Source organism: Spinacia oleracea, chromosome 4 (assembly GCF_020520425.1).
Source record: "Spinacia oleracea cultivar Varoflay chromosome 4, BTI_SOV_V1, whole genome shotgun sequence".
NCBI lineage: Eukaryota > Viridiplantae > Streptophyta > Magnoliopsida > Caryophyllales > Amaranthaceae > Spinacia > Spinacia oleracea.
The window spans coordinates 188,757,360-188,901,538 of record NC_079490.1 but is presented as its reverse complement, the minus strand read 5'-3'; the positions used below and the strand labels follow the sequence as shown (position 1 = coordinate 188,901,538).

Here is a 144,179-nt window from a genome sequence, read left to right as displayed (position 1 = left end):
ACAATTAAACAACTAAACAAGTCAACAATGACATTTCATTATTTTACTTCTTTAGGACTTGTGATCAAACATAGACTCAAGTGAATTACTCCCATTGTTCCTTCTGAAAAACACTGTTTGAGATAACCCGACATTGCCTATTAACAAGCGGGGTGTGCCCTTAGCACGAATTGTCCTTAATTCAATTCACATAGACTCTCTACCATATTCTACCCCTTGGTAGAATACATATTTAAATTAATTATTAAAAAAAAAGCATTTAATTCTCATTAAATGAATTAATTTATAAAAATACTTTATAAATACGAAGAAATGCTTTATAAATATAATAAAATATATTTATAATTATAGAAAAATACGAGGTCTTACAAAACTAGATTACGGAATGGGTCAAACAACAACAAATCAAGGAATGGACATAAAAGAGCTAAAAACGAGGAAAATTCACAAGAACTACATGAATAGGCGTTGAATTCACAAATAGCTCCAACTATCTCCCGACGTGCGACAAAAATTTCTCTAAGCATCAAGGATGAACTCCCGTTCTTAACTATCGTACCCGAGGTAAATCAAAATCTCAATTCAACCACATAATCAAGTTCAAGTCGTTAATTCCTTTCCAACTCAACTAGACTACTCCAAGCAATCATGGAACACTTAATTGATCTAGTTACCCATGCCTAAACATGCAAAAATTTAATCATGCAATAATTTAATCATGAAAATCCCTAAAATCCAATCACAAATTGCCAAACCAATCAATGTTGGGTTTTCACCCAAACCCTGACCAATAAACTACTCCATAATCATAAAAATATGAAATTCACTACTACAAATCCCGCCTTTTATCGACGCTTTCTAGACCATTTTGTGATGCAAAAAAGCTTCGAGAAAGTAACCCATAGAAAGCGTCGAGAAAATTAGAGTCGAGAAAATTCTCGACGCTTTTAGGCGTCGCGAAACAAGATGCTTTTTGGCGACCACTTTCTTTGTTCAGCGTCGACAGGCTCGACGCTTCTAAGCGTCCAGAGTTTTGATATGTTGTGTCGACCAAATTTGTTCCCGCATTTCCCAACATTACCTATTTAAAGTCCGCGACGCCTACACGCGTCCAGAAATTTATGTTCGCGACACCTAAATGCGTCCCGAAAATTGTGTTGGTGAGAATTTTAACTCTAAATGAGCACGATAACAGGACTCCAAAAAACGTCCAGATTTATTTGTATAAGCCAAAATTTATGTTTGTTATATACATATGTATCGCATATAATATACATAATAAAACATTATTCACCACAATTATAAATTTAAAATTAAAGTGCAACATAAGATCGATCAATGAAACCTGAATTGTGAATAATTGATCTTCAATTAACAATAATGTTAACTTACAAAAACATAAGTATAAAATTAAGTAATACAAAAACCTATTAGTCTAAAATTTCATCTTGAAAACAAAGGCCAATCGAAGCCTATAAGTTCAAGAGTATGAGCTTCATAGTAGAAGGAGCTACGCATCATCCCTTGATTCCTTTCTTCCACCACCACAATCTTCAAATGCATCACGGACCTCAAAAACAATCAAAGAATAGTAAGAATTCGAATCACATCACGGCCAAAACATCCAACAATTTCTTCTCAAGCAGTAAGATATCCTCATTCCATAGTGGGTCAACAACAGAACATCAAAGAAAACCACCCAAAATATTCACATCTTACAAAGTAATGGTACAATTATGAAAACCTTAATACTTTTACAACAAAATTTGAATAAAAATCAATCGACATTGATAATACAAATACGACAATCCATATTCAACCCTAACCACGTAGGTCAACTGTAGACCCGCGTTGGTCTACAGGTATGTAGAACAACGTTGGTCTACATGTGTGTAGAACCACGTTGGTCTACCGTAGACCAGCATTGGTCTATAGGTTTGTAGAACAACGTTGTTCTACATGTTACTAGAACCATGTTGGTCTACAGTAGACCCGCATTGGTCTACAGAAGACTACCTTTTCTTACACCTTCGGGAAGCTAAGATGGAAATTTGAAAGTTATGCACCGTACTGTAGGCCGGATTGATATTATTCTCTTCTTCCTTGCCTATTCTATTTCCATTCCGTATTTAAATTTATTTTATTATTATTATTGATTTTGATTATTTAAACTGTGGGAACGGTTATGAACACTGTATTGTGATGTTTTACGTGTTTGAATTCATGAGAATGATTTTAATTAAAAGAGTTATTATTTTCATATTTGATTATTTATTAAAGCTTGGATTTTTAATGTCTAACCGTAATTTTTATTGTTAATTAAGATTAGGAATTTGTTTAAGCTTATTTATGTTGGGGGATTGAATTTTGTTGGAACAGCGTTAGTAAGACTTTTTAGTTTGTCTACTTTCAGGAATGGAAATTTTTCCATCAAAGTTCTCTAATCTAGGACACCTAGAGAAATTGGAGTGTGAGCCTCCGCATCTATATGTCAAGAAGATTGAGTTTGCATGTACGGAGTAACTATTTTGCTACGGTCAAAGATTTGCCTCACTTAAGGAATAAGGATGTGATGTCAGAAATGGTGATTCATTGCTTGACTTATAAGACTCGACTCTCTATATTGCCCTTAAAAATCAATTTAGAGATATGCATTATGAGGATGGTACCCCTAATATGTATAACTATGGTACTCGTGATGGTAGATGGAGGTATGAAATGAAAGTCATGACCACGATTTTAGATCTTGCAGAAAAGAGCGGTGAGGATGGTAGGTTTGTGGAAAGTCTAGGTCTAGATCATTCGGATGGGGATGATAACATAGATGTTGCTATGAATTAGGTTGTGGACGAGGATAGTGATGATGATGTGGTTGAAATTGAGAATCCTAATCCTATTATTCCTGAACCCCCTATTGAGATCTCTAGTGATACTAAGGATGAACGTGAATATATTGGGGAAGTAAATAGCATTCCACAACAAAATGATGATGAGTGGATGGTGAAAAGATGAAGTTGAGATTACACATGAAGCTTTGAGGATTATACCAAAATAAGTTATCAAGAATTAATCTGTCAATAAGGTTGATGATATCAATGAATGTTAGAAATTCGAAAAGAATTATGAATGATTGAGGAATGCAATGGAATTAAGAATACAAATCAACAAATGAACTAAGTTGGAACTAAGTTTTCTGGGAGCTAGATTGTTTCTGATAAAGGCACGCTTGATGGCTTAGCATTATCCGCAAAATTCGAGGTTTGTCGACTTAAAATATAAGGGATAAGTAACAAAGTCATATGTCTAACGATGTATTTCTAGTCACGTGATTAGACTCGAACCCATGCAACGACCGTGGTCAACGAAGTTATTTGACGTAAAAGGAAAGATTGAAGATCGAAATCAAAACGAATCGAGTAATGAAAGTCAACGACAAGATTCCTGAAGCAAAGAAGCCCAATACCAAATGAAAGCGTAATATCTTCATATAGTCGCCTAAGAACGATATGATGTACGAATCACTATGATTTATGTGAATGTGTAATGTATCAACCATGCGTTTGATCAATTGGTTAGCGTTTGATGAATTGGTCTGTAAATGTGTAATGTATCAATTGGGTGGCGTTTGATCCCCATTTCCTAACTTGTTTATCTTTGGTAGTTAGTTTAGTTAAATTAGTTTTAGTCGATAAGTGATTTTTCTAAAACCACGTTCCGACCTAGTTCATCGATTGATTAGCATAAATTAGCGCACTTTAGTCCTTGTGGATTTCGACCTATACTTATCGCTTTACTTGTGGTTAGTGATTAGTTTAGGTAATTTGTTTGATTCTTTTAATTTTTGAAAATTTTTCAAAAATATGTCAACTATTTGTATCCGTCAAAATGATAAATCGTGTACACTAGATGATTTCACGTCTCTCCACCATGAACTTCTTCATAATGAGTTCATTAATGCTTTGCAATCCGAGTCGGTCATTTCGTTGTCCAAGTTTCGTATTTTTATAGCTCACTTAGATTTCCTAGAAGAACTTAAAATTAATTCTTCTAGTATATAAGGACTTTGAGGTTGCATCTCAAGATTTTGTAAAAGAAATGAGTGAAGTCTCTAGCCTTCTAAATGAATCCATTTGGAATGCTTCATGTAGAAGAGATGAATTTGAGGCTAACTTGCTACCTATGATGCATGACATTGAGCAATTCAGTATTGAGGATTATATATTCCTACTAATTTCTCCTTAAATGAGTGCATCGATGATGGTGATTAAGAGCTTTTTGCTCCATTTTTTTTTCAAGTGCTCAAATCGATTCTAATTGAGGGCGAGAGTAAATTTTCCAACCAAAAATATTTTCTTGACGGAAAACTAGGTCGTTACTAGTCTTTCCTAACAAACAGTTTACCTAAACTAATCACTAAACACAAGTAAAGTGACAAGTAAGGTCGAATCCACAAGGACTAAGGTGCGCTAGATTATGATCATCGAACAATAAGCTAGGTCGGAGACGAGTTGGAAAGTCAACTAACCAACTAAAACTAATTAAACTAAACTAAGAAATCAAAGCTAAACTTGAAACACCCTAATAATTCCTTGCTTTTTTATAAAACATTTTTCAACTTAAAACAAAGGAATTACCAAGATATTACCGCCACCGTGATAACGGTTAAGGCTATTTACCAGAATTACGCAGCGGAATTAACTAACTTTCAAAACACATTAAATAAATAGTTAATGGTTATTAAAACAAGTTGGAACCGTTTAGGCCCAAATCCAAAGTATTAAACCATTTGAAAATCCATTAACTATAAATAGTATCAGTCATGACTGTAATTAAAATAGAGTTTATAAAATACGGAAGAATAAAACTCTCAACTCGAATCCCATGATAACTTCTCCCGCAAGTTATCTCTACAAACCTGCTTTGTTAAAAATCTACTCCCCAACAACGCAATTGCAATTGATGGATCATCATAGGGTCATTAAGGCAAAGGCCATGACCAGAAGACATGAAGCACGAGGTCAGCAAAAGCTGAGTATGAACAAGCTAGAATAACATTCTATCCTAACATGCTTCACTCGACAAATTAAATAGTCCACATGCAAAAGCCATATAATAAACAAACAATCATGGAGGCAAGACTCGATACTTGACATGACTCTTGACTCACATATTAATAAAAAGTAGCGTCGGGGGTAAAGTAAAGTATCCTCAAAAGGAAAGAAGGGGTGATGGGAGCCAACCATACACCAAAATAAGTCGGGCTACTACCGACAGTCGGGCCATACCGACAGGAATTCCAATGCACAACGGCATAAAAGAGAAGGAAACAACGTCTTGTATTATTCTAGGAGTACAAGTTTTCCGGCAAGACTCCCCCCATTGTTCATACTCAAGGTATATAAGTTCCTAGAGTTTTGAAGCTCTTTGGGTTACACTTTACATTAATTAGTATATTGGGTTCAAGGCGACTCAAGATTCTACTCAAGACACAACATACAAACAATTAAACAACTAAACAACTCAACAATGACACTTCATTATTTTACTTATTTAGGACTTGTGATCAAACATAGACTCAAGTGAATTACTCCCATTGTTCCTTCTCAAAAACACTGTTTGAGATAACCCGACATTTCCTATTAACAAGCGGGGTGTGCCCTTAGCACGAATTGTCCTTAATTCAATTCACATAGACTCTCTACCATATTCTACCCCTTGGTAGAATACATATTCTACCCATTGGTAGAATATATATTGCTCACTGGAAATATTCGACTGGCTCAATAATTATGCTAGACATCCTGTACTATAGCATAATAAATAATAATAACAACTTGCATGCGCAACACTCATACATGCAAACCAACTTGAACAACATGCTTGACATAATTCAACGATTATAAAAGTCCATATCATGATAGTTCAACAGAATCTATAAAGCATAATTCAATTCATAACATGCTAGCTCACATAAATTCGATAATAATAATAACATGCTCGTTCTCAAAATCAAACATGAATTCACAACAACATATAAGTTCACATGATTCGCAATCAATACACTTCACAAAGTCCTCAAGGGATGAGTGGTCACTCTAGTCTAGTACGTACCTGGAATATCTAAGTACGGGGGCTATTGTTCGAATCACGACTCACTAGAAATCAACAACTATAAACAGAAAAGGAGAAACTAAATTATTATCCATGTTCACTAAATTTCCAGCAACTATTTAAGATTCTAAAACTCCTAGTTTAATTAGAAATCATTCATTAATCATTAATTTAATAGTCTCAAATAGTAAACTGAAGCCCTAACATAAAAAACAATGACTTTTTAGCTTTAAAACCATTACAAACCAACTTTTTAAAGCTTATAAAAAATCTGAAAATTTAAGCTGATTCCCATAATTTAAATTGTCATTAAATTATGTGAATCAATCGCTTAATTAATTGAAATCAAAACCCTAATAATAGTTTATCATAAAAACATGTTTTGACTTCAAAAATCAACACTTTATGAACTTATTAAATCTGAAAATAATAATTTCAATCATCAAAACCAATCTCTTTAATTAAAATACAACACTAACCCAATATGTGTTCATAACCGTTCTAATCAATTTAAATAATCCAAATATTTAAAATAATCACAACAATTAAAACAATTTAAAAACTGAAAATTAATGTTTTTGAAAATATAATTTGATTATCCCAATTCAACAACAACACACACAACAATTAATTGTGTTGTGTGTGTGCGTCGAACAAACAACGCAACAACAACGACAACACACGCACGCACCGCAGCAGGCAGCGCGCACGAGCACGCAACAAAAGGGCGAGAGGCGAGGGCGCTGCGCGCGCAATAATTCCTTGTTTTTTATAAAACATTTTCCAACTTAAAACACAGGAATTACCAAGATATTACCGCCACCGTGATAACGGCTAAGGCTATTTACCAGAATTACGCAGCGGAAATAACTAACTTTCAAAACACATTAAATAAATAGTTAATGGTCATTAAAAAAAGTTGGAACCGTTGAGGCCCAAACTAAAACAAACCGTTTGAAATCCATTAACTAAAACAGTAGTATTAGTCATGACTATAAATAAAGTAAATAGAGTTTATAAATTACGGAAGATTAACTCTCAACACGAATCCCATGATAACTTCTCCCGCAAGTTATCTCTACAAACCTGCTTTATTGAAAATCTACTCCCCAACAACGCAAATGCAATTGATGGATCATCATAGGGTCATTCAGGCGAAGGCCATGACCAGAAGACATGAAGCACGAAGTCAGCAAAAGCTGAGTACGGACAAGCTAGAATAACATTCTATCCTAACATGCTTCATTCAACAATTAAATAATCCACATGCAAAAGCCATAAAATAAACGAGTAAACATGGAGACAAGACTCGACACGAGACACGACTCTTGACTCACAGATTAATAAAAAGTAGCTTCGAACGGGTAAAGTAAAGTATCCTCAAAAGGAAAGAAAGGGTGATGGGAGCCAACCATACACCAAAATAAGTCGGGCTACTACCGACAGTCGGGCCATACCGACAGGAATTCCAATGCACAACGGCATAAAAGAGAATGAAACAACGTCTTGTATCATTCTAGGAGTACAAGTTTTCCGGCAAGACTCCCCCCATTGTTCATACTCAAGGTATATACGTTCCAAGAGTTTTGAAGCTCTTTGGGTTACACTTTACGTTAATTAGTATATTATGTTCAAGGCGACTCAAGACACAACATACAAACAATTCAACAATTAAACAATTCAACAATGACACTTCATTATTTTACTTCTTTAAGACTTGTGATCAAACATAGACTCAAGTGAAATTACTCCCATTGTTCCTTCTCAAAAACACTGTTTGAGATAACCCGACATTGCCTATTAACAAGCGGGGTGTGCCCTTAGCACGAATTGTCCTTAATTCAATTCACATAGACTCTCTAACATATTCTACCCCTTGGTAGAATATATATTGCTCACTGGCAATATTCGACTGGCTCAATAATTATGCTAGACATCCTGTACTATAGCATAACAATAATAACAACTTGCATGTGCAATACTCATACATGCAAACCAACTTGAACAACATGCTTGACATAATTCAATGATTATAAAAGTCCATAACATGATAGTTCAATAGAATCTATAAAGCATAATTCAATTCATAACATGCTCGTTCACATAGATTCAACAATAATAATAACATGCTCGTTCTCAACATTAAACATGAATTCATAACAACATAATCATTCCCAATCATCAAACATGAATTCATAGCATATAAGTTCACATGATTCGCATTCAATACACTTCACAAAGTCCTCAAGGGATGGGTGGTCACCCTAGTCTTGTACGTACCTGGAATACCTAAGCAGGGGGCCACTGTGCGAATCACGACTCACTAGAAATCAACTCCTATAAAACAAAATAAGAGAACTAAATTATTATCCATGTTTACTAAATTTCCAGCAACTATTTAAGAAACTAAAACCCTTAGTTTAATTAAAATTCATTCATTAATTGGTAATTTAATAGTCTCAAATAGTCAACTCAAGTCCTAGTATAAAAACATTGACTTTTTCGCTTTAAAACCCTTAAAAACCAACTTTTTAAAGCTCATAAACATTCTGAAAATTTTGATTGATTCCCATAATTTAAATTGACATTAAATTATGTTAATCAATTGCTTAATCAATTTGAAACCAAAACCCTAGCAATAGTTTAATCCGAAAACATGTTTTGACTTCAAAAATCCACACTTTATAACATATAAAATCTGAAAATCATAATTTAAATCATCAAAACCAATGTCTTTAATTAAAACAAAATACTAACCCAATACGGTGTTCATAACCGTTTTAATTAATCTAAACAATCCAATAATTAAACTCAATCACAATAAATAAATCAATTTAAAACTGAAAATTAATATTTTTGAAAACATAATTTGATTGTCCCAATTCAACAACACACACGCACACAACAATTAATTGTGTTGTGTGCGTGTGCGTCGAACAATCAACGCAACAACACAACACACGCACGCACCGCAGCAGCAGTGCGCACGAGCACGCGACGAGGGCGAGAGGGGCAGGCAGGCGCTGGGCGCGCAACACAGTGACGAGCGGGCACGAGCTCGCGTGGCTGCTGGGAGGGACGACGCGCACGCAACACACAGCAGCAGCGAGGGCGCTGCGATGCGGGGCGAGGCGACGAGAGAGAGGGGCAGGCAGACGCTGGGCGAGGGACAAGGCTGCAGCAACACGGGGATGCGGGCTTCGGGATGAGGCACGACGCGTGAGGCTGGGCGAGCACACACGACACGACAGCGTGCCTTGCGCGGCAAGCAAAGGGGTCGGACGAGAGGAGAGGGAAGGGTGCCGCAAGGAGAGAGAAAGTGAGGAGAGAGGGAGTGCTGAAAATTTTGTGAGGGTTTAATGAGAGGGTCTATTTATAGGTTTTCTCTCCCTTGTGGGCTAGGTTAGGGTAATTTTGAGTTGGGCTTGCTTTCGGGCTTAGTTCATTAATTTCCTTGCAAGCTTTGTTGGGTTTAATTAAAACAAAACGACCGGGCTTTGAGTTTATTAAATTCGTTTTTGAAATACGACCCAACAATTTCCGACCAAATAATAAAAATACGGTTTTCGAAATAATTAATATTTAAATTAATTAAAAATAAAAGTGCATTTAATTCTCATTAAATGAAATTAATTTTTAAAAATACAACGAAATGCTTTATAAATATAATAAAATATATTTATAATAATAGAAAAATACGAGGTATTACATTAATACTCAGAGATCATGAGAAGTCAGAGATTAATTATTTATCCCACTTACGCAATTTATGGACGTAATTGATGGTGTACTTCATTATTAACGAACTTGAATTTTCACAAATTAACGAGATCGGAAGTGTTCAGTATAAAAGGAAGATGATTTTACGAGTTTTTGTACGAAGTAACATCTGAAACCTAGATCTAGGGGGGAAATTGGGGAAGAAGGTGAACAATGTTCATGGATTTTTCTGGGAAAGTTGAAGAGAGTTCTAGAGAGTTGGAGACTTAAAGAGAGTGACTGGTCTGTTGGTGATGTAGACTGCAACAATAACACAGTCTCCCAAAAAATGGAGAGGGTAATCCACCTTAAAATCTCAGTGCTCTAGTCATTTCAAGTAGGTTTTTGTGCTTCCTTTCATCTCGACCATTTTTTTGAGTTCTATTGACACATGATGTTTGATCCTTAACTTATCAAAGAAGGGTTTGCATTTCTGGTTGTCATTAAATTCCAGAGCATTGTTAGATTTGATGATCTTCACTTTTCTGTTGAATTGGGTTTTACACATGTTCACAAAGGTTTGAATTGATTCATATGCATTAGTTTTCTGCTAGAGTAAGTGCACCAATGTCACCCTTGAGTGATCATCAACCACAGTGAGGAAGAACTTGTGAGTTACTCTAGTTTTCACCTTGTATGCACCCCAAATGCCTATATGAACAAGTTCAAATAGATCTTTGCTCTTGATTTTTTCAAGTTGTGGGGAAGTTTAGTGAATTTGGGAATGGGAGTGAGACAAACATCATTTCACTTGTCCTTGAAACCTTTCAGACCAGCTATCTTGCCTATCTTTTTCAAGGAGCATGCCCTAGTCAATGATGCCAAATAGTTGTCTCACTTAGGGGTGCAACATTGGATACAACGGTTGGCAATTAAAATGGTGTAGGGATTGTTTCGAAACATATTGTCTTACCATGTTGAGTTCGAGTATACTGCCGAGACATTGTCTTTTTCAGATCAATCAATATCTGTTGAAGAGGTTTGTTGACTATATAGATAACCCATTCTCTGATTTACCTATTCCTCTAATCACCTCTGTGTTAATGTCTTGAATAACACATAAATTAGAGTAGAAGTAGACTTTTCACTGAGTATTTGTGGCCGACTTCTGTACATACAGGAGATTATGCTTGAATTCGGGTACATAGAGTACATTGGTGAGATTCGGGACATTTTCCAGATTCACCTTTCCACAGTGTGAGATAACTGGTGTATGACCAGTTGGTAGGTTGATTTTGGGCTCATTTTTGGTCTTCTCAAGATGTTAAAGCATTTCAAAGCTTCCAGACATGTGATTTGAAGCCCCTGAATCAATTATCCACTACGTTCTTACAAAATCAACATGATGATAGCTTACCATGCCAGCATAGCTGATAGGCTAAGTCCACTAACAAGATAGTAAGAGAAGTAGAGATCGTATCCACAGGGAAACATGCGTTCTTTCTATTACTAAACTAAGGTCTAGACTATTGGAAACAAGAAAGTTGGTTGATTTGTAAATTAAAACTACGACAATAATTAAACAAAACGGAATTCAAATATTAAAAGGTCTAAGGCTTATGTTCACCAATGAACAACAATCCAGGATGATAAACAATCAATAATAATCAATAAAACAATTAATTAGAACAACGTGCTCTCTCGAATCGATACTAATCATAGACTTAGAATTAACTCGCTACGTATTAATCCCAATTCTACCTATTGAAACAAGCATAAACATCAAATTGCATCTCTCGAATCTTAATTTGATATTGCTAGACTAATACAATTAAACCTGCGCAAACCTAATCGCATAGTAAATGAAACCAATCAATAGGAATTAACCACAATACCAACAATCAACAACATTCAATCATCCCTTCATATTAATTCATGGATTCCCAAAACCCTAGAATATAAACTACTCACACATATTTGATTTTAATTTAAACAAAGCAAACACGATTAATGAAAACATAATTAAAATTGAATAACGAAGGAAAGAAATAAGAAATACCAAATTGAAGAACAAATGATGAAATTTAAAGCTTGAAACTTGAATTGAATAACAAAAGTAATTAACAAAAGTTTAGAGGGAGAATAAAAACTAAGCAATAAACTAAGGTACTAGAAAATAAGATGCTTACAATAACTTAGGGCTTGGTATTTATAGTCTTTCCCAAAGAAAAAATTAAAAAACGGAAATTAAAGTTAAAAAGTGCCCCAGAGGTTGTTGTCGCCCGATCGGGCGATCGGCTCGTCAAACTGCACGATCTCCTATCTTCAAAACGTCATATCTCCTTTGTTATAAGTCGAAATCAGGCGAGTGACCACTCGTTGGAAATATCTTGAAGTCTAGAATCCAACCCAATTCAAATCACTGCATTTGAAATTGTAGAACTTGAGTTATGATTAAAATGGTGGACTGCAGTCATTTTTCTACTTCTTTTGTTATTCGCTTTGCTTCAAAACTCTTCCAACTCAATGTCCATGCTCTCAAATGTACACCACCTCTTGTAGTGGTTCAAACGAGTAGGAAATGCATTCAAATATGTCAATTCTTACAATGATAAACCTGAAACTACAAACCACTAAAAGGAGCACATTAATACTAAAAATGGCTCTGAATAGCACAATTAAGATCAATAATCAACGAGTGATGGGGGTAAAAACACTATATAATATGAACATATCAATAGCTCATGTCAAAATCATCCTCTCCATATATGACTGACTTGCCTTTGATGGAGTTGGAAAACTTGAGCAAATGACTGACTTGCCTTTGATGGAGTTGGAAAAACCTTCATGAGTTGCTCAAGTTTTCCAGCTGTGAACATAGCATGCTGAGCACCAGAGCTTGAACTACTAGTGGTACCTTGTACATATGCAACTGTTCTACCACCTCCTCTTCCATTTATGTCTCTTGACTATCTTCCACCTTTAGCATTGTTTCCATAATCTCTACCGTTTCAATTTCCTCTTTTATCTTTGTCTTTCTGACCACCCAGATGCCATCTAGGGAACCTTACAACAGTCCAACACTTGTCCTTAGAGTGCCCAGTTCTGCCACAAGCTGAACAATTTTCATCAGTACCCCTGTTGTACATGGCTAGAGGTATGATTCCTCTTTGACATGTTTAATGATATCTCTTTGAGATTCTTCTTGTTGAAGTGCACTACAGGGAGAGTCAACAGAGAGTAATGGTTGGGCTCATCATCGAAAGATTGCTTCTCAATCCTCTATATGCATCATCTACACCATTTAAAACTGAAATAACTTATGTTCTTCGTGTTTTTGATGTAGTGCATTTATGAATGCATTAACTTTAGTGGTCATGAAAGTTATTGGTGGATATGTGTGAAGAGACTCAAGTTCCTCCTACAGGCGTCTTGGATCTGTGTAATAGTATGTGATTGGTTTTCCCTACTGTTTCATCTCATAAATCTGCTTGTTTAGTTTGTACTTCCTTGACCCATTTGTGACATAATACCTTTGATCAAGTTGGCTCATATTTGAGCAGTGTTTGTGCCAAATATGACAGACTTCTTTATGGATTCATTTACATTGCAATGATCCATGAGATCACCATGCCATTGCAAGTGTCCCACCGTTCTTGTTTTATAGCATCGGTGGGGTCTCTATTGACTAAACCAGTCAAAAAACCTAGCTTTCTCTGATTTCAAAATACCTCTTCCATGATCTGTAGTTAGAGGCCCCCTTAAGTTTTTCTACTACTATTGAACTACTCCCATCAGAAAAATGTAGATATAAGGGGCTAGTAATTTCTATGGTAGACGTGTTTTTGTTTTTGAATTTAGACTTGGGCATAAACACGTTTCAGACAGCGAGAAAAATAATAAAATTTGAAGCTTTAACAATCAAACTATTTTGATCATGCATTTAGATTATTACTAGTTGAAGCACACAGTATACAAAGTAAATGTGAGATAAGACCAACCTAAACCTGGTTGCTCTGATACCATGATAAAAATGCAATTTGAGCTTAAAGCAGTAAGGAAATAAGCTCAACCCATATTTTCTTTCATTGCGGCTTTCCTCAAAGTGAGGGAATACAAGGCTTTATATACAGCTCTAAAGTTGCTACAACCAATGAGAAAGAGGACAGCTAGCAATACTAGAGAATCAACCTAGAAGACTATAAAATGACAGGTAGGACAAATCACATGATACCATAATATTGCTGACAAAACAGCTAGCATAGTAGATGATCACATGCACTCAATTTCCTACAATTCTAAGACCGAGTTTGGCTTCATTTCCTTGGCTCATAGGCCTGTGCTCATTACTATTCATACTTTCTTCTTTGTCTCTTAACACTCACTCCACAATTCTTGTTTCTACACTTCGCTTTAGGATCACTTTTTTTTACTAAGTGAAAATTTCATATGGATAATATTTTCTAGACTCATATTACTGGTCAGCAAATGAAAAGTGATGGCGAAATCAAAGAAAGAATTTCCAGGTCTAATATTGGTTTTTGAAAGGATTTGTATGGAATGAAAATTGTGTTGCCAAGGAAAATGATTTCTCAAATATTTGACATGGAAAATTTAATAAGTCACTATAATCCTGCAGGCCTGTTTAAAAAGATGATGGTTAGGAATGTTCATCACTTTTATCTCACCGAGCAGCGAATTGGCTCACGAGTCACGAACTATGGTATCTCCAATACAAGTATGTCAACTACTACATAGTTGAGAATTTACCCAATACAAACAGAGTTCCCTAATTTAGCTTTTTCTAATAGCAACCGTAAAAAAAAAAAGAGCTTTACATGAATATACAGTTTACATTCAGTTGCTGGTGCAGCCAAATAAAAGTATGATTAAGTCAAAGTCAAATCATCTGACCAGCACAAGTACTGTATCACGAACAACAGAGAGAGACCGCGAGCAAAATAGCAATCTATCTCCGATTTCCAACTTAATTAGATAATTTGTTCTGCTGAACAAACCAAGAGGAGCACATGATACCACAGAAACTGGAATGGAGTGAGATCTGCTTCGACATACCAGAACAATCCCACCAATTTCAGTACCACCAAAATTTGCTACAAGGAGCAAAAGTGAGGAATACTCTATTCAGTCTCCAAATGGTATAAATAATGAAATAAAGTGAATATCAGGAGATTCAAAAAAACTGGCACTCACCAGCGGCCTAGAACATCAGCTGCAAAATCACGGCAGACCAGATGGAAATATTTTTCCGTGAGAAGTGACAAATTATGGCCAAACCATACTGTCATTTTAAATTTCCTGCGAATCTTAGACATGGTAATCAGTCAAATTTTGGCCTACAATCATCAAAAGCATAAAAAAATTGATATGTCTAAATCTCTAATGTTCCAAAATTTTCAGTTAGACAATCACCCTAGCATTACACTAGAAACATAGAGGTGGCCACAGCCCAGGCCTGACACTAGGCTGGTCATTGTCCCCTGTAGACACTTAGGACTGGTTTCAGCCTTGCAGGTCCAGCCAATATCAGAACTGTATAGAAACTGAGCTCATACCAGGCGTGAGAAAGCAGCCCATGAGAAAAAAATTCAAAGTTCTTTAGATACGGATTAAAAAAAGATTTTTTGTCAAAAAGGACCTTTTAAAGTCAAAAAATTGTGACAAAAGACCTTATAAAAAAATTGTTGTGAGATAGGACCTAAAATTAAAAAAAAATTGTGAATTGGGACCTGCACCCATTTTCCGGTGGTTGACTTAATCGCGTTGACCCGCGCGTGCGTGTCACATGCCTAATAAAAAAATGAATTTTTTTCTTTTTTCAGATTTCCCTCCAATTTCACCCTTAAAAAATTCCTAAAAAAAAAAACTTGTTCACTGTCTCTCCTCGATGCTCTGTTGTGTCTACACTTCATCTTCTTCGCAAGCTTCATCAACTCAGGCACGATTACTTAAAAAAAATCGATGCTTCCCCCTAACAATTTGTTGCTATTCGAACATGGTAAGAGCAAAAGCCCCGGGTTTTTTTTTGCTTAATTTCGTCCAATTTGATTATTGGTGGAAGTTAGGGTTCATCTCAAAAAAAAAATGTGCCATGGGATTGGAATTATAGACCCAGATTTCTGATTCAATATTCTCTATTTAAATTTATTCAGATTTTTTTTTTCGTTATTTTGGAGTATTTTTCATCTGGGTGTTGATAAGTTGATTAGATTTTCGAGGGTTTATGCTAAAATTAGTTGCTTTTTGAAGAATTTGGTGCCTTTTTCTTCTTCTGGGATTTCCGTTATTGTCAGTGGGTGCTTTAGATGAGAGTCATTATGATGTGGAGCTTGAAAGTTCATTGAAATTGGAGAGAGTGAACAGGTTAGTTTTTTAAGGGTGAAATTGGAGGGAAATCTGAAAGAAGATTTTTTTTTTTTTATTAGGCATGTGACCTGCACGCGCGGGTCAACGTCGGAAAATTTGAGTCAACCACCGGAAAATGGGTGCAGGTCCCAATTCACAACAAAAAATCGATTTTAGGTCCTATCTCACAACATTTTTTTTACAAGGTCCTTTGTCACAATTTTTGACTTTAAAAGGTCCCTTAAAAAAGTATATTTAGTTCTAGAATTTGTGTCAGGCCTGTGCTAGTTTCTGAAAGGATCAATTCCTCCCTAAAAATTTGATATCTAACCCTGAACCACCGATTTTGGCCCCAGCTAGGCTGGTTGTGCACCGGGCAAGGAACCAACCTTGCCGCGCCCCTCCCAGGCACCTTACATGATGGTTCAAGGTAGATTGACCCTGAACCCAGTCCAGGAGCCACCTCTACGCAGTTAACAACATTACTAGTCTTTCAAGGTGTAACTGAATCAAGCGAGAACAGGGATCTTCTATCTTCATTCTAATACATCTAATACTACACGTTAGTCAGGCTTAAAGCGGGCTACTAAGTTAGCTTCTTCAAGATGTTCAATGAATCTAAGCCAAAAAGTTACCAAAGGCAACACATATTTTAAAGGATATGGATACAACTTGAAGCATATCGTACCATTTTTAAACACATACCAAGTCATAGGGAAGAAAAACTTATAAAACTTATAAAAACTTGTAAGACGGAAGGACATACAAATTTCATTGAAGAGAAAATGACTTTTGAAAGTCGAATCCCACCGCTAAATCTCCAAATATAGAGCTTTAACGGTGGAAATTGACAGCCAAAAAGTGTTTCATCTATGGTGGCAACTTACGCACAAACATTAATCGAAGTCGACAGCAGTAATGTGGGATGACGTAGGGACAGAGGCAGCACTGCGTAACGAGGGGAAGGCAGCTGAATTTGACGGTGGGTAAGGAAGAGGGAGAGAGCTATGGTGGAAGTGGTTGTAACGAGAGAGAGAGAGAGAGAGAGAGAGGGGGGGGGGGGGGGTTGTGGTGGTTCTAAGGAAGAGAGAGAAAAGCAATGTTGGAGCATGTGAATTTCAAGGAGGTTTTCTTTGCTTTCTCCCTTTATCTTATCCGTTTCTTGATTCTTTTCGGTTTCCTTTTCCTTTCCAGACCAAATGCCCCTTTGATGCATATGTTGATTCTCTTTGATCTTAAAAATTGTAAACATGACCAGTCTAGAATTTATCCAAAAACTACTCATGTGATCTAGGAAATAACTCAAACTGTAAAAAAAACTCGAACCTCATAAAAAAAAAAAGTAAACCTTATTCTAAATTAGAGATAAATCTCACTGAGACCTCAGACTCTAGAGGATCCTAAAATTCTTACAGATATTGTACCAAAAACAAAATCTCAAAGATATTAAGAGAATAAAAAAGGAATGTTTGGCTTCACATCTAAAGATTACTTGCCTACGAGTAATTACAGCAGAATCAACACTGTAGGCATTCCATTTCAATAAAGATTCCGCAAGTTTCCAAAAGAAGCATTAGTTCCACATGATGATTGGACAACTGAATTATCAAATGCAGAAGCTTTTTTCCTCCCAGAAGGAGCTTTTGAACATAGTCCAGCTATGGTGAGATTCTTTCAAAATCAAGTCCAGGGAAGGAAGCCGTTTAGGTACTTCAAAATGTGGGAGTCCTCTCCGCCTTTTCTCGGTACTGTCAGGGGTGTTTGGAAGAAGAAATTGCAAGGCTATAAAATGTTCTAGGTCACACAGATAATGAAAAGCTTAAAGCAAGAATCAAAGAAATTGAATCTTGATAGACTCAACGATATTCAGGCAGAACACACTAGAGCTTTCCAGACTCTCCTTTGGCTCAGACTCAATTGCACAATAACCCAGGAAATACCGAGTTTGCTGGGAAGGAACATGAAGCTCATGAGGCGTACAAACAGGTCCATAACAACTACATCTCCTTCCTTAAGCAGAAAGCTAAAGTTAGTTGGCTACTTAATGGAGACGAGAACACACATGTATTCCATCAGATCTTGAAAGCAAGAAGGATTCATAATAGAATCAATGCAATACAGAATGAGCACAGGGAGTGGATCTCAGGGACTCAAGAAGTGCAAAATGCTTTTGTGCAATATTTTTCAGATATCATGGGACAGACAGCCCCTAGCAGGTGTAGTGTGAAGCAAGAAAACGTAGATTTGGGTGCTAAAGTAACAGAAAAACCATCACGGGCTTCTGAAGTTGTATTTACTGAGGAGGAAGTTAAAAATGCAGTTTTCTCTATACCCGGAGATAAAGCTCCTAGCATAGATGGATTTAGAAGTAGCTTTTATAAGACTACTTAGGATATCACAAGAAGAAAGGTCCCAGAGGCTATTTCAGATGTTTTCCCCCAGAATAGGAAGCTCTTGAATGCCATTAATACCACCTCTTTAACAATGGTTCCCAAAGTAAAATGCCCTAATGGAATAGGGGACTATACGCCTATTGCCTGCTGCACAGTCCTTTATAAGAGCATCACAAAGCTAATTTGTTCACAGTTGAAGAAAGTATTACCTAATATCTTTCCCAGAGTCAGGGAGCTTTTGTTTCTGGTAGAAATATAATCAATATGTGACAGTGTGCCAAGACATAGTGAAACATCACAGAAGGAAGCAAGTTCCAAAAGGGTGCCTAACCAAATCGACTTGAGGAAGGCATATGACACAGTGGAGTGGAATTTCTAAGAGGAAATGCTGAAAGCATTATGTTTTCCTGAAAAATTCATCAGAATAGTTATGATTTATGTGACTTATCCAATGTATACTCTAATGGTAAATGGGGAGAATCATGGTTATTTTCCAGCAAAGAGAGGACTCAGACAGGGGATCCACTCTCACCTCTACTCCTTGTAATTTGCATGGAATACCTAACGAGGACTCTAGATTTTGTTGGCAACCAGGAAAGTTTTAAGTTCCACCTAAGGAGCAAGTAACTGAAGCTCAACAACTTGTGTTATGCCGATGACTTATTAGGTTTTTAGCAAAAGGTGAATCAGGTTCTGTTAAGATGTTGCCAAAAGGAATTGATCATTTCTCGAAATATTCTGGTTTGCAAGCTAATAAAAGTATATCTGAGATCTACAGTGCAGGAATGGGATAGAATGATTGCTAGAATTAAGACCTAGAGCGCTAGAAACATATCGTTCAATGGAAGATTACAACTGGTTAATTCTATTTTGAAGAATGTCTGCACTTATTGGGCCCAAATCTTTTTGCTACCAAGAACAATTTTGCAGAAAATCAACAAAATATGCAGAAGTTACCTCTGGCATAGCACGGGAGATTGCAATAGACCCGGGCCACCCGGCTATGTTCATTGGGACAAGGTATGTACTTCCAAGAACAGTGGTAGACTAGGGGTTAGAAACATGTTGGCTTGGAAGTTGGAACAAATCAGCGGTGGGGAGATATATGGGGCAGATTGTAGAGAAGAAACATACCTATGGGTAAAGTGGGTCCATACTATTTATATCAAACAAGCTTCATGGTGGGCGTACGACTCACCATCCTCGGCAAGCTGCATTGTGCAGAATCAAGGATCAAGAACGAATTGAAGCAACACATGACTCGCCTACAAAGAATGAGAAACAAGTATTGCATTCAAAAGGTCTTCGAAGTATTGGTGGGACCAGAACAGAACGTTCACTGGGCAGCAATTCAGTCCCTAAACATAGGTTCATTGAATGGTTGGCGCATGCAGGCAGGCTACAAACCAAGGATAGACTATAGAAGATTAATGTGTGCTATGATAATTAGTCTCATATGTGGGAGTGAAGAAGAACCTCATGATCAACTATTTTTTCATTGTTATTACAGCAAAATATGCATTCAGGAAGCCCTCAGCTGGCTGGGAGTTACAAGAATAGCAAGGAGTTTGCAAAAATTTCTCAACTGGGCTAGAAGGTGCTACAAAGGAACTAAAACTCTAAGAGCCATTGTATATGCAGTAGTAGCGAAATAAAGCATTATGGAAGCAAAAGGTTCCAAGAATTACTAACACAGTCCAGAATGTAAAGAATATAATCAGATTTAGAGTTGCTTATTTAGTTAGCAGGAAATCAAGTCAGGTAGATAGGGAATGGATATCTAGTTTGTAATTGTTTGTATAGCGGATTTTTTTTGGCTAGTTGTACTAGTGGGAGTGCTGGTTTTAGCGAAGTTTGTCTTTCTCTTAACAGCATGATAGTGTGTATATTCCTTTTGAGCAATACACATTCTTTACTTATCCAAACAAAAAAAAGTTCCTCGTAATCATCCCAGTTCCCACAATCCCCACCAGAAGTGCCCTATAGGTCTATTAATTGATTATTTGTATAGTATGTAGAATACTTTATGATAGTAGTGCTACAGCCCATGGTCACAACTCACAAGCGAATCATACTGCATACTGTCAGAATTCGTGATTTAGAGGAGAAGAAAGAAAGAAGAGGAAGGTTGATGGAAGCCATTGATGATGGCAGAAGCTCAAAGAGCTTTGAGAGATAAAATAAAAGACTACGTTTTTATTATTTGTTGTTGTTATAACGGATGCAAAGAAAGATTAAATAACGTAATAAAAAACGCAGAGATTTAACGCGGTTCACTAACAACGTGTTAGCTACATCCACAGGCAGAGGGGAGGAAAGTTTTATTGATCTTGAGGAGTACAGATTATAGAATACAGCTAGGTTATGACCTAGAGAGTTTATATAGTACTCTCTAGAAAGATGCGGAAAAGCCCGGAAAATTGGCCCCAAAACAGATAACCCTAGTCCAGAATAACAGATACGTAGGCCCAAAACAGATAACCGGTCAGCGAGATCCCCGTACTGGGGCGTTGCAGTAAAGGGCTTGACCGATTCGAGGCATTATTCTAACAGTTGTGGTAAATAAAGAATTACAAAATACAACCTATTTATACTACTTCAAGTAATTACAACGATTAACTAACTAAGCTTGAATTAAGGAAACAACTAACAAACTAAGTCGAACGTAGTTTGACTAATGTCTAAACTCCAACACATACAGTTATTCGGAGAAAATTCAAGGATATTCTTCCATTGGAGAGAGAATAATTATATAACTATACTCTGATATTCTCCTAGTGAACATGTAGGAGATGATGGATTAACAATAGCAGTTGAAGGGATTGATTTTAATCATCCACTAAAGAAAAGAGGTTGTAAATCAGCAATAACATGCAACTTGTTTGCTTTTCTTTCTAACAAACAAGTTTCACTTTCAGCATAAAAACCGTTCACATGCCATGACATTCTATACGTTCTATACGGTGACATTGTCGTTTGCAAAATTTATGGGTTCGGCATTTTTTGGGTTGTGTTTGATGTTCTTGAAGTAATCAGTTGCCCTTAATTCAATGATCTCAAAAGAATTGCGTATTTACCTGCTAATCTTGGAGAAGGAGAAGGGTTGGTATTCGAAGCGGTGATCGTTGGGACTTTGTTTTATTGAGTCTGGAATCTTGGAGAACATTCAGTGAATGTAACAGGTGGATGATGATTTGATAGTGCTCACAAATTTAGGAGAGAAAAACCAAAGATGGTAAATGCAAATACTCTATATGTGCATTGAGAAGAATAAATGCATGACTTGGTCAACATCTTTTTTTTATTGTAACATCAGATTTAATGGAAAATGCTCATTAATGTCATGTTTGGGTGTTGTACAATAACACAGTGTCACTTTGGATAATCAAACTTTTCTTCACCATATAGAATTTTGCAAAACAAGGCTACCATGTCAAGTTTCCCTTTTTTCTCACATGAATTAGATTTCATACTTCAGAAAGAATGTTCACAGGCAATGAACTCATTAAAGCGAGATAGTTGATACACTTACAATGGCCAGAATGTTCAGTCGACTGCCCGGGATCGATGAGACTCAACTCCATGTCATGCGTTATTGTCCAACCAGGTTCATATGCCTCAAGAAAACCAATCTTTGCTTTGTTAGGCAGATCATGAGGATGAACAAATGGGACCCCTGGCGGCCACCCAATCTCCATTCTTATATTAGCACAAGGACTATCGAGTGAATGAATGTGAGCTTCACACTCCTTTAGGCTGCAGAATCTCAGCTTGATGCCCTTCTTATCTGCAATGTCCTGAACTCTTTCTTTGAGAACTCTTTGTGCCTCAAGCCTTAACCTCTTAGACGGTGGCAGGGGTTTGCACTTTGAGTTGTTCTTCCTTCTCTTAATTAAAGGTTTCATTGGTCCTGTACCAGCATGTCATCGATCCAAGAACCTGTTATAACTGCTAACTAAGAGGTAAAGATTGGAGGGGGGGATTTACATGAAACAAAAAGCAAGCACATCCACACATTAAAGAAACAACAGAAGATAGAAAAGAATGCTGATATAACAACACGATATTGTATCCCACACTTTTATATTACCTTAGCCCGACATTAAAGTCATGCAAACCCATCCTCGTGGTCTAAGATAAATAAGACTCTTAAAGATTCATAAATTCTAACTACAAGCATAATGGTGGCTCTAAATACAAATATAAATCCTATCTCTCAACCTTTTTCCCAGGGTTTGAGAGAGGTGTAATGCTTACTGAAACTCAGCCCTTGATTCCATGTGCAAGATGTTAACTGTTACGTGTGGTTTTAATTGTCGTGAATGGGTAAGTGGAAGATGACCGAGGTTGCTTCCTTTTACGAGGGTATTGTCCAATGTCAACCCAAATGTTTGACGCTTAACCTTAGTTTAAAAACGCGCGCCTTGCTCAGCCTTCGGCGCCTTCAGCTCTCTAGGCTCACTAATGTCAACCAGACGTGCACCTTCATGCGTCTTTGTGCGCCTTAAGTAAGGCGCAGCACCTTGTGCGCCTTCAGTCTTCAAGCGTAGCAGGCTGACGTGGATCTTTTATTCACTTTTTTTCTTTTCTTTTTTAATGATATAAACACACCCCATGTGACCTATCAACGGTCATATCTCTACAACCTAAGCTTTTTAGGTAGTGGGCAGTAGCATAATATGAGCTAATTTTCATATTTCCAACTTGTAATTACCATGGAAGGTTCTAATTCAGGCACTCCATCGACGGGATCACGCGATGCTTATGAACCGGCAAGAAAATATGACACTCCAATAGTATTATGTTGTTTTTGAGAATAAATTGTGTTAATTTTGTTCTATACCAAATTTTAAGGTTTACAAGGAAATTATGTGCGATTCGTATCCAAAAGGCGCGCGCCTGAGCCTTGCGCCTAGGCTCCATGACTCTTGTGCGCCTTGCGCCTTTTTAAACTAAGCGCTTAACTAGTTATGACTCCTTGGTGTAATACCCCAATATTTTATGATTTCGTAAAATATATTTTATAGAGAAAATGAAATTATAATTATTATAAAATGATTTTCCCTTTCTAATTAGTCCCTGTTAATATTTTCAGAAAGTTTAAATCCCTGTTTTAATTGTTTTGGGACTCTTTTATATTAGTGCCTATATATAGCCTAAACCCTAACTATTTCATATGTTTACTCCGTCTCTCCTCTACGGTCAGCATGGTTTCCAAGCCAAACAAAAAGTATTTTCATCTCATCACACATGACTTACCATTCATGTTTCGAAACAGAGTTGTAGAGTCAACTCCCACAATTGCTATTGCTATTGTTTCTCGCAACACCATGTTTTACTCGCTTGAAGTCTAATAAATTATATTATCTGGGAAGGTAATCACGCGCACCCGTTATGTTGGAGTTGTATGAAAAATATGCATCGTGTATTGTATTAGTTATAATTAATCATGTGTTTGATGTTACATGACATATATGTTGATGATATATATGTTATTTTATAATTTTAGATATGTGTACGAATTATATTGATGTGAGCAGTTGTAATAGTTATTGTCATTACTATATATTCATTAGTGGTTTAGCTTGATTACATCCAAATCATCGAATAAGAAGTTAGTGTATATGCGCGTAGATTTTGGCTGATGCCAGGCAAAGAGTTGCGGTTTATTTATTTTGGGATTAAGATTTCAATCTGGTAATTCATCTTAATTGGAACAAATGATTCAGTTATTTTTAGAACGAGCTATAGTGTATGCATATTATTTGGGATCTTGTGCCGTTATTGAGAAGTTTATTATGAAACTCATTTTGGTTATATTTAGCAGATTATGAGAAGGTTGAGGAATTATTATATTTTTGGTTTGAGGCTCAACGTTATAGACCTTAGTCCTTGGCATGTTGGTAATGAGATGATAACCATTAGTAGAGGAGCAAGATACAATCTTTATTATTTTCTTAATATCCTCAAAGTGGGATTTTGTCCAAAAGTGGCATTGACTCAAAGAGTCTTTCTAGTAGTTATTCAGAGTTTCAAGTTTTTATACTTGTTGGTTTATTTATTCGAATTACCCATGTCCAAGGCTAGGTAAAGAACAACGAGAAGACACCTATACATTGGTTTAAGCAAAGTTACTAGAGGAAGGATCATATTATTACATTTGAGGAATAAATTGAGGTTATATTTGAGAAGATCTATACTTTAGAGTATGGGGTTAGTCATACTTTTGGGATTATACGTGTAGCGTAGTTTCATACTACGTTGTTTAAATGAACAAGTATTATTCTATATTGATATGTTTTAATTACAGGTGATTACTCGGCTTTTGGCTTACGTGTGTGTTTATATGTTATGCGTGTTTGCGGCCATGTCTTTTCTTATGGTGGCCCTGCGACGATCCTTTTGGAATTTGTCCTCTATGGTGAGGAGTCAAGATTGACTGGAGCAGATTGATCGTGAATGATCGTAGTTACAAGTTGAAGGAGCTCAAGTGTTATCGTTTAGTCTTTTATGGCAGTTTAATATTTTCCAGTTGTACAGTTGTAAATAGATCACCTAGTAATCGAGTTGTAATAGTTTGAGTTTTATAAGCCTTAGCACTTGACAATGTGGTCAAGTGTGGCGGTGATGCCTCCGATTTAGGTGTAAGCTTCCATAATTTATTATAAAGTGTTTTATATTTCTATTTATTTCTAGTAGGAAATCGGGGGTGTTATACTTGGTCTCCACACTCACAAATATTTTCAATTTGGATTCAACGACTGAAGTTAGATCTAAAATACTGAAACCAAAAACTTTGTCTAAATTCTTTTATCCAATTAAGGTTGGTCCAAGGTTGATTGAGACAAAGCTTAAAAAGATTCACAGAACTGACATAAGTGTCTCTGCAACAAAAAATCACTCACCTTCACATTTGGTTTCAACTCCCAAAGTTGGAACTAAAATATTAAGGGCAAAGAGTTGTTGGCACATTTAGGAAGTTTCTCATCTCATAAAAGAGGTAGGGCCCATGCTACGGTAACAGTTAAAGTATATGTTCTTCATTCTCTGACTCGTAAGCTCTGAAAATGAACATTATGAGAAGATACTGAAGGGAAACTAGATTTGTGGCCTTGTGGGTCAGCATGAAAGAGAAACGGTAACAAAACTGAAATTTCAATGGCTATCGAAAACACTGATGGCCATCACTGAAAGTGTCCAAAAGTTCCCAGGCTATGGAATCAATGAAATAGACCATTAACTCTCACTATTAATATGCATCTAAAGTTCTAAACCTTAAGTATTCTTCAGCATATCATATACAAAAGCATTAAGCACTGGACTTCTAAAATTTTTAGGCCATATTTCTGTGAACCAAAAGACTTCTATATAAAGAAAGTGTGCTTTGTATGGGGAATTGGGGATACTACTTGTTATGTGGGAAAGTTGGTAGTGTTGAGATAATTTTGGCACAGCTATGGGTACTTTGTCAATGAATAAGAGTATTAATTTCATGCAAGGATGGCATATTTTACATGGAAACAAAGCAGCAAGAGAGCTTATATGTGTGGTTACAACTTACAAGTGCAGCATTGGCATGAAATCAAGTCACTCTGAAACGAGCTTATCTCTCCCCCTGTTATTGTCCAAAATAAAAAAGGTGGCAGCCAACTGAAACGAGCCACTTCAAGCTCAACAATTCAACATAGATGCAGCATTGCAGCTGTATCAAAGGAGGGTAAGTTGGTCTTGTATGATAATTTGTGATGGGGTTGGAGATGTTCTAATGTCTGCAGGTCTGCCGTATGAATTGTGATTCAAGGCACCCTAGCCGAGGCAGAAGCTGTTCATTTGGGACTCATGTATAGTATTGATCCACCTAGGTTGAAACAGACTTCCTCCCACTCGCTGAGCTCCTCCAGTTAAAGGGAAAATGTCCAAATTGTTGTTCATGGCATTCATGTGCTAGCAAGCTCCTTTAATAATTGTATTTTTTATCATGTTAGTAGAGTTTGCAACAAGGTGGTGGACTCCATTGCTAAAGCCTCTCTTGCTTTTGAATAGATGATCATAGATGGAGGAATGTCCTTTTGATGTTCTTCCTGTTGTCCTTACAGACAAGAGTTATCTTTAATGAAATCTAATAATATGATCTTCCCATCAAATAATTGATTTTTACTCAACTCTAGGAAAGAATGAAACTGGCGAACTTCAAATCAAAACCTCTCCCTTCCAATTATGTTTGCTTGGAGAAGGAGAAGGACTGGAGTATACTTTTGGGGGTTTGGTACAATAGAGTAGTAAAATCCCTTCTCCCCCGCCCTCCTCCCCCAATTGTATGAAAATCCGCGGCTTTGGCGATGAGGAGCTAGGGGTAAACCAGCAAAGCACCTTTTTTGTTCTAGGCGAGGCACATTCATTGAGGCACATCTGAGGTGCACATCAATCATTTAAAAAATTCCTTACAGTACCATTTTTCTCATCCTAATAAATTGTTCTTGTATGAAATACTAACCTCGAGGTATACAAAAAAAGAAAAAGAAAAAAACCCAAATAATAAAAGCACTCCAAAACTCACACACACACACACCAAAAAAAGTGTTCTTCCTATCCATGCCATCAGCATCACTTTGTGTAAAATCAAAACAAGATATAAAAGATAGCCTGACTTTACTAAGGACCTTAAAGAAAAAATGGAGAGGTATAGACTTACAAAACAAAGACAAAAGCATAAATGGAGACTAAGATTAACTAAACAAAAAGTCAAGTCACCTTTTGTAGCTTTTGAGATTCTATAATTGCGGGATATAAGACAAATAAATACATGTAAGCAGAAAGTTTATGATAATAGAAATCATGCGAACCATATAATGAAGATTAAATCAAAGAGTTTACCATCATGTGAATTCGGGAAATTAAAGCTTGGAACACTCTGGCGGTTCATAGGATTATCAGTAGAATGTGGTCTTTGCATAAAGTCATCTACTGGCACTGGAAGCTGGAACTGTGCTTCAACTCCATGACCAGCAGCTCTCATCTCCGAACAACTTAGATGGGTCATTGATTTGGGCATCAGTTTAAATGTTACAGAACATCGGCCATGAATGTTACTCTGGGGATTGGTGATCTCAATCCTATGAAGTGCAGGGTTAATGTAACCAGCAGTTGCCTGATACAATGCTAGTCCAGGATAAATCACTGCTTCTTGTGGACCAAGATCTCCATCCACAAGAACCCAGTGACCCTGGAAATCTCTTATATGCAAACCTGATTTATCCGACTTCACAATAGATATTAAACTCTTGTCTGCAGGATGTTCATGCTCAGAAAACATGATCAAACTACCATCTTCTTGGCTTGTCAAGTTATGATGTTGTGCTCCGTGGAATGTAGGCCTAGCTTGACAGCAGACGGACAGCACAGACGAGGATATTTCTCTGCCTCTCAAAGGCACATTATCGAGAATCTCAGTAAAAGGTGAGCTGCGCAGGCTCAAATTAAAGCTTATGGCATCTAATATTTCCCTAGCCGCTTTTCCTAGCAGCGCATAAATATCAACCAAACCAGCTGGAGAAAAGTGAATTTCGTTCTCTAATTCTGCAGGTGTCAACCCAGGTCGAAAATCATAACTTTCCTGCCAAAGCTGAGGATCTGCATAGTATCCAGATGTTTTGCACCAGTCTCGCGACTCGTTGGTATGAATCATATCTTCAGAGGGATATGATGGTCTATGGTGAAAGTAGAGACGTGCAGAATCCAGACAAGATCGCAAGAGAGCTCCATCCCCAGAAGGAAGTTGAACAATGGCAGCAGAGTACTGGGCTAGGGACTGACATAAAGTCGATACAGATACTTTATAGGATTCAGAAGGAAGCCCTTCTTTGGCTACAAGATCAGTAAGCTTTACCCTACCCAACGTTGGCAGGCCATTGCCTGCCATGTTCTAGATGCCAGATACTAACTACAGGAACTTTTATGGGAGCAGGCACTGCAAAAATGATAATTCATTAGATGTTCCACAGATTCCACTCATCAACAAACATAACTAGCACAGCTAAATACATTTTCAACTCATACATCTTAAGCCTCAAAGTTGTGCAAACCATGGCTATGCATGAACACATTCCCACTATAGATTTGATCATACTGAACCTCCCTAAACCAGTTGTATGTTCATATTCAATGGTAGCATTCAACCTCTTTTCAGCTAGTTTTTCCCCAAATTTGTTACGCATCTCTGCGGGAAGGATTAATTTCATAATTTCAGTCGTTGTTTTATTAATTTATGTGAATTGTTTAGGGTTTATTAGGGGAATGAATTCACAATTCAAGGTTAAGTTTTAGGGGTTTTCATTAAATTGAAGAATTAACTATAAATAAGGACCAAACAAATTCAAATTACCTTGTGTTTGTGGGAAATGGAGTCTGCAAATTGCTAGAGTTGGTCCAAATGTGGACTGACAACTTCAATCACTACAAAGTTTGGACGAAATGTTTGATTTTAAATTCGTTGCGGAAGAATTCAATGAAGAAGCCAATAGAGAAAGGAGGAGATTTCAGATCGTTGAAAAAGAACCAAGAGAGGAAAGAAAAAGTAAATTAGTTGTAAAGAATTTTTTTAGGAAAAGTGTCCCCGTTTTCTCTCTCTAGTTTTCTCTCTCTGCCTTCTCTCTCGATCTAAGTTCGATTACTGGGGATCATCCTTCTCGCCTCTGGCGAGGAGGCCTCTAGGGGTCTTCTTGGTATCAAAGAGTGGCCTTTCTTTCTCAAATTTTTTCTTTTTGTTTTGCCTTCTTGTTTTGCAGGTGCTCTTCCGTTGTGTTCACATCTCAAGCTTCAAATGGATCACGATCAAATTGTTTTGGAAAATACCACATCAGCTAACAATGGTCAGCAGACAAATGATGTTACCATGGTTGATATGGTTGTTCAGCAACAGACAATACCTACCACCAACTTAACAGTTTCATTTAAAGAAGCTGTTGCAGGAAATTCTCAGTGGTTTGATGAAGCCAAAAAAATACAAATCACTTCTCTTGAATGGGAAGATCAAGATGTTGATCCTCCAGATATCACTAAAGCTGTTCAATTCCCTAAGGACACCTTGAACAAACTCAGACAACCATGGAAACTTACTCTTATGGGGAAGTGTCTTGGTATCTCAGTTCGTCCTTCTTTTATTACTCAACGAGTTAGAATTATGTGGAAACCAAAAGGAAACTTGGAAGTCATTGATCTTGGCCATAGTGTTTATCTTTTTCGTTTCTCCCTCCAAGATGATTATGATAAAGCTCTTTTGGGAGGACCATGGTTTGTGTTGGATCATTATCTTATGATAACCAAATGGAAACCCAATTTTAGGCCATCCATGAATCCATTCGACACCATGACAGTCTGGATTCGCTTTCCTGAACTCCCTGTTGAATACTATGACAAACAAGCTCTATTCGAAATTGGGAAGCTTGCTGGTCAGCCAATTCGGGTTGATTATGCCACAGATCATCTGACTCGTGCAAGGTATGCTAGGGTTTGTTTGGTTATTAATCTTAATGTACCACTAGTTTCAAAGGTTTGGGTGGGAAATCAATGGCAAAAAATCGAATACGAAAACATTCATTCGCTTTGTTTTTCCTGTGGGAAGATTGGTCACTTGAAGGATAAGTGCTTAAGCTACCCAATTAACCCTAAACCTACTTCATCTAATGCTCTTAACCATGTTTTAGGCTCCACTACTGAAAATATCTCAACCGAAAAATCCACTACCAATATTGGCCCACCATCCACTACCCAACCAATGTGCCTAAGTCAACCCAATCCCACTGATTCAGAAATAATGGAGTTAGATGATCAAAACAAAAACAATTATGGGCCATGGACCACTGTCATTAACAAACGAAACCCAAAGCCCAATAAAATGACCCAACAAAAAAATCACTTGACTCAAACCAAACCCAGCTCAGCAACACCACAATACAACAAAAATAAAGAAAAAAATAAATCGAAAGTTCCATGGAAAGGAAATCATTGGCAGATTCTGGAAAAAGAAAATTTGGAAAGAGAAAATATAGAAAAGGAAGTTGCCTTTGCTGCTATTGGGAAAAGGTCTCTTGGGAATGAAGGAAATCCTTCATTAAATCTCAACTCTGAGCATGAGAAGGAAAACCCTTCATCTCCTCCTTCTGCTTTCCATTCCCCAATTTCGATTAGCCACGTTGCACCTCCTTCAATGGCTAATTTAGCCGGTGACCTTCAATCTTCCACTCCAACCATGCCTTCAAATAACCTAGAAAAAACCACTATCAATGTCTTCTCCACTCCACTGTCTTCACCACAATCCACTGAAATATCCAACCATGGAAAGAAAACCCCAATTTCCTCGCCTTCGAAAACAAAGAGCCTCAAGGAGAGTGAGATCACGCCAATCAACACCATCATCGTCCCCACCTCAATCGTCTCCTTCTCCCATCAATGCAGCAACTCCACCCAACCAATCACCACCACCTGCTCCGACCACCAACAGAAGCTTGCAAGAACAAGTAGCGGGAAGCTCCAGAACTTCTCTGATGTTCCGACTACCATTCTCTCCATACACCCTTCAGAAACCAGCAAGTCGGAAGACCAAACCTCTGGACCCAACAGCAAACCCATTCATTCCTCCTAGAAGCAATGTTGCTCCGATGCTCCGTCTCCCATGGGCATCGATAGAGTCATCACCCACTCCACAGAAGATAGCTTTGATGCACAATTCACTACTCCAACTCCAAGCTTTTCAATCACAGTCTTTGAACCAATGCAACCCACCAACCAATCTCTCTCTTCAACAACCACCACATCCTACTCCAATTGTTCTTCCTCCTCAACCACTACTACCCCCTCCAAGAAACCCAGCAGAATATGCGTTGCTATCAAGCCCAGTAGAACTAGATTTAGAACGGCTGGCAAACCATACGACAACCTACTCGGTCCAAAAAGGGGTAGTGGGGCTCAAATTGGAATTCCACTACTGGGGAATGATCAATGGAGGGGAGAAGGAGATTCAGGCAATGGTGTCACCCCTCAAGATGAAGGACATAGTGCTGATGGAGATGCTTCCAAAGTGGAAGGACTGGGAGGGCTTCTTTCCATGGATTCCAGTCAATGATCTCAAAGTTTCAGGTTTTACCCCTTCTTCCTTTCCTGATCTTAGTATGAAGCTAGTAATCTGGAATGTTAGAGGTGCAAGCAAGAATGATTTTATTCCATTTGCATGGGATATCATTAACAATCACAAACCTTCTATTTTCATTCTGTTGGAAACAAAAAATAACGAAGATAGAGCAAATTGTGTGGCCAAACATTTAGGTTTTGATAAGGTCTTAGTTGTTCCTGTTGAAGGGAGAAGGGGGGGGGTTATGGATGTTCTATAACCCTAATGTGGTTTCTCTTATCATGCATACTGAGAAAACCCCATCCTATTTCCATGCCCTGTTTAAACTCAATCCAACTCAACCTGAAGTTCTTATAACCGGGATTTATGCCCCAAGTACTAGCACAAAGAGACACGAATTGTGGGCTGATCTTAAATCCTCTCTTCCTCCTCCTACTACCCCATGGTTAGTTTTAGGAGATCTTAATGAGGTAACAAGTCAAAATGAGAAAACTGGGGGAAGGCGCTTTGTGGGAAGTCAATGTGCTGACCTTAATGTTCTTGCTGATGCTGCTTCTCTGGTTGATCTGGGCTTCCATGGTAATCCTTTTACCTGGACAAATGCGCGTGAAGGCATGGACTTGATTTGTGAACGCTTGGACAGGGCACTAGCAAATCCAAGTTGGCTCAACACTTATCCTCACACTCAGGTATTACATTTACCTAAAATTTATTCTGATCATTGTCCTCTATTAGTTAACATTTTTCCTGATAAACTTCCTGGACCTTTTCCCTTTCGTTGCAAAGAACTTTGGTTATCCCATGAAGCTTTTAATGATTATTTTGTTAGTAACTGGATTGATGCTGATATGAATTTTATTGCTGGCCGCAATAATTTCCTTAATTCAATCCAAAGTTGGAATAAAAATATTTTTGGAAACCTGAGAAAACAAAAGTTGCAGCTTTTAAAAAGAATTGATGGTTGTCAAATGAGTCTGGCAAAACACTATTCTCAATTTATTTTTGATCTGGAAAAGAAGCTTTTGGTAGAGCTAAAAGAAATATACCAGAAATAAAGGGTGATTTGGGTGATTTGGGCTCAAAAGGCTGGGTTGGATTGGAGGAAGTATGCTGATTGGAATACCAAATACTTTCATACCATTGCTAAAGTTAAAAAGTCTAGAAGTAAGATTCTTTGTTTAAAAAATGATTCTGATTCCTGGATTCATGATCAGAATCTTTTGAAATCTATGGCTAGGGATTATTTTATAAATGTCTTCACCACTACCCATCTCAGTAGCCCTAGAATTATGCATGCTTCTCAATCTTTTTTTAATCTTTCCACTGCTGATGTGAATTTTTTAAATAGTTGTCCTTCAGCTGAGGAAATTAAAGAAGTTTTATTCCAAATGAACCCTATTAAAAGCCCAGGGCCCGATGGTTTACAACCTCTTTTTTTGCAAAAGTTTTGGAAGGATATAAATTCCTCTATCTCAACCTTTGTGCAAAATTGTTTTCAAACCAGCTCTATACCCCAAAACATTAATAATTCTTTTCTGTGTTTAATTCCTAAAACTACTATTCCTTCCTGTATGAAAGAGTTTAGACCAATTAGTCTTTGTAACTCTATTTATAAATTAATAACAAAGATTATTTCACACAGACTGAAACCCTTGCTTCCTAATCTTATAAGTCCTTTACATTCTAGCTTTGTCATGGGCAGAACCATTGATGAAAATGTTATCATCATCAAAGAAATTGCTCATATTTTTAATAAAGCTAGCTTTAAATCAAAATGTATGGCCCTTAAGATTGATTTAAGCAAAGCTTTTGATAGCATAGAATGGAGTTTCATTTATGACACTCTTCATTGGTTTAATCTGCCTTCTTCTATCATTAACTTAATTATGAGTTGCATCACTACTGCTTCCATCTTTGTGCTTTGGAATGGTCAAATTACTGAGAGTTTTCTTCCTACTAGAGGAATTAGGCAAGGAGACCCTCTTTCCCCTTATATCTTTGTCCTGTGTCTTGAAAGACTTTCTCAAATGATAGAGAATAATGTGCATAGCAAACTGTGGAAACCTCTAAAACTTTCTAAAGAAGTGTCCATTTCTCACTTATTTTATGTTGATGATGTTTTCCTTTTTGGTACCGCTACTACGGAGAACATGAAAATCATGCTTGACACTCTTCATGCCTTTGGTCAAACTTCAGGATTACAAGTTAACTTTTCAAAATCCTCTCTCATTTTTCCTAGAAAGATGAACTATAACATCCGTTGTTCTATTAAAAATGTATGTACTTTCAAGGACACCACTACTAGCTTTTGGCAAATACCTAGGATGCATTATTTCCCCTACTAGACTTAAGAAAGCTGATTTCTTCAATCTCCTAGACAAGACTACTAGTAAAATTAGAGGTTGGCAGGCAAAGCTTTTGAACATGGCTGGCAGATGCACTCTCATTAAGTCTGTTTTGAATGCTTATCCCTTATATGCTATGCAAACTTCTGTTCTTCCAGTCACTGTGATACAGGAGTTAGAATCTAAATGTAAGAAATTTCTTTGGAACAGAGTTGATAGATCCAGATATGTGCCTAGAACAAACTGGAATAGGGTTTGTGATCCCATAAACAAAGGAGGGTTGGGTGTTAGAGACTTGAAAAAATGGAACCTTTCCTTCATGGCTAAACTTGGATGGAAGATTTTAACTCAACCTGATAAACTTTGGGTTAAAATTCTTTCTTCAAGATACCTCAAATCAACCAATTTCTTAGATAGTATCCCTAGCCCTAATGCTTCTACTATCTGGAAAGATATTCTCAAAGGAAGAGATATCCTTAAAAAAGGTATTATTATAAGGATTGGGAATGGAAATGACACCTCTTTTTGGTACCACCATTGGGTGGGTGAGTCTCCTCTGTACCTTCTTCCTGATCTATGTATCCCTGATTCCCTGGCTCACTTAAGAGTTTCTCACATCATTTCTAATAAGCAGTGGAATTTGTCTAGAATTGAACACTTGTTGCCCTCTTTTATTTGTAATCTTATTAAGGCTACCCCCCTTCCTACTCTTACTGATTGTGATGACTCCATCAGTTGGAAGCTTGATAATAAAGGTTCCTTCACCATCAAATCAGCTTACCATTCTATCACCTCCTTTTCCTTGAATCAATGTTCAGTTAATGTTAACTGGAAAAAGATGTGGAAAATTGGGGTTCCTTATAAGTATAAGATGCTGTTGTGGAATGTCAGTCATTCAATCCTTCCTGTTGCCCTAACTCTTTCCCACAAAATTCCAAAATTTAACCCAATTTGTATTCGATGCTCTAATGAAATAGAAGATAATATTCACCTGTTCATGAATTGTCATAGTTCTTCTATGTTCTGGTCTATGATTTTTCAATATCATTCTCCTTCTTTTGACCTAAATTTACATACTTTTTATTCTTTGAACTGGCATGAATGGATTTCCTATAATCTCAGTGGAAAAATTGACTGGCAAATTGTCTTTACAATTGCTATATGGCACATATGGTCTTACAGAAATAATGCTGTTTTTAAACAAACGATGGAAAACTGTGCTTCTTTTTACAATAAATTCTGGGCAGATCTCAATTTCACTAACAATATTATACAGTCTAAAGATCCAGCTATCAGGAATGGCTCTAATGCTATCAGAATTTGGGCTCCTCCTCAGAACATGTTTTTTAAGCTAAACACTGATGGTTCTTGGTTTGACATCAACAATGCTGGTGGAGGAGGTGTTATTAGATGCAGTAAAGGTATCTGGCAGATAGGGTTCTCTTCTCATTTTAGCACCATAGGTGCTGCTTCTACTGAGCTCACTGCGATGAAGGAAGGACTCCTAATTGCCTGGGAAAGAAAGATCACACACCTGGAGCTTGAGACTGATGCTGAAGCTCTGAAATTCATGCTGGAGCACCCTCAAAGCTACAAAGATCATCATCTTTCTTCTCTCATTACTGATATTACCTCTCTGCTACAGAGAAACTGGGTGGTTTCTATCTTCCATGTTAAGAGAGATGCGAATAAGATTGCTCATGGCCTTGCTGAGATTGGAAGGAAGATGAAATCTCTGAAGGTGTATCACTTCCAACCTCCCAGAAATTTGGGGCATGACTATGAGATGGAGATGGTTCTTGAAGATGAAGCGACTACTTAGCTTCTTGGTTTGGTCCAGTTTGCAGTGTATAAAGAACAATCCAGGGTTTCTAATCTTCTTTTTTCTGCTTGTCTATATTTTAACTTTTGCAAGCCTAGTCTTAATGATTTTCACTGGTTGTGCCAATATTGGTTTTTGGGATGGCACTCCTACTAACTGTAGGCTCTTTTGTATGCTCCAAAACTATAGAGGTTTAATCCTCTCTTGGTAATATATTCCCTATTTCTGCATTAAAAAAAAAAGTAAATTAGTTGTGTTTTTCTTTTAAGGTAATAAGAGCATCTCCAATGGTTGTAGCTAGGGACTAGCTTGAGCTTGGCCAAGCAAATTAGCTTAAACAAGCTAATTTGCTTGACAACTAGCTACCAAATGTTGCCAATTAATTAATTGACAAGTGGGCCAAATGGGACCAATTTAAATAACAAGCTAGTTGCTAGTCATTGGAGTAAAAATTAGCTAGACAATGAAATAGCTTGAAATCTTATGTGGCATAACAAGCTAATTATCAAATTAGCTTACCATTAAAGATGCTCTAAGATGGTATATTTTCTTCATTGTAAGTTCAAGGTTTGGATTTATCGTAAGTTCAGCGGTTTGAATTGACAAATTCTTATTAACGAGGGGTGTGTACAATAAATATTGTACATCATATTAAAAGCAAATTTAAAATATATAAAATTTATCCTTATAATAGGTAAAAGTTATCTATTTTAGTGATAAAAAAATTTATTTTAATAAAATCATTGTGTGAATATAATGATACGGCTTACCCTAATACGGGTGTCCGGAACTCATATATAATAATATTATATAATAGTACAATTACGAGTATACCCTTAGTATCCTCTATTAGTCTATTACACCCCCCTCAATCTGTGCAGGGGGAACCATGTGCAGATTGGAACCTTAAAAACTCAAAACGCTACCTGACAAACCTTTCGTAAAAATGTCAGCAATTTGTAACTCAGTAGGGACATAACGTACAACTAAATCACCATGAGCAACACGCTCCCGAACGAAATGATAATCTATTTTGATATGTTAGCTACGATCATGTTGAACCGGATTCACCGCAAGATAGGACGCAGAAACATTATCACAAAAGAGCTTCACGGGTGCGAGGATGACGATTCACAACTCAGCTAACAAGGAACGTATCTAGAGAGTATCATGCACCGTGTATGCAACAACGCGTTACTCTACTTCTGTGGAAGACTTGGAGACAGTGGGTTGCTTCTTTGAGCGCTAGGAAATGAGGTTGCCACCAAGAAAAATTGCATAACTAGTGGTGGAACGACAACTATCAGGACAACCTGCCCAATCCGCATCTGAGTAGACATGATTGACATGTCTGGGGCGGGGCGAAGCCAAAGACCGTAGTCCGCAGTACCCTGCAAGTACTTGTATATATGCTTAACAACCAACAAGTGAGATGTGCAAGGTGCATGCATAAATTGGGAAACTAAATGCACAACGTGTGTAATATCAAGTCTTGTCATAGTCAAGTACTGTGAAGCCCCAACCATACTGCGGTACTCAGTAGGATCTGATAATAAATCACCATTTGTAATAGAAAGTGTGGTACGACTAGGAAGAGGGGTACGCACAGGTTTAGCAGTGTGTAGATGGAATTTCAGAAGTAAATCATTAAAATATATTTTTTCTGACACAAAAATAAACCTTTAGAAGTACGTATCGCCTGCACTCCTAGGAAGTAGTGCAGATCACCTAAATCATTCATAGCAAACTCGGCAAACAAAAGGGATATGAATTTGGTGATCAAAGGAGTCGAGTTGCATGTGACAATGATATCATCGACATAAAGAAGCAGATAAACAATGAATTTGTCACGACGAAAAATGAACATAGAATTATCTGATTGACAACAAAAGAAGCCCTATTGTAACAAAAAATTGCTGAAGCGAAGATACCAAGCTCTAGGGGCCTGTTTCAAACCATAGATTGTTTTCCTAAGACGACAAATATGGTTAGGAAAATCAGGATAAATGAAACCTACATGTTGTTTCATATATACCTCTTCAATTAAATCACCATGTAAGAATGCATTTTTAACATCTAATTGACGAATGACCCAATTTGAGGAAAGAGATAAAGACAAACCAACCTAATAGTAGTTGATTTAACCACAGGGCTAAAGTCTCAGAATAATCTATACTTTTTTGTTGTCCGAACCCACGATCAACCAGACGAGCCTTAGGCCTAATCACATGACCATCTTTGTCGTTTTTTATCATATAAATCCATTTTGTATCAACCAAGTTCTTTGACGCATTAAATGGTACTAAATCCCAAGTTTTGTTGACAATCATTGCATTAATCTCTTCCGCCATGGCTTCACGCCATTTCGGCATTTTATTAGCTTTAGAAAAAACAAGTCGGTGCCTTTTGTTTTTCAACTGTACTGAGATTTAATATTGACTTTGGTTTGTAAATTCCGTCTTTAGCACATGTTCTCATTTCGTGAACATTGCTCGTAGACAGAACCGCAAAAATACCACTCGAAGAAGGTGCATTAGCGGGTGAGGCATGGACCAGAGACAAAGATGATAATGAATTAGTATATGTGTTGGGCTTATGTAATGGCTGGGTGCTAAAATCTAAGGATGGGTGGGTTATGCTAGAAATGTGAAAAACATCAGACATTGGAAGTTGGGCCATGCGTAATTGATGGTCTACTTGGTCTTGTTGGGCCACGTGCAATGGAGAGGGAGAAGGGGAGTGTTGAGGTGAGTTATCCAAAGTTAGGGGCCCATGTGAAAAAGGAGCAACAACAAATTGGTGACTGAATTTCCTTACGGTGCAGTGTGCTTCGCGGTGCTCTTTGTGGCAGAGTGATATGAGCCACAGGCAGGCCGCGGGCCCTGCTGACTCATTTCAGCAATTTCATCAACCTATGTATTTTTCTGTGCTATGGGCAAGGCGCTAGACATAAGGACAATGCTAGTCGACTCATGACTCGAAGATAGGTTTGACGGAAGAGTAATTCTAGACGGTATAGGAGTGGTACTATGAGGTATAGTAAAAGAAGGAAAGACGGGTCCGTATCACTAGAAGGTATCGACGACGAAGGACGAGACGAAACTAAAGATCTATACGGAAATACCGACTCATGGAATTTTACATTCGGACTCACATAAACACGACCCGACTTTGGTTCATAACAATGATAACCCTTATAACCTAAAGATACCCAATAAAAACACATTGAACTTGTAACGCCCCGACCTCTAATTCAAGTATTAATGCATACTTAGCAGTGGAAACATCCTAATTCGGTCGGGACATTACTGTCGTAACTCCCTCTTGGGAATTACAAGGCAACTATCATATTAATTACCATTAAATCTCCAAATAATATAATAATCTTATTAATTCCTTAATCCGAGTACATAGCTTAATCAAGAGTCATACTTAAACTTGTTACAACTTAACATTAACTGAGGTGAACATTTCTATAGTGAAATCCTTGTCACTACTCGTTTTCGTGTTCCCCAGTAGTACCTAAAACAGAAAACAAAGCGGTGAGCCGAAGACTCAGTAACGAGTTACCCTAGCATCGTAACATCATTTCAATTCATTTTATTTAATAAACAAGGAGAATAGAATATAGTAAAACATTTAATAAAACATCATTTAAGAAGCATCATTTCAGAAACGTCATTTCAGAAACATCATTTCAGGAACATCATTTCAGGATTATTATTTCAGGAACATCATTTCTTTAACCTTTTTCCTTTTAACAGTATATTCTGGTCGTCAGGACTTTACAGGAAAACATGGTATGACGTCTCCTACGAACAGGGGAAGCCAGTGCTTCATAACAGGGGGAGCCAGTGCTCCATAACAGGGGAAGCCAGTGCTTCTTATCAGGGGGAACCTTGGTTCCATATCAGGGGAAGCCAATGCTTCTTATTAGGGGGAACTTTGGTTCCATATCAGGGGAAGCCAGTACTTCTTATCAGGGGGAGCCTGGGCTCCATAACAGGGGAACTTGACCAGTTCTTACACTTTCATTTATCATGTTTACATTTCTTTTAGTTGAACATTAATCAGGAAAATCTCATTCATTCAGGGTGGTTCAATAAAACCATTAAATCTCGTTATTTCATAAAATCATTATTTCAGGAATAATAACTCATTAAAACAATACTTTGCATAGAGTTGCATTATCGTAAAACAATTCAATCAAATCATACTTGTAATCCCGCAAATCATAAAACATCATTATAAAACATCAATCATTCATAACATCATTCATAAATACATTTCGAAGGGATTGCGGGTACTAGCAATAACCGTTACCTCAATTCCGCGATTTGCTAAGCCTTTTCGTTGGTTCGTTCTTCCTGAACTCCGAGTCCGATTTCTTTCAAAAGATTAAATTGTTGAATTAAAATTAAAATGATAAATACTTTAAAAATCAATATTTTCTAAATAATCTTTTATTCTCAAATCGATTTGCTTGAAATATTATTAAATTCTATTTTAAATCAAGCTAGTAACTTATTTAAAAACAAACTCAATAATACATTTTTTTCCAAAATTGATAAATAGTTTTTAATATTCGTAATATGATAGGAGCAAATATTAATATACTTAAAAATTATTTATTTATTTACTTTTATAAAACACGATTATTATCATAAAATAACAATTGCAAAAATCTGAATTTGAATGAAAGGTGCAACTCACAAATAGAATTGGGCTTACTTACAAATAGAATTGGGCTTGCTTTTAGTGGGCTAAGGAATTAAAAGAAGCAAAGTAACAAGTGGGGATTTTGTTCCTGGGAATTATGAACGAGAAACAGAGAAAAGGAGAGCATGGTACGGAGGAGGAGATAGGAAGAAGGAAAGCAAGCGGCAGCTGGGCGGTGGTTCGCCACCGGAGGATGGAGTGCGGCCAAGCGGTGCGGCAGAGGCAGCGCACCAACCCCGGCGGTGCTGGTGGTTGGGCGCGGTGGAGAGCGACGACAGGGAGGGAGAAAGCCGAGGAGAAGGGGGAAGAATGCAGGGGTGTTGGGCGGCGTTCATGGCGGTCGTCAAAGAGGTAGAAGGAGCGTGGGATGGGTGGAACGCTACGGCTACATGGTGGTGCTGATGGCTGGGCGCGGAGGTGAGTAAAGGCAGGGGAGGGGATGAGTGTGCGAACAAAAAGAGAAAAGAGGGGAGTTTGAGAGTGGTGCCGAGTGGTGTTGGGATGGTTGAGGTGGCGGCAGTGGTGGTGATAATGGTGGTGGCAGACGGTGGTTTGCAGGCGGCATTATGCCGGAAAAGAGACGAAGAGATTGGTTCAAATGGCTGCGATTTGTGGGTTATTTAAAGAGAATTGAAATGGTAAGAAACTCTACATGTTTAATCTGGAAATTCAATGGTAAATAAGAAGTCGATAGCTGTTAAATTCTAAAATTCAATGATAATATTCAACATCTATTTCTAGAGGTGAATGGTGGAAATTGACGTGAAGAAAGTGCTAAGTTGCAAGGATACAAATGACAGATGTAAGGGAGTAGGAAAAGTAGGCAATGACTATTGTAATATACTGGTTTCTAGGGGGTGATTCAGCAAAGCTAAGATCCATAGATGCAATATATGGCAAAAACCAACGATGTCAGGTGCTCAAGTTTGCACGGCAGAGAAGAAGAGAAGAAAAGAAGGGTTGACTTGCTTTCAATGGGTCAAAAGGGCATTTTTGTAATTCCACAATATTAGGCCAAAATTCAGAAAATTGATTTCTTTTTTTAGGAAATTAATTGGAATAGAAATGTTTAATTAAAATTAAGTTTCGAAATAATCTTTTATAAAAATATCATTAACGAAAAATAAATTTAGTTTTTCGAATAAAATAAGAACATTTCGTATTTATCAAAAATCCAAAAATAATTAAGATTTTAAAAAAACGGTGGTTAAGCTCGTAAATATAAAATTAAATTATAAAATCCGAAAAGTAAATCGTGTAACAATCTTAAAATTTCAAGAGAAATAAAGATTCGTTAACTAAAATAAAGTTCGAAATTAGGATTTAAAACGATTTTAAGCTAAATAAAAATAATTAAGCATAATTAATCGAGTTTTAAAAATTCGGGGTATTACATAACTGACATAGGAGTTAACTAATTTGACTGTTTCGCAATAAAATTTGGAAAACACTCACAACCAAACACACGTAAAAACAAATAATCCGGTTGTTTTGAAAATAATTTTTGAAAAGGAGACGCACCTTGCAAAACTGGGGTAGGCAATCAATTAATTATATATGTTGTCGTATACGTAGCATGGACCCATGATTGACCAGGAAGCAATGACTCAATGAGCATCGTTCGAGCTAGTTTAATTACATGTCGATGCTTTCTCTCAGCAACACCATTTTGTTGTTGAGTGTCTGGGCAAGATTTTCTAAACGATATTCCACATTTTCGAAAATGATCAAGCAAAGGAGCATTATCAAATTCCCGACCCCCATCACTTTGGTAATATTTTATTTTGCAATCAAATAAATCCTCAACTAATTTCTGAAAATCCATAAAGCGATCATGCACATCCGATTTTTGTTTTAAAGGATAAACCCAAGTATAGCGAGAAAAATCATCCACGAAGCAAACATAATATTTAAAACCAAGATTTGACAAAATATTCGACTGCCATAAATCAGAATGAACTAATTGCAAAGGCTTATCAAAAGAGTGTATTACATCCTGGAAAGGTAGTCTATGAGACTTTCCTAAGCAACACGAAACACAATCAAAATGTCCACTGGCGCAAACAATGGCCTTATTTTTCTTAAGAAAACCTAATACTCTATCACCACAATGACCAAGACGACGATGTCATGTAGGAATGGGAGCTGTGATTGACAAAAGTGCAATTGGCCTCCTAAGTGTGTTGGTGAGGGTGATGGGATAGACACTGCCTTGACTAGAAGCTTTGAGAAGCACCTCCCCCGTGTCGTTGTCCTTTACAAAAACATGAGAACCATTAAAACTCACAGCACAACTGTTATCCTTAGCTAATTTTTGCACCTACATTAGATTGAATTTAATAGTGGGACAATGATAAACGTTGTTTAAAACCAAAGGACGACTGTGTGAGTTTAATGTGACCTTGCCAACATGTTTAATCGGGATTTTAGTACTATTCGCTACTTCAACATGAACAAGGACAAAATATATATATAGATTTTTCAGATAACATACCTTGGTCGTTAGTCATGTGAGAAGATGCTCCTGAATCAGGAAACCAAATTGTTTCTGTAACGCCCCGACTTTTCAGTACCTTAATTATCGGTAATAAACCGCACTTAGCTCATCATTAGCAGCGGAATTGGGCATAAATAATCCTGGGACCTGTGGGTATGGGCCCACAAAAAAGTAATCCTTTAATAATACAATTAGATTCCCAAAATAAATCTAATTGATATTCTGATAAAAACCTCAATAAGAGAATTTCCACAATAATCAATAAAATAACTCAATATCAAAATTTTCATAATAAAATAATCCATCTCATCTAGATATCTCAATAATAAAATAACAACTCTAGTAATAACTTTCCTCTTGAGCAACTCTAGCTCCTTAATCGAACCTGTACATCATCATAAAAATAGAAAACAGGAAAAACACAGAAAAATTCCAAAAATGAGTGGAAAACTCAGTAATACTCCACCCCGTCAAAACGGTTTTATTTTCTAAAATCATTTGCCACATATCAATCATTAGCATTTATTGTTCGGAAATAACTAATTTAATCTCGTTATCTTGAAAACTATGTCGGCAAGGAATCATTTCCTTTACAGCTCATTGGCAAGTACAGGCTTTGGCGGGACTTTTCTTACATCATTCAGGGGGAATTGGTTCCCATTTAACTTTAACATGGCCTCCACCAGTAACTTGCCCATTTACTAGTTCAGTTCACTTTTCCATGCCGACAAAAGCAACATCGTCTTTCTTTAAAATAACTTTATAAATATATCATTATTCCCGAACAACGTCTTTAACATCATAAAATAATAACATATTATCACAATCGTACTCATAAACTTTAAATCATACATCATGCGTTAGCAAATAAATCATATCATAATCATTTAATCACACATAACACACATACGGGCATATAAAGCTTAAATGCTGGACATAATAGTTACCTCGATATCCATCTTTTCGGCTTAATCCTTTGATACCCTCGCGAGATAGGTCCAAAATGCATCATACTTTAGCTCGATTAATTTCTCCATAATTAACCATAACAACTCAAATTAGTCATATAGTAATCATCAAAAAGATACTTAAACTTATATCAAATTATGAGAAACTTACGTAGCTTCCTAAGACCCACAATTGTTTTGCTCTTTAATTACAAACTCACTGTCCACTATTGCTTCTAGTGGACTTAATAAGATTCAACAAGGCCCACTCATATTTAACATCTCCTTTTTAACTTTTGGTCCTCCTTTTACATTGGAATAAAAATGAAGCTGTTAGCAACAAAAATGGCGCAGCAGCTCACGCAACAACACGCCAACATAGCAACAACCAACAGGGCCACGGTAGAATCCGGCGACAAAGAGAAGGTGACATCGGGTCAGAGTTGTGAAAAGGGATGGCTGGCTGGACTTTCTGGCAGAAAGTGGTGGCAACAGTGGCGGCGCTGCGGTGGCCGAAATAGAAAAAAATAATGGAGGATGTGGCTTTAAGATTTATACATGGAGTTTGAGCTTGGTTTTGGTGTTGCAAACAACTAAACAGAAGAAGCCATTTATAGGGATTTGTTGACATGGTGAGTCATGAATTTAAGAAAAGTTTTAGATATTTGGCTAAAGAAATAGCTGCCACACAAGGAAGAAGTGGGAGATACATTACTTTAAAGTTGACAGAAAATTGTGAGAACAATCTTGTTGTCCAACTCCCTCATTTACGCGTACAAAGGAAGAAAGAAAGAAAAGTGTATTTTTCTTTGTACTTGAAAAATAAGTCGAAAGGGTGGTTGGCTCCATTTACACGTGAGGAAGAACAAGGGATATGGGATTTTGCTTGTTTTTGGAGCATTGAGGGTAGAAATGAAATTTCCATACGTTAAATGATAATAATAGAACTGGTCTTTGAAATATGGGCTAAACTCATGTGTAAGAATAAAATTTGGCTTAAGTAATTCGTATTATGTCACAGTAAAAGGTAGACATAATAAGATAATTAAAATAGGTTGGAAAAATTAAGGACGTAATTACGTTAAAAATCATAATTACAGAATAATAAAGCATGCTTAAAAGTACGGGGTGTTACAGTTTCATTATGCTCTCCTGTGGGAAGACTAACAAGAGTGGCATTCAAAGTCTGAGAATAACGAGAAGGGCAAGAAATTGCGGAATGACCTGGATGAAAACAAATTTGAAAGACTATATTTGTGGGACTAGCACCAAACACCCCATCAACATTAGAATCCCCTGCAAACGAATTGTTAGTATCGCAGGAAGCAAGAGAAACAACAACACTATTGGATGACAAAACAGAATTACATAAAGTTGTACCTCCTGAATTTTGTGTTTGGGCTTGTGCTTGGTTTTGGTTTGCACCCTCACCATGTCCTTTTCCACGACCACCACGGCCTTTTCCACGGCCTTTACCACCTCCATGATCCCCATTATTGTTTCGGGATCCCTCGGAATGTTTCCCTGCAGTAGAGTTTGAAGAGTGAGTCGCGGCCTTGTTCGAACTAGAATGAGTACTTGCCATGAACGCCTGATGCGCTGCAAACCCCTGTGCCCTAGCCTGACATCCTTTAACAATATGTTCTTGAGTTGTTAATGCCCGATTGACCTCCTCAAAAGTTCAAGCGACCAGTAAAATGGATAAATTGTGTGGATAATGCATCATAGTCACGATCAAGAACCATCACAGTGTGTAGAATTAAATCATGGGTAGAAACAGGAGCATTTATTGCAGCAAGGAAATCAGGAAGAATTCTTATGTCACGTAGATAAGATTCCATTGAATTGACTGTAATTCTTGCTTAGCAATATTCCGCAACATACTTTTCAGCTCCATAGAACGAGCCATACTAGCATTCATAAACCGAGATTGTAATCTCTCCCACACCAATGCAGAAAACTTAACCTCATGTGTGTCGACAAGTATATCTCTAGACACCGTAGCAAATAACCAAGACCTAACAGTTTGATAAATTCTCAACCAATGATAATAATCTGGATTCACAGTTTCTCTATTTAAATTATCAATTATACAAACATTGGGCATAGAAATTGAACCATCAAGCATGCCTAATAATCCATGAGAAATTAGAAAAGATTCAAATTGAGTACGCCATGGTAAATAATCCTCCACCGTCCTAAGAACAGTTGTAACAATACTTTTAATATTAGAGGTCAAAATTACCATATTGGAAGACAATTCAGCAAGATTTTGTGTGAACGGAGGAAAACCGGGTGGTCCACCATACCCACTTGGTGTTAATGATTGTGGAAGAAGACCATATCCTCCCGTAAAAGTAGGCCCTCCATAGTTGGTCTATGACGTTGCGCCTGCAAGTCCCCCATCAAAGTGCGAATGTGGTCTACCAGAATTGGCGCCACGAGGTCCAGCAAAATTGGTAAAAGAATTATTGGTTCTTTGACCAACATAATTAAAGCCACAAGCTCCAACAGTAGGGGACAAATCATTAAATCCACCAATACTTCCAACATTATTGGAACATTAAAATTGTTGGGCAATATTCGACGTACCAATATGAGTTGAGGGCGCATCAAAGAGACGGCGTGGAGTCGGATGCATAGGTTGCCACGAAAAAGTTGGGGTATATGTCGGAGCACCAATAGAGGAGACACCGAACTGAGGGGCGTCGACTGTGTGTTGCGGCTGCGAACCCAATGGATTTGATGGCGTATGCCCCATGGGACCAAGCGGTTGCGGCAAAGAGGTTCTTGTCGGCGCTGGGGTGGAGGGCGTATCTTGTGAAACCAGCGATGGAGAAGAAGATTCCATATATGTGATATGAAGAAGGAACAAATTATTTCCCGTAAGGATTAGGTTTTTTTATCTAAAGAAAATCTAGGGCTCTCGATACCATGTGAATATAATGATACGACTTACCCTAATATAGGTGTCTGGGACTCATATATATAATAATATCGTACAACAGTACAATTACGAGTATACCCTTAGTATCCTCTATTACATTTCTTCAAAATAATTAATTATTTAACCCTTTAAAATGTTTATCTATCAATTTTTTTGTTATAATATAAAATTAAGTTAATCGAAACATATTAAAACTTACAAAAAATTAGGTAAACATTGCAAAATTTGGGTAAAAGTTTTTCTAGTGTACAATAAATTTATTACCTTGTGCATGCAAGATCTTTTGTATAAAATTTTATCACTTTAATTTTCACCATATTTCGTTAGGTTTTTAATTTAAGAAATTAGTTAAGTAGGGTCCATATGAGCGGAAAGTTGGATGAAATTCGTTAAGAAATGGTGATCGAATATACAAAGTTTCATAAAATTAAGGTGGTAAATATTAAATTCCATTTATAATGAGGTAAATACAAAACTTAAAAATTTGAAGGGACAAATATCAAAATATCCTAATAACATCTTTAATATGAAATACTAAGTACTTCGTAGTTACTACTTAGTAATATGAATAACAATTGCAACTTGGTATGCCACGTCAGTTTGTTTCAATCGCACCATTTTCTATTTAAAAATGCTTTAATTATTAGCAAGTTGCTTGAAAAGTTTTATGAACTTTTTTTTATTCATATATTTACATTCTATACAATTAAGAAAAAGTTATTCTTTTTTTCCAAGCTAATTAGGGCTAATTTTCTTTGGCTAGCTAATTCAAGCAGGTCCCTAAATGCATCCATTGGAGTGCTCGAGAAACTCCTATAAAAAGCTAATTGTCTAATTAGTTTGTCATGTCACATCAAATTTTAAGATAATATACTTTCTAGCTAGTTTGTATTCCAATGGCAAGTTATTTTACCAAAGTAGCTTGATGTTTAAATGAGTTCACTTCACAGTTAACCATAAAATAATTTTAATAGTTGATTTAATCTCTATTGAATAACTTTTCACAAACTCTTAGGAAAATTTGTCAATTACTATCTATGTCTTTGGTGACTTTGCAAATTACTACCTAATTTGTTAAAATTTGTCAATTACTACCTAGGGGTTTAGTGGTTGTCAATTACTACCTGTGTCCATATATTCCGGCCAATTAGTCACTAATCATATCATAATCAATCGTTAATCATAGTTTAAGTATTTTAATTAATTAATAAAAATTAAAAATATTTTTAAAAATTTCAAAACCAATTAATCAAAATTAAGAAAATGGCCAAAGAAAAATCCAACAAAAAAATTGGCAAATTTTCCTAGGAAAGGAAATGGATTTAAAACATTTAAAAAGGAGAAAAGATAATGTTAAGTGTTATCATTATTTTTTGTTTGGTATACCCCACGAAAGAAATCTCTTGTATCAAATTAGGGATTGAGGAGGATAACACTTTGTTATCACAAAGTTAGGAGATGTAACAAATTGGTGGTAATGGTTACCCTTTGAAAATGGAGCGTTTTACCTATATCTCATACCAAACAATAGGTAATTGAATTAGTTAATTGATTCCATTTTAAACACTTGAAAAGTGCTATACCAAACATGTTCTAAATATTTTACACCTCAGTAAAAATTAACTTAAAATGCTTAAAAGATACCATTATATATAAAAAGAGTTAATTATTTTAAGTGATCGATAAAATTTGTCATTTTAATAAAAATTATTTCCTTAAAGGCACTAATAATATACTCCGTATAAGATTAATTATTTAACCTTTTAAAATGTTTAACAAATTTTTTTATTTAATATAAAAGCTAATCAAAACATATTAAAAGTCACAAAACTAGTCTCTCTGTCTCTTTTTGTTCTTTACGTTTGATATTTTACACGTGTTTTAAGACTAATTAATGTGAATTGAGATTCCTCTATTTTTTTATTTAAACGAGGCAAATTACGTTTATTTATAATGTTTTCACCTTTATCAAAATTATGATATTGGGAAAATGAGAACAATAATTAATGTCTCAAAGAAAAAGTGTGCGCAAAGGCTATGGATACACAGAGGGTAAGTGGTCCCTGTGTACCCTGGCCATATATTGGTTCAATCCACCTCAGCATCGCCACATCATCCCCCAATTTCAATTTGAAATTTCAGCTTCACTTTGAATTTGAAATTCAAATGGCTGAGGATTTTTTTTTCCTTTATTTTCTGTCGATGATACCAAAGTTAGAAGGAATTTTTTTTTTTCCATTTCATCTCATCTCTGTCAATGGTAGGTGATGAAAGGCGATACACCATTTTAATTAAGGTCACCATGTTAATATCGCTGTAGATTGCAATTTCCGTCGTGTTTTTGGATTATTTTGTTCGAATTAAGAGCTGTTATGGGCACGAAATCAATATTGTCGAATTGATTAATGTTTAATTTGTGGAAAAAAAATTCTGCATTTCAGATTTGATAAGATCCAATCGGAGAAGATGACTGCGGAGTTTCCAAAGTAAATATTCTGTTTTAAAAAGCGCCCAAAAAAAAAATTGAAAAATAGTGGTTGTCAAGGCTCGAACCCCGTACCGCAGCGTGGATGAATGAAAGAGTTATTGATAATGCTAGTAACCATTGTGACAGTGAGGCAAAGCCATTGGCAATTGTCATGCAAATTTCTAGTTAAGCACTCCTTGTAGTTCTAAACGTTAATGAGTAATTAATTTTACGTTGTATATCAATATTGACTCCCCATCATTGTGTTGTACGTTTTTATATAATGTATGATGATACCTCCCCTATTATGTTATACATTTGTATGTCTTATAAAAATGATCCACTCATTTATTTTGTATTTTATTATTTTATTTTTTTGAACCGAATTTATAATTTAAATCAATCATTTCATTAATAAACTATAATTGCAAGTTATAAGAATATTCAATAATTAAAATTTCTTGTTAAACAAATAGTACATCAAAATAACAACTTATAATATATATCCTTTAGTCCACAGTCGTACGTTGTTATATCCTAATTGCGTACACAAATGTTACATCATAGTACCGTACACAAATTCAAAAGTGTCATACCAAAGTCCTAAACCCCTCCGAAACAGTATTAAGTACCGTTTTTACTACTTAAATTAGACACTAATAAGTAACGATAAACAAAATGTTACATATTAGTCTATTGCCGAAAACCTATTCCTCAGCGAACAACCTACGCAACGAATCCCCGTAATCGTCGTCGTCCCAAATACGTTTCCATTCCTTGCAAACAGCTCGAATTATTTTCCCTTGACGGGTCGAAAAATTCGGGAAAATATGAAGAGCTAAAATGAGTTCGTTATAAAACACATCATGCGCCTACAACATTGAACATTTTAGTTAGGAATTGTTGTTTAACTAAAACTAACATTACGCAACCTAAATTAAAATCAAAATAAAGACCAAAACATAATTTTCAAAATTTCGGAATAATAACACTAACAAACATAATTAAAACTTCTCACCTAAATTATGTACCAAAACCAAAAATAAGAATAGAAAGTAACTAATATTTTCACCTTAAATTTTGTACAAAATATTATTTTCAAGTCAAAATTAACAATATAATTTAACTAAAATTAACACTCATTAAGCCTAATTGACCCTAAATAGAATTGAAGTAAAATTAACAAAAATAACCCTAAGTTTAGTGGTAAATTTGTTACGAAAAAAACTTGCCAAAATTACCAAAAAATGACTATTACTAAAAAAAATCGAAATCATGATCTTACAACCTCCCATTTGAGTAACTAAAAAAAAGAAAATGTTTAATTACCTTGATCTCCTCCATTGTTGAGTGGTTTTTGGTGGAAACTTGAGGGTTTTGGAGAGTGTTGGGTGGAAGAAAGGTGAAGTAGGATTTTTCAAGTGAACTTGAAGATCCTATTTATAATGTGTTTCCAAGTAAGTGTTTTAGGGCAATGTAAACTATAATGTGAGGCTTGAATTGTTATTGTAATACGAGAAACTTTTGAACTTCCGGATTTTATTTTCACACTGCCAAATGAGTTAAGTTGTATTGAGATGTTAGAGCATTCCCCAGCTGTGAACAATTAATTGTTGCTATTTACAGTTTTGTTGTATATGATTTTGAACAAATTTACTTTCGTTGAAAAACGAAAAAGTAAATCAGCTTTATTGATATAAGTGAGACGCGTGGTGCATGTAATAAATTAGAGGAAGCCAGCGCAATAATGCAATAAAAGTGGGTTCATTTTTATGTATTTTCTGAAAAAATTCGTAAACAATTTTGGTAAATTTTTTCACAATTGTGTAAAATTCATTTGGTTTATTTACTAGTAAAAGAAAAAATCAGATAAGTTGGTATATATATTGTTTTATTTCGCATGTTAGTTTTAAAACGACATTAACAATATTAGATAGATATAACAATGTAAATTATCGTAAAAAACTCATATTTTAAAGAGTGGTAATGAAAAATTTATTGATTTAAATAAGTATATAATTTATAATATATAACCATAAATTAACAATTTTAGTTATCAGATCTTTTTGCATGTTATGTCAACGAGCCGAGCTCAACCGAGTATTTCGGTGTTCGACCTAGGATTAGGCTTGATGAGAAATTTCCGATCTCGAGCTCGAGCGGAGCTTAAATGAGCTTTCATTTTTCCGTTGTTTTAGCTTAGGTCACGAGTAGCTTGTTTAAGTTCAAGCTCGAGCCTAGCCGAGGTATTACCAAATGTGCCTTAATAAACGAGCGTTTAACAAACACGCCTTAAATTACCAATATCGAATTTAAATGATCATATGAATAAATTAAATAATATTTAAAAATATTATAAAACATAAAAACATATCCAAATTAAAAGATAGCACAGTATCCTATTTATATTTTGTTAGCTGAGAAGATTAATAGGACTAAGTTACATTTGCTGTGAGGCTTAAATTATCACTGCATGGCTCGTGTATTAGGGCAACTCGAGCAGTGTAAAACCCTTCGTAATGTAAATATTCAGTTTTAAAAGGTGCCCAAAAAAATTGAAAAATAGAGGTTCTCAAGGCTCGAACCCTGTACCTCAGCGTGGATGAATGAAAGAGCTATTGATAATGCTAGTAACCATTGTGACAGTGAGGCAAAGCCATTGGCAATTGTCATGCAAATTTCTAGTTAAGCACTCCTTGTAGTTCTAAACGTTAATGAGTAATTAATTTTACGTTGTAGATCAATTTTGACTCCCCATCATTGTCTTGTACGTTTTTATATAATGTATGATGATACCTCCCCTATTATGTTATACATTTGTATGTCTTATAAAAATGATCCACTCATTTATTTTGTATTTTATTATTTTATTTTTTTGAACCGAATTTATAATTTAAATCAATACATTCCATTATTCGGTAATTAACAATAAAACTAGAATAAAAACCTGTAACCAAAAAAATAATAAAGAAATATATTGCGTCCAAAGAAACCCCTACTTTATTATCTACTGTTACACTCTCCAAGTATTTAGAGAAAAAAATAATACAAAGAATGTCAAAATAACGCACATTCTAAAACTTAGTTTTTCATTTGATTTTGATTCATAAAAGCGTAGCATGATATCCTCATTCCTTGCCTCCAAATATGCAACTTTTTCCAACAGCATTTTATTTTCTAGAAATATCTTTTCAACTTGGAATTTCAAGCGCACAGTTTCTTGCTTGAGATTACAATTCTCATCTTGTAGCTCATCTAGAATGTTACCGTTTACCTCACTTTCCCAAAAGAAAAAACCACAAGTATCATCCTGTAAAAAAACCGATCATCATTCTGAAAACCAAAATGTTGGGAAAAAGTGATTTAAATCTACCTCATGAATCGATTATATTACCTTCCATACCGGGCAAGAGTAAAATTGTTGGCCCTTGTTTTTTGTGTGTTTGCATGTTTGTAGCTTGGCCTTGTAACCATGGTAACATTGAACTTGCTGTGCCTTACAAGAACTGCCTCGCGAAGAATTTGCCGAATTGGGTGTTCCTTGCTCAATAGCCATATATATTCTTACTAAATGTTAATTTTTGTTTTTTTTTTTTTTTGGGCACGTAATGTAAGTAGATATCCCACAGAAACGGTCATTATATAGAAGTCCAGATTGTTACCGTTGCAATTTAACTTGAATAAAAAAATAATAATCTAATAACAATACAACGAAAACCTAACCTAGTTAAATAATAAAAAAGTAAAAAATCTAATCGTGGGAGATAGGATAACTAAAATGAATACAACAAATTAATAAAACTATAGGAAAGTTATTTGGACACATACTTGAAAATTGTTTGCAAACAAAGTCGACGACAATTATTAAATATTCCCATACACAAATTCTTCAATGACGGGTCCAAATCCGTAATCACCATTTGGTCCTTGATCTGCTTTTAATGTCCTGTCAATGTCCTGTTGGTCCCATACTCGTACGCGGCAGGCGTCGGGTGCCATGTTCAGATCAGCTCTGGACGATGCTAGCCTATCGATATATATGATCTGTTATTTTTAAGGGAAATAATTGTTGTTAGGTACATGTATACCTATGGTTTTCATAAACAAACGAGTGTTTGTTATTAATGTTGTTATAACTTACAAGCAGTAGAAGTGTGCATCCACCATAGCCCTGAATTGAATTTTTGAATTTTTCCCCGTATTTGACAAGCCAATCCAACACATATGCTGCCCAATTATACTTTGTTGCCTCTGAAGCTTTGTCTAAGACGGTGATATGTATCGGGCTTATCCAACCACATTTTTGTGTAGGACAAAGGAGAGTTCCTAAAGCATATAGTAAGAAATGTTTTTTGAAACTAATCTTGTCTATATGACAGTCGATTATTTTTGAATAAACCTCAGATTCTGTAACCGCACCATAAGATGTGTTTTGTTTATACTGCCTCTTTGTGTGAATATCTACAAGTTTTGAAGAATTATTTGGTAGCAAAAGGTGCTTCCCCGAATTTAAACCTAAAACCCAACTAATTGTTTCCTCGTCTATTTTAACGTAGTAATTGTCCCGTATCTTCAGCTCTAAGTTGTCCGGGTCAAACCTAGACATGATCCAATAACCAAATGTTGCGTCAATATGATTGACCCTTATATACAATAGTTCCTCGAAACCCATTTCCACCACCCATTTTTTTTGTGGTTCTGTTAATTTTGCAAGCATTTGTGCAAATTGACTTATACCACAACCCATTCCAGGAATCTGACCAAAAAAAAAACAATACAGTACATGAATTTAGTGATTTATTTAAAACTATAAACATTTTAATTAAAAAAAATCCATACATTTCTAATTATACAATACCTATTTCTAAAAACTTCGATCATATTTAAATAATATTACATATGTAACTCATAAAATGTCACTAACCGTTGTCGAACATTGACCATAGTCGTTATGTTCCCCTTCATTAGCCTCCGTATGCTGTTGTGCATTGATATTCGGCTATACAACAAAAATGAATTTAAGTTACTATAATAAGACAAACTTTAAAAATCTAAATACCTTAATCGGCATAAACATACCTTTTTAATTGGACTTAGATTTGTAACATTTTTCTTTTTTTTCCCAGTTGGATGAGTTGCCGCATAGTTAGTGTGTTGGATAATGATGTTAACCAATCTTTTCTTCAGACCCAAATCCACCATTGCCTGAAAGTCTTCTGAATTTGAAAGTAACCTCCCTTCGCTGTGAAATTTTTTAATGTCGGCGACATACCAGATCTTGTAGTCATAGTATCCCATAGATCTAATTATATTATGCAGATAGTTGAAGTTTAATATGGTCGTTGCTATCATATACAATTTTGACGACCCTTTTTTATATTGGCGGCGTGGATGGAAAACAATTTTCCCCTCACGCCAAACTACAAGCCATATTTTGGCGGTCTGTGTTATTGGTTCTCTGCGATAAAACGATTCAATTACAAATTATTCAACAAATTAAAAAACAAAAACAAACCCAGATAAAGGTAATCGATTAACATACCTTAATAGCGACAGTCCTCTTTGATTATTCATTATCTGCCAAAAAAATTGAACTCAGATCTGGTTGTGTAGATTAATTTGAAGAAAGGAGATTTTGGTTTCCGGTAAACTAAGTGTGGTTGCTGGTGATATTTACAAAGTATTCCCCACAATTCCCGTAAATGTCGAAATAGTATATGCAAAAGCAAAAGCAAAAGCAATACGACGAATATAAAAAAAAATTATATTTCAATACGAATAAAACAAAGACGTCATTGATTTTAATATAAAAACTTTTTCAAGCCGTACAACGTAATATTTAAGAAAGTGCATACGATAAACGTTGCATGTAACCACTTCTACAACAAAATTCCCTAGTCTTCTTGTGTTAAATCAACGAACACTATCTTTTTCTGTTTCCCTTCCTTGAGCAAAAATTCGTCCTCTTCTAAAGGTTCTCGCTTTAGTAGTCGATCATCCGCTTTTGCTACCGCAATTAGTCGATCTCCCTTCTGGTTTGGTTTAATTTTTTCAAAAGACCAATTCTCAACTAAGTAATAGTCACGTTCTTCCATAAATACTTCACTTACATTAGGAGCGCATCGTAGATCGCTTACTATCTTGGAAGTTTCAGAAGGTCCTAAACGCTTGATAATGAACCGCATAAATCTCCTCCAATCAATTTTGAATTGCTCCTGTTGAAGTTCCACCGCCAAGTACTTACACCAACGGGGTGTAGATGGTACATCTACAACAAACATGTCCGAAATCCATGTTATATTAGGCTATTTTAAGTGTAACTCGCTAATAATATTAAAACGCGGTTTTAGTAGGAGTTAGCTTACCTTTTCCACATACTCGAATTTTTGATATTTCCTTCACTCTTGACGAACTTGTGACGCCATGAGTTAGCTTACCTCTTCGATTCACCGGTGCCATTCCCACAATAGTTCTTGATGTACTTAAATGTTCAACAAATTGTATTCGTGGTTTGTTTGTAGTTGTTGAATTGCTATTTCATTTTGTATGTCTTATGTATATATATGCACCAATGCACCATATATGGATTTGGAGCACATGTGTTTTCTGGCGGGAAAAGTAGAACTAATTAGGAGTAATTTAGTGTGTTGTTTATCACGTCGTTATGAATTTTTCAGACCAAATTAATAGTTTTGTTGTTAATTACGTAGATAACCGTAGACAAACATGGTTGTATGTAAAGTAGTTTCGTTATATATTGAATAGCGTAGTTTTCCCGCCAGACATTTGCATTGGTAGTCCCAAAAGCTGAAAAGTGGTTGGATTGTAAAATGTGCTATATAGCACTAGCTTCGATACTTTGCAGAAGTGAAGTTTAATGGGTTAAAGATTTAAGTTGTATAATATTATGTATGACTATAATGGGTTAAAGATTTAATTTGTATAACATCAGATCTTTATTTTGTATTTAACTAAAGTGAAATGAATGTCTAAAGTCTTCGTCACTTTAACATGATTTGATTGGGTTCAAGAGTCAAATTAACCTATACAACCTTGGTAACCAAGATCAGAATGAGATTTGATTCGAGTATTCAAGACCGGATTAACACTTGTAACTCTTGTTTGTTCCTAATCCGTCGATACAATTGGTTCTACTTTGATCGGACCAAATGGCCAACTAAACCTAATCACCCCGTATTGAAACAAACCGTCTAGTGATTCGATTTAAGTGAGTGAAGTGTTTATTGTTTTGTTTAATTGGTTGACCTTTGATCGGAACGAATGTTCACCTAAACCTAATCACCCTGTGTGGAACGACACCATCTAATGAGATTTGATTCGAGTATTCAAGACCAGATTAACACTTGTAACTCTTGTTTGTTCCTAATCCGTCGATACAATTGGTTCTACTTTGATCGGACCAAATGGCCAACTAAACCTAATCACCCCGTATTGAAACAAACCGTCTAGTGATTCGATTTAAGTGAGTGAAGTGTTTATTGTTTTGTTTAATTGGTTGACCTTTGATCGGAACGAATGTTCACCTAAACCTAATCACCCTGTGTGGAACGACACCATCTAATGAGATTTGATTCGAGTATTCAAGACCAGATTAACACTTGTAACTCTTGTTTGTTCCTAATCCGTCGATACAATTGGTTCTACTTTGATCGGACCAAATGGCCAACTAAACCTAATCACCCCGTATTGAAACAAACCGTCTAGTGATTCGATTTAAGTGAGTGAAGTGTTTATTGTTTTGTTCAATTGGTTGACCTTTGATCGGAACGAATGGCCAACTAAACCTAATCACCCCGTATTGAAACAAACCGTCTAGTGATTCGATTTAAGTGAGTGACGTGTTTATTGTTTTACCTATTTAACCCTTAGTGAACGATAATGGACTTTTAGTTAGAAATTTACACATAATTTATAATCGGGCCTAATACTCACCTAAAATATGTCTTGGCAAGTGAAATTAAACGTATACATACAATTTAAAGTTAACGGTGTCCTTCGCTATGTGTATTTATAATACAATAAAAAACATTAACACCGAAAAAAATTAAATAAATTTGAATTAAAGTTAAATAAAAAAAAAGGGAAAGATAATAGTGTAATTAATGTCAACAAAACTACTTTTTGCTTTTCTTTTGTGTATAGGAAGAATCAAACGCGTGCCATTCATTGCAAAAAGTGTCTCCGTTTTGAAAATCTGCCAAAAAAAAAAAGAAGCACTCAATCTTCTCATCTCTGTTCACACTCCAAAACCCACCCCAACAAGGTGAACATCCGATATTCGTTCGCCGGAAACATAGGAAAATTCGTCAAGAGTTTCTTTGAGCCAATTGAAATGTAAGTTCTTAATTTGTTTCAACCATTACATAATTGTGTAACCGAAGTATTAAATTCGCCAAAAAGTGAATCCAAGAAGCTATGTTTGAGTGTTGCATGTAGCTATTCCACATTAAAAACCCGGAATTTATTGATTTGTTTGTGTTGCTCCGTTGTTAATGTTTGGATTGCAGGTCATGAGAAGGAGAAGGGAAGACCATCTTCGATTATTTTAATGGTTAGTGAGGATAGACGTTGTGCGCATCGTCCGTGTTTTTTTTTTTTTTTGTAATTAGTTATTCCTCCCCGCGAATGATAACCACTCCATCTTTTGGCAGATTGCTTACCTGGACAGGTTAAAGTATGGTGTTACTCCGTTGGCTTGGAAAACTGATACACCTAGATTAGGGGCATGGCTACAAGATGATGTCACAAACGTTATTGCACAAGATTTGGGACCGGATGGCGAATATGGCCATGCAGAGGTAAAAACCAATATCTAACTTTTTTGTTGTATTGAACAATATATGTTATTCAGTAGTGATCATTTATACGCCTATTTAGGTTGTACTGAATGTTGAGTATGGGAAACCATACCCCATTGGCAAGCCGTTAGAGCGGACCCCATGGGATGCCCTTGCTGAACGAACACTTCTTAGTAAGAGGACTGGTACACCAATGTTACCCTCTAAAGCGTCAACCAAAGCGGATAGTCGATCAAGGAACGTGGATTATAGATGCCGGGGCAAGAGGAAGAGGAAGGTACGAGTCTTTATTATATTATTGTTTGTTGTAACTGGTTTTTGTTACAACCTACTTCACCGTGATAATTATCACTAAACTACACAGGCCACACTTGAAGGCTCCGTACAACAAAATGCTTATGATACAAGGCGTGGACGAAGTTATAGAGCTGCCAATAAAAACATTGATGACCTTGATGGTCCTCATCAGGACGAGGAATACGCTACAGGGCCTGAAAACAGAAACCTGAATGAGGATGATGGTGTTGAGGAACCTCAAAACAACACGGGTGATGACATTGACAGTGTTGGAGTTGTTGATGGTTACACAACTGGCAGCGATGATGGACTTTCCATGCCAGATGCTTTACAGCATAAAACTGTCATTGAACCAAGAACGTTAAAGATTTCAACTATGATTTTGACCGTGAACAAGTTTCCAAACCAAATGGTGTTTAAAGCTGGTGATATCACGATTGATCGGATCACGCTTCAAACGTCCTTTAAGTCCAAAGGCGAAGTACATGATAATGTATGGGGGTTGCATTTTGTAATTAGTTAATAGGTCTCTGGATTAGTTTTCTCATACTAACATTGTCTTATTGGTTAGGTGATGTCTGCATGGTGCGCGTGTTTGAATGCTGATACGACCTCCGGAGTTGGCATAAGGTCTTACGTGCTTATGCCAGATCTCATGGTAAGCTTATTATGCAAATACATAGTAGTAGACACCCATTAACCTTATATACGAAGTAATGCTATGGATGTTTAAAACGTAGGGTGAATTGTTAGACCTTGAAGAATCAAGTGAGAACTACACAGAAGCTTTGTTAATGAAATCAAAGCAACTACTTGAGGACATCAACTACTACCAGATTGATTTGGGTGCAATACAAAAGGTAAGTAGTCTTATTTTCGCACAGAAATGGTGGTTTACGGCTATTAACTCTATGTTGTGCAATCAGCTTTATGTCCCGATTAAACGCCGAGGACGGTGGGTGGTTGTTAAAGTGGACCGTGTTGCTCATAAGGAGGATCTTAACTCAAATATGTTGAAAATGACTATTTTTGCACCAAGGCAAAAGGTTATGGGTTTAAATGCTAGGGATAAATTCGTATACAAACTGGTACGTACTGCTATTTTCGGGAAACATACTTCCGCCTTAATCTCGTATTAATTCGATAAAACCCAATTGTAACAGGAACGTATGTTTTTGGGTTTTCAATCGCACTTGGGATTAAAAAATGATGAATTGACCTTAAATACTGCCTCTTTTGATCTATGGTCAAATGGACCAAAAGAGAAATGTCGCCAGGACGGGGGTGTACTGTGTATGATCTACCTCTTGTCATCCGTTGAGAACGTGGCAGAGTGGTTGGAGGTAAGACTATTTAATTTACATGTGGAAATAAGTTGTTTTAATTTTTTTTTATTAATCACTACACTAACCGTGTGTTCATTAATTATGACTAGGGCTACGTAGAGGAGGTGAGGGACGTCCGGAATTACATGCTCGGACGGCTAGTTACAAACCCACACAATGAAATCAAAGTGGACGAGCTAATAAGGAAATTGACTGACGGACAATGATGGTTATTGATTTGGTTGTATGGTAGGATTTCATTAACAAAAAATTTAGTAGCGTATTACTCGCAGCATAACTGCGTCTTTTAAACATGTTAAACATTTTCTAATGTTCATTGGTCTTATTGGCACAATTTCTTAGTATCTTTTAACTACAAACACCGACAATCCCCTCTTCAGTGATGTTGAACATACATGCATCTACCTCTAATGATGGTGAAAATGCAATGTTTATAAATCTGTCAATTTGTTGGGTAAATGAATTAAATCTTTTGGACAACATTAGACGAGTGCGTACATTGCGTGTCCATGAGGCGCCCAAAGCCGGACGGACCTTTCTCCCGGACGATATAATGAAATTTTGCGTTGTATCGTGATCAGATGGAAATACGTCAATCACATTGTTAGCCACAACAACGGCAACATGAGGAGTGTCAACTTGCTTTGTAGTTATGTAATCCAAAGGATTTCCATTTAATGTTTCAAGGTCCCCTAAAACATATGGAACTAATCTACTTAAACGACGTATGGGAAAGGGACCAAGTGAATGGATATATATAGCCGAGGAACAAATACCACCCCTTGAAGGCGGCAATTGACAAGAGAGACTAATTTGAAGGCAAAATTGAGTCTTACCTGATGCATTTTCGCCACACACCTCAGTCACTTCACCGATTGTTATTCCCCCACTCAACATCGAATCGATTTCACTGCATCTCGTTGTGATTTTATTTACACTAGTAGCCATTCTTTGTGATGTAGTAATCTCTTATAATTACTTTTTCTTTGAAATGGAGGGATTGAACACACCCTTATATTCAACTAGTTCTAACATGTCATTGATGGATCATGTTGTTTCCAATAAATAATATTCATATATTACAAAAAAAAAAGGGGCTGACTTTTGCATGACATGGGAATGCATTTTTTGACTACAATGACCAAACACATCATGTTTACATTTGGTAAGACTAGTATAATGAAGTCGTTATTTTTATAATTGTTTCCCAGTGTAATAGATTCGTTGTATGTACATTATTAATTAATATAAATTATACAATAAATAGTATTGTTGCCCACAAATATCACTGGCTTAGCCTCACTGTCACAATGGTTACTCTTTCCTCCTCATTGAGCATATTGTCTACCCGTTGGTTGTGGGTTCGACGCCTAATACAACTCATTTTGTATTTTTTTTTTTTTACACTGATAAAGTAATTGAGGTTACATCAATTACATATATAGACATAACGTAAAGTACATAGCAAAAAGGGAGGATTGGATTAAAAAATTCAATTCTTAAAATACCGTTTAAACGAAAATATATCTTTGAAGAAATCAAATTAAATTACATTTACACAAAACATTCACAATCTGGTGCGCCAATCGTTAATATCAAATTCAAATGACTGTGAACAATCCTGAGACAAATGTAATTGGGACGGGTGTGCTTGAGAACTTTGAGAAGGATGTACATTAGAACTTTGTGGGACGTTCTCCGCATATGTACCCCCAACGTGATTCGCGTGTTGTTGCCTAGCACGGTAACTTGGAAGATTTCCAAATGCGTTACAAATAAGTTCCTACATTGCACAAACAACATTTAAGTAGAAAAGTAAAGTTATATTTCCTAATGAAAACTTGCATATACGATACGAATCACCAAACAAATAAAATGTAAATTTTACCTCATTAGCAATAACTTCCTCTTCAGTAACCACTTTTTTGTTCTTAGAATTCCCACCGGCCTTTCCACCAAAAGGAGCATTCCTTTTTGTCTTTGCCCTACCAGTATGCCGTTTGTCAACCGGTGTTTTGATCCTGTTCTCGTCCACGACCGGTTCTACATCCCTTAATCTGGCTCTCTCACCAAATTCTCGTGGACGTAGCCTTCGACGACCAAATACATTTCTCGCATCTGGGTCCCACCAACATATAAGGTCGTCCCCTTTTTCCCCAGTCTTTCGTATTCCGACTACATCCTCCATTTTTAGCCGCACAACATCCATAGCCTCCTTGTACAACCGAAGTGCATCATCATTACGCATAGCTAATTCAGACAAGTAATTATGCCGTTGTGAAAGCTCTTTGGCTTTGCCCAATCTGATAGATTCAAGAGGGTCGAAGTAAGATACTCGAATGCTCTCGTACGACCTAACACACTTCATCCACCGTTGTAGTATGTACTTTTCTGGAACAAATTGAAAATCCTCTACATCCATTGCACGCATTATATGTCTACAAAGTATTCCCGTAAATTCAAACAAGTTACAAGAGCAATGTAAATCACCATTTTCCTTATCCACCCTAACATCATAACTTTTAAACCTTTTCCGCCAAAACGGTGAGGTTAGTTTTTCATCAGCTCTATACAACACCACTGATCCATGACATGAGGTTTTCGTGACATTTGTGTGTGTCAATCCTCTACGCTCTTTAACAACCTCAGCAAACTTCTCACTAGTGTACGTCTTAACCAATACATACTCAACTAAAACACTCTTATCAACATCAATCTTAGCAGGCTTATCAATGTTATCAAAATTATCCTGTTTCTCTTCCTCAGCTTTTATCCTCATACAATATTCATAATTATGAATGAACAAAACTAAACCACAATCTAAGTTCACGTGAGTTTTAAAAAATCTATTCATACCCTCACTCCTTTGTGTAGAAGACATACCTGCCCAAAACTTTCCTCTATTATATGCCGGAGCCCACTGACGCCTGTTATCATACGCGTCCTTCATCCACCCAGGACCCCTTAAACCGTACTCATCCATCACATGACACCAAGCTTCATCGAACTCATCTGGATCAATCAGATCATGTATTGCAGTTCTGATCAGGGTGTCTATTTTCTTCCAATCACTGAGACTACCTAGGTTCTTACTAGCATTCTGGAGCATGTGCCACAAACATAGTCTGTGACGGACGCCCGGGAAGACTAGCTCAATTGCTCTACAAATTGCTTTGTCTTGGTCGGTTAAGATGCCCAGTGGTGCCTTCCCCATACACTTCAGGAATTCTTCAAATACCCAAACAAATGAGGGAGTATTTTCATGGGAAATTAAGGCCGCAGCAAATATAATTGATTTGCCATGATGGTTTACACCAATGAATGGAGCAAATGGAATCCGATACCTAAAACAATATAAATGTATTGGATATTACTTTTTCAAACAAATTGACCAAAGTACAATTACAAAGAATTTAAATCAATAAAAACTTAATTAAAACACGTACCGGTTGCAAGCGAAAGTAGTATCAAAAGTAATAACATCCCCAAAATATTTGCATGTACCCCTACTACGTGCATCCGACCAAAATGCATTCGTAAAAACACCATCATCATCTACTTGTATTGAGCTATAAAACTCGGGATGCAAATCACGTTGTGCCTTAAAGTAAGCATCGAGTCCTGCGGCATCTGCAGCACTAAATCTTGATGAACGACGTTCGACGTTGATTGCGTTCCTCAAGTCTCTATTATTAAATGTAATATTTTCATAACCTCCCTTTTCAATTAGATGCGTACCAAAGTTCTTACTTATGCTAACACCACCCATGTCATTGATCATCGCCCTCTTAAATGTAGTACCGTCTATACATCTATAATTAACCATCAGTCTACTACAGTCAGGATTTAAAGGATGATTGTGTTGCAAGTCACAAGTCAATATAGTAAATAGCCCATCTCTACTTACACCGTAAATATTCATCTTACAACCGGTCACATTAGACCCAACACCTTTTTTCACCCCTCCCTTCTTGCATTTTAATCTAATAAGTTCCATCATATGCGGCTTTGCCTCATACTTTCCCACACCAGACTTAGATACTCCCTTTTCTTTGTACTCTTTTTTCAGCTTATTACTTTTGATAAACATCTCAAATCCTTCTTTGAAGGCATACAACTGACAAAATTCGAAAAACTCATGGCCCGTTGTAAAACACATCCCTACACTAGGGGGGTTAACGATAACTTCTTGTCCATCAGTTATTAATCTATATTGTGAGCTTTCAGGAACATTTTCATTCAGATCAGGGACACTTTCGTTTAGGTCTACCCAAGCCATACAGAACTCCCACGTATATCACTGTTGTACAAAATACGAAAAACGTTTAGGGTTTTATAAAATGGTGCCAAACGTTTAGGGTTTTATAAAATACAACAAACAAACAAATTATATACAACGATTTTAGAATAACCACTTAGTTTAGTGTTTAACCATATAGGAAAAAATACAACTTAATAACATTCTTAATACTACGTAATTATAGAATGTATGAAATAAACAAAAAAAACACCTTGTTTTCTCCGTCGTGCAGATCTACTTTCTCACCAAAAACGAATTTATCAAATTAACATGAAACTACAATTTTTCATTAACTCATGAATATCTGCCAAACAATCAAGATTCATCAATATCATGAAACTCCAATTTTTCATTAATTCAAACAAATTTAACTACCCAAAAATAAAACATTCATATAGCATTGTTATTTTCAGGAATTAATTAACTACATTTGACAAAAACAATTTAACGAAAAACTTACATTAATTTCGAAGCGAGATTTCGAAGCTGAATTTCGAAGCTTAATAATGTTGTAGCAGCTCTAAACGTTTTGCTAAAAACTTTCCTGTGCGTTTTTGTTTGTGGCAAACTCGATAAAATGGGAGATGATACAACCCCTTCAGCTTTGCCTTTATTTTCTTTGCTGAACCGTTTTCCAGAAAATATTACCGTTGAAGGTTGAATGAGCTTTTTTTTTTAAAGTTGAAGATTGAATTTTTTTTTTTTTTTTTTTTATAATTATTTTGCTGCTTGGGCGGGATTTGTTTTGGGGAGGAAAGGGGAGGTAATGTTCCCGCTTGAAAACACTAAAGGGCGGTTGATGCCAAATATTTTCCCCCTAAAACCAAATGCATTTCCCCCTAAAACTCAATTAATCCATGCTGATTTGGACCACTAAGATGGCAGTGTACCTGGGCCCCAATTACCCCCAGTGTAACTGTATCATCTCCCAAAAGTGTGAGAGATTAAATGAACCAATGAATTTAATTGGTTAAAATAATCATTGGACACTAATTTTGATAGAATATTAAAACATTTATGTGATAATATAAAAGGAAATGTAAAGAACATTTTGGGATACTCAAAAAAGAAAACGTAAAGAACAAAAAGAGATGGAGAGAGTAGGTAAAAGTTATAAAATTTTGGGTAAAAATTATCATAATGTATAATAAATTTATTACTCCCTTTGTTCTCGAATATTAGTCTCTTTTGAAATATTGACACTATTCACAATTGAAGATAATCTCCTAATTTCTTTCCAACTTACTTCAAGACATATTCATGTGAGATCTTATTTTGTTCGTCTTAATGTGTAGTTTAACAATATAATTTTTTTATATTTTTCTAACATAAGTATTTGGAGATATTAACATTTAAATATTGAGTTGAAACGAGTTGAAAAATCAAAACAAGACTAATATTTAAGAACAGGGGGAGTACACACCTTGTGCGCAAGATCTTTGCTAATTAAAAGTCTCTCATTTATCATCTAAGAGCGGAGTACTCCCTCCGTCCCAAAATATAGTGTCCGTTTGACTAAAAACACGGGAATTAAGAAAAAAGATAACATTGATAATAAAACAATAATTATTTATACTTTCAAAATAAAGTACATGTTAGGTAGCTTTTATGGAAAGAGAAATTAGAGATTAAAGGTGTGTACATAATAAATGGGCTTCAAAAAGACAAAAATCAAGCACACGAGTTGAATAAAAGTCATAAAGTACAAATTTCAAAGTAAAATTCTGACTTTTTTAGGACATTATTGGAATTATAATTAGTGCATGAGGGTATTATGGGTAAAAATTAATGGTTTAAAATAGAAATAGGCAATAATTCAAGGATACCATTTTAGGAAAACAGACACTATATTTTTGGAGGGAGAGAGTAACTCTTAATTTTTCTCACTCATTAAGGCGTTGTTCTTTTGAGCTGAACTGAACTGGAATTATCTGAAATGAACTGAACTGAACTAAATATTAATGAATTGAAACAAAATAAAATAAAATAAAATAATGAATTATAAACAATAAATACTAAAAATAAATAATAAATAATAAACAGTAAAAATTAATATAAAAAGTAAATAATAATTAATACATAAATAATAATTAAAAACTTAATAATAGTAAATAATAATTTATATATAAATAATAATAATTTATATATAAATAATAATAATGAGTTGAGTTGAAATGAACAAAATTGAAAGTAACTTAAACGAACCGAATCGAAAAAGTAGCCCTAAAAATAAAATTGAGCCAAAAAATATCTTAAGGCTATGTTCTCTTCGTCTGGTCTGGTCTGGTCTAATTTTTTATTTTACTGGTCTGGTCTGATCTGAAATTTTCTTATTATTAAAATAATAAATAATAAATAATGAATAATAAATAGTAAATAGTAAATACGGAACAGTAAATAATAAAATAATAAATAATAAATTATAAATTATAAATAACTGCCCGTTTTTCTCTTCCTCTCTCCCCCTTTCTCCCTACTTTCATAACAAATACTTCGTATAATTTAATACGAAGTAAGATTCGTGCGAGTAATCGCATTTGCAAACAAGTCCATGTCCCGAAGTTACAAGAAGAGAAACGATGACCACAACTCCACAAGCAAGTCAAACACTCAATCAACATACAAGTATACAACACCCAAGCAAGTAATCAATCTCCAGAAGGCACTTGTCATTATTCTCTTGCAAGAAATGGCTGCTACAACAATTGCTCATTCCTCTCTCTCCTCAGCCATCTCTCGCTCCTTCTTCACCAGAAAGCACACCAGCAAAGTAAGAAGCAACACCATCATTGCTTACAAAACTCGGGTTTCGTCTTCCAACTCAGTCAAGATCAGTGATGCCATATTATCCTTTTTCGCAACGAAAAAACAAGAAGCCATTTCTTCTTCTGCTTCTTCCAAATCTGTAATTAACTCAACGTTTGACTCAATCTTTGTGGTTTGTACTTCCTTGGCTTTGTCATTCTCGCTCGTCGTTGTCAACGTCGATCCGGCATCGGCGTTTGTAGTCAGCACGCCACGAAAATTGCAATCGGATGAGCTCGCTACTGTCCGCCTTTTCAAGGAGAATACTCCCTCTGTTGTTTACATCACCAATCTTGCTACCAAGTCAGTATGCTCTAATTTTGCTTTGTTTTAATTTTATTGAAACATTGCAAGTTAATTCCAAGTTGATTATTGCTGGTTTTACTTGAATTTAGGGGGATGTTAATTGAAAGTTGGTCTGTGAATTAAAGATTGATTATTACTGGTTTTACTTGAATTTGGGGATTTTTTTTTTAATAAATGTCTTCCGTCCAAAAACAATACTTGGTGTTAAGTTATATTAAGACTAATGGCGGAATGTTGGGGAGATCAGGGGAGGTTTTCACCTTCTTCCCCGTACTACTGGGTGTACCTTGCAAATGCGCAAACAAATATATCCTTGGCAGTTGGCACCTTGGTGTTTATATTTTACTTGATCATCTTCTAGTATAAGTTAATTAACTTTAAGTTAACTTTTTTTTTTGAATGGAAAGTGTTATTTGGTGCTTTGATAATAGAATGATCACTCTTGACCTTGTGGTGTTGTGGGTGTTTGATTGATTTTATTAAGGGTGTCCATCGGAAATGTAGCCTCGCTTAAGAGTATTCCTGCAAAATTTCCCTAATAATTGAGCCTCGAGTTTGGAAGAAATCATTAAGTGTTGATGAATGTAGACCGAGGAAGGTTGTTGTATATGTTGATCTTTGGTTAGGTTGAAATGCGTCTATTCATTTCCCTTGGAAAATTATTTTCCTATTGTTCTTTTCCTTTTAAATTTCAATTTAAGTTTCACACTTTAAGGGTGTGCAATGTTGCAACGTCACTATTTATGCAAGCTTGGATTCTAGTTGATTGATGCTCATGAAAAGATGTTCAATATTCGCCAGTACAATGTTGGCCAATGTTGATTTTTGCTTCAATGAAGTCATCTTAATGTAGGGTAAATAGGCACAAATTTTCTTCAAGATGCTTCCCTAAAATTCATAATAACTAATCTTGGGTTTTCCTTCCTTTGTCCTTGATTTCTTAAGTTCTCAAACCACGAAATGCAGCTTTTTACTTCATACCAATTTTCACGTCTTAGCATCATTACATCCTTTTGATTTAAACACATGTTCAACAGTTCTCTAGAGATTTATCTTCAAAATATGGATGGTCTTGTTTGGTTTTTTGGGTAAACCTTGTCCATATTTGTCTTTATAACCTTCCCTCCTACATGTAATAAGCAGGGTTGCTCGGAAGATAGAGTGGCTTATTAGGGGCTTTCTTTGGCCGGGGTTTGATGGGGAAAATAGTGATCACTGTTTCTTGAGACATGGTCTGCTGGCCGAGGAAATAGGAATTGTTAGGTTCGGTATTGTAGCACCTAGATAAAAATCTAAACTAGATTTTGAGTTAGTGTCTAAAGGACACAAATTTGTTACAGGAGTTTGCAATGCTAAAGTTGTTCGAAGGGGGAGACCATTGCCAACTCCTATAACAAGTTTGTTTCCTCAAGGTGACAATGACTTTTGGATAGTGGAAGTAATTAATTTAAATTATGGCTTAGCTAGTTTTAGCTTTAGTGAGTACCCCCACACCGATCCAAAATTTCGTGTGGAGCCTCTTGAATAGTTATAGAATGATCATAAAAATTGTTACTCCATATTCTACTTACTTTTTTAGCTCGAGTTCCCGACCTGTTTTATCTGTTTCATTTCAACCCACTATCTGGCTAAACATCTGTTTTGACCTGGCGAAAAGCAAGATTGAATCACCCTTAAATGTACTCCCTCTGCTTCACAATAAGTACAATGAGTACTTGGGGTAAGCGGAAAGAGAAAGAATAAAATATTAGTTAATGTTGCCAAAAATGGAAGTGTTGCATTTGTTCTGCAGAAAAAGGCAAGTTTTACACTATTCTGAAATGGAGGGAGTAGTTTTCATTTCAATATATTGGTGTTTTAGTTCCATACATAATTTTGTTAATTTAAGGTTCATTAGTTTTCTGGATTGTCAAAATTTGATGGTTGTTAATTTTGTGATGGCTTGTGATAATAGGCAGGACGCGTTTACATTGGATGTGTTAGAGGTGCCTCAGGGGTCTGGATCAGGCTTTATTTGGGATACACAGGGTCATATAGTCACCAATTACCATGTAATTCGCGGTGCTTCTGATCTCAGGTTCGTTGTTTAATTCTTCTCATGCAATCATTGCAATGTTGCCTCTTTCACCGCCCTTCTTTGCTTATTTGGACCCTTCTGTCTTCTATTGATAGGAAGAACTTTCTAATGTTGATGCTGCTACAGTGCTACACTGCTACCCCTCCATCCCAGCAGCAGTTCTAGTTTTTGTTTTTCTTTTTGTTTGAATCTCAAATTCAGGATCTTTAAGGTCATTTCTTTTTATTTGAATCTCATATTCAGGATCCTGATTCAAGTTGGTAATTCTTAAAAGAATAATTGGAAAGATTTAAAGATATTATTTAAACATCAGAATTCAAGTCAAACAAACTATGTTGCTCAGACTGTTATTTGGGTGTCGTGTCCGACAAGGGATTAAAGGATCCTACACTCCGCTGATCTAGATGTAATAAATTTCACACAAGGCCACTATATATTTGGGTGTCATGTCGTGTCGAAGGATCGGAGGATCCGACACCCGACACCCTCCGTCAACCAGAGTGTCGAAGTAACATAGCAAAAACATCTCATATTCTCTGTATCTGTATCTATTTACCTCTTTTTGTTTGTAACGAACTGCAGAGTAACGAAATTTCCCTTTATGCAACAGTCTAGTTGAAACTAACATAAGGTCAATGTTTATACCTTTTTCGCTTTACCACATTATTTTTGAAGCCTTTTTATTTAGGAAAGATTTCCAAAAACTAACTAAGTCCAGAATATTAAGGTTTTGCTATCACTTGACGGAAACTGTGACAAAATTGGTTTATAGGCTACTTTGTACGGCGACCTCCCTCTGCCCAGCTACCCTATCCCCCTACTTAAACTCTGTGCTTGCGTAACTCCTAGAGGTGCAAGGGGCTAGCTGTTGTGCAATACTTTGAATATGATTTTCAAGTGTTATTATGTGTTCTTTTTAGAATTAAAATGGTGTTAGTGATATACAGGGTCACTCTTGCTGACCAATCTACCTACGAAGCCAAAGTTGTTGGGTATGACCAAGATAAAGATGTTGCTGTTTTGAGCATTGATGTAACTAAAGAAAAATTGAGACCAGTACCCCTTGGTGTCTCTGCAGACTTGCTTGTTGGTCAGAAAGTCTTTGCTATTGGGAACCCAGTAAGTTGTATGGCCATTTACACTACTTCAAAAATGTGCTGATTTTTCCTTTTGGTTGTTGACATTCCTTTATGTTTTGTGTTGAGAGGTTTAAAGGAAAAATACTTTTTTCCTTTTTTGTAAGGTTATTTCAAACTTCTAGCCAATCATATTGAATAGGTTATAAGCTTTTTAAATACTCTTCAATCATGTGTTATTCCAAATTCTTGTTTATCAAAATGTCATGCTAATCTCCGTTCCCGTTGAATGCAATAGATGATAGAATGCAACAGCTTTTAATAATGTTAATAAACAAAAAGGTAGCACACAAGAATAAGTTAAAACGACAAATCTTGTTTTGCATTTTCACTTTGCTTAATTTTTTTCTTGTTTTTTATACGATTTTCTTGAATAGTTCATTCAATCTTAATCACTGATCTTTCTAATTGAAGTTGTATACATCTGCTTAATTGTATTGTGGCTGTAAGAAAAGAGTTCCTACATGTTTTAAACTTGGTTTTGCAAATTTTTCATGTGACAGCTCCAAATAACCCATGATTTCCCCTTTATTATTCTCCATTATCTCTAAAAAATCCCTCTAGAAGTCCCTAAGATTCTTAAAAGATTCTGAGATATGGCCTAGTGAGAGTTATTATCAGCTGACAGAAAATAGTGGAGTAGCATTGTATGTGCAAATGATTTGGTATAAGAGCATGTGTAGCAACATTCAAGAGTTTGGGCTTCGGCCTAATAAAATATAATATTTTGTCTTTTCTCTCTCTCCAACACCAAACCCAATACCAACAACATTTAGCAAACACCAAAATATCATCTCTTTTTTGCACATTTAATGTCCCTTTTGCAATTAAAAAAATAAAAATAATGTTGTTTGGTCCCCCAAATACCACTTGTCAATCACTACTTAAATCAAATTGGTTTTCCATTTGGTGCTCATGAACACCAATTGTTACATGGTTTCACTCGATCTCTTCCTTTTTATCTCATCTCTCTACCTATTTTATAGTTTTTTTATTCCATTCTCTCTCTTAAACACCAATTGTTGGATGTTGCTAAACATGCTCTAATATGTTTTATTATGAAAACCATACGGTGTTCACTTATTTTTGTATGCCTGCAGTTTGGACTTGACCATACGCTGACAACAGGTGTTATCAGGTAAAAAAATTCTTCATTAAACATCTCAAGGGCTTGGGATCGGGTTTGGGGGTGGTAGACGAGTGAGAAACGATTTCCTTTGTTTGAATTTCTCCCGAGAGTTTGTTCCGTGGGGTAAATGCCAGTTGTAGTGTAAATTTTACTTTGATTCACAATTAAAATTTTGAGTCATCAGATGCTTAAGCGTGAAATTAAATGAAGGATGTTATATTACGTGAATTGTGTTCTGTAAAAGATTTCATCTTGTTGTGAAGAGTAAATCTGTATCACTGTATGTGGGCTGCCTCGTAACATATGTTTTAAAACACGAAACCAACTATTAATGTCTAAAACCCGTTCATATTAAATTCATCTTTTGGTCTCTTCTAGTTATTTAATCCTTATTTCCTTCACAATAATATCGTAATCCCTCCCTTCCCAGTTTTACCTTCGACTTGAGCTTTAGCATGCATATCAAGAAAATTAGTAGGGGGAAGACCAAGAATTGCTTAAATGTGAACAAAATATAGAAAGCAGACAGAGAGAAAAAGCATTAGGACAATAAAACTAATACAGCGGTTGCAAATCTGATGTGATACAACCCAATCGATAAACACAACAACTACTCCCCGTTTTCATTTTAGGTTTATGAGAAGGTTGCACCGTTGCAGTTGCACCAATATATGGCTCAACTGATTTACTAGAAATCTTCTGGAAAATGGTTGATGTCAAGAGAGAGAAAAAGTAATAAGAGAAGGTACTGCCCGATATCACATTGAGGGTGTTTCTTCTCCATTATATGCCAGAGGAAGGTTAAATAAGGAATGGACCAAGTCCAAAATGGTTTAGCGGAAGAAAAGATGGGAATTGAGGGAGTATATCTCAACTTAATAAAAAAACATATGTATCGCACGTAGCTCTTGAATTGTAACCTTGAAGTGGGATTGTACAGTTTATCAATCCATGGTGCGATGAGAGTACATTGTTCCGTTGCATGGCAACTGTTTTCTTGATTCCCACACCTGCTATGTATTCAATCTGGCCAAATAAAAATGCAAATGAGACCATTACTAGTGACATTTTTAATTCTACTTCTTTTTTAAAATCAAAAGTTTATATGCAATCACTTGAAACCTGAAAGTTGCCATGTATTTCGACGACCGTGAGAGTTATGGATTTTGTAGGCTAAAAAGGCTGCTTGTGTGACCACCTTTGATGTTTTATGTAGTGGGCTTAGGAGAGAGATCAGCTCTGCTGCAACGGGACGACCAATTCAAGATGTTATACAGACTGACGCTGCTATAAATCCTGGTAACAGTGGGGGTCCACTTCTAGATAGTTCTGGCAGCCTCATCGGGATAAATACTGCTATATACTCACCTTCTGGTGCATCTTCTGGTGTTGGTTTTTCGATCCCTGTTGATACTGTAGGTTATATCGACTCTGCCTATGTCAGAATCTAGAATCTAGAGGGAGGGGGTTGCATTGCTTGAAATCTCATCACCTGTCATTTAATCTGTTTTTTTAAATGATTTGATTTTCAGGTTGCGGGAATTGTAGATCAGCTTGTGAAATATGGGAAAGTTACAAGACCGATTCTAGGGATTAAGTTTGCCCCGGATCAATCCGTAGAGCAGCTGGGAGTTAGTGGAGTGCTCATTCTAGATGCTCCACCAGCTGGTCCTGCTGGCAAAGCGGTATATTTTCTGATACTCGATCTAGAACACTGATTGATAAACAGATACTCCCTCTGTATTTTAAAAAGAGATACTCCGTACACTTTCCTTAAATGACTGTATTTTAAAAAAGAAATACACTTTTCTTTTTTAACATGTTCCGCTCCCCACCTCCGTTATATTAATATTTCTCTTTCTTGTGGTCCCCACATTTACTCACATCATCTTTTTACTCTAATAAGTAATTCACCCACTACCTCACTTTCATCTTATTTTAATAAATTCAACTCACTCTCCTAAAACTATATGTCGGTCAAAGTGTATCTCTTTTTAAAATACGGAGTGAGTATCATTATTGTGCTTTGACCATTTCAATTTCATTTGACTGCTTACTTCACTGCAGGGACTTCTGTCTACAAAACGTGATGCCTATGGACGGCTTGTATTAGGTGATATCATAACATCAGTGAATGGGAAAAAGGTTACTAATGGTAGCGATTTGTACAGAATTCTTGACACCTGCAAAGTAGGAGATAAGGTGAGCTTGTAATTTCGTTCTCTTTTATTCTATAAAGTGTTAGCAGGTATTTATCGGTTCATTTTTCAGGTGACTGTTGAGGTTTTGCGAGGTGATCACCAAGAGAAAGTACCTGTTATCCTCGAACCAAAACCTGATGAGTCATAGTGAATCATAATGTATAATTTATGCCATGTAAATTGGGAGCCGTACATGTATTTTTTTTTTTTTTGAAGGAAGGTGGTAACCATCTCTTATTATTGCTTCATACGAAGTAGTAGTACTTGATTTGCATACAACTAAATAGAAATTATTTCCATTGAAACGCGCTGGTGGAAAGCCAACAATTGTTGCTTCGGAAATTATTAAAAAATCAATACTTTCTCAATTCCTTAAATATTTCACCGTGTTTCATTTTATGATCACCAATACAGGATTTTGTCTCTTAATATCTCGAATTATGTGGAACTAAAAATTATAAGAAGTTGGTATTAAGAAAATATATATCGATATTAATCTAACAAGGCCTCACATTACTATAATTTTTCTTACGTGCGAATCACAAAAAGATGATCAAATTGTGTAGTGTGAATATTGTAAAAATTCAAATAGTGCAATATTTAGGGAACGGAGGAAGTATGTGAATTTGCAACGACATTTCAAGCATTCTAGTGGAACGTCAATGACTTATCCATCAAAAGGGTTGTTTGTTTTGTGGGATGGAGCATGGGATGGGAAATGAGAGAGTGGGAATTAAAATTCCCGTGTTTGTTTTGTGGTATGAGAAATGAAGTTGGGATTGGGAATTGGAAATAGAGGGGTTATTTCCCTTCTCATGGACAGGTTAGGGAATTGAGAATTTCACATGCATATCAAATTGAACAACATGTTTGACATAATTCAACGGTTATTAAAGATCACAACATGACTGTTCACAAAGCTTCATAAAGCATTAACAAACCATAACATGCTCGTTCACATTGAATTCATAGGTTCAATAGTAATTCATAACATGCTTATTCACCCATCAACCATGAATCCTCAACACTTAAGTTCACATGATTCACAATCAATACACATCGTATAGTCCTCATGGAATAGGTGGTCACCCTAGTCATGTACGTACCTGGAATACCTAAGTACGTGGGCCAATTTGCGAATCACAACTCAAAGCTAGAAATCACCTCCTATAATCAAAATAGGAAAAACTTAATTATTATCCGTGTTTTACTAAATTTCCAGCAACTTTTATAGATTCTAAACCCTTTTTTTAGTTAGGAAATAGTCGTTATTTAATTAATTAATAGTCTCAAATAGTCAACTCGAGCCCTAGAGTAAAACATTGACTTTTTTTACCTTAAAAATCATTAAAATCGACACTTTAAGTCCTTTCGATAAATCTGAAAATTTAAGTCGAATACCATAATTTAATTTGACATTAAATTATGTAAATCGATTGCCTAATAGGTTGTGATCAATACTCTAACAATGATTAAGCATAAAATTAAAATCATGTTTTGGTAATAAAAATCGACACTTTAAATAATTATTAAATCTGAAAATAATAGTTCATGTAATTAAAATCATCCTTGTGAAATTAAATATGAAAATCATCACAATACGGTGTTCATAACCGTTCCCAGCAATATAATAATTAAAAATTAATAACAATACTATAATAATTACAAATCAATAATAATAATGTAATAATTTAAATACGAAAAGGGATAAAAATATACGGAGTATACGGAACACAAACCACACACGAACACACAAGGGGTGTGTCGTGTGCGGTACATCAGCAACGAGCACACACACGCACGAGCACGGGTTAGCGCGCACGAGAGCAGCGACGAGTGTGCGAGAGGGGCAGCGAGGCAAGGCCTCGTCTAGGCTGGATGGGCTCGTCGCTCGTTGCAACAACAACATCACCACACAACAGCACGCTAGGCGTGGTTGTGCGCGAGCGAAGGCGAGAGAGAGCGAGAGGCGAGAGAGAGCAGGGGCGGTGAGCGGTGCGCTGTGCGAGAGGCACGAGCAGCACGCAAGGGGTGAGGGAGAGGCACGAGGCACAACGAGCAGCAGTGATCGGCTGGTGCGCGGGTGCGGGGAGACGGGCACGAAGGGCCGGACGAGAGGGAGCAAAAGAGAGGAGAGAGAAAGTTAATGAAATTATGTGGGGGATTTTAAATTCAAGGGTTTGTATTTATAGTTACCTAGTCCCTAGTGGGCTTAGGTTTTAGGAACTTAATTGGGCTTGGAGTTTGGGCTAGATTATAATTGAATACTCATAGGTTTAGTTGGGTTTACCAACGAAATTGGGTTGGAATTAATTCAAACTTTCTGGAAAATTGCCCATTATTCCCGGTAGTAAATGCTGAATTTATTTAAAACATTCTGGGTTTTATAAAAATAATTATTATTTTATTTAAATAAAAATACATTTAAATTAGCATTAAATGCTATTTAATTTCTGAAAATCCCAAAAGTACTTTATAAATATAATAAAATATTTTTATAAATTCATAAAAATACAAGGTATTACAGGAAATAATTTCCTTTTGCGATAATATTTTCGATTCCGGTAATATTTCCGTTTCCGGCAATATTACCGATTCCGGCAATATTTCTATTTCCGATAATGTTTTCTGATACGATCCATGTTTCCGTTCTCGGCAACATCTACGACTTGGATAATATTTATATTTCCATCATGAACCATATTCTTGTTTCCCGCAATATCTTCATTTCCGAAATATTCTTTACTTTGCTTTTTGACGATTACAGCTCCCACTGGAACCGAGATCCATCATTTCCGAATGATCATATATAGAGTACTTAATGAATAATATATCCACTTAAATACTTGATCCGTTCACGTACTATTTGTGTGACACTACGGGTTCAGTCAAGGGTAAGTTGTGGATTAATATTATTAATTCCACTTGAACTGAATCGGCCTCTAGCTAGACATTCAGTTCTCCTGATCTCACTGAATTATTAACTTGTTAATTAATACTGAACCGCAATTATTAGACTTAGCATTAAATGCATACTTGGATCAAGGGCATTATTTTTTTCACCCCCAACAATAAATAGTAAGTAAGAATAATCAACAACATAAAGCATAGGAATAACATAAACAATTAGCAGGGAAGAAAATGCAATCATTCTGAACTAACTATTTAATGCAGACATATAATATTTCTATCCTATATGCCCTTCCTATACTACCCATCTCTCACAAAATAACAGAATAAACTAGAATATTTAAAATAATAAAATAATAAAAAAATAAAAAGAACAATAAAAAAAAGTTCGGTTCTTAAAAAAAATTGGGCTTATAATGTTTCGACCCTTTTTTAAAAAATTCGGCCCCCTTATTTTTTTAATTCGAATATAATAATGTCGAAAAAGAGAAATCAGGTTTGAGTAAAAAGAAAAGAAATTCGAACGTCCAAAAAAATTATATATATGTATTTTGAATACTGTAATAAGTAGGAGTTCAATTCTAAGAAATTCGTTTTCAGTAACTAGCTAATTAGGTGCCTAAAAATTTGAAAACCTATAGCTCCTAGATACCACTTTTTAACATCCGATAATTCTCTCCTTTCTAAAATATAGAGAATTATCAAAGTATTATCGCCCGTGTGAACGTATCGACTTATTCAGAATTTTGCAGCGGAAAACATAATAAATAACTTTAGGAATAAGTAGTCAACTACGAAAGTCAACTCCAACCAACCAACAAACCAAAAGTCAACTTAAACCAAACTAACAAACTAAAGTCAACTTAAAACCAAATTATCAAACAAAAGCCAATTTAAAAGTATTGAAATTAAACTGCACAAACTCTCCAATCCCGAACCCAATGATGCATCATCTTCAAACCTGTAGATGGACAATGCACCATTGATCTTTAGAGACTGTTCACCAAAATGGGTCATCACAAGATCAATAAGGCATAGCCATGATCAACATACACAAATAAAAGCACGTAATCAGCAAGGATGAGTACTACATACTAAATACATAAACAATCCTAACATGATACTAATAAAAAATAAACAAGAATAAATAACAACAGAGTAACTTGCAAACAACTTTCACTAGACTAAACTTTAATAACATTCTTATTACTTTAAATGGATTACTCAATGGACCGAGTTGTCTAACTAAAATAGCTTTCACTTTGGAAGACGAAATACGGGAGCGACTGTAACACCGGCCCGATATACTAACTAGAAATAAATAAGAAATAATATGACTTTATAAAAATTTGCGGAAGCTTACACCTAAATCGGAGGTATCACTGCCACACTTGACCACATTGTCAAGTGCTAAGGCTTACAAAACTCAAACTATTACAACTCAATTACTAGGTGATCTGTTTACAACCGTACGAATATTATAAAAGACTAAACGGTAACACTTGAGCTCCTTTACTTCTAAAGGCAATCATTCACGATCAGTCTACTTCAATCAATCTTGACTGCTCACCATAGAGGACAAATTCCAAAAGGATCGTCGCAGGGCCACCATAAGAAAAAACATGGCCGCAAACACACATAACAAATAAACGCACACGTCAGCAAAAGCTGAGTAACCAACGCTTATTGAATAACTAATCCCATAATAATATAACAAACACACAAGTAAAAATAGATAAAGAAGGCTTATTGAACTTTATACATATAACCATAAGTACCAAGGGTTTATTTTAATTTTCTTATAAATTCACCATTATAGAGATGTGGATCGAGTCCACCACCCAATAGTATATATTGAACTATTGGATGTAACCACCAGAAAAATGTGGATCTAGTCCACCACCCAATAATATTGGACTATTGGATGTAACCACCAAATAGGTCTTAGTCCTTAAGTGTGCACACCCCCCCAGTGAGTGTTTTTAACTCAAATGAGTAGAATAAGCCTAGGTCGTGCTAGTTAGCTCCGACTAAAATAATAAGCACATTGTGCTATTCCACCGAATATCAACACCTTAGAGGATCCTTCCTAAGACGATTTACCAACCAATAATTTTAATAGTTTTATAATGATCACCTGTTTAACCATGTACACGCCACAATCGAATCTTATGACCCTCTACCAAATTGAACCCGACAAGTCAAAAATAGTATTCGAATGAATGATGCTCAAGCTACATAAATTGCTTACTGCATGAAATCAATTGACAAAATTTATCATCAGTAAAACTCAAGGCTCGATCAAATAACTATATGAAATCAAATAACATGGAAAGCTAATTAGGAAAACAATTAACAAACAAATTATAAGTTTTACTATCTATTCTAATAAGATAACATCTATGATTAATATATAATACAATATGATTTAAAGAAACCAAATCAACAATGTGAGCAATGGTTAATACGCAACGCAATATCGTCACATAGTAATACAATATAAAACTTAGAATCCATACAAGATGCAACAAACAACTCCAAGAAATCAATGACGTTTGACTACACATGATAACTACGGAGTAATATAACGAATAATTAGTAGGTCTTAGTGCACGTGATTACAACTAATAATATACACAAACAATTAAGAGGGACTAAGCGTGATTACCATCCGACGTGATAATACTAATATCACAAATTCACAATACATCGCCACCCACGACACACGATAGTTGGAAGAGCTGATTAGATACGAACGGCGGTGGTGGATACGCAATGTTGACAAGAAGTAATGAAGTATATGGGTTTGACAAAAGCATTAACAAATTTGAGATGATGAGATCATCCCATGGAACATGATGGAATATTTTTATAAAAGGCTTCTGGAGATTAACAATCGAAAACAAAATGGATTTGATAAAGAAGATTAGTGGGTCTTACATGAATATCATATGTACAGTGATATTGGAGAAAAGATCAAAACTTGATTTGATCTAAAAGTCTACACGTAGAACAATAGAAACGAGAAGGCGGAAGAAGCAAAGATAGAATAGGACGGCCAGATATTTAGGGTTAATGGGTTATATATAGGTCCTCATAATAAGAGTCCTACTAAATTTAAAATAGGTTATTTAACAAAATAGAAATACACTATTTAATTTACAAAAACTCATTTAATAAATAAATATAATCTTATTCTAGATATAAAATATATTTTATAAAATCATAAATATTGGGGTATTACAGCTACTCCGTATTCTTATGACCTACGATATCGAGGAACCTTTTAAATAAAAATAGGATGCAGTGATCAATCCGGTTCCAGAAAAAGTCATAGGCTACCACCATGAACTCCAACTCCTAAATGTTCTCCACTTCAGACGTGCACTAGTCTAAAGCAATTGCTATCCAATTTCACTTTACATGGTTTACCAATTATTAATTGTTACGACTCACCAACAACATATGTAACACAATCAACAAACAATCACTACCTTCTTTTATCTTAGGATTTAATAAATGATCACACAACTTTCAATCTAGGATTAATTCCACCTTTAATTCAATCTTTCCTTAACCAATGATCAAACTACCTTTCATATGAGTGAAATATCAACTTACCAAATAAGGCTCACTGTCCTCATGAAGCATTGAAATATTAAAAAGGGAACAATGATCAATCCTGATCGATACTAATATATATATATATATATATATATATATATATATATATATATAGACTGGCCCAACTTAAATGGGATATAATAGCTTCTTTATGGTCTAACATTCTTGCCAATACATTATCTTCATTCTGTTCCGGATTGTAATCTCGAATGAAAAATATAGCTCCATGAGCAAAAGCTCCTGTCATAATGAATCCTGCGATGTATTGGTGATGTGTATATAACGCAGCTTGAGTCGTAAAATCTTGGGCTATGAACGCATAAGCAGGTAAAGAGTATATGTGTTGGGCTACCAAGGAAGTTATAACACCTAAAGACGCTAGGGCAAGTCCTAATTGAAAATGAAGCGAATTGTTGATTGTGTCATAAAGACCTTTATGTCCGCGTCCCAATCGTCCCCCTGGGGGAATATGCGCTTCTAAAAGATCTTTCATACTGTGCCCAATCCCAAAGTTCGTTCTATACATATGACCCGCAACAAGAAAAACAAATGCAATAGCTAAATGATGATGAGCCATATCAGTTAGCCATAAACTTTGCGTTTGTGGATGAAATCCCCCAAGAAGGGTTAGAATGGCAGTTCCCGCCCCTTGGGAGGTACCAAATAAATGACTGCTTGAATCGGGGTTTTGAGCATAAAGATTCCACTGACCTGTAAAAAGGGGACCTAATCCTTGAGGATGTGGTAATACGTCTAAGAAATTATTCCATCGAACGTACTCTCCTCTGGATCCGGGAATAGCGACATGAACTAAATGTCCTGTCCAAGCCAAGGAACTTACTCAAAGAGTCCTGACAAGTGATGGTTGAGACGGGATTCGGCATTTTTGAACCACGAAACGCTCGGTTTCCATTTTGGTTGTAGGTGTAACCAACCCCCTAGTAAAGATATAACAGAAAGAAATAATAGAAAAAGAGCTCCAGTATAAAGATCTTCATTAGTGCGTAAACCTATTGTATACCACCACTGATAAACACCAGAATAAGCGATATTCACTGGGCCAAGAGCACCTCCCCGAGTAAAAGCTTCTACAGCAGGTTGACCAAAATGAGGATCCCAAATTGCATGAGCAATAGGTCTTACGTGTAAAGGGTCCTGTACCCATGACTCAAAATTTCCTTGCCAAGCTACATGAAACAGATTTCCGGAAGTCCACAGAAAAATGATTGCAAATTGCCCAAAGTGAGAAGCAAAAATATTCTGATAAAGACGTTCTTCAGTAATATCATCATGACTCTCGAAGTCATGTGCGGTAGCAATACCAAACCAAATACGACGAGTAGTGGGGTCCTGAGCTAAGCCTTGGCTAAACCTTGGAAATCTTAATGCCATAATGCTTTTCAAATCCTCCTAGCCATTATCCTAGTGCAATAATTCTTGCTAAGAAGAACGCCCATGTTGTGGCAATTCCACCCAGAAGGTAATGGGTTACTCCTACAGCATGTCCTTGTACAATGCTCAAGGCTCTAGGCTGAGTAGCAGGAGCAACTTTTAATTTATTATGAGCCCAAACGATGGATTCAATAAGTTCTTGCCAATAACCACGCCCGCTAAATAAAAACATTAAACTAAAAGCCCATACAAAATGAGCACCTAGGAAAAAGAGACCATATGCAGATAATGAAGAACCGTAAGACTGAATTACCTGGGATGCTTGCGCCCATAAGAAATCACGTAGCCACCCATTAATAGTAATAGAACTTTGCGCAAAGTTTCCTCCAGTGATATGAGTTACCACCCCTTGATCGCTTATACTACCCCAAACATCTGACTGCATTTTCCAACTGAAATGAAATATTACTACCGAAATTGAGTTGTACATCCAGAATAGCCCTAAGAATACATGATCCCACACGGATACTTGGCATGTTCCCCCTCTTCCAGGTCCATCACAAGGGAAGCGAAACCCAAGATTTGCTTTATCCGGTATCAAACGAGAGCTACGAGCAAATAGAACGCCTTTTAGAAGTATTAGTACCGTCACATGAATTGTAAAAGCATGAATGTGGTGGACTAAAAAATCTGCGGTCCCTAGTGGAATGGGTAACAAGGCTACTTTTCCACCCACTGCTACTAAATCACTACCTCCCCAAGTCAAACTGGTGCTTGCTGTTGCACCCGGAGCCGTTGCACTAGGCGCTAAAGCATGGGTGTTTTGTATCCATTGAGCGAAGACAGGTTGTAATTGTATAGCGGTATCTGAAAACATATCTTGAGGACGCCCTAAAGCACTCATGGTATCATTATGAATATATAAACAAAAACTGTGAAATCCTAGAAATATACATGCCCAGTTAAGATGTGATATGATTGCATCGCGATGTCTAAGAACCTGATCTAATAGGTCGTTGTATCGAGTAGTTGGATCATAGTCTCTTACCATAAAAATGGCCGCATGCGCAGCAGCACCAACTATGAGAAATCCACCAATCCACATGTGATGTGTAAACAATGAAAGTTGGGTACCATAGTCAGTAGCTAGATATGGATAAGGGGGCATCGCATACATATGATGAGCTACAACGATGGTTAAAGAACCTAACATAGCTAGGTTAAGAGCTAATTGAGCATGCCATGACGTTGTTAAGATCTCATATAAGCCTTTATATCCCTGGCCCGTAAATGGACCTTTATGAGCCTCTAAAATATCTTTTAGACCATGCCCAATGCCCCAGTTCGTTCTATACATATGACCCGCTATCAGGAAAAGAATTGCAATAACTAAATGATGGTGTGCAGTATCGGTCAGCCACAGACCTCCAGTTACTGGGTCTAACCCTCCACGAAAAGTAAGAAAGTCCGCATATTTTGACTAATTCAAAGTGAAAAACGGGGTTGCTCCTTCGGCAAAACTGGGATAAAGTTGAGCTAAAAGATCCCGATTCAAGATAAATTCATGAGGAAGCGGTATCTCTTTAGGATCTACTCCAGCATTTAGAAATTGGTTAATCGGTAAAGATACATGGATTTGATGACCCGCCCAAGAAAGAGATGTTGGGTTATGATTCATATGACAGTTCATAAATCATGCGGAAAAACCATAAAGCCAGGAAACATATTATTTACACATAATCATTTAGCATAGTTTAGATGCATACTCTTTGTTGCGTGCCTTCCCTAGCTGCGCCCGAACCGAACAAGAACAAGTCTTTAGGACTCCAAGTGTCGTCCCTCCGTAGATAGTCCACAGCACGTCCGGATCCGCCTTAAGATTGACCAACTAGAATCGCCCTTAAGGTTCTAATATTTTCGGTTAGGTAGGCAAGAATATTGGCTGATTTTTCTGCTTAAAAATCTTAGTTTTGAATACTTAAAACTTGTGTATAAATAATGACCCCTAGGCCTTTATTTATAGAGTTATGGAAAAGGAATCGTAATCCTAGTAGGATACGAATTAATTGAAATTAGAATCCTACATGAATTCTATTTAATTAATTTATCCAATTAGGAATAGGAATTTAATCATACACTAACTCTTGTAGATTTAGGAATCACGCATGAGCACAAACTCACACACACACGGCAGCCACAAGGGCTGCCCATGCGCGTGCGAGCAGCAGCCCACGCAGCGCGGCCCACGCATCCGTGGCCTTGGCGCGCGCTGGGCCTGCCTTGCGGTAGGCCTGGGCGCTGCCTTGGCTGGGCTTGTGGCGCGCGTGCTTGCTGGGCGATGGCCCGGCTTCGTGCTGGGCCTTCGTCCGGCAGGCCTCGTCCGATGCTAATTCGTACGATACGCTTCCGATTAAATTTCCAGTTCCGGAATTTATTTCCGATACGAACAATATTTAATATTTCCGATTCCGGAATTAATTTCCGTTTCGAACAAATATTTAATATTTCCGTTTCCGGAATTATTTTCCGATTCCGGTAATATTTCCGATTCTGACAATATTTCCGTTTCCGGCAATATTTCCGATTCTGGTAATATTTCCATTTCCAATAATATTTTCCGATACGTACCATGTTTCCGTTTCCGGCAACATCTACGACTTGGATGATATTCATATTTCCGATACGATCCATATTTCCGTTTCCGGCAATATCATCGTTTCCGGAGTATTCATTTCTTGCCTGTGACGATCTTAGCTCCCACTGAAACCAAGATCCGTCGGTTCCGAATATTCATAGATGGAGTATTTAATGCCATTAAATACTTGATCCGTTTACGTACTATTTGTGTGACCCTACGGGTTCAGTCAAGAGTAAGCTGTGGATTAATATCATTAATTCCACTTGAACTGAAGCGGCCTCTAGCTAGGCATTCAGCTCACTTGATCTCACTGAATTATTAACTTGTTAATTAATACTGAACCGCATTTATTAGACTTAACATAGAATGCATACTTGGACCAAGGGCATTATTTCCTTCAGTCTCCCACTTGTCCTTAGGGACAAGTGTGCATTTCCTAATTCCTTTGTCGCTCGATGCTTGCTCTTGAACATAAGGTAAGAGTTGTCATCCTTATTATGTCCAGAGGTGTTCCTCGGTTTCAGAGTTCAACTGATCAAATAAACAGATAATCATAGCCTATGATTCATCCGAGCACGGCCATGCATTTCACAGTTTCTAGCTCTCCGAGTGGCCTTGTACAACTTTTAAGCATCTCATCCCGATTTATGGGAGGACAATCCCAATCTTGCGATCTTGAGATTAGACTTCGTTTGATAGGTGATTACCTGAGCGTTGCCTTTATAGCCTCCTTTTACGGTGCGACGGTTGGTCAACGTCAAAGCAACCAGTTCTCAAACAAGTAATCTCAAATCACTCAGGTATTGAGGATTTAGTGTCTAATAATTTTAATGAAATTTACTTATGACAGATTTTCATCTCTTACAGTAAAGTTTCATAGGTCTTGTCCGATACTAGTCTTCCCAAAGTAAGTATCTATGCAAATGATTATGACATTGCCATGTCCACATAGTTCAAGAAACAGAACTACTAGTCATCTTGCATTCTAGTCGTCTAACGTTTTCTATGCGTCCAATTTTATAGAAAACTCCGACTAGGGACCATTTTCAACTTTTGACATTCAAGTTCACTTGATAGACATTTCTTAGTCACAGGACTGGTCCTGACAGTCTATCTTGAATATATTGTCAAATTGAAGGGACTCATCATTTAATACTAAACCAAGATTAAATGGAATATGAAAATACATTTCATATATGATAAATGTTCAACCCCAATGTTTTATAACCATGGGCCTCAAACCCATCTTCTAAAACAATTCATGAAATTCAAAGCTATGCTTGATTTCCAGTGCGACAATGTGAGTGTTGCTTCTCACTTGTTGCATAGGTTTAGTTATTATGCTTTGCCAATCTTAATATCCTTTTTCATCGAATGTTCTTCGAGATATGATGATAAGATCTTTTGAGTATGTTTATTTTGTGATCTAGTCTTTCTTGCTACATTAGTGGTTCTACGCATTTTGCAATGAAGGACCATCAAGTTAGCAGACGTTTTTCTTGCTTTCAAGAGTGGTTCTACGCATTTTTCAATGAAGAACCATCAAGCCAGCAGATAGGTGATCTACCCAAGTTCAGTGAAGAACTTTAAACAACCCTGTTTTATTGCTCTTTAGGCAATAATTACTTTTACTTCAACTGTATAGGTTGCTAGTGATGCTTTGTTTGGATTTACCTATCCAAGCAGTTCATAGATATGTGGAAGACTCTCCAACTATATCTTAGAACATAGAAATTATTATTTTAATTTCCCACGCAACAACTCATGGTCTCCAATCCATTTTGCCATTTCAAAACACGATGCTTTATAGCTCGTCCTTGTCAATGGTTAACTCCAAAGGGTCTTGCTTGATCCTTTGCCAGTGTTTATGCGTGTAGCATCAATATTTAGCATATCTTTATTTCCTTGAATCAAGAACTATTCCTATGTACCTTTTCAAGTACCATAAGTATTCTTGATCTCAATCTAGTTGATCTTCACTTAGATCAATAGAGATTGGTATATGTTCGTTATGCCTAAAGCCATACGATACGTTTTTGGCGATCCTCATATTATATCATACATGATAAATTCTTTTGCAGAATATTTCCCAATTGAATTCTATTCATGTAACTTTAGCTTATCTAGTTTCAGTAGATACTAAATTCAACTAAATTCTTTGACATATAATATAGGTTTAAGAATCTCATTTAGACTCTTTGATGTTTAACTTAGTAAATGCTTATACATAGTTCAAACATCCTTTACTTAGATTTATTCATATGGGTCGAATGTCTCCAATGGAGTCTTTCGTGTTTGATTTAGTAAATGCCATTACTTAATCCAAAACAATATCATAAGATCTTTGTAAATAGATCTTAATACCCAGTATGTACTAAGTTTCGCCATGGTCCATCATTGATGAATAATTTCAAATCTAAGTCATTAGCATTTGAATGTTATTTCTCAATAGAGAGATATGTGTGTGATACACATAGGACCAATTAAGTTTTATGTACTCCCACTAAACTTCTTATATATCTATAAGAATCATGTATATTTTATGAAACTAAAATACTTATTAGCTTCACTAAAATACAATTCCAATTCCCAATCGCTTGCTTAAATCTGTACTTAGATTTTATAAACTAGCTTTTCTTTTCAAGCATTTATTTGGATCCACAAATCCTATGACATACCATGTACATAGTTTTCTTCCAACATTTGATTGAGGAATACGTTTTGTCATCCAATTGCCATATGTACCAATATGCAATCATTGCTTGAATTATAGACTTAAGCATTACGATTTTGCATGAGGTTTCAACACAATCCACGCCGTGAATTTGCTTGTAACCTTTAGCAACTAATCTAGCTTTGTGTGTGAACACAATTTCATGTTTGATGGTTTTTATCCTTAAAACAAACTTGCAACTAATAGGTGTGAAACTATTCTTGCAAATCAACAAAATTTCAATTTTGTCATCAAAACATTGAGTATGTTTTATGGCCTCTAACCATTTAAAACATTTGAGTCTATATATGGCCTCTAACCATTTTAGGGAATCTGGGTTTCGTCATAGCTTTCTTACAAGTCACAAACTCATTAATCTACATGATAATAGTTTGACTGCAAGTTGTAGGTTTCTTCACTATTTAATAGAAGAATCTCATAGTTTCATTGACCTGATCTCTATGTTTCTTTACTATCTAATAGAAGAATCTCATAGTTTCAGTGACTTGAATTCTATGCCTACTTGGGTATAGAACATCAAACAATAGAATATCAATAGCCACTTGAAAGTCCTTTGAATATTCTGTTTTCCTTGAAGCACTTGTAAAGTCTTCTAAGAGATGTCTATTCTTTAAAGCCACTTCTAAAGTCCTTAAAGAATAAGTTCGGTTTTTCTGAAGCACTTCGAAAAGCCTCCGGAATGTCCGTTTATGTTTGTTGTTCGCCTCGAAGACTTTCGAGGTACATTTTCTCCCACTTGTCATTTTGGAAACGAATCTCCAAAAGGACATTATTTCGAGCAAACAAACATTATGTTCTCAAAAATTCGTGGTAGAAACAATACCCTTGTGTCTCATTTGAATAAATCACAATGAAACATATATCTAGACTTGGGCCTTAGTTTGTTGAATAACAAACACTAAGCTCCCACTGAGTTTAGCAACTCTTTAGATATATATAATTGAAAAGATATCCTGAAATTACTTTTCAATAGCTTTGACGAATTTGGTTTAGTTTGGTGGTAGTTGAGCTTTTGTTTTAGAAATTATAGGAAAAGTCTTTATGATTCATCATTGATCGAATCAAGTACTAATTGACTTCGATTATTCCAACTACGATATGCCATATCTCATGGACCTAGATTGTGAAATTACAACACACAATCATTGATGATCATATTTGGTCTCAAGTAATCATCAACATGATCTAACCTAGATCTTTATGATTTCTTGCCAAGTGGATTTTATACTTCTGAATCTTTGAACTAGCCAAACAGATTCAACTTATATCACATTTGAGTAAATAAACCTACATTCACTCAAATCCATGCGAAATAATAAAGTCATAAAATCTTTCTTTAGCTTTGAACTCTATTGTCTAGGCGTTCTAACAATAGTTCACATCTTTTGTTACTTTCAACAAGTAAGACTAGCTTGTCTTAAGTTGATCTAGAAATCAACCAACTTTCAAAAGTCCATTAAAATAGAGTTTTTGAATGTTAACTTGTTGATATGGTCTAAGCAACAATGCCAAAGATTAGTGGAACTCAAATCAAGGGGTTGATTTGAACCTAGTAAAGTTCTTTAAAGAGTTGTTTGTTTTAATCAAGCATATTGACTCAACCTGTAATTGACCATTTTATTCAAATAAACAAACAAACAAGCATTGTTTTTGTTCTTCTGAATGTGAGTCTTTCTGTGTTTGAAGCAGAAATTTAGGTATGCTGATTATGGAACAAAATAGCCATTAAGTTCCAGCCTTTGAAAGGACTTAAAACAAACTAGATGACCCTACAACTAATGTAGCATTGCCATGCTTCATTTCCCACTTGTAGGTCATTAGTGTATCCTAGCTTCCATTGTTTGAGTTATTACCGAAGTAAGAACCTCAAGCGGTATATGATACCAAGGAAGTTTGATTGCTAGGTCACTTCTCTTTAAACATAAACTTATAGGTAGAAACGGAATCGTAAATTCCTTTCATTTGTTCCTTTGTTTTCCTATTTCTTGTACCCTTTCTTATAGTCTTAAGAATTGAATTCTTTAGTGTTGACTTTTATACTTTGTTAGACATGTCCAATGTCACCAACAAGGTTCTTTACCATTTTAATTTATGTTGAATATTTTGTTTCAACTAGATGATCTTACCAGAAGCTTCTAAAGTTCTCTAAGCATCGATCTATTCGAATGTCTAGGGACTAGACTCATTCGAGAATTAAATGGACAAAGATATTAGGTTGTTAACCATTGGTAAAGCTGAGCGTATTAAACTCAATGCTTTATGATCTCAAAACTACATTGCATTTTGAATTCACAATCACCAATCGGTTTGCCATTCGATTTTGATTCTCGAAAACAACCATAAAAGTCGATATAAGAAACGTACATTTTAAATTGCTCATTTTCTCTCATTTCCGTGAATCGTTCTTGGATTCACTACCAATCGAGGAAATTTACTGTTACCTTTCTAAAAGGATTTATTGCAGTGCAAGATATTTAATTATAAACAATAATTAAAACATACATTGAAGCATGCAAAGTCTAAACATTTATCATGAATAATAACTTGAAATTAAAGCAACCATGCAATTCAAACAAGTTATTAGCATTTTATTCGATTTTATTGTTCCGGCAGGTGTGAATAAAATGATTCCAAGATCCTAAAATCATTGAAGAATTAAGCACAGTTTGTCGACTTAATCCTAGAACATCTTAGGTAAGCAAAAGCCTTTTGCTAATAGTCTAGAAACTATTCTTGGTTGATAGGTACGTCTAAGAACTTATTAGGTAAACCTATCGAATTTGCCACGACATAAAAGGACTCCTTACTTATATCGTTGAGTTTCACCAAAACTAACGTGTACTCACAATTATTTGTGTACCTTGCCCCTTTAGGACCAATAAGTAACACCTCGCTGAGCGAAAACTATTACTAGATTGATGTAAAAGATATCCAAGCAAGTGTATATTTTGGCATGGCACCTTATAACTCAATTTTTAAGTTTGGAACTTAAGGCTCTTACTATGTTGGTTAGATTTTAAGTGAACTAAAATCCTTAATCATGCAACATAATCAAGCTTTTGATCTCATGCATTTTAAGACATATTTAAAGCAATAAATAACTTAAAACATGCATAAGATATTTGTGATCTAGTATGGCCCGACTTCATCTTGAAGCTTTAACTTCAAAGTCCGTCTTGAAAATCTCCGTGGGAGGCACCATTTTCTTCAAATAGGATAAGCTATAACTAATTACAACTATTTGATGGTACGCAGACCATATTTGAATTGAAAAATAACTTTGGTACTTTAGACCAATTACATTCAAATTAATGGTACGCAGACCATATTTTCTATCCTATTTGGGCCATACTAGTCACTTCATAACCTGCAAAACAGTACATATACAATATATACCATTCACCCATTCATTATCATGAATGGCCCACATAGCTGGTTAGTAAAACACATTATGCATCACGTAAACATTTGCAGCAATTAATCAAGGGCACCAATAATCTACCAATTATTCAGTCCTTATTAATTCTAATCAAGTTGTTTTAACCTTAAGGATTTGTAGACCTAATCAAGAGTTTATGACTAAAAAGCGCTCCCACTTAAACCAATAAATTCATATGCTTTACCAATTTTAAACATAAAAATATATTTCTAGTCCAACCGGAAACATACAAATTTAATTAAAATTTAAAGCTCATATCAATTTATAATTGAATCCAAAAATTTAATTTAATTTCAGTCGTATTTAAATTAATTCATGATTTTAATTTTAGTAAAATAATTAGAATAAATAACATTTATTATAATTATAATATTCAAAATTAAAATCCAAGAAAATAATTCAAATTATTAATTTTAAAATTAATTAAAATTACGTGAACTGAAATTTTCAAATTAAACATTCAAAACGATCTAATCGTAACGCAAACACCCTACGCGTTGCACGCCCATGGGCCGTACGCACACAGCCATTGATGGCCATGTGCGCGCAGCCCATGCGCTCGTCGCATAGCTGCTGCTTCCCTATCGCAAGCCTCCGCACGCATTGGTGCTCGCTGCGCGCGCCAGCGCTCATCGCACGCGAGCTATCGCTCGCAGTGCGCGCGCGCGACATCGCTCGCTGGGCGCGCGACATCGCTCGCTGGGCGCGCGAGCCATCGCTCGCTGGGCGCGCGACATCGCTCGCTGGGCGCGCGACATCGCTCGCTGTGCGCGCGAGCAATGATGGGCGCAGCGCTCGTGGCACGCGAGCTTGCGCTCGCTGCGCGCGAGGCTGCGCGCTCTTGTGCGAGGCAGCGCGCGTTGTGGCGCAGCTCGCTTGTTGCCCACACGCGATTGCCTTGGCTCGCCCTTCGCCCATGCCCATTCGTCCATTGCTCGTGGCACACGACACAAGGCAGGGCTGCTGCCTTGTGCTCGTGCACTACGCCCTTGCTCATTGCATTCGTGCCGCACGGGCGACGAGCTCCCTTGCTCGTCGTCGCATGCCCGCATTATACAACACCCCTTAAGGGTAACACGAAGCGTCCATTGCTTCGTGCGTGCAAGTTTTATGAACGAATCGCATAAAAATTTAAAATTTATATTTAAAATTAATGACAAATTAATAAATAATATTAATTTCATAATTTTAGGGCGAAAAAATCGAAAATTTATTATCCAATTGATTTCCGATTGTTATGGATTCAAGTCTAGGTCATAAAAATTTAAAATTTATCGTAAATTTACAATTTTTATGGTGGTTTTTAATCATAGGTTTCTAATTAAATTACAATTAATTATGAAAATCAAATTAATTCTAAATTATTCTAATTTTCAACAAATTAATCATAATTAATAATTAGATTGCATAATTAACAAGACTAGGCATTCAAACTTGTTAAACATATGCAGTAGGTCAATCAAAAATTCAAGATTTATCAACAAGAATCGCAAATATTTAATTTAACATCTTAAATTTACGAAATTTTGCATTCGAAAAACTAAAACCTTCGAAAAGTCATAGTTAGGCTTCGAATTTGAGAATTCTGGGTTCGGCAGAAAAATACTTTTTTTGTCAAAATTTTAGAATGCCTTTTACATGCGGAATTGACACAAAAATCACTCAATTCGGATGAGTAACGAAGAATCTGCCGAAAAACTGCGTACGTATAATTAAATAAACGCAATTTGCAATTAATTAACAATTACGAAAATTAATCACCCCTTTTAATTCTTGCAAATTTGTAATATTTAACCATGTTCATGCAATTTAGATTATGAAAATAATAAGGGGCTCGTGATACCACTGTTGGGTTATGATTCATATGACAGTTCATAAATCATGCGGAAAAACCATAAAGCCAGGAAACATATTATTTACACATAATCATTTAGCATAGTTTAGATGCATACTCTTTGTTGCGTGCCTTCCCTAGCTGCGCCCGAACCGAACAAGAACAAGTCTTTAGGACTCCAAGTGTCGTCCCTCCGTAGATAGTCCACAGCACGTCCGGATCCGCCTTAAGATTGACCAACTAGAATCGCCCTTAAGGTTCTAATATTTTCGGTTAGGTAGGCAAGAATATTGGCTGATTTTTCTGCTTAAAAATCTTAGTTTTGAATACTTAAAACTTGTGTATAAATAATGACCCCTAGGCCTTTATTTATAGAGTTATGGAAAAGGAATCGTAATCCTAGTAGGATACGAATTAATTGAAATTAGAATCCTACATGAATTCTATTTAATTAATTTATCCAATTAGGAATAGGAATTTAATCATACACTAACTCTTGTAGATTTAGGAATCACGCATGAGCACAAACTCACACACACACGGCAGCCACAAGGGCTGCCCATGCGCGTGCGAGCAGCAGCCCACGCAGCGCGGCCCACGCATCCGTGGCCTTGGCGCGCGCTGGGCCTGCCTTGCGGTAGGCCTGGGCGCTGCCTTGGCTGGGCTTGTGGCGCGCGTGCTTGCTGGGCGATGGCCCGGCTTCGTGCTGGGCCTTCGTCCGGCAGGCCTCGTCCGATGCTAATTCGTACGATACGCTTCCGATTAAATTTCCAGTTCCGGAATTTATTTCCGATACGAACAATATTTAATATTTCCGATTCCGGAATTAATTTCCGTTTCGAACAAATATTTAATATTTCCGTTTCCGGAATTATTTTCCGATTCCGGTAATATTTCCGATTCTGACAATATTTCCGTTTCCGGCAATATTTCCGATTCTGGTAATATTTCCATTTCCAATAATATTTTCCGATACGTACCATGTTTTCGTTTCCGGCAACATCTACGACTTGGATAATATTCATATTTCCGATACGATCCATATTTCCGTTTCCGGCAATATCATCGTTTCCGGAGTATTCATTTCTTGCCTGTGACGATCTTAGCTCCCACTGAAACCAAGATCCGTCGGTTCCGAATATTCATAGATGGAGTATTTAATGCCATTAAATACTTGATCCGTTTACGTACTATTTGTGTGACCCTACGGGTTCAGTCAAGAGTAAGCTGTGGATTAATATCATTAATTCCACTTGAACTGAAGCGGCCTCTAGCTAGGCATTCAGCTCACTTGATCTCACTGAATTATTAACTTGTTAATTAATACTGAACCGCATTTATTAGACTTAACATAGAATGCATACTTGGACCAAGGGCATTATTTCCTTCAAGAGACCCAAGTCCTAGTAGTCCTGCTAAATGGTGATTCAACATAGATTCCACATCTTGGAACCAAGCTAATTTTGGAGCCGCTTTGTGATAATGGAACCAACCAGCAAAAAGCATTAATGCTGCAAAGACCAATGCACCAATTGCGGTACAATAAAGTTGTAGTTCACTAGTTATTCCAGATGCTCGCCAAATTTGAAAAAATCCAGAGGTTATTTGTATTCCTCGGAAACCTCCCCCTACATCACCATTCAATATTTCTTGACCCACTATCGGCCAAACTACTTAGGCACTAGGTCCAATGTGAGTAGGATCGCTTAGCCATGCTTCATAATTGGAAAAACGGGCACCGTGGAAATACATACCACTCAGCCAAAGAAAGATGATGGAGAGTTGACCGAAATGGGCACTAAAAATTTTTCGGGAGATCTCCTCCAAATCGCTGGTATGGCTATCGAAATCGTGAGCATCAGCATGTAGGTTCCAGATCCATGTAGTAGTTTCAGGGCCCTTAGCTATTGTTCTTGAAAAATGACCAGGTTTGGCCCATGCCTCAAACGAAGTTTTTACGGGATCCCTATCTACCAAAATTTTTACTTCTGGTTCCGGCGAATGAATAATCATTGAGTCCTCCTCTTTCCGGACAAGATATACAAAGAGACCTGCCAACATTCAAATAATTGGTGAACCTCGGAGAGATATTTAAAATTTATTTCTTTCATTTCTATCTCCCATCTCTCTATTTTTTTTAGTTATTTACTAGAGCAATTATGATCTGGAAGTCGATCCAGGGCAAGTGTTCGGATCTATTATGACATAGACGTGTGGCGCTCAACGGACCTTTTTTTTTTCAAAGCCCTTTTTAGGTTTTTTTAATATAAAAATGATTTTTTTGTGCAACTTAGATTTAGTATTTTAGAATAATGAATAATATTTCTATCTATAAATATAGAAATATTATTCATTATTCTAAAATATTTTTTTTTTATTTAAAATAGTAATTTATTTATTTGTATTAATAGCTAATAGACGAAAAGAAATAAATCTATTCTGTATTCTAGCTCTGTATTCTTTATCCCTACGAAATACCAGACAAACCAGAATGATCTGAAAACCGATAGAAAGAAATTCTTTAATTGGTTCTTTCTCGAAGAATGATTCCATTTTATTTGACTAATAGACCAAAAAGAATTCTAAAAAATAACAATTTTTTCTTTTATTCGAAACGCCCCGTGATCTTCAACCAATTATGCGCTTCAATATAATTCCCAGGAGTAAGCGTTAGAGCCTGTTTCCAATACTCAGCGGCTTGATCGAACCAAGCCTCCGCAATTTCAGAATCTCCCTGTCGAATGGCTTGTTCTCCCCGGTCGGAATAGGAATAAGGTCAATTCCTTCCCTTAGAACCGTACTTGAGAGTTTCCTACCTCATACGGCTCCGCAGTCAATTCTTTATGGTGTCCTATTAAACCGAATGCGATTTCTTTTTGTTCATAGATTTCTGATTTCTATTCTACTGTTCGAAGGAACCAAAAGAGGTTAATCAGATGAGTTTCAAACTTCCATTTTGATTTAATTAAAAATCAGTTTCAGTTTTATCTTTTCTCCCACCTGCAGAAGAAGAAAGCACAAGTATTTACGCCTATCCTTCATATTTTCCGCAAGGTAACTATCTCGGTTTCATATCGAGATTTATATAGAATCTTTGAAAAAGGCTTTCCTTCATAAGTAAGAAAGAAAAGACTTACTATCTTTGGGATTTGATCCTACACCGCCGCTCAATATCTTAGTCTTAGTGGATCAACTCTATTACATAAGTCAATTCCTTACTTTTTTCTATCTTATATATAGACATAAGTAAGCAGTTCTTTATCTTAATGTATTGGCCCAAAACCCCATTAATTGATCTTTACGGTGCTTCCTCTCTATCAATTAGATCTTTTTTTTATCCATAGACATAGAAAAAAGTATCTAGGCATATTTTGACTTCTATTAATATGAAGTTTATTTCTTTGCTACAGCTCAAGGAAATCGTCGTTTTGGACGATGCATTTGTAACGAGCCTTTTTTTTAGTATTTACTAGAAGATTTTGTCTTCCTTTTTCTTTCTATAGTGGAGATAGCCGCACGTAATGACAGATCACTGCCATATTATTAAAAGCTTGTGGTAAGAATGGGTTTCGTTCTAGTGCCCTAAAATAATATTCTAAAGCTTTCGTATGTTCTCCATTACTTGTGTGAATAAGGCCTATATTATAGAGTATATAACTTCGATCGTAGGGATCGATTTCTAGTCGCATAGCTTCATAATAATTATGTAAAGCTTCCGCATAATTTCCTTCAGATTGAGCTGACATCCGTTACGGTCGTTATTCGATTCAAAGAATCTCCGTTCCAGAACCGTACGTGAAATTTTCACCTCATACGGCTCCTCCCTTAAATATACATAATGAGAATTAAAAATACATGTAATGTAATAATCAAAAAGGGTTAAAACATTCTCATTATGAACTGAGCGGGGCTAGTGTTTTTACAAAAAATCTCTAGCCAACCTTCTTGCGCAAGAGCTTTTACTAGAATCAAGTGTCTTGATACTAAATATAAAGGATAACTCAAACAATTCCTTTGTCCTCAACGCCTCCTAATTTCCAGGATATAGGCACTTCAACAGTCTTCGATGGTTATACGGGTATCCAAAGTACAAACGAGATGGATGTTTGTTGTCCCAACCATTCTTGTTAGTCCCAACCCAGATACGAAAGGGAGTAGGTAAGTAATTTTTAACAAAGCTTTCGTGTTGTCGATTGCTAGGTGTAGTGCTTTTTCCCCTATGCCGCCTATTGGTACTATATTACATTACTAGGAAGTAGAATTGACCTGTAATACAAAACACAAAGGTGTAACCTTTCGTTCAATACTAAAATCTATAACTGAAGCATAGTATCTGAGGTTGCATCAATCGGGGATACACGACAGAAGGAATTGTTCTATTTCTAAACTTCACCTTCAACAAGCGTAGGTTTATTTCTATCATATGGAATAAGAATATTTGTTCTTTATATCCCGAAGCGTGTGCTTTCCTCATAAGACTAGGAGCGGTAAAAGGAAACTAAATAATAAAGAAAATCAAATCACACCATCTCTGTAATAAGTAAATGCCTCTTTTTCTCCTGAAGTTGTCGGAATTATTTGTAATAAGATATTGGCCACAACTGAAAAGGTCTTATCAATAAAATTCCCATTTCTAGACATAGGTATCAATCCATTCTAAAATTCTTTTCATTACCCCTTGTGGGAAAACGATTACACAAACATAGAATTTGTACAGTACGAAATAACATAAAAACAGATTCTTTTCCAAACAAAAAATGTAAATAAAGATACAAATTTTTGACTACTTATACTTCTATTTATTCCAATTATTCCAAATACCCAACAAATTCCTACTTTTTCAAAAATCAATAAGAAATAGTTGAATCCCATTCGAATTCATACAAATAAAATGGAGTACTATAAGAGCTATTCCGATTTCATCGAAGCGGAAGAATCAAGGAATTTTTCGATCAGATCCAAAAAAAGTTTTGAGTGAATTATGATCTAAAGGCGAAAGGAAAGAGAATCTAATAATAATTCGATGATGGAAATAGAATAACTGTGAAATTGAAAGGATTTGTTGGTGAGCACTTTAAAACTAGACAGGAATTTTATGGAATTGTAGTCTAAATCAAAATCGAACCATGATCAAAGAGGATCCATTAATTATCGATTCTATAATCTAAAAAACATAAACCCATCAATCCGTTGATTCATTTCAATTAATTGATCGAATCCGGTATACATGGAAATATCGGATATAGAAAAATTAAAGGATAGGAGCATCATCTTCGCAAATATGAATCCATATATATCCTTTCACAAGGAAAACTTGTTTTTTATTTTAATTAAATCCTACGAGGAAATATTTTTTAGAAAAAATACCTTATTACTATTCGTTATATTATTAGTTATAGTATTGGTGCGTTAGTCCTAGTCATACTTAAAAATATAAACTATAAGAATGGCTCGCTATTTCTTCGGTTTCTGATTCATAATCATTGTGTAGGAGAGATGGCCGAGTGGTTGAAGGTGTAGCATTGGAACTGCTATGTAGGATTTTGTTTACCGAGGGTTCGAATCCCTCTCTTTCCGTACTTTACTTTCACCTAATTGAATTCGCCAACATTTCGAACTGTAACAAATCAAACAACAAGAAATACTTTAGAACATAAGAGTTAGATCCTTCTTTTTTTTTATGTATATTTCTTCTATTTCGCATTGTTACGATACCTAAAATACTGGAAATAAAAGAATAGACAAGGAAGGAGTGAAAATCTTTCTGCCAATCTAGGATACATGAATAGGAAAAACCCGGGATGGGATAGAATATATAAGTGGGAGAAAATCTGGGTCAAACCCCTGACTTTGACCCTTAAGTCATTTTATTTTACTTTGGAAAAATAAAGGGGCCAAATTGTACGAAACCGTAACCTTTGCTCTCTATTTTATTTAGGGCTACGTCTGACGAGAATAATATTCTACCACTAGTAATTCATTTATTTTTAAACCGACCCACTTACTATCTATTATTTGATTAACTAATCCTTTATATGGGAATGGGTTAAGAGTCAAATGTTTGGGTAATTCCTCGCGGGGGGATAAATCAAGAGAATTTTGAATTAGAGCTATGGATTTTTGTTCATCCCTCGCCATAATAGTATCTTGGGGTTTGCAACGATAACTTGGTATATCTACTATGCGGCCGTTAACTAAAATATGTCTATGGTTAACTAATTGGCGGGCTCCAGGAATAGTCGGAGCCATGCCCAATCGAAAAAGGATATTATCCAAACGCATTTCAAGTAATTGTAGTAAAACCTGACCTGTTGACCCTTTGGCTTTTCTGGCGATACGAACGTATTTAAGTAATTGTCGTTCTGTAATACCATAATGAAAACGCAATTTTTGTTTTTCTTCTAGACGAATACGATATTGAGATCTTTTCCCGGAACGTGATTGGTTTCTAAGATCACTTCCGGCTCTAGGCCTTTTATTAGTTAGTCCAGGTAAAGCTCCTAGACGGCGTATTTTTTTGAAACGAGGCCCTCGGTAACGCGACATAAAGACTCCTTTCTTTATTTTTATTTTATTTTTTTTATTTCTATTTATATATATATATATATATTCCATTTTACAAAAAAACCCTAAATTAAAACTGAACTAAATGATAAATGAAACGAAATCCCCTGAAATGTTGGATTTCGAAGTGTTGGATTCTAATGAAATGGATTGTATATACATTAATATACAAACCTTTTTATATATTATATATTTTGTATTACAATATGTAAGTAAAAAAAAAGGAAAAGAAAGAGTTTTTCCGGATTTGATCTGCCGAGATTGAACCCTTTGCTTTTCCTTTTCTTCCTAGTTGTAAGTTGCTACGACATAATAGATTGTTTTAAAGAAGGGAAAAGCACCCTTATTATTTTCTTTGGTCTTGGATTTCAAATAAGATAAAAATATATCTAAAGAACAAAGAAAAATAGAAAAAAACCGGCTATCGGACTCGAACCGATGACCATCGCATTACAAATGCGATGCTCTAACCTCTGAGCTAAGCGGGCTCCCAGAAATTATATATATATATATATATATATATATATATATATATATATATATATATATATATATATATATATATATATATATATATATATATATATATATATATATATATAAAATCAGGATCTGGTGAGAACCACCCCTTAAGATGAGAACTGAGAACTAATCTCAGCCCTCGATCAATTTAATCCAACGACCCTTATCTCGCCCGACCAAATCAAAAAATAAGGGTAATATAGTAACTTCCCATGCCTTGAATGACCTCCCCCTTTCTTCCAGATTTTTAGATTTACTTTATCTATCTTCCTTCCGTTTTCTCTTTCCTCTTCCAAATCCTCTGCGATTTTCAATCTTCTATTTTCTCCTTCCTTTTCTTTCTTCTTCCATTTTTGCACTCAGATTCGTCTCTTCCTCTCCACTATGGAACTCGAAGTCTTCGATCTTCCTCCAGTGCTTCCTCGTCTAATATTTGCGGAGATTTACAATTGGAGTAAGTGTTTTGATTGTTGATTTTGTTTTTTTAGGGTTTCAATTGAGGTTTTTGTGTTTTATATGTTCGAATTAGGGTTTCTTTCCCCAAATATTCAAATTAATTTAAACAAAATTTTAATTTGATTGAACAATTTATTCAAATGGTTTTAGCATGTTAATTAGGGTTTTTTATAAGTTTGTTGATTGTGCTACTTTTTCGAATTAGAGTAGTTGCAGCTCGAACAAAAGCTATGGCTAGTGATAAATGATTTGTGTTTTTTTATTTTTAGATTTGATGTTGATCTTTACTAATTTGAACTTAAATTATAAATTCGTTTTTGTATGATTTGCCGAATATTTGCAGAACTAATTTTGAGAGAAGTAGCACAATTGTCTATTAAATGAATTACACTAGTGTACTAAGTAGTTTTATGCTGTTTTAATTTACTTATTGATTGTGTTAAATTGAAATTTTTAGGTGAGCTAGTCCTTGAAAACCTACCAAATAACCCATGGACTCAACTGATAATAAGTCTTAGTTTTTACTATCAGTGCAACTATTGTTTTGTATAAGCATGTGAATCAGGTTGGCATGCTCAAGTTGTTGAGTTGTTGAACATTCTGCCAGGGGATTGAACCCCTCTATGCATAATGGATCATATAGCTCTTGTTCTGCTGGAAGTCTCTAATAGAAGCTTCCGGCTTTCTTTGTGTCGCAACCCATTCTTTCCTGTTGTTCTGCAGTTGAAGCTGCTTATTCTTGTTGCTTGTCATATTTTGTGTTTGTTTCCCAGTGAATTCATCTTAATTCACGGTGTAATGGGAGGGGAAATTCATCTTAAGTTCCTGAATTGACTGATTCTGATGATACTCCTACTGTTGCTGTTGCTGCTTCTATTATAAGGAACAACAACACTGTTTATATTGATAAGGAAATTGTGGAAATGGGTTAATGATGTTTGTTTTACTTTCTATATTGTTTTGCTTACTTTTAATTTGAAAATATTTACTTCTAGAAGTTAAAATATGATTTCATTCTAGTATTCCTACTCCGAGAGAACGTTAGCCTACTAGCTCAATAGGTAGAGTGACAAGCGATTTTCGCGTCGTTATACGAAAGCCACTTAGTCAAACAAAATTTATAGAAACACCTAACTAACCAACCATATTGATTATAGCGGTAAGTACGGGATCGTCCCGAGAGAACGGTGAGAACGAGTTTAACAAAATCAAGCTAGCTTAGAATAGGAATGGAATTAGGTTTTGCAATGAGCTAAAACTTCTACGACTAATTAACGAAAGACAACAAGAATGAGATAAACTAGGGGAATGGGGTTCCACCTGGTTTCATTAGGATTAGACGAAAGTTCAATCAATCAACATTGCAAGGAAATGACAATTAGGGGGAAAACCATGAATATAGCATTAGCCACCTCTCGGATAGAACGCATTGGTTGCCTAATCCCGATGGAGAGCTTTCGCATGACCTCTAGATTAGGAAAATGCACAATTAAGACTTGTTCATCCCATATGCCTATACTAATCCTCAATCTCTTGACAAATTAGCATAAAACACTCCAATCAACCAACTAGAATTAGCATTTGCAACTACTAATCTAACTAGACATGGAAATCCTAATTACCAAATCACAATTTAATCACAACATCGTCATGAATTCACTTCAAAAATCATAACTAATTCCAAGCTTCACCCCTAACCCTAACCAATAAACTACTCCATAAACATAAAAACAATAAATTTAAATACTTTAACAAATAAAAGCATGATTCTAGTCACTAATCTAAAGATTGAAAAAACTAATTAAAACATGAACATGAAATTAAGCAAAAACAATTAAACTAATAAATAAATAAATAAAACAATAAATGAGGAGAGAGATTAAGAAATGCTCATTGATTAATGGTAGATCTCCAAAACAAGTTGTCACCCCTTGAAATTGAAAAGCCCCAATTTTTTCATTGAATTTTCCTCACTTTTTCTATAAAAAACTAAGACTAATGAAGAACCCTAAAATTGAGAGAACTAAACTAAATATTTACATGGTAATGAAGTTTCTTGAAAGTTTCTATTTATACTAAGCAAATAAAAGAGGAAAAATAAGTAAAATGAAATAAAAACAAATTAAACTAAATAAAAGAAAAAAAGGAAAAAGAAAAGATGAGCAATAAAGACCCCAAATGAATCAGCCCTTTCTCCCTTAGAGCACCATCAATGGTGAGTTGCTTCTAACATCACAACACCTTCTCTCCTAGTTGTGAGTTAGCTCACTATTGAGGAAGGTGACTCACAACAAGACCATAGCAAGGGGATGCAACTTCTGAAGGGGACCTGACGCGCGGGACCCACGGTACATCCATCTTAAATCCTAGCCGTTAATCGCTGAAATGTAAAAAAAAAAAAAAAAAATACCTGACATATCTGACGCGCGTCAGCAGTAGTTTGTGGTCCAAACAAAAATCGCCAAGTGTCCCTTGCAAGCATCTTTTGTTGGAATTATTTGATTTAAACGGTAACTATTGTCATGAAACCATATGACAATACAACAGCTATTTTTCTTCACTCATTAATTTTATAACGTTCACTTGATAACTTATTTAAATTTTTTTCAAAAAAATAATTACACCAACGGGATTCTTGTTATTTTATCTATAAATAGAGCCTAATATTGATATAGTTTTGCATCCTTTAAATTTTACCCTCTCTTTATCATTGTAAAATCAAATTTACATAGTATTCACATATAAATATATTTCGTAATTATGGATCTTAATAATCCTAATTACGAAAGTGGTTCCTCTCAAAATAATCAAAATTACCGATCTTCCAATTCTCCAAATTTCCAAATTAATTTTCCTTTTGATCTAAATAACCTTACTAATCCAAATGCTCAAAGGATGTTATTTTATAACATGCCTAACCAACCAATGCATCCAAACCAACAATTTGTACAACAATTCCCAAATCAATTTTCAAACCCAAATTTCCCACAACAATTCCCAAATCAATTTCCAAATCAAAATTTTCCACAAATTCCCCAAAATTATCCATCTGGTTATATGTTCCCAATGTCACAACAATATGGTGTAAACCAAATAAATCAAAACAGTCCAACAACTCCCGGGGGAGAAAGAAGCAGTAACCTAACCCCACCCGAAGATCCAAGGGGTTCACAACAAGCTGGTGATGATGTTGATGGTGCTAATGATGATGTCGATGATGATGTTGTTGAAACTCCATATGAAAGCAACACCATTGTGTCGAGAGAAAAATGGGATGCAAAAGAAGATGATGCACTCATCTCGGCTTGGATAGAATGTGCAGTTGAAGATCCAGAGACGGCAACGGATCAAAGTTTGGCTATAATGTGGAGAAACATTATGGCCTTGTATGATCAAGCTAGAGAAGATAATCCATCCACCATGGGCCCTAGAAGTTTGAGATATATGAAAAGTCGGTGGGGAAGAATAAATAGAGATGTGAGTACATGTGTTGGTTGTTATGGTGAGGCAATAAAAAGATATAAGAGTGGCACCAACACTCATGATGAGATGACTGAAGCTCATGAAATATATAGAGGGACGTGTAATGGTGCACTCTTTGGTTTAATTGGTTGTTGGGAGATGTTGAGAGACTTAGACAAATGGAGACCAATAGACCTAGAAGTACCTTCTAGTGGTGGTGGCAGTTCGAAAAGATCAGAACCTGATACTCCAGCTGATGAATGTCCAATACTTCGTACTCGGCGTCGTCGTCCTGATGGGGTGAAAAAAACAAAAAGGAAAGGTAAATCTGTTGCTAGTTCTGGTATTCAAAATGTTGGTAGTTCTGAAATTCAAAATTTAGAGTCTTTTACTCAAGCCCTGTCAGAGATGAATGTGATAAAAGGAAAACACAAAGATGTTGACGAGAGGCGTATTGATGTAGCGGAACGTATGCTCGAGTATCAAAAGGAACGAGATGCCATCAAAGCTCGGAAAAAAGAGGGGGAAAAGAGGTTCAAGTTATTCAGTGTCCTTCTTGCAAAACCAAATCTATCTGAAAACGAAAAAGAAAGTTATCTGAAATTAAAGCAAGAATTTGCACATCTTTTAGGCTAGTTTAGACATCAATTAAGTTAGCCAAACTATCTATATTAGTTTTAATTGATGTAATGTTACCTTTATTGTTTTAAATTTCGTTTGTAATATTTTATTGTTATTTCTTAATGTAATGAAGTTCATGTTTTTATTATAATTTCTCTATTTCTATTAACTTTAAAAATTATTTTTTGCAAATAATAATATCATTAATACTAACTCCACAATGAGAAATATTCTATATACCTGCTAAATTTACTGCCATGCTACATTGAATTGTCACATTTGATACATTGAATTATCACATTTGATACATTGAATTGTCAGAAAATTATCATCTTTTACAGTTATGTGTGCCCATACATTGAATTCTCACACAAAAGAAATCTACAAACCTTATTAGAAATCTAATATTTTGGAGTTGGTTCCCCATTTATTTATTTATCAATGAAGAAAATCTGTAAAACCTTATCAAAAATCACATTTGTTATACTTTAGTGCCCATACATCATAAACAATAGTTATTTGCTTTGAATTATTTCACAAGGTCTATATAAGGGAGTTTTACTTCATAGTTTAACACACAAATATAAGTATCATTTCTGCAACAAAACACTCTCCTCCTCTCAACAAAAAATATAACAAATGAACTCTGATTCAAATTCTTCTAGTTCATCTAGTTCAGGGTTATTTGACTACATGGTGAACGACTTTGTAGAGTGGCATGAATCAATTACTGAAAGGCGAAAAGAAGATGAATTGATCGAGGAAGCGATCAATACATATGTTGTTCCCCTGGTAACCTCTACTTATCAGGTCCCCTTCACTCCTGAACCTACGTACCAAAGGTGGTATGTACCAAGAGATCGAGAAGATGCTGATATACGGCTATATAACGACTACTTTAGTCCCCGACCATTGTACACAGACGATATGTTTCGCCGACGATTTCGCAAGCGTAAAAATGTGTTCACACGCATTGTTAACCAATTAAGAGAAAGTAATGTTTACTTTCAACAAAGGCCAGATGCCATCGGAAGACTAGGTGCATCCCCCCTCCATAAATGCACTGCAACAATTCGAATGTTAGCATACGGTACATCAGCCGATGCAGTTGACAAATATCTTAAACTCGCGTCAAGTACTGCAAGGGAATATCTCTATCACTTTGTTGAAGGGGTCGTCTCTGAATTTGGACCTGAGTACTTGAGGAGGGCGAATACTACGGATACTGAGCAACTCCTCCGCGAAAGTCATATTCGTGGATTTCCTGGCATGATGGGAAGCATTGATTGCATGCACTGGGAGTGGAAAAATTGTCCACGTGCATGGAAAGGAATATATCAAGGGTGAAGTAAAACATCGACTATAATCTTAGAGGCTGTTGCTTCACAAGACTTGTGGATATGGCATGCTTTCTTTGGTACACCAGGTTCTTATAATGATGTAAATGTCCTCCAGCGGTCACCGGTGTTCTCTGATATTTGTGAGGGTAGAGCTCCAAATGTTAGCTTCAATGTCAACGGAAATACATACAATATGGGATATTATCTTACCGACGGTATCTATCCAAAATAGGCAACATTTATCCCAGCAATCAAACATCCACAAATCGGTAAGCATAAATTATTTACCAAGAAGCAAGAGAGTTACCGAAAGGACGTTGAACGTGCCTTTGGAGTGTTACAAGCTCGATTTGCAATAATACGTCAACCAGGTCTAGCTTGGTCGACTGAAATTTTATGGAAAATCGTAATGGCATGTATTATCATGCACAATATAATTGTCGAAGATGAGCGAGATGGATATTTGCATTACGATGCATCGGAATTTATCAATGATCAACCTCAAAATGTAGTTGGATCATCAAACGGTAACAACAACCAACCATTTATCGTGAGAAATGGACGATTGGATAGGCTCAATTTAAGTGGTTATATGGCGAACATAAATAATGTTCGTGATAGGGAGACCCATATTGCATTAAAAAATGACTTGGTTGAACATATATGGGGTCGTTTCGGCAACGAATGAAAAGATTAAGAAGACCAAAGTCGTTGTTAATGTAGATTGTATTTTAAATGTTTATGCATTTCGTTGTTTTATAAATTATGTGATCTAAATTTATGTTATTTTAATTTTCATTTAGAATTCAAAATAAATAAATTAAATAGCTTACATAATAAAATGCTTTAATTAAAAAATAATAATTAACGATGTCATTAGTTTTATTAATCATTTATGTAAGCTCAATAACCAAAAATAATTAGTAATACATAAGAGAGAGAATAAATGGTGGGGTACATTGATAAAATTAGGAGAGAGAGCGTGGTGGGCAACCTCACCATTGAAGAAAAATAAATGAGGTGACTCGTAATAGTAACTCAAGATAGTGGAAAGTGATGTGGATGATGAGGTGGAAGAGAGATAAGATCATATATGATTGTGAGTAAGTAAGGTAGTGACTTACCACTACTCATGCTCTTAGGCCCACTAAAACAATCAGACCCCCAAACCCCATCTTCTTCGCTGCTACCTCTCTTCACCCCGTTCATCATCATCTTCCATCATCACCATTTATCAATCATCATCAGCATCACCGTCCATCCTCGACGGTCATCAATCATCACCCTTCGTTCATCTTCATCAATCAACCTCATCGAGTCATCGTCCACCGTCGATCATCCACTATCATCAATCATCAGCGATTCAATTTTGATCAAGAGGCCATTTGCTTCTCACCATTAAACATCACTCGGTTCAAATTTGCTGCCCTTATAATCCAATCACGACCATCAAATTCGAACAGTACGGCGGTGAATCGAGCGGACTAGTACCACCACCGTCACGAGCTTTCATTAATTCCGTACACCAACCCGTGCGAGCGCACCGTTTTGTTGTGCGGGCGCACCTCTCTACAATGTCAATTTTGACAACAATCAGTAGCTTTTTTACAGGTGATTTCCGTGAAGGTGCGGGCGCACTCATAATCGTGTGAGCGCACAAATTTTGCTCTGTTTTCTTTGCTCTATTTTACTCTGCTTTTCTAGGCTATTGTTTTGGTGCAGCGTGCTGCTGGTGGGGGGATGGTTGTTGATGTAGGTGAGAATAGGTGGTGGTCCGTGTGTGGAGCAGTGAGGTGGGATAGGTGATTGAGTGGTGTTGTTAGTGTGGTGATGGATAAGGAAGAGGGTGGTGTAGGCTAAGGCTTTCGCATTATTGACTTCAAAACGGCCCATGTAACTTGTACTCCCGCATCCCGAACAATAAGCACCTACACAAGTAAAATAAAACACTAGGGGAGAAATACAAAATAATAAAAGAAAAACAAATAATAATAATAATAATAATAATAATAATAACAATAATAAATTTAATAAAAATAAATAAATAAATAATAATAATAATAATAATAATAGTAATAGAAAATAGGAATAAATTTAGAAATAATAACGAAAACTAAAATAATTAAAATATAAAATTATTGAAACAAAGAAAAATAAATAAAGTAAGAAAAATAAGACCTAAAAACTAAGAAAAGTCACTAAGTACGCTAATTAATCTACAAAATATAAAATAAAATAAATAAAGGTTAAAAATGATAAAATTAGATAAATATATAATAAAATAAGCTAGAAAAATACCTAAAAACTACCCCTAGGAGTGTACTAAGTAGTTTTATGCTGTTTTAATTTACTTATTGATTGTGTTAAATTGAAATTTTTAGGTGAGCTAGTCCTTGAAAACCTACCAAATAACCCATGGACTCAACTGATAATAAGTCTTAGTTTTTACTATCAGTGCAACTATTGTTTTGTATAAGCATGTGAATCAGGTTGGCATGCTCAAGTTGTTGAGTTGTTGAACATTTTGCCAGGGGATTGAACCCCTCTATGCATAATGGATCATATAGCTCTTGTTCTGCTGGAAGTCTCTAATAGAAGCTTCCGGCTTTCTTTGTGTCGCAACCCATTCTTTCCTGTTGTTCTGCAGTTGAAGCTGCTTATTCTTGTTGCTTGTCATATTTTGTGTTTGTTTCCCAGTGAATTCATCTTAATTCACGGTGTAATGGGAGGGGAAATTCATCTTAAGTTCCTGAATTGACTGATTCTGATGATACTCCTACTGTTGCTGTTGCTGCTTCTATTATAAGGAACAACAACACTGTTTATATTGATAAGGAAATTGTGGAAATGGGTTAATGATGTTTGTTTTACTTTCTATATTGTTTTGCTTACTTTTAATTTGAAAATATTTACTTCTAGAAGTTAAAATATGATTTCATTCTAGTATTCCTACTCCGAGAGAACGTTAGCCTACTAGCTCAATAGGTAGAGTGACAAGCGATTTTCGCGTCGTTATACGAAAGCCACTTAGTCAAACAAAATTTATAGAAACACCTAACTAACCAACCATATTGATTATAGCGGTAAGTACGGGATCGTCCCGAGAGAACGGTGAGAACGAGTTTAACAAAATCAAGCTAGCTTAGAATAGGAATGGAATTAGGTTTTGCAATGAGCTAAAACTTCTACGACTAATTAACGAAAGACAACAAGAATGAGATAAACTAGGGGAATGGGGTTCCACCTGGTTTCATTAGGATTAGACGAAAGTTCAATCAATCAACATTGCAAGGAAATGACAATTAGGGGGAAAACCATGAATATAGCATTAGCCACCTCTCGGATAGAACGCATTGGTTGCCTAATCCCGATGGAGAGCTTTCGCATGACCTCTAGATTAGGAAAATGCACAATTAAGACTTGTTCATCCCATATGCCTATACTAATCCTCAATCTCTTGACAAATTAGCATAAAACACTCCAATCAACCAACTAGAATTAGCATTTGCAACTACTAATCTAACTAGACATGGAAATCCTAATTACCAAATCACAATTTAATCACAACATCGTCATGAATTCACTTCAAAAATCATAACTAATTCCAAGCTTCACCCCTAACCCTAACCAATAAACTACTCCATAAACATAAAAACAATAAATTTAAATACTTTAACAAATAAAAGCATGATTCTAGTCACTAATCTAAAGATTGAAAAAACTAATTAAAACATGAACATGAAATTAAGCAAAAACAATTAAACTAATAAATAAATAAATAAAACAATAAATGAGGAGAGAGATTAAGAAATGCTCATTGATTAATGGTAGATCTCCAAAACAAGTTGTCACCCCTTGAAATTGAAAAGCCCCAATTTTTTCATTGAATTTTCCTCACTTTTTCTATAAAAAACTAAGACTAATGAAGAACCCTAAAATTGAGAGAACTAAACTAAATATTTACATGGTAATGAAGTTTCTTGAAAGTTTCTATTTATACTAAGCAAATAAAAGAGGAAAAATAAGTAAAATGAAATAAAAACAAATTAAACTAAATAAAAGAAAAAAAGGAAAAAGAAAAGATGAGCAATAAAGACCCCAAATGAATCAGCCCTTTCTCCCTTAGAGCACCATCAATGGTGAGTTGCTTCTAACATCACAACACCTTCTCTCCTAGTTGTGAGTTAGCTCACTATTGAGGAAGGTGACTCACAACAAGACCATAGCAAGGGGATGCAACTTCTGAAGGGGACCTGACGCGCGGGACCCACGGTACATCCATCTTAAATCCTAGCCGTTAATCGCTGAAATGTAAAAAAAAAAAAAAAAAATACCTGACATATCTGACGCGCGTCAGCAGTAGTTTGTGGTCCAAACAAAAATCGCCAAGTGTCCCTTGCAAGCATCTTTTGTTGGAATTATTTGATTTAAACGGTAACTATTGTCATGAAACCATATGACAATACAACAGCTATTTTTCTTCACTCATTAATTTTATAACGTTCACTTGATAACTTATTTAAATTTTTTTCAAAAAAATAATTACACCAACGGGATTCTTGTTATTTTATCTATAAATAGAGCCTAATATTGATATAGTTTTGCATCCTTTAAATTTTACCCTCTCTTTATCATTGTAAAATCAAATTTACATAGTATTCACATATAAATATATTTCGTAATTATGGATCTTAATAATCCTAATTACGAAAGTGGTTCCTCTCAAAATAATCAAAATTACCGATCTTCCAATTCTCCAAATTTCCAAATTAATTTTCCTTTTGATCTAAATAACCTTACTAATCCAAATGCTCAAAGGATGTTATTTTATAACATGCCTAACCAACCAATGCATCCAAACCAACAATTTGTACAACAATTCCCAAATCAATTTTCAAACCCAAATTTCCCACAACAATTCCCAAATCAATTTCCAAATCAAAATTTTCCACAAATTCCCCAAAATTATCCATCTGGTTATATGTTCCCAATGTCACAACAATATGGTGTAAACCAAATAAATCAAAACAGTCCAACAACTCCCGGGGGAGAAAGAAGCAGTAACCTAACCCCACCCGAAGATCCAAGGGGTTCACAACAAGCTGGTGATGATGTTGATGGTGCTAATGATGATGTCGATGATGATGTTGTTGAAACTCCATATGAAAGCAACACCATTGTGTCGAGAGAAAAATGGGATGCAAAAGAAGATGATGCACTCATCTCGGCTTGGATAGAATGTGCAGTTGAAGATCCAGAGACGGCAACGGATCAAAGTTTGGCTATAATGTGGAGAAACATTATGGCCTTGTATGATCAAGCTAGAGAAGATAATCCATCCACCATGGGCCCTAGAAGTTTGAGATATATGAAAAGTCGGTGGGGAAGAATAAATAGAGATGTGAGTACATGTGTTGGTTGTTATGGTGAGGCAATAAAAAGATATAAGAGTGGCACCAACACTCATGATGAGATGACTGAAGCTCATGAAATATATAGAGGGACGTGTAATGGTGCACTCTTTGGTTTAATTGGTTGTTGGGAGATGTTGAGAGACTTAGACAAATGGAGACCAATAGACCTAGAAGTACCTTCTAGTGGTGGTGGCAGTTCGAAAAGATCAGAACCTGATACTCCAGCTGATGAATGTCCAATACTTCGTACTCGGCGTCGTCGTCCTGATGGGGTGAAAAAAACAAAAAGGAAAGGTAAATCTGTTGCTAGTTCTGGTATTCAAAATGTTGGTAGTTCTGAAATTCAAAATTTAGAGTCTTTTACTCAAGCCCTGTCAGAGATGAATGTGATAAAAGGAAAACACAAAGATGTTGACGAGAGGCGTATTGATGTAGCGGAACGTATGCTCGAGTATCAAAAGGAACGAGATGCCATCAAAGCTCGGAAAAAAGAGGGGGAAAAGAGGTTCAAGTTATTCAGTGTCCTTCTTGCAAAACCAAATCTATCTGAAAACGAAAAAGAAAGTTATCTGAAATTAAAGCAAGAATTTGCACATCTTTTAGGCTAGTTTAGACATCAATTAAGTTAGCCAAACTATCTATATTAGTTTTAATTGATGTAATGTTACCTTTATTGTTTTAAATTTCGTTTGTAATATTTTATTGTTATTTCTTAATGTAATGAAGTTCATGTTTTTATTATAATTTCTCTATTTCTATTAACTTTAAAAATTATTTTTTGCAAATAATAATATCATTAATACTAACTCCACAATGAGAAATATTCTATATACCTGCTAAATTTACTGCCATGCTACATTGAATTGTCACATTTGATACATTGAATTATCACATTTGATACATTGAATTGTCAGAAAATTATCATCTTTTACAGTTATGTGTGCCCATACATTGAATTCTCACACAAAAGAAATCTACAAACCTTATTAGAAATCTAATATTTTGGAGTTGGTTCCCCATTTATTTATTTATCAATGAAGAAAATCTGTAAAACCTTATCAAAAATCACATTTGTTATACTTTAGTGCCCATACATCATAAACAATAGTTATTTGCTTTGAATTATTTCACAAGGTCTATATAAGGGAGTTTTACTTCATAGTTTAACACACAAATATAAGTATCATTTCTGCAACAAAACACTCTCCTCCTCTCAACAAAAAATATAACAAATGAACTCTGATTCAAATTCTTCTAGTTCATCTAGTTCAGGGTTATTTGACTACATGGTGAACGACTTTGTAGAGTGGCATGAATCAATTACTGAAAGGCGAAAAGAAGATGAATTGATCGAGGAAGCGATCAATACATATGTTGTTCCCCTGGTAACCTCTACTTATCAGGTCCCCTTCACTCCTGAACCTACGTACCAAAGGTGGTATGTACCAAGAGATCGAGAAGATGCTGATATACGGCTATATAACGACTACTTTAGTCCCCGACCATTGTACACAGACGATATGTTTCGCCGACGATTTCGCAAGCGTAAAAATGTGTTCACACGCATTGTTAACCAATTAAGAGAAAGTAATGTTTACTTTCAACAAAGGCCAGATGCCATCGGAAGACTAGGTGCATCCCCCCTCCATAAATGCACTGCAACAATTCGAATGTTAGCGTACGGTACATCAGCCGATGCAGTTGACAAATATCTTAAACTCGCGTCAAGTACTGCAAGGGAATATCTCTATCACTTTGTTGAAGGGGTCGTCTCTGAATTTGGACCTGAGTACTTGAGGAGGGCGAATACTACGGATACTGAGCAACTCCTCCGCGAAAGTCATATTCGTGGATTTCCTGGCATGATGGGAAGCATTGATTGCATGCACTGGGAGTGGAAAAATTGTCCACGTGCATGGAAAGGAATATATCAAGGGTGAAGTAAAACATCGACTATAATCTTAGAGGCTGTTGCTTCACAAGACTTGTGGATATGGCATGCTTTCTTTGGTACACCAGGTTCTTATAATGATGTAAATGTCCTCCAGCGGTCACCGGTGTTCTCTGATATTTGTGAGGGTAGAGCTCCAAATGTTAGCTTCAATGTCAACGGAAATACATACAATATGGGATATTATCTTACCGACGGTATCTATCCAAAATAGGCAACATTTATCCCAGCAATCAAACATCCACAAATCGGTAAGCATAAATTATTTACCAAGAAGCAAGAGAGTTACCGAAAGGACGTTGAACGTGCCTTTGGAGTGTTACAAGCTCGATTTGCAATAATACGTCAACCAGGTCTAGCTTGGTCGACTGAAATTTTATGGAAAATCGTAATGGCATGTATTATCATGCACAATATAATTGTCGAAGATGAGCGAGATGGATATTTGCATTACGATGCATCGGAATTTATCAATGATCAACCTCAAAATGTAGTTGGATCATCAAACGGTAACAACAACCAACCATTTATCGTGAGAAATGGACGATTGGATAGGCTCAATTTAAGTGGTTATATGGCGAACATAAATAATGTTCGTGATAGGGAGACCCATATTGCATTAAAAAATGACTTGGTTGAACATATATGGGGTCGTTTCGGCAACGAATGAAAAGATTAAGAAGACCAAAGTCGTTGTTAATGTAGATTGTATTTTAAATGTTTATGCATTTCGTTGTTTTATAAATTATGTGATCTAAATTTATGTTATTTTAATTTTCATTTAGAATTCAAAATAAATAAATTAAATAGCTTACATAATAAAATGCTTTAATTAAAAAATAATAATTAACGATGTCATTAGTTTTATTAATCATTTATGTAAGCTCAATAACCAAAAATAATTAGTAATACATAAGAGAGAGAATAAATGGTGGGGTACATTGATAAAATTAGGAGAGAGAGCGTGGTGGGCAACCTCACCATTGAAGAAAAATAAATGAGGTGACTCGTAATAGTAACTCAAGATAGTGGAAAGTGATGTGGATGATGAGGTGGAAGAGAGATAAGATCATATATGATTGTGAGTAAGTAAGGTAGTGACTTACCACTACTCATGCTCTTAGGCCCACTAAAACAATCAGACCCCCAAACCCCATCTTCTTCGCTGCTACCTCTCTTCACCCCGTTCATCATCATCTTCCATCATCACCATTTATCAATCATCATCAGCATCACCGTCCATCCTCGACGGTCATCAATCATCACCCTTCGTTCATCTTCATCAATCAACCTCATCGAGTCATCGTCCACCGTCGATCATCCACTATCATCAATCATCAGCGATTCAATTTTGATCAAGAGGCCATTTGCTTCTCACCATTAAACATCACTCGGTTCAAATTTGCTGCCCTTATAATCCAATCACGACCATCAAATTCGAACAGTACGGCGGTGAATCGAGCGGACTAGTACCACCACCGTCACGAGCTTTCATTAATTCCGTACACCAACCCGTGCGAGCGCACCGTTTTGTTGTGCGGGCGCACCTCTCTACAATGTCAATTTTGACAACAATCAGTAGCTTTTTTACAGGTGATTTCCGTGAAGGTGCGGGCGCACTCATAATCGTGTGAGCGCACAAATTTTGCTCTGTTTTCTTTGCTCTATTTTACTCTGCTTTTCTAGGCTATTGTTTTGGTGCAGCGTGCTGCTGGTGGGGGGATGGTTGTTGATGTAGGTGAGAATAGGTGGTGGTCCGTGTGTGGAGCAGTGAGGTGGGATAGGTGATTGAGTGGTGTTGTTAGTGTGGTGATGGATAAGGAAGAGGGTGGTGTAGGCTAAGGCTTTCGCATTATTGACTTCAAAACGGCCCATGTAACTTGTACTCCCGCATCCCGAACAATAAGCACCTACACAAGTAAAATAAAACACTAGGGGAGAAATACAAAATAATAAAAGAAAAACAAATAATAATAATAATAATAATAATAATAATAATAATAACAATAATAAATTTAATAAAAATAAATAAATAAATAATAATAATAATAATAATAATAGTAATAGAAAATAGGAATAAATTTAGAAATAATAACGAAAACTAAAATAATTAAAATATAAAATTATTGAAACAAAGAAAAATAAATAAAGTAAGAAAAATAAGACCTAAAAACTAAGAAAAGTCACTAAGTACGCTAATTAATCTACAAAATATAAAATAAAATAAATAAAGGTTAAAAATGATAAAATTAGATAAATATATAATAAAATAAGCTAGAAAAATACCTAAAAACTACCCCTAGGAGTGACATAAATGTCGCTCATCAAACTCCCCCAAGCTAAGCTTTTGCTTGTCCTCAAGCAAAACAATATGAAAAACGGGGAGAGAATGAGATTTAATCAAACAAAACGAAAATAAAGAAAATCAAGGATGAGAATATACACTAACTCACTGTCGTAGAAATCACGGTTGCATTTTGACAAGAAAGTCAAGCCAAGGATCCATGTCCCTCATCATAGAGCATTTGTGTGAATGCACAAAGGATGTGGGTTCGAATCCCACGTAGGCTCGTCTTTACTTTTTCTATTACCTTACTTACTTTTTGTAATACCTCGTATTTTTCTATTATTATAAATATATTTTATTATATTTATAAAGCATTTCGTTGTATTTTTACAAAGTAGTTTCATTTAATGAGAATTAAATGCGCTTTTTATTTTATATTAATTTAAATATTAATTATTTCGAAAACCGTATTTTATTAAATAAATTCAAGGAATTTATTTTGTCGGGAATTGTTGGGTCGTATTTCAAAAACGAATTTAATAAACTTAAAGCCCGGTCGTTTTGTTTTAATTAAACCCAACAAAGCTTGCAAGGATTAAATTCAACTAAGCCCAAAAAGCAAGCCCAACCTTAAACCCTAATACCTAACCCATGAAGGGATGAGAACCTATAAATACCCCTCCCCTTCATGAGATCCCCAACCTAAAGTTTCTGAATTTCTCTCCTCCCTCTCTCTTGTTCGTCCGCCCTTGCTTCAGCCCCAAGGCACGAGTGCCTTGCTCGTGTCCTTGCGCTCGTGTGCCCAGCCGCGCCTCACGCGCACCGCACACCCCTTGCTCTCTCGCTCGCCTCACCCGCTCGCCCTCGTTGTCCCTCTCTCACCTTCGTAGCCCGCAGCGTGTAGCACTCAGCTCGTTGCTGCTGCTGCTGTGCGCGCACCTCGCGTGCCCTCTCTCTCTTGCCTAGCGCACCTCGCATTCCCTCGCCCCCGCCCAGGCCTCGTCACTGCCCTCGCGCGCGCTGCTGTGCCGTGCGCTGCTGTGTCGTGTGTGTTGTTGTTGCTTGACGCCCCACACACACAACACATCAATTGTTGTGTGTGTGTGTGTTGTTGATTGGTGATAATCAATTGTATACTTTTTTTAAACTTTGATTTCAGTTTTGAAATTGTTTTAATTATTGTGATTAAATTTAATTATTGGATTGTTTAGATTAATTAAAACGGTTATGAACACCGTATTGGGTTAGTATTGTGTTTTAATTAAAGAGATTGGTTTTGATGATTTAAATTATGATTTTCAGATTTAATATGTTTATAAAGTGTGGATTTTTTAAGTCAAAACATGTTTTCGGATTAAACTATTGCTAGGGTTTTGGTTTCAAATTGATTAAACAATTGATTTACATAATTTAATGACAATTTAAATTATGGGAATCAATCAAAAAAATTCAGAATGTTTATTAGCTTTAAAAGGATGGTTTTAAAGGGTTTTAAAGCGAAAAAGTCAATGTTTTTATGCTAGGACTTGAGTTGACTATTTGAGACTATTAAATTACCAAGTATTGAATGATTTCTAATTAAACTAAGAGCTTTAGTTTCTTAAATAGTTGCTGGAAATTTAGTAAATTAACATGGATAATAATTTAGTTCTCTTATTTTGTTTTATAGGAGTTGATTTCTAGTGAGTCGTGATTCGCACAGTGGCCCCCGTACTTAGGTATTCCAGGTACGTACAAGACTAGGGTGACCACCCATCCCTTGAGGACTTTATGAAGTGTATTGAATGCGAATCATGTGAACTTATATGCTATGAATTCATGTTTGATGATTGGGAATGATTATGTTGTTATGAATTCATGTTTAATGTTGAGAACAAGCATGTTATTATTATTATTGAATCTATGTGAACGAGCATGTTATGAATTGAATTATGCTTTATAGATTCTGCTGAACTATCATGTTATGGACTTTTATAATCGTTGAATTATGTCAAGCATGTTGTTCAAGTTGGTTTGCATGTATGAGTAGTGCGCATGCAAGTTGTGATTATTATTATGCTATAGTACAGGATGTCTAGCATAAATACTGAGCCAGTCGAATATTGCCAGTGAGCAATATATATTCTACCAAAGGGGTAGAATATGTTAGAGAGTCTATGTGAATTGAATTAAGGACAATTCGTGCTAAGGGCACACCCCGCTTGTTAATAGGCAATGTCGGGTTATCTCAAACAGTGTTTTTGAGAAGGAACAATGGGAGTAATTTCACTTGAGTCTATGTTTGATCACAAGTCCTAAAGAAGTAAAATATGTTGAATTGCTGAAATGTTTAATTGTTCATTCGTTGTATGATTGTGTCTTGAGTCGCCTTGAACATAATGCACTAATTAACGTAAAGTGTAACCCAAAGAGCTTCAAAACTCTTGGAATGTATATACCTTGAGTATGAACAATGGGGGGAGTCTTGCCGGAAAACTTGTACTCCTAGAATGATACAAGACGTTGTTTCATTCTCTTGCCGTTGTGCATTGGAATTCCTGTCGGTATGGCCCGACTGTCGGTAGTAGCCCGACTTATTTTTGGTGTATGGTTGGCTCCCATCACCCTTTCTTTCCTTTTGAGGATACTTTACTTTACCCGTTCGAAGCTACTTTCTATTAAACTGTGAGTCAAGAGTGGTGTCATGTGTCGAGTCTTGTCTCCATGATTATCTGTTTATTACATGGCTTTTGCATGTTGATTATTTAATTTGTCGAGTGAAGCATGTTAGGATAGAATGTTATTCTAGCTTGTTCGTACTCAGCTTTTGCTGACTTCGTGCTTCATGTCTTCTGGTCATGGCCTTTGCCTTAATGACCCTATGATGAACCATCAATTGCATTTGCGTTGTTGGGGAGTAGATTTTTAATAAAGCAGGTTTGTAGAGATAACTTGCGGGAGAAGTTATCATGGGATCCGAGTTGAGAGTTTTATGCTTCCGTAATTTATAAAGTCTATTTTTATTTATAGTCATGACTAATACTACTATTTTCAGTTAACGGATTTTCAAACGGTTTGTTTTAGTTTGGTCCTCAACGGTTCCAACTTGTTTTAATTACCATTAACTATTTATTTAATATGTTTTGAAAGTTAGTTAATTCCGCTGCGTAATTCTGGTAAATAGCCTTAGCCGTTATCACGGTGGCGGTAATATCTTGGTAATTCCTGTGTTTTAAGTTGGAAAATATTTTATAAAAAGCAAGGAATTATTAGGGTGTTACACTTTTAATTGGAAGACCTTTACTTATTATTTTGATTGGTTTACTTTCACTAAATTTGTGTTTACTTTTAAAAATATGAAGAAAATAATCTCCAAAAAGCAAACTACAAAAAGAAATGACAGTTTAGTTTGTCTCTACTAGCTCTTTATGTTGGCTAGGCTGTAACTGGTGATTTTCACCTTGATTATCGTCAGTATAATCACATCTTACTAGTTATACAACAATCTGATAAAAATATCCTAAAATCCATAAAATCTATTTGTTCTAATGAGAGAATAGCTAAGGATCATTTTGATTCGTAGCACACTTTCGGTTACTGTTAGAATTTTGAGCAGTCTGTTTCTAGCAGTCATTGAAAAAGTTTTCCTGTTTTGTGATGAATTTCTCGTACATGTTTATTTAGGAAAACTATGCAGATGAATTTGTTCTGATATTGTTGTCTTATCACATGAATACTTCCTAACACATGTTGATCAGTCGATGTATCCCATGTTAAGTCAGAGCTTCTATAACGAGAAGAGTTTTTGATGATTACCAGTGTTGTGTACTTGTATATACTCCAATCTGACATATTAATTTCCCAGCAACTAAAATTTTCGGGGTTATTCACAAATTTATACCCCAGAAAAATGAGCTGTGCACAATTGACAGGGTTGGATTACTATCGGACGTCACTCCAATTTTACATAAGAACAGGCTCCGTCATCCAAATAGTAATCACAACAAGAAGTGGAAAAGCCAATAATATATCTGCTACGTGTGTTTCTCCATGGTAACCCATCAATGCCCAAGGTCATTAACTCGACAAGCCAATCTTTTGGGGTGATGATTATAATGGTCAAGGGAAGCAGCTCCAAAGAACAAAGACTGAAAGGGTCTCCCATGTCCATATTGCGCAAATGCACACAAGATGTGCGTTCAAATTCCGTATAGGTTCGTCTTTGTATGAGTTGGTTAATTAGTTTTCTACTCTTATTATTTACTTTTTGTATTGTTTTATTTACTTTAAACTTAAAAAACTTTACTTTTGAATTCATTTAATTTACTTTTTGTACATGTATTCAGAGATACGTTTACTTTTTAGTTATTATGATTTACTTTTGAGGTACTATGATTTACTTTTTAGTTTCTTGTATTAACGCTTGAGTTTTTTTTTTAAAATTAATCTTGAGACAACCTATGTAGGAATCGAACCTACATCCCCTATGCATCTGCATAGTGCTCTACCACTTGAGCTAATAGGTTTAAGCACACCTAACAAAATACGCAACTCCAACTTATCATGTATGGGTGAATCTCAGTAAGCTCATGGTTCACTGTGAGACATAAGCAGCAAAAGCATAGGAGAAAAAAGACATAAGTATATCATTTAGAATATTTACTTTTAAGTTTAATTCATCTACTATAACTAATTACTTATTTACTTTTAAGGCTAACTAATTTACTTTTTAAAATAAAATTCGATAAGGATTTGGGATATAATAGCAGCCTCTCAACAGCAGCAACTCCTCGTAGAACAGAAAAAAGATGCACATACAGTCCCTTAATTAACCAAACTGCAGACAGAATAGAAAAATCAAGCACATGAAGCTTTGAACAAACACTACTGACAGCTACCACACCAGCAAGCAACAACGCCCAATTTCCCCTACCGCAAAAACACACATAGGAAACTACTGACAGAAGTTGGACCTTCTGTTTTCTCTACATCCCACCTCACTTCCATTCTCCTCACAACAACAGCCCTAACAACCCCCCACCTCGTCCCGTATCACTACTCCCAAGCCAACACCACCTCCTGATGCAATATAAGCATCTGTATTAGCCTTGTAGCATCCTACAGGTGGGAAAGACCAACCACCAGCAAGGTTAAAGCTACTGCAAGGACTGGTTTAAAAACATGCATTACATGTCCTACATAGTCATCTACCAGCTTGGAAAAACTAGCAGCAATACGCAAAGGATCAGGAGCATTTCCATTGTTTATTTTCTCATACAAGATGGTGTATATATGCTGACACGATGTATAGCAGGATGATTAGTTACATCGACAATTGCATATTGACTCCCTTTGTAGTTAATAGACTTCAATAAAGTATTTGAAGGGAAACATAATTGACGCTTCTATTTACTTTCGAATAATTTCTATTTACTTTTTCTGCTTTTTTCTTAACTTTTGAGTCTAATTTATGAATTCCCAACTTGTTTCACGAATTTACTTTCCAGATTAATTAATTTACTTTTACCAAACTTTCGATCTACTTTTTAAAATAAGATGAAAAAACCATGAGAAACTCCATATCAGACAACCTACATACTCGATTAAGAAGAGTAATATATGATAATAAAATGACTTGTCACAACTCAAAGTTGTCGGTCAGAGAGTGGCAGCAAAATTGAAACAACCAGACGGAATGATGCTCAAGTAACCATCATTGAAACAATAGAATTCGTCTAATTTTGTAGAGACTTAGTTTACTAAATAGGTACTCCAAATCACTAGCAGGGCAACAGCAATTTGCAGTTCAGTTGAACCAATTATGCAAATTTAGTTGAACTAATTGTGCAGATCAACAACATTTTACAAATCAACATTGAACAGAATAGACAATAGGACCAACTGGACAAAGTGGAAAATCATGTAAATTCCGAAATCAAGAGAAGAGCGAGAAACTTACTAGATTACGGCAGCGAAAGAAACCGAAGCTCCGGCACGAAACATTCGCCTCTTCTAAATAATGTAAAAATCATATTAGCAATGAGCATCGAAGTAACTATAAACCTAAAAATCCAATTCAGCGAAATCAGCTCCGAAATTGACAAAAATCAGTTAAGAAACAGACAAATTCGCTCATAGAAAATCGTTGAATAGCTTCAAAGCGTAAGAAATTGCGTCAATACCTGATTCTGAGCTTGATTATGCAGATCACAGTGATGATTCAGTGTCTCAGATGAAATTTGACGGACTCCAAAATTGTAGCTGAAAATTACAATAGAACATTAATTAAATTTGATTTCGTGAGAAATAGAGTGCAATTATCGATTAATTTTGACGAAATAGACCAAATTTTGGGACAAAACTCTGAAAGTATGAAGAAAATAGAAGATTAAAAGGATGTTGCGAAGAGAGAGAAACAACCGTTTATTTTTTTGGGGAGGAAGAGAGAGAAAGCTTGTTATTTTTTAAACAAAGATTGACCGGGATCGAGGATTGAGTTTTGGGATTGCAATGAATTAGATCTCATCCGTTCACTTTATTTAAACTAGTCTTATATGCACGCGATGCGTGCGGGTATTTAAAAACTAAATATTGTACTATTATTATATTACATTTAATCACAAAAAAAAAAAAAGTCAGAAAAAATGTTTATATACAACAAAATTGACTTCCCTAGTAAAATAAACTTGCAGTCTAGCATTAAAATACATATAATCTGATATAACCTATATCTTCAAAAACTAAGATGCCTTCAAAATTTCAAAGCTTCAGCCATTTCTCCTAGTTTCCAACTTCCAAGTCATGAATTCACCATACTCGACAAAATCACAGTGATAACATTCAAAACCTTTTACTGGCAAATCAAAGAAGAAAACAATAGAAATACAAACCCCGAAACTCAATTCAGAAAGAGTAATTTGCCACCGCAAAACCCCAACACAGAGAAAGGAAAAAATTCCCGGTAAAATGAACTTACAGTCTTCAACAACAAAGATGCCTTCAAAATTTTGAAGCTAACAACTCATATTGATCTCTGTGGGCACAGGAGTTCGAGGGAATTACAATTTCCATTTCATACCATATGAGAATCATTGTATTATTATTTCAGAAATGCAAATTACAATAAAAAGAAAAGAAAAACTCAGAAAAACTCTTACATGAATAAAATTCATCCTAAAATATTTAATTGAGTTGATCCTTTGATTTGAAGGGAAATGGTGGCAACCGCAACACTGCTTGTTCAACTTGAGTTGGGTCTGAACTCCATAACCACCAAAACAAACAAAAACAATAATCAAATTAATTCACAATTTAAACTTGCAATTATTAATCACAATTTCAATTAAAAATTACAGGGTGTAGTGAGATTGATGAAAATCAGGGTCTTGAAGAACAGGTTTGGTGTCATGTGTAGTGTTCCATTCTTTGTACAACAACATAGTTAATAACTGCTGCTTTGATTAAGAAAATAGGATATAAAAAAAGAATGAAAGAATATTCAGAAAGAAATACAAAAGATAAGGATTAGAAAAGATGAAAAATAGCCCCAGTTACTTGCATCTTGTCATCTTAATCAAGTTCAACTGCTGTAAAATATGTAAACATGAACATGCTTCTCTGAGTTCTTTCATGTGCACTACATTCATATCTGCTGCCAAAATCAGAATTCTTCTATTGAGTTAACTCCCAAAATCAGAAAAATAGCCCCAGTTACTTGCATCATGACATAGTATTACAACTTGTGTGTATGTGTTTTCTGCCTACGTGTACGTCTCAGTTCCATTTAAAACTATACCAAGTACGAAGTATTTTTCATGCTTCTGTTTTCCTGTGTATTCTCTTGTAATTTTGTGCAAACTAAACAAAAACGAAAACAATTCTGCCAACCAAATACATTTATCAATCGCAAGTTCAAATGCCCATAAAACTAAAAAAAACAAAAAACAATACAGCCAAATTCTCTACTGATCTCAAAAACAATACAGTTTTTTTATGCATTCAATAGGTTTTCAGTTTATTATTATGGGCTGAAACCTATTGAATGCATAAAAAAACTGACCTTTTTTCAGCCTTGGAAGATGACACACTTAAATCAAAAAACCTAATTCATTAAAAAGAAGTCAAAATTAAGTCGAATACTTGTTCAATCTCTATAAAATCGAATAAAATCGATTTGCTCAAATCCAAAACAACCGAAGTTTACCCCGCTACCAAGGTACCAGGTGCCACTAACCTCAACGATGTAGTGGCAATGCCATCTCTATCACCTTCTGTTCATGCATCAGAGCTTGTATTTGAAGAAAACCTGAGTTTTAAATGAGCCACAGCCGGCGACCTTGCGAAATTATATGCAATACTACTAACCGGTTGCATCCAAAGCAACAACTACAACTCGTACAAAACAGACAAATGCCTATTTAACAATATCAACAATGAACAATTCGTACGAAACAGACACATCCAGTAAACAATAATATCAAGGAATAAAAGGGTAACATAAACGACAATGAACAAAACAAATGAAATCTCACATCAATAAGAATAAAATCAATTTGAATCTTCACAAAAGCAAACAAAAAGTGAAGGGAACTAAAACCAACCAACTGTCCTAAATCAACCAACCAACTGCCCTAAAAAACAACCCAAGTATTGTTCAATTATGGCAATCCGAAATCAATAATCCGAAATAAAAAATGAAGGGAACTAAAACCAAAATCGGATCAAACAACTAACCTCAGAGTTAAGGAGATTCTTTGGAAGAACTATGTGCCTGAAAATAATCACAAAACGAAAACAAATTATCAACACCTAATTAAAAATCCTAATAATTATCAAAACAGAAAAAAAATCCCCAAATATTTTATTATTCAAATTCAAAATCCATACCTGAGTATGGGATCTGACCCATTCTCTTCTTCAATCGCACAAATAAAATTTCTCAAACAAAGCCTAGAGATTCACCTGTTAGGGATTTGAGCACCAAATCAAACCAAATATCAAAATCAATAATCAATCCGTAAATTATGAAATTCAAGGAAGAATTTATGAAATCAAGGTTTAAATTCAGGACCCCATAACTACTATATATTACCTTTCGAGTTCTGATGTTAGGTTTCAATTCAGGACTCACTCAACGACGGCGGCGGCGATGAAACATTATGATGCGATGAAGCAAGACGGCGGCGGCGATTTCGAAGAGAGGGAGAGCCTAACCACAAAGAATCAACAATTAGGGTTTTGGAAATAAAAATAGAGGAAAATGAAGAAAAATGCTATAAAATCTTAAAAAATGGAATTCGAAAAAACTGAGAATTGAAAGAGTTTGAGATTGATTTACCTAGGAGAGAGAAAGAGCGCAAAAATGGAATTGGAAAGAACTGAGAATCGGAAGGGTTTGAGAGTGAGTGAAGCGGCGGAGGTAAGGGATTTTGCGATTCCCGTGTTTCACATGAAGGGATCGAAAGTAAAACGGTTGAGGGTATTTTGGTAATTTAAATTGGGGACACGAAAAGTTACTTTACGAAAAACCCCCTCAGCTCTTGGCTTATATAATAGAGATCTAACGGTGGTAAAAAGGTTCTAATTCTAAGGTTGGTTCTCATCTTAAGGGTGGTTCTCACCAGAACCTGGTCCTATACATATATAGGACCAGGTTCTGGTGAGAACCACCCTTAAGATGAGAACCTCATTATAACGAGAACCTTTAAGCACCGTTGGATTTAGATACGGTTAACGGATGAGATCTAATTTTTAATGAAATCCCAAAACCCAATTCACGGATCCCCGGTCGATTTTTGTTTCAAAAATAACCCGCTTTCTCTTCATCCCAAACGAACAAACTGTTGTTTCTCTCTCTTCGCAACATCCTTCTGATCTTCAATTTTCTTTCATACTTCCAGAAATTTGTCCCAAAATTAGGTCTATTTCGTCAAAATTAGTCATAATTGCACTCTATTTCTCGCGAAATCACATTAAATAACGTTCTATTGTAATTTTCAGCTACAATTTTGGAGTCCGTCAAATTTCATCTGCGACGCTGAATTATCACAATGATCTGCACAATGAAGCTCGGAATCAGGTATTAACGCAATTTCGTAATCTTTGAAGCTATTCAACAATTTTCTATGTGCAAATTTGTCTGTTTTTTCAGCTGATTTTTGTCAATTTCGGAGCTGATTTCGCTCCATTAGATTTTTAGGTTTTTAATTACTTCAATGCTCATTACTAATATGATGTTTACATTAAATAGATAAGGCGAATGTTGCGTGACGGATCTCCAATTTCTTTCGCCGCCGTAATCAAGTAAGTTACTTAAGTATTTTCTTGCTCCTCTTTTGATTTCAGAATTTACATGATTTTCCTGAACTTGCCTTGTGTTGGGAGATTTTGATCAAATTGAGGAGTTGGATGACAAACTAGGAGTTTGAATTTGATTAGAGGATAGTCAGGCTACATGGAATGATGAATAATTGTGATGTTCCTGTGTTGTTGTTATATTTTTCTCCTGTGTTGTTGTTCTAGTCTGTGGTGCCATGCTTGAAGCTATTTTGCTAAGTTTAAGCCAATGTTGAACTTGGTTGAATTTTGGTGTTTGTTTTGTTAGTTCTTTTGGTGGAATCTGGACCTAGTTGATGATTCAGATCTAGTGGTGACACAAAGTAAACTAAATATCTCTGAAAGTAAACGATATAATACAACGATTTGTTTTCTTCTAAAATGTGTTGTCTTTTCATTGATATGCCTGGTAGTTTTTAAGGTCTACTCGGACATAAGGTCCGTTGCATTGATAGACTGACTTTAAATTACCTTAATTGGTTATGCAATTATGCTACAATCATCCTTTTTTAAAAACTGAACTTCGTTCATCTTCTCTAGAATCAGATTAATTAGTAGTGTTATCATATGACAGCAACATGCATTGTTATATGTCAATGCTCCTTTCCTTCACACGACTGCTTGGAACTATAATCTATATGCAGCTTATTTGCGTTCAACATGTCTATATCTGTAAACATTGATGTTATAATTGAGTAACTATATTTAGTCCTAAAGTAAACTAAATCTCTCTTTGAGTAAACTAAGTCAGTCTATTTCAAATTGTCTCATGATGCTATTGGTTCTTAAAGTAAATCATTGAGGCTCAGAAGTAAATCATTGAGCCTTATAAGTAAATCAATTAGGTCAAGAATTAAATTCGGGCAAAACTGTTACAGAGGCTTGTTCTAGCTCCTGCTTGTGCAGTATTTGAGAGTGATGCAGGCTCAGATGTTGCTGTTGTTTACAATCTGTTGCTGCATTTTAGCTGTTGGTTTTGGCTGGGTCTGACTGCAGGGTTCTAGTTCCAAGCTTACAGTCTGTCTTAGGGTGTTTCGATTGGGTTGTTGGTGTTGCATGTTGTTAGTCAGTTAGGGTTTTCTATGTTATAGACTTGAAGTAAATGAAAATTGTATAAAAGTAAACTTAATATCTCTTAAAGTAAACTAACTCCCTTTAAAAGAAAACTAAATCAGTTAGGGGTTGCTAGATTATAGACTTGAAGTAAATAAAAATTGTACAAAAGTAAACATAATTTCTTAAAGTTGGGTTGTTGTTGTCTCGAAGGGCAGGTTCTTGGTGGACTGATGCCACTGAGGCTCTGAGCTATTACTGACTGTTCTGATTCTGCGTTTTTTTCCATACTTGACTTAGTTTCTCTTATTGTGTTTTTGTTGCTTTTTTTTAACATGAAATTGATGAAAGGGATAATTAAGTGGAACTTCCTTGGAAAATTCAATGAGAATTAGGAAGTGGCGTGGGTCACCTGCCCCCCTTGGAAAATGATGATAATTGTGACTTGTGTATAACCAAATAAGAGTCTTTCATAAAGAGCTAATAACAAAAGTAAAAGCAATCAGCAAATAAGGCCGTAGTGGTTCAATTAGCGAGACAGGGAACAAATTTGTTCCAGGTTAAAAGCAACCGTTGGTACAACTGTTCCTTTCGGTTGGGAAGATCAAATCATATACATCAACTTCCCACTATGAAGAACTTCCATTTACCAATCAGAACATTCTTCACAGTAATGATAACTTGTGTTAGCCAACCTCAGTTGAATTGAGGTACCAAACACATCTATAAACCATAACAAGATAATGGCTGTTATAATCAACATGAATTACCTTACACTTACACCAAAGTCATAGCTGCACATGGAATTTTCGATTTAAGGCAAAGTTATGTCATTTCAAGGGTATATCAGTAATGGGAAAGAAAACACTACTGGTTCAAACATGACTTACATTTTGGTTCTACCACAACTCACATGAAATCATTTGGTTACCGCTGCTGGTAAATCTATTCCAAGGTGCTGAACCTGGTCCACCCTACACACCACAGGAAATCATTTGGTTACCACTGCTAGTAAATCTCATGTCCAAAGGAGAGTGGAGGATTGTTTTGAGTTATTACGGTGTTTAAGTTGTTTATAGGTTGATCATTATCTTGCTCTTCTTATCACTACCACCATCTGTCACACCATAATCACCAACCAACAACAGCAGCCAAAAAGGCAGCAACAACCACCAGAAAAAACAACAGCAACAACCGCAGATGTGGCAACAACAGCTAAGGCACTGCAGTTTTGTGAGGTTTGTTTCTCCTTACCTTTTATGTCATATTGGTGTGAGGAAATCAGGTATTCTTTTCTCTTATTATAAAAAGTAGATCAAAATGTGATAAATGTAAATAGATTAAGCTGAGAAGTAAATACGTGAAGCTAGTTGTGAATTCTTATGAGTCGTTGCCATAAATTTCATATTTGGCATATTTGAGCTATTAAGGATAGACCTATAAGCTTTGAGTTTGAATAATAGTTGATAATGAAGATGGTGTGTTGACTCAAACGGCTAAAGTAACTACATTATGCACAAGAAAACTAAATCTCTCCAAAAGTAAACAAAATCTTTCTAAAAGTAAATTAAATAACAATGAAACATCAAATATATTTTTCTCTTAAATGTTTTGTGAAAACCTATTAGCTCAAATGGTAGAGCACTATGCAGATGCATAGGGGATGTAGGTTCGATTCCTACATAGGTTGTCTCTAAATGTAATTATTTTTTTAAAAAAAATCTCTAAAGTAAATACAATGGTTTAAAAATTCAAAAGTAAATAAATTATGTTCAAAGCATATGTAAAATAATTATATGAAACTTGTAGCAGAAAAGATCTACGTGATGAGCTAAATTATACAAAACTCTCGATCATTGACTTTCATCTCTCTACAAGATGATATAAATTATAAAATAGAAGTATACGTGCATATGTCAAAGTAAATGATTTCATATTAAAAGTAAATAAAATAATACATAAAGTAAATGATAAAGTAGAAAACTAATTAAGCGCACAACTTGAGTAATATTAAACTATTTACTTGAAAACGCGTCATAAAGCTGCCAATGCCTGAATCTGAAGTGAATACAAGCGATGGAGAGTGTAAACATGGTATGCAACTATTCGTGCCAAGAAGATCGAACTCCTGACAAAGATATAACCTTGATAATAACATTAGCAAAGATATATGTAGCAGCATACAAGGCCTGTTGGGAAGGAAATTGTGCTAAATCTGACATATTGGCTGCCATAAACAATGCAGTAGATGATCAATGACAAAACTGCAAAGGGCTTAGTAGTAAAATCAGCAGGAGGGAGCTGGGATGATACTACTTAACACTCCCAGTTACGGGGAAGAGCTTGTGGCCGACCCTCATGTTCTACCAGCCACATTGTTGGGAGCTTCAGCTGCCATGGCCATCAAAGGTTACCTGACACGAGACAAAAACTTAACAGCCTCAATTTTATTTTATGGTACGACATATGGAGCTAGATCTCCGATGGTGGCTGCCTTCTCGTCTAGTCATCTAGGGGCCCAAGCCCTGTGGGTCACCACATCGTGAAGCCTGACATATATAAACTCAAAAGTAGAAAATATATACTCAAAAGTAAACAACATAGACTCAAAAGTAAATAAAGGAAACTCAAAAGTAAATGAACCTACGTGGGATTCGAACCCACATCTTTTGTGCATTTGCACAATGCTCTACAAATTGAGCTAGTAGGCTACTATATAAACACAGAGTCGGGTAATTAGAATGCATTCACATATTTTTCCTTTTGTGTAATTTAAAAGTAAATAGAAAACCCGTAAAAGTAAATAGAATTGATTAAAAAGTAAAGATCATCAAAAAGGAGAATTTATTATATGCACCATAACAAAGAGGTGTGACCGGAATCTAAAAACCTGGTAGAAATACCCTAAAGATGGTGGTTTCCTAGTGTACTGATTGTCGAGGCTGAAAAAGCAGGCATCAATTAACAATAAAGGTGTATTAGTGTACTGATTGTACAACATTTTAGTTACGCGTAGGGTTTAATGGTCAGACGGTCAGACCCTAGGGCCTAGAGACACAAGGATGGTCATCATTCTAGGATATGGTTGTTGATTTGGCTACACTAGATCTGATGTCGTTTTAGTACACAAGCATAGTCAGACACTACAGTTGCATGACATAAAATAACTTTATTGTAATCATAATGATTAAAGCAGGCAATACAAGACTAAGGATTAAACATCAGTGATTAATTAGAAAATGGACAAAGAGACAGGAGCCAATATCTATATCTGTTGGATTCTTAAGCACTTTCTTGTGTGTAATACTGTAATGAACCATTAAATTGATCAAGGTTCCTCTGGCTTGCAGCATAAGTTACAGGAGTACGTCTGAAATCTTTCAGTTACTGAATTCTATCTGTCTGTCTTTCATCTGTATCAAGGGCATTTATTTGGCTACACATAACTTCATAAGGTAGATAAAATACCTAAATGGTTGGTTGTCTCAGCTATCCTTAGGGGAGTTTCATCTCATCTTTGTCCGAATTCAAGTGTTACACAAGGCTGTGTAGCCAACCATTGCAGCACCACCCTTACCCAACCTTATGCCCATGACTGAACCTATCAGACCAGACCAAGCATCATAACCACAAAAACATAACCCATAATTCACCACTGAACTGAGATAACCAATAGAGCCAAGACTAAGTTCAAATTAAATTAAGACCAGAATTGAACCAGAACTGAATCCTAAAGAACATACCAAAACACCTAGCACACACAAGCCCAGCAAAACAAAACAAAACCATACTTCTAGTAAAATCAGAACAAAAAAATCAAATAAAAAGCATAAAATTCAATTAAAAACCTAATTAAAGAAAATTAGCAACAAAGGTAGAATCGAATTCACCTATCAGACATTTCGAGGACGAAATTAATCAGAGATTAGCAACAAAGTAGTTTCGTAAATTCTAATTCCCTTATTCTTCAATATAAAGCATCTTCGTCAATTGGGGGAAAAAATAGGGATTTTGAAACCCTAATTTTAGGTTTGTGAAGAGAAAATTTAGAAGGAGAGGGATAAGACTTACAAACTATTCGAACACGCCATTGATAAATTAAAATTTGAGCTGAGCTTCCATAGAAAATGTGAGAGGACTGAGGGAAGCAAAAATTTCCATGAGCGTTCCAAAGAGAGAGAGCAGTAGAGAGGATTCGGGGGAGGAGAGAGAAAACGGATGGAAGAGAGAGAAAGAAAACTTGAAAATCGGGTTGAGAAAGGAAGGTCATTCAACAATCTAAATTTACTATATTACCCTTACTTTTTTTATTTAGTCGGGCGAGATGGGAGCCGTTCGATTGAAAGATCTGACGGTTGAGATTAGTTCTCAGTTCTCATCTTAAGGGGTGGTTCTCACCGGATCCTGATTTTATATATATATATATATATATATATAGAGAGAGGAAGGTTCACGTGAGAAGTGCGTATTAGGTGAGAAGCGTGAGAAACACTTACAACCGTCCGATCAACGAAATCTAGTGGACGTTATTAATTCCGTGCAATTAATGAGTGTTCAGCAATTTTCCAACTGTCACTTTCCAGCTCTAGCAATCCCACGTGATTTCAAATTGTCAACCCCTTTCTTTTTAACTATTTCTCCTCTTTTATCTCATCTCTATCAACCTGTTGATGGAGCAGCCCAACAATGGCGCCCAAGTCCTACAATTGCATCTATGCTCAGTTTCGGGCTTGTGGATTTCCTATTCCATGACCGTTTCTTCCGATTTCTTCCGCTTTCAAGCTTGAATGTGACCATTGTTAAAGAATAATCTTAATTTTTGAAGGTTATACAATGTATCTATAATGTACTTATTGAAGGAATTATGTCCTTAGACATTTCCGGCAATTACTAAATACAAATAGGAATTAATTATGAAGATAATAAGTTAATTATTTTAGTAATCATATTTGCTTGCTAGAGAATAAATGTGATTAGTAGGACAATATTGATTGGACCTACAACTAAAATAATTTAATCCTATAAGGTCACACATATAAGCACTAATTGGAATGGGCCCAAAAGGCCCAATGGCAACCGGTCTATTAAGGGAAAGAATGTTGGGCTTTGGTTTTGTGTTAACCTAAAACTCTCACATTATAATAGTTATAATGTCAGGGATTTAGAAATCACGTTCATTCAATATCTGACAAAAAGGAAAACACAAAAACCCTAATTCTATTTCTCTGAAACGTCGTTCTTCCCAAACAAAGCAAGAGATTGATCGTGATCGTTCTCTTCCGTACTAGCATACGTGGGATTCAATTGGTGCTTGTGGACTAAGTAGAGGAGCAACAAGTGGGGCTCTAAGATCTTTGAAGCTTGTATACGAACGGGAGAACACGCTACAAAGGTGATTATTCTTTCGACTTAATCTGATCTATATTATTGTTATGCATGTGATCCTGTGATAGATGTTAGGAAATTGTTTCCTGAAATTCCGCTTTATGCATCTATATGTTCCTACAGTGGTATCAGTTTTAGCCTCTTGCATAATATTTTATGATCATGATTGTTATGGGTCGTTTTGTACGACGTGGAGGTCGACGCAGGAACAAGTCAAAGGTACCAGATTATGCTGGGATCCTATGGAAGATGCCAAGGTTAACTCCTATGTTTAAGGAGTCGTTATTGCTGAGTCAAAGGATGCTTGGGGAGCAGGGTCAATTCGGTTGGAGAGGATCAAGGAAGCAGTTAATACCATTACTCCCTCTTCTACGCTAAACCTAATGCTATATAAACACCGTCATCCTATAATGAGAGCAGGCCAATACCCATGGTAAACCCAACGCCCAACTATCTTCCTCCATTTGATACCTTCCCTTCAAATGGTATTGTTTCCCTAACACTACTACCTTTCCCGTAGCCTAGTAATTATAAAGAAGAACAAGCCTTCCTCTCCTTAGTTCCACATGGATATTCCACTAAGCATGCCTAATCATTAATCATTGTCATTTACTCTCTGCCTTATCTTTGATCCATATATTCTCACAAATTAACCTTTCCAATACTGCAAATGCTACGTGCGCCATATATATCACTCATAGATTGTTATCAACGACTGCCTTTCCCGACGATCCCCTACCCATTCATCCGTCGTATCGCCTATGCCTTCTCACATTTATGCTTCGTCATCAGCTACATTTACACATACGCATATATACATTGTATTTGTACTTATCTGGGCTATTTATGCCAACAACATAGTGGATTGGTGGACTCATGGCCACCCGCGGTTTTTATCCCTTTCGGGTTTTCCGCGTCACCATCTCTTGTCTCGTCTCCCTTTATTTTCTGCCCTTTATTTACTTTATTTAATCTAGTCGTTTATGTCCCAACCAAAGGTCGTCCATACGAAATTTGGCATAAACAATGATTATATGCAACATTATTATTTTGATTCAATTAAGGGAAGATTTATTTATGGCTTGAATTTGCAAAATTAATATATGATATTAATTGATTGGAATCATTAAATCGTGATTTAATTAATTTTTGCTCAAAATAAATTTATAAAATTCCGAAATTTTTATCACAGGGTCGAAATTAACAGTTAATATCTCATAAAAAATTTCGGATTTTTTAAAATTAAATTCGTCAGATTTTAAATTATTTAATGGTTAATAAGATTAATCATGGAAATAATTTGTTAACAATTAAAGATTTGATTTTTAATTTGTTAAATAAATCTACTGATTATCCCCTAATTTTTATACAATAGCCGAAATTTTTTGGTAATTTTTTAACTAATTTTCGTAATTTTTGTATATTAATTATTGAATTTGGTTAATTTTTATGTTTAATTCGATTAATCATAAAATTTAAGGATAACAATTAAAATTTTTGATTTTATTTGTTAAGAAAATTCAATAGATCTGCCTGGTAATTTAATTCGAATTTTTCGGATTATAATTGTTATTTTCTTGAATTATTTGAATAAAATGAGATAATTATGCCTTAAATTTTGAATTCTTGTTAGATTTAATTTTAATAAAGAGTTTAAATTGAAATCTAACTTCTAACAACCCTAAAATTCAGTTTAAGGATTGTTAATTTATTCAAATTTTTTGCCATTATTTTCGGATAATTAAACCCTAATTAAATTGTTAATCTTTAACAAAAGTTGAATAAAGATTAATTTAATTTAGGTAATTGTTACCCAAATTAAAATAACAACCTCCATGGCTGGGTGGCCACCACCCGCGACGGTGGAGCCACGGTGGAGGGATAATTAGGGCGGCGTTCCAGCGGGAAAAGGGGCGGCGGATGGGCGGCAGTAAGGCAGCGTAGGATCGTGCTGTTGCAACTGAATGACAGTTGCGATGGACTCGTCGTTTTGGCCTGGCTCGCTGCTCGGCCGGGCTGCCGGATTATTCTGGTGGTCGGGTCGGTCGGCGTGACTGGGTCAGGAAGATGACCGGCGTGAAGGGATTTTTCTGTGCTTCACGGCGAGGCAGGGGCGGGTCTCATGCCTGCCTGCTGTTCTCTTGCTTTAAAACAATAAAATAAAAAATAAAAAAAAAAAAAAAAGAGAAAAGAAGAAAGGGGATTTTTCAAAATCAGTTTGAGTACTTGAATTAAAAGTCCAATTGAATGTATCAGCTCTTTTAAATCAGTTTTGGAAGTTGGAAATACAATTAATTTCCAAAAAGTTAGAGTAATTTGATTTTTTTAAAAAAAAAAAATTGGAAAATCAGATCTTCGTTTTGAGCATAATTCGTAATTTTCAATGAATGCAAATTCTAGATTAATGAGATTATTCTAGCCATATTTAAATAGTAATTGAATTAAAATAATGTTAAACTTAAATTGTTTAAGTTTTTAGTATTATTTTGGAAATGTTATTTGCTTATTAATAGTTAATAAGTAAATAATTTTTGTCTAATATATTTTAATATTATATGCGTGTATGGAATATTATGATATTTTGTTACAGGCAAGTGACTAGTATGGCCCAAAATAGGATAGAAAATACGATCTGCGTATCGTTTTGTATTCTTGTAAATTTTGAAATACGATCTGCGCATCGTTCTGTATTGTTGTAATTTAATTTAAAAGTTTAAATTAGATTATAAAGTTCGTATTATGAGTTCGATGAAGTAAGAAGGTTCAATCAAAAATTCAAGGATGGAGATCCAAGAAAGATGAACAGGAACCCAAGAAGATTTGAGCTTATTTTTTAGGGCCATACTAGGATCACATTTATTTTTATGCATTTTATATTGCCTTAAAATGCTTATTGAGTTTATGTATGTGTTTATTTAAAGCAATGTGTTCACTTTTAATTAACCAACATAGTAAACTTAGGTCCCAAAATAATATTGAGTTTAAGTGCTTTTCCATACAACACCTATAAAGCCTTAGATCATGAGTAATAGGTTCTGCCAAAGCAGGGTGTTGCTTATAATTCCGGGGATAGTAGGGTAGGTTTTTGAAACTTACATGTTAATGTTTGGTTTAACTCAACAAAACTATCAAAAGACAAAGTTTTGGGTTTTGAAGCTAAGAGATAGGAAAATACAAAGAGTTGTTAACCTGTCTACCAATAGTTATAATCAGTTATAATTAGTAAAATGTTTACTTACCTCGAATACTATAAATTAAAGTAGCAGGGCCAAAGTCCGTTTGATTGTAGTGGGAGGGGATCTTGGTTAATTCTTTATTCAATGGGGACTTCTAATTTTGAATAAAGGGTAGTAGTGAATTGAATTTGTTTAATTGCTACTTTTGATAAACATTATATTGAATCTTGCTTTACTTTTTATTGTAGTTATCATGTCTGGTGCAAACAACTCTACTTTTAACTTGCGCCCTCTAATTGAAAAAGACAAACTGAATGCTACCAACTTCCTACAATGGCAAATGGCTGTGAGAATTGTTCTCAGAGCGGAAGGAAAAGAAAGTGTTCTTGACAATCCTCTACCTGAACCCTTGCCAGAAAATGCTACTGCAGCTCAAAAGCGAGCTAGACAAACTCTAGAGGATAACTCCTTGCAAGTAACATGCTTGATGCTTGCTTGCATGGAACCAGAGTATCAAAAACGTTTTGATGGTCTGGATGCCTACAGCATAATCCAGCAACTGAAAACTTTGTTTCAGAAAAATGCTAGATTGGAGAGATTTGAAGCAAACTGCAAACTTCTGGATTCCAAGTTGGAAGAGGGGAAGCCCGTTGGTCCGCATGTGTTCGATTTGATTGGACATTTTCAGACCATGGAGAAATTGGGTTTCCCTTATCCTAAGGACCTGGCAACTGACATAGTCATCAGATCCTTGCCTGAAGATTTTCATAACTTTAAGTTGAACTTCTACATGCAAGGAGGGGAGGCTACCCTGCAAGAGTTGCATGGTTCACTAATTCAGGCTGAAAGAAACTTACCAAGTAAACCTAAACATAAGGATGTTCTAATGGTTAGTAAAGGTAAGCAGTTCAAGAAGAAAGGGGCTCCCATGAAGAAGAACAAGGGCAAGGTAGTTGCCAATTAGAACTCTTCAACCAAGCCAAAGGCCACTCCCAAGGCTAAGGTAGCTGCTCAACATGAGTGCTACCACTGCCACAAGATTGGTCATTGGAAGAGGAACTGCCCCAAATATCTGGAGGATAAGAAGACTGGTGCTTTAACTTCAGGTATCTATGTCATAGAAGTTAATTTAGCTACAACTGCTTCTTGGGTATTTGATACCGCTTGTGGATCTCACATTATTGGTAATGTGCAGGGACTAAAAAGAAGTAGGAGCTTGAGCAAAGGCGAAGTGGATCTCCGAGTAGGCAATGGAGCAAGAGTTGCTGCTTTAGCTGTAGGAGATTATAGTTTACGCTTGCCTTCTGGTTTAATATTAGAACTTTATAATTGTTATTACGTTCCAGTTATTACCAAGAACATAATTTCTATTCCGATTTTGGATTCGGAAGGTTTTTCATTTCAAATTATGAATAATTGTTGTTCAGCATATTTAAATGGTATGTTCTATGTATCTGCTAAATTATCAAATGGTTTGTATGTACTAGACTTACAAAACCATATCTATCACATAGAAAACAAGAAACACAAACCAAATGATTTGAACCCTACTTACCTATGGCATTGTCGATTAGGCCACATAAGCTCAAAGCGCATAGAGAAACTTCATAAGGATGGAATTCTCAAATCATTTGATTTTGAATCATTTGAAGTATGTGAGTTTTGCTTAATGGGGAAAATGACAAAATATCCTTTCACAGGCTCAAGTGAAAGGGCCAATGATCTTTTAGCCCTCATACATACTGATGTGTGCGGACCTATGAGTACTTTGGCTAGGGGAGGGTACGGGTATTTCATTACTTTTACTGATGATGTGAGCAGATTTGGATATGTTTACCTCATGCGACATAAGTCGGAATCCTCTGAAAAGTTCAAGGAATTCCAAAATGAAGTACAAAACCAACTTGGAAAGAAAATTAAAGCATTGCGATCCGATCGTGGTGGTGAATATTTATCTCAAGAGTTTGGTGATCATTTGAAAGATTGTGGAATACTTTCGCAATTGACTCCACCAGGGACACCACAATTGAATGGGGTTTCCGAAAGAAGGAACCGAACTCTATTAGATATGGTTCGGTCCATGATGAGTCTTGCTAACCTTCCTGCCTCATTTTGGGGATTTGCGCTTGAAACAGCGGCATTCACACTCAACAGAGCTCCGTCCAAAGCAGTAGAAAAGACGCCATATGAGATGTGGACTGGAAAAGTTCCAAAATTGTCTTTTCTAAGGACATGGGGTTGTGAAGTTTATGTAAAACGTTTACTTTCTGATAAGCTTTCACCCAAGTCCGATAAGTGTCTTTTTGTGGGTTACCCAAAACAGACTAAGGGATACTACTTCTACAACCAAAGCGAAAACAAAGTGTTTGTTGCTCGCGATGGTGTCTTTCTGGAAAAGGAGTTTATTTCCAGAAAAACAAGTGGGAGTAATGTATATCTCGAAGAAATTCGAGATGAGCAACAAATGGATGAGGTTCACACCTCGTCAGAGACGACCCAACATGAAAATGCTCAGGAGGCGGTGCATTCCATTCATGCGCCTTCTACCGTCCCACTTGGAGATAATCCATGCGAAGTCCCTCAACCTAATGAGGTGGAAACTTCTCCTGTTGTTCCCCAACGTAGGTCTAGTAGGACTGTCATTCCGTCAAAGAGATATATTGATTTCCTTTTGACTGAAAGTCCTGAAATAGAGATTTTAGAACATGAGGAACCTACTAGCTACACAAATGCTTTGACGAGTCAAGACTCCGAGAAATGGCTTGAAGCCATGAGATCCGAAATGGATTCGATGTTTGAAAATCAAGTATGGGACTTGGTTGCTTTGCCTGATGGGGTTAAACCCATAGGTTGCAAATGGATTTTCAAACTGAAAAAGGACAAAGATGGAAACATTGATGTCTTTAAGGCAAGACTAGTGGCAAAAGGTTTTAGAGAAATTCATGGTATTGACTATGATGAAACCTTCTCACCAGTAGCCATGCTAAAATCCATTAGGATAATTCTTGCGATTGCTGCCTTTCATGACTATGGATCTGGCAGATGGACGTCAAAACCGCTTTCTTGAATGGGTTCTTGAAAGAGGATGTGTACATGACACAACCACAAGGTTTTGAAGATCCAAACAGTCCAAGAAAAGTTTGCAAGCTTAAGAAGTCCATTTATGGGCTTAAGCAAGCATCCCGGAGTTGGAACCTCAGATTTGATGAGGCAGTCAAATCTTTTGGCTTCCTCAGAAATGAAGAGGAATCTTGTATATACAAGAAGTTGAGTGGGAGTAGTATTTCTTTCCTAGTCTTGTATGTGGATGACATACTTCTCATAGGAAACGACAAGACCATGCTTGAGTCAGTCAAGGAATGGCTTAAAAGTTGTTTTTCCATGAAAGACCTAGGAGAAGCTGAATACATCTTGGGAATAAGGATCCATAGAGATAGATCCAAAAGGCCGATTGGACTTAGCCAAGAGACTTATATTGATAAGGTTCTTGCAAGGTTCAAGCTGGAAAACTCCAAAAGAGGTTTCATTCCCATGCAACATGGCATTTCACTTGGCAAGACTCAGTGTCCTTCGACGCCTGATGAGGTCAAGCGCATGAGTAATGTTCCTTATGCCTCTGCAGTAGGGTCCATTATGTATGCCATGGTATGCACTCGACCGGATGTTGCATATGCTTTGAGTATGTGCAGCAGATACCAGTCAAACCCAGGAGAGGCGCACTGGATGGCAGCAAAGAATATCCTTAAGTACTTAAGAAGGACTAAGGATGATTTCTTGGTCTATGGTGGAGATAATGAGTTGGTTGCCACTGGATACACCGATGCAAGCTTCCAAAGTGACAAAGATGATTTTCGATCACAATCTGGTTTCATATTTTGTCTCAATGGAGGGGCTGTGAGCTGGAAGAGTTCCAAGCAGAGTACCATCGCAGATTCTACAACAGAGGCTGAGTATATTGCAGCAAGTGATGCAGCAAAAGAAGCTGTTTGGATAAAAAAGTTCATTAGTGAACTTGGTGTAGTTCCTAGCATTGAAAATGAAATTGAGTTGTATTGTGACAACAATGGTGCCATTTCCCAGTCCAAGGAACCCAGATCGCACCAAAAATCCAAACATGTGCTCAGGAGATTCCATCTTATTCGAGAGATCGTTGAAAGAGGGGATGTGAAAGTAAGCAAGGTTCATACTGAGGATAACGTGGCTGATCCTCTGACTAAACTGCTTGCTCAACCTAAGCATGAGAGTCATACTAGGTCTATGGGGCTTAGGCATATGGGAGAATGGCTTTAGTTTGTTTACTTTATGTTTACAATTGTAAAGACATTTATTATGTTTTGAATGTTTATCAATAAAAGTTCATTCTTATTTAATTGTTTGGTTTAGTATTAAATAAAATGTCCAAATAACTTGTGTTTTCAAATAGGATTATCGAAAACGTTTTGATAATGGAACCCTATAAAGTGAACTGAAATCACAACTTATTAAGTCCCTAGTCTGAATCACTAAATTGGACATAAGTGATTTATGAGAAGACTAGCATGTAATTAATTGATAGTGCAGTTCCATGGGCTATGGAGACATAGGGATGTCTAATTGATTATATGGATGTATACTTGATGCATTGAGACTTGACCTAACTAGATTCTAAAAGTAGAATCAAAATTCTATATTTAGTGGATTCCTTAGACATGAGTATGTCTTAATAACCATGAGACAACTAGTTTAACCTTGACTCTGTTAAACGCCGCGCCGTAAAAGGAGGTTATAAAAGCAGTGATCAGGTGGGCTAAGAATTGAGTGGGAGTTATGGTCATACAAGAGTGAATAAGTCCTCCTATTTGATAGGAATGGTGTCTGGGCCTCTTGATGAGCGAGAACTGAAAAATTGCATGGCCATGCGGAATGGGATTAAAATGTTAATCTTTATTTGAACAGTTCGAACTCGGCGATCAAGAAACTAGAATTTGAGAATAACAGTGTGTTATCAAATTTTGGCATTAAGAGACTTAAGGAATTTAGCATTGCTTTCTTGTCTTCGGACAAGTGGGAGATTGAAGGAATTATGTCCTTAGACATTTCCGGCAATTACTAAATACAAATAGGAATTAATTATGAAGATAATAAGTTAATTATTTTAGTAATCATATTTGCTTGCTAGAGAATAAATGTGATTAGTAGGACAATATTGATTGGACCTACAACTAAAATAATTTAATCCTATAAGGTCACACATATAAGCACTAATTGGAATGGGCCCAAAAGGCCCGATGGCAACCGGTCTATTAAGGGAAAGAATGTTGGGCTTTGGTTTTGTGTTAACCTAAAACTCTCACATTATAATAGTTATAATGTCAGGGATTTAGAAATCACGTTCATTCAATATCTGACAAAAAGGAAAACACAAAAACCCTAATTCTATTTCTCTGAAACGTCGTTCTTCCCAAACAAAGCAAGAGATTGATCGTGATCGTTCTCTTCCGTACTAGCATACGTGGGATTCAATTGGTGCTTGTGGACTAAGTAGAGGAGCAACAAGTGGGGCTCTAAGATCTTTGAAGCTTGCATACGAACGGGAGAACACGCTACAAAGGTGATTATTCTTTCGACTTAATCTGATCTATATTATTGTTATGCATGTGATCCTGTGATAGATGTTAGGAAATTGTTTCCTGAAATTCCGCTTTATACATCTATATGTTCCTACACTTATGATGTATCTTTAAGGTGTTTCTGATGTATCTCCCATAACTTTTTGATGTATCTTCAAGGTATTTCTAATGTATCTCCCATAACTTTATGATGTACCTCTAACACAATTTAAATGTATTTCTTTTAGTACTTTTAATGTATCTGTATTTTTCATGGTGGAGATGAGAAGGATGGAGATGAAGGAGAGAGAAACAGGAGTATGGTTTGTTAATTTTTGGTTGGTCTGGTTGAAGGAAATAATGCCCTTGGTCCAAGTATGCATTCTATGTTAAGTCTAATAAATGCGGTTCAGTATTAATTAACAAGTTAATAATTCAGTGAGATCAAGTGAGCTGAATGCCTAGCTAGAGGCCGCTTCAGTTCAAGTGGAATTAATGATATTAATCCACAACTTACTCTTGACTGAACCCGTAGGGTCACACAAATAGTACGTAAACGGATCAAGTATTTAATGGCATTAGATACTCCATATATGAATATTCGGAATCGACGGATCTTGGTTTCAGTGGGAGCTGAGATCGTCACAGGCAAGAAATGAATACTCCGGAAACGATGATATTACCGGAAACGGAAATATGGATCGTATCGGAAATATAAATATTATCCAAGTCGTAGATGTTGCCGGAAACGGAAACATGGTACGTATCGGAAAATATTATCGGAAATGGAAATATTACCAGAATCGGAAATATTGCCGGAAACGGAAATATTGTCAGAATCGGAAATATTACCGGAATCGGAAAATAATTCCGGAAACGGAAATATTAAATATTTGTTCGAAACGGAAATTAATTCCGGAATCGGAAATGTTGAATATTGTTCGTATCGGAAATGAATTCCGGAATCGGAAATTTAATCGGAAGCGTATCGTACGAAAAAGCATCGGACGAGGCCTGCCGGACGAGGGCCCAGCACGAAGCCAGGCCATCGCCCAGCAAGCCAAGCGCGCCACACAAACAGCCACGCCAGGCCCAGCGCAAGGCTAGGCCCAGCAGGCCGTGGCAGCGCGCACAGCACGCGCGCTTGGCACCCGCCAACTAGCTATCGGCACCCGCCAACTAGCTATCGGCACCCGCCAACTAGCTATCGGCACCCGCCAACTTGCTATCGGCACCCGCCAACTAGGAATCGGCACCCGCCAACTAAATATCGGCACCCGCCAACTAGCTATCGGCACCAACCAACTAGCTACTTGCACCCAGCCAACTAGCTATCGGCACCCGCCAACTAGTTCTCGGCACCCGCCAGCTAGGTATCGGCACCCGCCAACTAGCTATCGGCACCCGCCAACTAGCTATCGGCACCCGCCAACTAGCTATCGGCACCCGCCAACTAGCTATCGGCACCCGCCAACTAGTTCTCGGCACCCGCCAACTAGGTATCGGCACCCGCCAACTAGCTATCGGCACCCGCCAACTAAATATCGGCACCCGCCAACTAGCTATCGGCACCCGCCAACTAGCTATCGGCACCCGCCGACTAGGTATCGGCACCCGCCAATTAGCTATCGGCACCCGTGTACTAGTTATTGGCACCCGCCAACTAGTTCTCGGCACCCGCCAACTAGATCTCGACACCCGCCAACTAGTTCTCGGCACCCGCCAACTAGTTCTCGGCACCCGCCAACTAGGTATCGGCACCCGCCAACTAAATATCGGCACCCGCCAACTAAATATCCGCACCCGCCAACTAGTTCTCGGCACCCGCCAACTAGCTCTCGGCACCCGCCAACTAGCTATCGGCACCCGCCAACTAGCTACTTGCACCCAACAACTAGTTATTGGCACCCGCCAACTAGTTCTCGGCACCCGCCAACTAGTTCTCGGCACCCGCCAACTAGGTCTCGGGACCCGCCAACTAGCTATCGGCACCCGCCAACTAGCTATCGGCACCCGCCAACTAGCTATGGGCACCCGCCAACTAGCTATCGGCACCCGCCAACTAGTTATCGGCACCCGCCAACTAGGTATCTGCACCCGCCAACTAACTATCGGCACCCGCAAACTAGCTATCGGCACCCGCCAACTAGCTATCGGCACCCGCCAACTAGCTATCGGCACCCGCCAACTAGGTATCGGCACCCGCCAACTAGGTATTGGCACCCGCCAACTAGGTATCGGCACCCGCCAACTAGGTATTGGCACCCGCCAACTAGTTCTCGGCACCCGCCAACTAGGTATTGGCACCCGCCAACTAGGTATTGGCACCCGCCAACTAGTTCTCGGCACCCGCCAACTAGTTCTCGGCACCCGCCAACTAGGTCTCGGGACCCGCCAACTAGCTATCGGCACCCGCCAACTAGCTATCGGCACCCGCCAACTAGCTATGGGCACCCGCCAACTAGGTATCGGCACCCGCCAACTAACTATCGGCACCCGCGAACTAGTAATCGGCAACCTCCAACTAGTAATCGGCACCCGCCAACTAGCTATAGGCACCCGCCAACTAGTTCTCGGCACCCGCCAACTAGTTCTCGGCACCCGCCAACTAGGTCTCGGCACCCGCCAACTAGGTCTCGGCACCCGCCAACTAGCTATCGGCACCCGCCAGCTAGCTATCGGCACCCGCCAACTAGCTATCGGCACCCGCCAACTAGTTCTCGGCACCCGCCAACTAGTTATCGGCACCCGCCAACTAGTTATCGGCACCCGCCAACTAGTTATCGGCACCCGCCAACTAGCTATCGGCACCCGCCAACTAGCTATTGGCACCCGCCAACTAATTCTCGGCACCCGCCAACTAGCTATCGGCACCCGCCAACTAGCTATGGGCACCCGCCAACTAGCTATCGGCTCCCGCCAACTAGCTATGGGCACCCGCCAACTATTTCTCGGCACCCGCCAACTAGTTCTCGGCACCCGCCAACTAGCTATCGGCACCCGCCAACTAGCTATCAGCACCCGCCAACTAGGTCTCGGCACCCGCCAACTAGCTCTCGGCACCCGCCAACTAGCTTCGGCACCCGCCAACTATGTATCGGCACCCGCCTACTAGCTATTGGCACCCGCCAACTAGCTATGGGCACCCGCCAACTAGTTATCGGCACCCGCCAACTTGTTACTGGCACCCGCCAACTTGCTATCGGCACCCGCCAACTAGGAATCGGCACCCGCCAACTAAATATCGGCACCCGCCAACTAGCTATCGGCACCAACCAACTAGCTACTTGCACCCAGCCAACTAGCTATCGGCACCCGCCAACTAGTTCTCGGCACCCGCCAGCTAGGTATCGGCACCCGCCAACTAGCTATCGGCACCCGCCAACTAGCTATCGGCACCCGCCAACTAGCTATCGGCACCCGCCAACTAGTTCTCGGCACCCGCCAACTAGGTATCGGCACCCGCCAACTAGCTATCGGCACCCGCCAACTAAATATCGGCACCCGCCAACTAGCTATCGGCACCCGCCAACTAGCTATCGGCACCCGCCGACTAGGTATCGGCACCCGCCAATTAGCTATCGGCACCCGTGTACTAGTTATTGGCACCCGCCAACTAG

General features: G+C 36.3%; 7 protein-coding genes, 5 long non-coding RNA genes, 2 other non-coding genes and 2 pseudogenes across 25 annotated transcripts; 7 read left to right on the top strand and 9 right to left on the bottom strand.

Annotated features, from left to right (window-relative positions):
* Positions 1–14,398: 14,398 nt before the first annotated feature.
* Positions 14,399–29,269, bottom strand: LOC110777597 (uncharacterized). Of its 6 annotated transcripts, none has more exons than XM_056843446.1 (6): positions 28,951–29,269; positions 27,444–28,536; positions 22,102–22,479; positions 19,704–19,834; positions 15,025–15,137; positions 14,399–14,924 (listed from the first exon to the last, which is right to left on the bottom strand). In XM_056843446.1, exons 2-4 carry the CDS (start codon positions 28,486–28,488, stop codon positions 19,803–19,805), a joined length of 1,455 nt encoding a protein of 484 aa, XP_056699424.1. In that variant the 5' UTR covers positions 28,489–28,536; positions 28,951–29,269; the 3' UTR covers positions 14,399–14,924; positions 15,025–15,137; positions 19,704–19,802. The 6 variants fall into 6 exon arrangements, with proteins under 6 accessions (XP_056699424.1, XP_056699423.1, XP_056699426.1 ...); XM_056843445.1 differs by having other exon boundaries at positions 15,025–15,129; XM_056843448.1 differs by having other exon boundaries at positions 19,704–19,780.
* A 9,960-nt stretch (positions 29,270–39,229) lies between these two features.
* On the bottom strand, positions 39,230–41,659 carry LOC130459809 (uncharacterized). Its single transcript, XR_008919447.1, has 2 exons — positions 40,186–41,659; positions 39,230–39,384 (listed from the first exon to the last, which is right to left on the bottom strand). It is a non-coding gene; the product is annotated as an uncharacterized lncRNA (long non-coding RNA).
* Positions 41,660–42,513: 854 nt separating this feature from the next.
* Positions 42,514–47,058, bottom strand: LOC110777599 (uncharacterized). 6 transcript variants are annotated; one of them, XR_008932712.1, is made up of 4 exons: positions 46,271–47,058; positions 44,026–46,043; positions 43,076–43,225; positions 42,514–42,835 (listed from the first exon to the last, which is right to left on the bottom strand). It is a non-coding gene; the product is annotated as an uncharacterized lncRNA (long non-coding RNA). The 6 variants fall into 6 exon arrangements; XR_008932713.1 differs by having other exon boundaries at positions 44,026–45,654; positions 46,271–47,053; XR_008932714.1 differs by having other exon boundaries at positions 44,026–45,549; positions 46,271–47,052.
* A 14,410-nt stretch (positions 47,059–61,468) lies between these two features.
* LOC130472270 (protein FAR1-RELATED SEQUENCE 5-like) lies at positions 61,469–64,230 on the bottom strand. Its single transcript, XM_056842797.1, has 3 exons — positions 63,348–64,230; positions 61,790–63,245; positions 61,469–61,684 (listed from the first exon to the last, which is right to left on the bottom strand). The coding sequence occupies exons 1-3, from the start codon at positions 64,178–64,180 to the stop codon at positions 61,469–61,471; spliced, it is 2,505 nt and encodes an 834-aa protein (XP_056698775.1). The 5' UTR covers positions 64,181–64,230.
* A 2,490-nt stretch (positions 64,231–66,720) lies between these two features.
* LOC110777596 (protease Do-like 1, chloroplastic) lies at positions 66,721–74,232 on the top strand. Its single transcript, XM_021982194.2, has 8 exons — positions 66,721–67,309; positions 69,267–69,389; positions 70,337–70,508; positions 71,626–71,663; positions 72,871–73,069; positions 73,187–73,339; positions 73,722–73,856; positions 73,926–74,232. The coding sequence occupies exons 1-8, from the start codon at positions 66,753–66,755 to the stop codon at positions 74,001–74,003; spliced, it is 1,455 nt and encodes a 484-aa protein (XP_021837886.1). The 5' UTR covers positions 66,721–66,752; the 3' UTR covers positions 74,004–74,232.
* A 3,851-nt stretch (positions 74,233–78,083) lies between these two features.
* LOC130459808 (uncharacterized) lies at positions 78,084–79,808 on the bottom strand. Its single transcript, XR_008919443.1, has 2 exons — positions 79,434–79,808; positions 78,084–78,327 (listed from the first exon to the last, which is right to left on the bottom strand). It is a non-coding gene; the product is annotated as an uncharacterized lncRNA (long non-coding RNA).
* Positions 79,809–80,498: 690 nt separating this feature from the next.
* On the bottom strand, positions 80,499–81,807 carry LOC130472269 (photosystem I P700 chlorophyll a apoprotein A2-like; annotated as a pseudogene).
* LOC130472444 (photosystem I P700 chlorophyll a apoprotein A1-like) lies at positions 81,807–98,986 on the bottom strand (annotated as a pseudogene).
* TRNAS-GGA (transfer RNA serine (anticodon GGA)) lies at positions 97,917–98,003 on the top strand. Its single transcript has one exon. It is a non-coding gene; the product is annotated as a tRNA-Ser (tRNA).
* Positions 98,987–99,405: 419 nt separating the features above from the next.
* TRNAT-UGU (transfer RNA threonine (anticodon UGU)) lies at positions 99,406–99,478 on the bottom strand. The gene has a single exon. It is a non-coding gene; the product is annotated as a tRNA-Thr (tRNA).
* A 3,250-nt stretch (positions 99,479–102,728) lies between these two features.
* Positions 102,729–104,066, top strand: LOC130472268 (glutathione S-transferase T2-like). Its single transcript, XM_056842796.1, has one exon. It carries the CDS (start codon positions 102,729–102,731, stop codon positions 104,064–104,066), a length of 1,338 nt encoding a protein of 445 aa, XP_056698774.1.
* A 624-nt stretch (positions 104,067–104,690) lies between these two features.
* On the top strand, positions 104,691–105,623 carry LOC110778442 (uncharacterized). Its single transcript, XM_021982999.2, has 2 exons — positions 104,691–105,369; positions 105,478–105,623. Exons 1-2 carry the CDS (start codon positions 104,691–104,693, stop codon positions 105,621–105,623), a joined length of 825 nt encoding a protein of 274 aa, XP_021838691.2.
* Positions 105,624–110,075: 4,452 nt separating this feature from the next.
* On the top strand, positions 110,076–111,413 carry LOC110778443 (glutathione S-transferase T2-like). Its single transcript, XM_021983000.2, has one exon. It carries the CDS (start codon positions 110,076–110,078, stop codon positions 111,411–111,413), a length of 1,338 nt encoding a protein of 445 aa, XP_021838692.2.
* Positions 111,414–112,037: 624 nt separating this feature from the next.
* On the top strand, positions 112,038–112,970 carry LOC130472267 (uncharacterized). The gene is made up of 2 exons (XM_056842795.1): positions 112,038–112,716; positions 112,825–112,970. Exons 1-2 carry the CDS (start codon positions 112,038–112,040, stop codon positions 112,968–112,970), a joined length of 825 nt encoding a protein of 274 aa, XP_056698773.1.
* A 900-nt stretch (positions 112,971–113,870) lies between these two features.
* On the top strand, positions 113,871–119,411 carry LOC130472442 (uncharacterized). 2 transcript variants are annotated; one of them, XR_008932704.1, is made up of 3 exons: positions 113,871–114,349; positions 116,713–116,770; positions 117,944–119,411. It is a non-coding gene; the product is annotated as an uncharacterized lncRNA (long non-coding RNA). The 2 variants fall into 2 exon arrangements; XR_008932703.1 differs by having other exon boundaries at positions 116,713–119,411.
* Positions 119,412–121,919: 2,508 nt separating this feature from the next.
* Positions 121,920–124,521, bottom strand: LOC130472443 (uncharacterized). Its single transcript, XR_008932705.1, has 5 exons — positions 124,360–124,521; positions 124,114–124,230; positions 123,909–123,983; positions 123,756–123,792; positions 121,920–122,278 (listed from the first exon to the last, which is right to left on the bottom strand). It is a non-coding gene; the product is annotated as an uncharacterized lncRNA (long non-coding RNA).
* Between the last annotated feature and the right edge of the window lie 19,658 nt (positions 124,522–144,179).

Excerpts from the sequence above, each read along its gene's own strand:
- LOC130472267 (XM_056842795.1), top strand. The coding sequence starts at position 112,038 with ATGAACTCTGATTCAAATTCTTCTAGTTCATCTAGTTCAGGGTTATTT. Across the intron at positions 112,717-112,824 it reads GGAGTGGAAAAATTGTCCAC|GTTCTTATAATGATGTAAAT; the intron begins GTGCATGGAAAG and ends TTGGTACACCAG.
- LOC110778443 (XM_021983000.2), top strand. The coding sequence starts at position 110,076 with ATGGATCTTAATAATCCTAATTACGAAAGTGGTTCCTCTCAAAATAAT.
- LOC110777597 (XM_056843446.1), bottom strand. The coding sequence starts at position 28,488 with ATGGCAGGCAATGGCCTGCCAACGTTGGGTAGGGTAAAGCTTACTGAT. Across the intron at positions 22,480-27,443 it reads TTTCCCGAATTCACATGATG|GACCAATGAAACCTTTAATT; the intron begins GTAAACTCTTTG and ends ATGCTGGTACAG. Across the intron at positions 19,835-22,101 it reads GACTGAACATTCTGGCCATT|GCGAGTCATGTGTTGCTTCA; the intron begins GTAAGTGTATCA and ends CATTCTTTGTAG.
- LOC130472270 (XM_056842797.1), bottom strand. The coding sequence starts at position 64,180 with ATGGCTTGGGTAGACCTAAACGAAAGTGTCCCTGATCTGAATGAAAAT. Across the intron at positions 63,246-63,347 it reads ACTACTTTCGCTTGCAACCG|GTATCGGATTCCATTTGCTC; the intron begins GTACGTGTTTTA and ends ATATTGTTTTAG. Across the intron at positions 61,685-61,789 it reads AGGAAGTTATTGCTAATGAG|GAACTTATTTGTAACGCATT; the intron begins GTAAAATTTACA and ends TGTGCAATGTAG.
- LOC110778442 (XM_021982999.2), top strand. The coding sequence starts at position 104,691 with ATGAACTCTGATTCAAATTCTTCTAGTTCATCTAGTTCAGGGTTATTT. Across the intron at positions 105,370-105,477 it reads GGAGTGGAAAAATTGTCCAC|GTTCTTATAATGATGTAAAT; the intron begins GTGCATGGAAAG and ends TTGGTACACCAG.
- LOC130472268 (XM_056842796.1), top strand. The coding sequence starts at position 102,729 with ATGGATCTTAATAATCCTAATTACGAAAGTGGTTCCTCTCAAAATAAT.
- LOC110777596 (XM_021982194.2), top strand. The coding sequence starts at position 66,753 with ATGTCCCGAAGTTACAAGAAGAGAAACGATGACCACAACTCCACAAGC. Across the intron at positions 71,664-72,870 it reads CTGACAACAGGTGTTATCAG|TGGGCTTAGGAGAGAGATCA; the intron begins GTAAAAAAATTC and ends TGTTTTATGTAG. Across the intron at positions 73,857-73,925 it reads CCTGCAAAGTAGGAGATAAG|GTGACTGTTGAGGTTTTGCG; the intron begins GTGAGCTTGTAA and ends TTCATTTTTCAG.